This window comes from Caloenas nicobarica, chromosome 3 (genome assembly GCF_036013445.1).
Source record: "Caloenas nicobarica isolate bCalNic1 chromosome 3, bCalNic1.hap1, whole genome shotgun sequence".
In the NCBI taxonomy this organism is placed as follows: Eukaryota; Metazoa; Chordata; class Aves; order Columbiformes; family Columbidae; genus Caloenas; species Caloenas nicobarica.
Genome location: NC_088247.1, coordinates 34,494,846 through 34,639,024, shown reverse-complemented (window position 1 = coordinate 34,639,024; position 144,179 = coordinate 34,494,846). Strand labels below are relative to the sequence as shown.

Genomic DNA, 144,179 nt, shown 5'->3' with positions numbered 1-144,179 from the left:
TTCCAAGAGGTCTGCCCTGGGCATTGCTCATACTGAGAGGTGGCAGTCACCTCTCCAGCGCAGCACCACAGTCATGCTGAGTCCCACCAGAAACATGGAGGGGACTTTTCCCCACAGGCACAACTTCTGACACAGGATTCAAGATGTTCACCAGGGAGAAGACGCTTTCTAAACTAGCTCATTCTTCCTCATTATCTTCAAAAAGATCTCGGCAAGATGATAAGCAAGATCATCCTCTGAAGTGAGCCAGCCTTGAAGTCTGTCAGCTTCCAGCTCCCTCCAGGCCAGTGAGGGCTTACATTTAGGAATTTAATATAAATGAGAGCCATTTACTGTCCCATAGGGAGACACAGGCTGGTCTTTTCCACTGTAACTTAAACACTGGTAAGCACTGATAATTTTGTGCCTTTAACTTCATGTCCAGAACCCACTGACAGCTAAACTGCATCCCATCCCCAGAATTAGCACACAAAAGACAAACTATGCTCAATCCCAGGGATGCCTCTAGGAATACTACACAAAGTAATCCTCCAGTTGTACAGGAACTTCAGCAGCCGCTGTCACAGCACTCACTTCCTCGAGCTCTGCAGCTTTCTCCTGCATCTCCTGGCTTGCCCTGGCCCTTGTTTCCCTCTGCAAATGGCTGACATGCAGTAATGAAATTGGTGCTGTTTGATTAGAAAAGGGGTGTCAACTCATTTTCACGGGGGCCACATCAGCCTACTCCTACATTTATACAGTCCTAAAATTATATTCGGCCCTTTGAAGGCAACCGCAAGACTGATGTGGCCCCAAGTGAAAATGAGTTTGACATCCCTGGATTAGAATGTAACTATAGAGACAGGGGATCATTTCGCTTGTCAGTAGGCTGTAATTTAGAAATAAAGCTAGTAGCATGGTCTATACCAAACAACCAAACCCCCCCAAAACCAAAAAACAAAACAAAAACAATCACAAAAAAACCCCAGCACTACCACCAACAGAAAAAAAAACCCAACAATGCTGAACAGACAGTACTAATGCATTCTTTTCATACACGCTTTTGCTATTAAGCATGCTAATTTATTGTAAAATTATCATCTAAAAGCTGGGCTCACACTGACCAAATTACATTCAAAACCCAGGAAAAAGACACCACACAAATTTATATCCAAATTATAGGTACGGTTTTCATGGCATCCAAGAAATAAAATTTGTAAAGAAAGGGTAAGAAAATAATTAATTTTTAACACCTCAAAGTAAATACTTAACCTTTACACACATGATTTTACAAAAACAGATCATGCTATTAAATTTTGAACTTGAATAAGTGCCAATTTTCTGTCTAGATGACACCAGCAAGTTGTTTACAATGCTTGCTTTAAAGCAAATGTTTTAACACCTATTTGAAATAGACAAAAAATGTCCTTAAGTTCAAGATTAAGTTTCCATCAGAAGTTATAAGGCTTGATTGTTTTGCAGAAATCACATTCCCTCTTAATCTCTTGCTTCCCATTAAAGCATTTTCAGATTGTTTTAACAAAACCTGAAGAAATCCACTGGTACCACCAGGAAACCAGCAGGAAAGGAATTTCTCTGGTTGCTACAAGCAATGCACACTTAGATCAGAAGCCAAAGTCTAAAACAAAATTTGAAACCATTTTTAATAATAATAACTAATTGTTGCAGTTCTACTCCAACATACAAATTACACTGGCCATTTAACACAACTTTGCCTCTGACCCAGAAGCTCAGCTCCAAGACCAGCTGGTGATAACACCCAACAATTGCAACATAATGCAATTTCGGGAAATATCAGGCAATTTCTCTCCAGCCAAGAAGTCCATCATGTATCCCACCTCAAGCTGTGCTTATGAGATCCCCTGTAAACAGAATTTAGCCTGGGGCATGTCTGCATCCAAAAGGCTGTGCAGACACCTGAAGCTTAGTGATACAGGCATGCTGTCCTAGTGGGGTTCAGCTGTTACACAGACTTAAATGGGGCTGTTAAGCCTGTCATGTGCAGTGAAATGACTTCAGCACAACATAGCAACACTTTCAGTGCCACAATTGTGAGAAAGCACTGACTTATATTACTTTTTTTATTTTTTTTACCCAGGTAATTCATCCATTTGAACTATTATTTCATTCTAAGAAAGCAGGCACTTGTTTATGGTGAACAAAGATGACAGAATACAAGTTTTTTTCTAATAATGCTGAAGTGAAAGGACTTAAGCATCTTTTTGAAGCTAAAATGGCTACTCATTAATTCAATGTAGCTCTTCTAGTACACTACATTTTTTTGTCGTTGTTTATTTTCTGAAATGATAGACCACATATTAAAGTTCAGAAGATTTTTAGGAACAGGTTAGAGAAATACTTTTCACAAGCTGTGTGCTGAGCTTGCACCAGTGGGATCATATGACTTTTGGGGAATCCTTTCAAAGCTACATCTTTTTATAAATGTACTTTGGAATTTGGCACATTTTAAGTTCTTCTAGCCCTTACAAAGGATGTAGTAAAATGACTATAATCCATAAGATTACATCACAGCAACATAGGCCAGAATATTACAAGACAATGAAACCAAGAAACATGGTCTATTAGAAAAAATAGAACCGACCTAACAGTACAAGAAGACATTTGAATTAATAATATGATTAATAATATTAATAATATTGCTTTTCCTTCCAGGAAGAGTAGAATGATTGAGATGATGTAAATTTCTTAAATATGTCAGAAAGTAAAAGGGGAAAATAAAGAAGAGTAAACAAATCCCAAAGATTTTCTAGGAAGCTACTATAACTTTCATAATCTAAATGTAGAATGCAGTCCTGCAGTTCATTTTTGTACATAGCTTGTCATACTATGTTTCTTTTCAGTTGTGCATTATTTTGCCACTATTTTGTGGATGCATCTCTTCAAGAAGGAGTCAGACTTCCTTAGTGCATTTCCCTGGATCCCTGCCCAGATCTTCTCAACCTCATCTCAGGTCTTCAGGTCAAAAACCCCATACATAAATACCACTTCTGGTCCACAGCCTGATCATGTCTAAAATGCAAGTTTCAATTAGATGAATAATGAATTAACCTTTAGGCAGCTTATCCTTGTTCAGGAATCAGAGCTTTGATGATACATTCAATGACAGTTTGCAATAGTTAAGCACAACTTGCAACTTGAAAACACCTCTATATTGCCATTAATTTCCTCTTGTTTGTGTCAAATTAACAGTAACATGCTTTAAAATAGTTCCCTAATAACCAGTTGACAGGAACTTAATTGAAAGTGTCCAATTGTCCCTTTTGATCAAGATCAAAATAAAACATGATGCCTGTAAGTTCTCAGACAAGAAAACTGGGATCAGAATGACTGACAATCATTAACAAAACAATAAATAGGCTAACCAAGCTGACAGAAAAAAGACTAAGAGGGAATGAAAGAGGAAACGTGTCTCAGTGACAGTCCTTCACATAAACACTAGCTGGCTTGACCAAGACCCTCTGGGATGCTCTCTGTCATGTGTAAGACCAATTATCCTCACATCTTCCTAATCATTACTTCATGGCTATTCATGTGAGAACACAAAATATTTATGTAAGCGTTGTGTTTTTCAAGTCTTGTTACATGATTTTTGGTCCACAGAATCCTTTGTAACCTGCATAAACTCTGTGTGCAAGAAAGCTTTAGCAGGAACTGGAGTCTGCACGCAGCTATACAATATATGCTCCCCTTCTTCCTTACAAACAGTCAGAACTATCTGCACTCTTTCCCATAACTCCTTTGATGAATTTGGGTGACAAACACCAGCAAATGATGCATTTCAATAATACATTGATTGCTTCATTTAAAAGGATACTGAATCGGTTCCTCACCTGAAGAAAGTCACATTACCATCTGGCACATGGTTAACAAGTCCTAGAATATAATGTACAAATCTCCTTAATACAAACAAGCAGCACATGTGTGCATATAAAGTGTATACAACTAACTTTTTAATGTAGTGTTTTTAACAAGCAGCATTCTTTTTTCACTCAGTCACTCCAGCTGAAAACCCTAACAATGAGAAAGCACTTTAATACTTTTGTATGTATCTATGACAAAAGCTGAGGCTCAATATTAAACATATGCCTTGCTGAATTTTATTTTTGATATTTGATAATATTGATTTTTGATATTTGATAATGTACATGCTGGGTTACAGGGAAAATGAAATTTAAAGTTAAAAAAAGTGTCATCTACAACTCTATTGCCCGGAAGTTCTTACTTATAAGCACATGGCTCCTTTTTATCAAATGTTCTTTCATTCCTCTTTTAAAAAAGATTTTAACTGCTGATATTATTCTAGCTTGATTATGATGCGTTGTCTGAACATGCTGATTGGTGTGTTAGAGATTGAACTGTCAGAGGGAGGGTATAGCTGATATTTGATCAGTTTAATCAAGGAGGAGCCTACTCCGTTTCAAAAGCAAACATTTATGTCCCAAAAAAACTGAAGGACTTGCATTTTTAATTAACACTGTGTAAGACTTATACCAGTATTTGCAACTTGATGATTCTGAATTCACCAAGTAAATTAGTCTTTTTGCTAACAACCATTCTTGCCATCTAAATATCAACTTGCCTGGTAGCTGATCTTATTTTTTAGAGAAATGACATTGTACAAAGAGTATAATAATTTTCTTCTGTCAACCCATCTCTACTAATATGAATAACCAATGACAACTCATTATACTCAGTACAGGAAACACGGTTTGTATTTTATTTGCCTGGACTCCTTGTAGCAGCGTGATACAGATGCTCCTTTAGAATTACCCAGCTGTGGCTGTTACATGGTCACATGCTGTTTGCTTGGTATTATCAGTATTAACACACACAGCTGGTATTCCTCCTACTCTGTAATGGTTTTTTTGATGTATACCATATGCCAATTAACATCTCATAAATTACCTTGTTATTGTCAATCTGTATTCACCATTTGGACTTAATCTTTTAACATTATTAATTCCCAGCAAAGAGGGTTTGGGTCAGCAGAGCCACTCTGCTGTGATTATACCTGATGAACCCCGTAGAACGGTGCTGCTTCCAGAAAGGAGTGACTGCCATGGCTACCATGATAACCATTGTGGTCTCAGGCAATGAATTTCCTAGTTCTTTCAGTTTTAAAAAGCATAGAAAATGCAACTCTGCCCTGTCTACTGTAACCTCTAAATTGGTGGTTAAGATAATCTTCTGAAGGACTACAGCCAGGAATATGGGGGCTAAGAATAATACTGAACCCAAGACTTCTTTCTTTGAATATTCAACATTTTGAATGTGCATAAGAAGCAGGCAATAGCACCAAATAGCTACCCTTTAAAAGAAAAGTCAAAACCTTCTACCAATGTTAGTGAATAATCAGACACATGCCCTAAGGAGATGGATACTCACAGGATAACCAGACCAGGGAGAATGGCCTCTGCATAGGTATTTGTAAGTAGCCTGCTCTGGAACGTCAAGGTGGGACTTCAACAACTTCAATCCTCTTCCAGCTCTCCTGGATGGCCAGTTTTAAACAACCTCTTGCTCCGTGCTTTAGTCATTTGGGTCTCATTCTGACATGCCAGACAGTTCTCACACAATGAGGAACAAAATCCAAATTACAGCATTAAAATATCTCAATATAGCACGTCAATATTTAAGTACTTTATTGGGTCTGTTCCTAATTTAGAGACATCTGGCTTAAAGAGAGTTGATTCTACTTCTGGTATAATGCTATCAGCTTCCACAGAAAACAGCTGTTCCATTTTATTCCAGTCATCTCCAGATTTTTGCTAAACAGCTATGTAATTCCTAGATCCTTTTGTCATCTCATATCAGACGTTGGTGAATGAAGAAACAGCTGTGATAGCTGGTTGCCTTTGCATTTAGCACATACTCCAGATGTGGAGAAAACACTGTCTTTAACATGCAATGCAAAAGATAATACAAATTACTCGTGCTGCTGAGGCTGCAAAAACTCTTAGTGACTAGTGCACTGGAGAGTGATGGCAAAAGGGATTGGACAAATTAAATATCCTGGGGGAAAATCTGGATTCCTGTTTTGTTCCAATTATTCTGCATGAAACTTCAAAGAGAAGAAAAAGGAACCCTCAAACTCCACAATCGGTCAGGACAGAGTTATCTAGTTTAGCATAAGGTTGGCTGGAGTCTTGCAAGTGCTGGTGTAGAACAGCTGTCATACACCTGAGGAGGCCCTTCTCACTTCCTTAAAAAACAGGAACATAGGTTCAAGACACTGTTCAAGCTGTGGATCCAAAAGCAATGAATGAGGCAGGAGGGCTGGTCTTTCAGATTTTTAGCTGCATTTCCCTCTTTGTTTAATGTAGCTGTGCTCTCCTGTCACTCTTGGTGACTCCACACCCCACCTGCCTCAATTTTAAAAGTACGTTCCCCTTGCATTGCATATGGGATCTAGCTATCTAAATCTAGGTCTGTTTTGAGTGGCGAGAATGCATGGAAACAATAGTGTTTTAATTTCATATTTTATAGGCTGATGTACTCTGTTGTATCTTCTTCCCCACTAAGCTCTGCTCTTGTTTGTGCTTCTCAGATAGACAAACTAGAGGGCTAGTTAGTCAGAGAATACTATTCTTATTTTCTGCTGAGCACCTTGATCAGACTCTGAATCTCAGATTCTGACTTTGTTCTCAGAGACTTGAAAAGGAAAACCTTGAGAGGCTTTCATAGCTAACAAATGCTTTTCCTTCATACCATATGACTATGAGGAAGCCTATCCCCACCCTTGAAACCCTGTTGCAATTCGTTCCTGCATTCCTATTGTCTGCTTTAACGGTCTTCTTGAACACTTTCAGACTTAAAGTCCTTCTCATCTTGACTGTTGCACATCCTCTCTTAAAGCCTTCCAAGTACACAGCAGGTCAAGTGTCGTATATTCTATAATCCAGAAGCTGCACCTTATCAATCACTTCCCTTAGCCTTTGTGTTATTTTTAAATCAAATTAAAACTTTTCCTTCTTCTCTTAAGGATCCCCAGTACACTCTCTGACGTCTCTTCTACACTCTCCTCCATGCTTATTCTACACATCTGATCTTGCCCTCCCCTCCATCTCTCCTACTTGCACCATACTTTATATCCTGAAGACTTTCTTCCTATCTAAACCTCCGGTTTAGATTAGAAAACTGCTCTACAATTTAGCCTTTGACAGTGAAACACATTTTACTTTCACTTTTGTGTCTTTTCATGCAAGTCCTGTCTCACTAAGCTCATTTCTGAAAGTTTCCACCGCCAACTCAGAAGCTGTTAAATTCCATCCTCTATTCTGCTCTTTGCTGCATCTATATACTGCTAGAACATTTCTGCTGGCATAAGAGTCCTACACAGCACACTAATGTGTGTTGCTGTACGCATATAACACAAGGGCATGATGCAAAAAAAGTCCATAACAAAACATGTACTTTTTTCTTATTGCTCAGATAATTTTGTCTGATTTTCTCTTCCTCATTAGCCAGAGCGAAAAGTGTCTACATATTTCTGCAGAAAAAAAAAAAGCTACAGTGTTTTCATACCCAGAAAGTGTATTTCTGTGCAGCAACGCTTCGATTTTACAGAAGTGCAATCTCTGTTTACTTTATTAGACTTCCACAATACACTACATGGTGTACCCGGTATTGTTTTAGAACTCACCAGAGAGCCAATGTGAAAGTCCTTTGGATCCAATGATTATTTCTTAACCCATTTCCCCCTTTATTGAGAGTTTTAGTGAGAGTTTGGGATATGCAATAAACATAAAGTGGGTCTTTCACAGCACAGCAATTTTGCACCTTAAAAATCTGGCTGAACTGTTAAACATAATTCAGTGAGCTCTTGTGCACGTACATTTCACTGTAACTTGCATGCATGCATCATTATTGAATCTTGGTGTTTTCATTACCACATAGGACAATATTTCTGTTATTAAACCATGTCTTTTTATGATTTAGAATACAAAATGAGCATCATTCATATGTTTGTTGACTCCTGTGAAGACACAATTAAAATAAAAAGCAGAGAAAGTATTATCCAAGGAAACTGAGTTGTAAAATAACCCTGTTGTAGAAAGTATTCTAGTATTAAGGTCTGTGTTTTAAAAGGACAAATAGATTTTAGTAGCATTTTTAAAAATACAATTGCTTATCCTGTGGGAAAGTTCTTTTTTATTGTTTCTTCTTTGATTTTGTTTTAAGGATAAAATAAGAATTGTGAGAGAGAATTACTGACCAAGAGCTCTGCTTTTGTGAAATTAGTATCTGACTGTGTTTCTCTCTCGGGTGTCAATTCATTATTGTGTCACATAGGGACAAAATACCCCAGCTCAGAGAAATATTATACTCATTAAAGCCACGTACAATGAACTACCTCCTGTGACTAACTAGTGGGCTTTGGAGACGTTTTCCAGAACAGTCTCTTTAGAGCCACTGCAAAGCCTCTGTAATTATAGATTAGAGGGGGAAGGGGAACAAAAAAAACCCAATATCAGTTTTTTTGACAGTAACAGCAGATGCCGTGTAGGGCAGGGCAGCCCAATTGGAGGGGCGGTGGCAGAGCAGCTCTTGCTGACTCAGCAGCAGGGGTTCAAACCAAGCTGGCAGGCTGGGCTGCCCGCTGCCTCCTTGGCCAGAGACAGCTCAGCTCACAGCAGCAGTAGCAGGAAGGTGCATGCACGGTCCATTTCTTCTACTATCAAACAGCTGGTTCTTTACAACTTTTTCTTGGCTCAGAGGATGGTAACCAGTAGTGGTGATTTGCTGCAGCTTCTGGTACTTAACAAGCTGTGGATGACGAGTTTGCAGCCAGTTGTGAGAGAGCTACTGATTCTTCATGTTCAATATAGTCCACAACCACCTCTATTTTTCTCTTCCTACAAATTTGCTGCAGCGCTACCATCTCCACTACCTCCAAAATTATCCCTTCTTAATTTTTAAACCACAACTTCCACAGAGGCATTAATGATAGCAGGGAAACAGAAAAGGACATCTATGCTGACTCTATGGCACTGAATCACAAACAAAACACAGACTTACCTAAACAGTAATATTTAAAGTTTGAGAATACACGTGATGCATGCAGTGTCAGTAGATAACTAAGACTATTGAAATGGGATTTCAATAATTACGAATTCCTAAAGAATCCTACTAAAAGTTTTGAAACAAAGACATAATGCTTACTTGTTTTCCTTTGTGAAGTTGATCATATTTTATCTTTGCCAATTTATATGAGACATCTTACATCAAGAAGGCAAACTGATACTGTTCCTTGTGATGAGGCAGAAAAGTTAAATGAAATTAAATGAATAAACGATTTTCCCTATTGAAAGCCCCATAATTAACATAATGGAGATAATGAAGTACATGGATTTTTTTCAATTATAGTACACTGTTGGAATGTAACAAAGGCAGAGATATCTAGGAGTGCTGCCAAGATTCTGCATTGTATGAAATTTGTTGTTTTTGTTTGGTTTTATTACTTCCCTCTCTTCCCACGGTATTCAACTGATTTATTGAACAGGAAGACAGTTTTCCAGGTGAGAAGTGTACTAGGTACACACTTACTATAAGATTGTAGATGGTATTGTCATTAGCCATGAATTCATTTCTGAAGCAATAAAACTTATTAAGCTACTTGTCAGGTGTGAGTCTGTCCAATTTTGAACTTGTAGGCTGCTGCAATTTGTGACACTAGTCACAAAAAGGCAGTTCTTGCAGGGGACATGAATAAAAGCTTAATCAATATTTTTGTTTTGCAATGTTTCTTAACGTTCACATTTATATGAAGTGTAATTTAAAGGTTTTGTGCTTTTGTTTCTTATTTCAATGAATTCACCAACAGAATGGTTTCCTTGTAAAATGCTAAAACACCATTTTGGCAAATATTCTAAAGCGCTTCATGAGTAACATTGTATAGAACAATTAGAAAAGCCTATTTGTTCTACAAAACCTTTTTACTGCAGAAGGAAAGCAAATTGGTTAAGCTTTTGTGATTTCTGCCATTAAGCTTGTTCCTATTAAAGTCTTTCAATGTGGACAAGTTGTGCTCCAATAATCACAACACATCCTAAGTGGCACATGATGGAAATGTTTGGAACCAAAAATTACCCAAACCTTTTGAAGATTACCATTTTCCCTAGGTTTACTGCATAAAAGATTAAGTAGTCAGATGTGGTTGATAGGTGTATTTTTCTAAGACCAGGAAGAAAAAAGTTTCTCAAAGAGGCTTTTCTTACTTCAGACTGAATTTTTGGAACCTATTTCAATATTATCAAGGAAAAAAAACCCCCACACTGCTTAGCCTGCAGAGGATCTGATCCCCAGCAATGACAAAAAAGGGAGACTTAGAATTTAGGAACAGATATGCTGATTATCACTGCTACATCAATGATCTTTAAATCTTACATTTAGATCCTATTTTTAAATTCAGATGTTCTTTTCGGTACCCGAAGGGAAAAAAGTAAATTATTGTTTTGTGAGTTTAACTACATAAAGTAATTTCAAACCTAGTTTAGTAAGAGCAAATTGATGCAATTTAAATACAGTTTAAACCGTGTGATCTATTGCGAGCTTTTGAAGCTATATTGTGTGTTTATGTAAAAATTATTCCAAATCCCTCAACTATCACATTATTAGAGAAACTTAATGCCTTACAGTGTCCCCAGGGAACACTTAGTTATTGCCTCCAAGTAAATAACCATACTTTTTCTTACAGAATACCCTGCACCAGTACACTCCTTCCTTTCCCAGGGCATGATTTTTTGTCTCAGCCTATTGAAGGTCTTTGTTTTCAATTAGATGGGCATTTGTTGTCTCTACTATTAATATTCTTTTGTATTTTCTGAGGCCCTTGACGAGTTGCAGTGTTGCATTTACTCTTTATGCACACCTTGCTGACTGGTAGTGAGAAAGGCAGGGTTGCCCTTTCTTAGCCTTCATGATCAGAGCTCTGTTTAAAATACATCATCACCAGATGATAAGAGAAGACAAGATATCCTTCTCATTTCTTATTTCACACTGAACATGAAATATGTTGTTAATACTGTTTTAATTGTGTGCCCTCCTATAACAGGCTACAATCCACCAAAGAAAACACCTACAAAAATTCCCAGTACTTTAGATTCCCATATTTTTTCATAAATATCTTGGAGCATAATTGAAACATTACCAAGAAAATACCAAGGCTGAAAAAGGCTATACAATTGATACAAGAGTAAAGCATCGAGACACACATTAAAATAAAATAAAAGCCCTTGCTACTGGGCTACCCAGAGAAATAGAAGTGATGGGGATCTCCTGGTGAAAGGTTGTTAAAGGGATTGACCTCTCAGGGGCTCTCAGGACCTGGAACTTTGCTGGTGCCCAAATGTATGACACATTCCAGACAAGGAGTTAAAGACTTCAAGCCTTTAGCACTTTTTGGTCAGGGGACAGCTTCAGGATCTGCTTGTGCAGCAATTTTTTGAGTTTAGTCTCATTTTTCCAAGATGTTCTTTGTCAAAACGAACACATAACATGGTGACTATGTTCAGCCACTATAGATGGAGATTGGTTGTTGATGACAATGTGACACACAAAAAAATAAGATAATGAAACTTTCATGGCCAAAGCAAACCAGTAAGTGATGAAAGGGAAGCTATACTGACAAGAACATAAGTACTGATATAAAAAGTTCCATCTGTCCTGAGCCACTGCTATCAAGAGGAAATGAGAATCACCATATATTTTTGCATTATGGTCTTCCACAGAGCATTAAAGACAGGAATATTTGAGGAAAAACCTATAAATACCATGAATGTGAACAAACTGTCTGGAACAGTTTGGCATACGCATATCCAGAAACTCAATGATCCTGGAGTGTCCACCTCACAGAACTTAAAATGCCACTTTATATTATTTTAATATCAGAAAACTGGATTTTTTTTTGTTTTGAACATGTATTAATCCATTGTATTTTCCCCCTGGACATTAGCTCCTAAACTCAAAGCATTTTTAAGTTTAAAAATCTGTGATAAACTGTTTTATTATTCTGACAGCTGCTGTTATAACTGCTCTTCTAACTCTGGCTTACTGCTGTGTTAAACTTCATTTAAACTGAGAATTATTTACGGTAGAAACTTATCTTTTTATTATTCTGTAAATGCCATGTTCACCTTTAACATAGTCTAGTAAGATATGACAATATAATTGAGGAGAATGAATAGGTTTTCTGAGTAAAGTGGTGTAGAAGTCTATTACTCAAGCTATTAAGACTGCACCAAAGCCACTGAGTCCCATAATGCTCCCACCTAGTGCAGGAAAAACATTTACAAACTGGAGTTGTGGAGGCTACCAAGATGGTCAGGGTTGGAGCACCTGTCCAGTGAGGGGGAAGTTGTTCACCCTGAAGAAGAGTTGGCTTTGGAGGTGACCTAACAACATTCCCCAGTGCCTACAGGTTGATTACCAGGGGGCCAGAGCCAGGCTCTCCACAAATTTACAAGGAAAGAAGATGAGAGACAACAGGTATAAGTAGAAACAAAAGAGATTAAGACCGAGTAAGGAGAAATTTTTTCAGCATGAGGTCAAACAAACAGCAGAGCATGCTGCCCAGAGAGGTCATGCAGTCTCTGCCCTTGGAATTTTTCAAAACTCAACTAGATAAATCACCAAGCAACCTGGTTTGTCCTCCTACTTTGAGCAAGAGGTTGAACTGGACCTTTTGAGGTCCTTTCCAACTAGAATTTTCTTACAGTTCTAAAAACCATACAGACACCTTCTGGAGATTGACTAAAACTCTGAAAAAACAAGGGAATGTCACAACATACACAAGTTCAGCATGTACTACTTTTTAACCTAACTATAACCCAGCATATTTACTACTTATGCATGAAGTCACATTTAAAACTGTCAGCCACCTGTACGGGCTTCAATAGGTTTTCTGAGCTCTTATTCCAGAGAAGGCTAGAGAAACAAAAGCTGAGCACACAAAAAAAGCCCCGCTCATAAACAACTCCTTGGACATCTTATTTGTCCCTTAATTTGCCCTTTATTGCTTGCCAATTGCATTTTTCTTTATGTTTAACAAGCGCTACTTGCAAGGGTAAACAAGTTTCCTCCTAATGATGTTCTGATGGAAGAAACATAATTGCACACCATAAAATCTTAGTAGCTATTTAAATTGCTCCACAAATTATCTTTAAGTGCTGTGCATGATTTATAGTAGCAAACCATTCACCCTTCAAGCAACTAAATAGAGCTGACTGGGAACTTCCAAGAAAACATCTTTTTGGTAGAAAAATGTCCACCTGAAACACAAGCCCTTATTTCAGGGAAGGCTTAATTAAAAGAAAATAAATTTTACTGGGAAAGGTTTTGGGTAGAAGTTTTAATCAGATATAATATACTAGTTTAATCAGATCATAATCACAGCAAGAATACTGGGGATGTGAGAGGCAGAGAGACAGCTGATTTGTAAGTTAAGGCAGATAAGGTGACAGAGACAGGTTCAAGATCTTGCCTCATGCAGACTGCAGAAGAGTAAAAAGCTTGAACTTGGATCTAGGTGAGAGATCTATCCTGGCTGAATCTTTACTTTTTCTACTGTACTGGAAAGAATTTAATGTAAAAGACTTAAAAAAAAAAAAAAAAAAAAGGCAGTAGATTTTTTTTTGTTTGGTGATGAGTCCTATCTCTAAATAATATTTAGATAGCTGTGAGACAATAAGTAAACACATATACTTGCACAATTACAGCAGTTTGCACACCCTGATCACCTCAGCATTTTATAACAGTCAATGAAGTGGCAACTTCAGTGCAGAGCAGCATTGTTTTTAGACAGACTACTGCTCAAAGTAGAAATATGAAAAGATTAACATTTTAGAAAGTGAAAGTTGTTTCTCTACATTAATTAGGCCATAATTTATGGAGTAGGAAATAGAAATTAGTGAAGCATTAGAAAAAGCTTTTAGAGAGAAACTTTGTAGTTGTTCCATCAGAGGATTATATTCTGATATATTACATCTTATTTATTCAAAGAGTTGTATATTAACAAGTTCCAACTCAATAATGAATAATATTTGTTTCTATAGACGTGTTGATGTGTCTAAAAAACTTTGAGCTGTACTTAATGGAAGCTGATCTGCTGAATGAAATCCTTAATTATTAGTACTTTATTGAGCCACTTATAGTCTAAAGCTTTTTTGAACACAAAGTACTGAAACAATTTGCTCTATATTTAAGTTGGATATAATTCTCTGAATGACACAAGTTGACTGGGATGTAAAAAACACCAACAGAGTTTAAGCTGGACATGTATACAAATGCTAAACCAAAAAAGATCCAAGAAATAATAGGAAGTCTAGTAATTCAAGTAAACTATGCAAACTGTAAGAATATGAGAATAAAGATTTATAGACACAAGATCAGTAATAAGTAGTATTCAAAAAAAATCAAACTTAGATCCTTTTTTGCTGTTCTCTACCTCACTTAGGACACAGCGACATTAGAAACCCCTCAGGTTTCGAACTGGAGACAAAGAGAAAATGACAATACATTTCAAGCTGAACTGAACAATAGCTGCTTACAAGATTTAAAACAAAGATAAAGTAGCAATTCAAATAATAGAAGTTTCAGTTGCTATGGCGTATCAATAGCAAAGCATGTTTGCATAATTTATGTACAAAATTATGGCATGTTAAAGAAATAAGTCTAAAATAAAAGTAATTATACCAGTAAAAATACAGAAATAAAGCAAATATATAATGTAAAAATGAAATTCTGAGGTAGGATTCAAGTAGGGAAAAAAAAGGAAACTGCAACGTTTCATTGTTTATATTTCATTCAAAATATATGTTATCAGAATTTCATTACAACTCTGAATTAAAGCAAATTTTGATATGTCTGCACTTTCAATCCACTCTATATTAATCTCATGCTTTACATATTTTCTTTGAAATTATTCACAAGTCAATTTAGTGCATTCATACATTTGTATTCATAAGTTATAGACTTTCTGTACTAGAGGAGGATTGTCCCTAAACTTCAAACAATCTGAAGTCTTCAATGTGTAAAAGTGGGTACTGGGTGCAGCTGGCCTCAATTTTTAGGAAGTAAAATGTAAGTTTCAAAACCTGCTTGTTTCTAAATAATAAGAATCTTATGAAGTTAGCAGGTTTTGACCAAAAAAAAGTCTCATAAAAACCAGATAAAAATAGAAATTGAATGACTGATAACAAAGTTCTAATAAAAGTACAAAATACAATAGCTCCATTACAAGAAATATAGACTACTGGCTCTAATGAATGTGCCTTACTCTCAACATTTGTAAATGAGAATATCCCTCCTCTGATTTCACGCTGAGATATCAGCACTATAAAGGTTAATCTTTAAAGTCCTGTGAGCAGAAATCTCCAGTAACATAAAATTTATGATAATCACAGTTTTAAAATAATTGCTAATCAGATTATTGAGGCGGAAAAAGTGAATATTACTTTTACTACTTACTTTTTTCGTATTATCTTTATTTATCTTCTGGATTTCTTGTACATGACTGAGTGAATCCATCTTCCCTTTCAGCTCGCTCTCTTCTTCAGTAGTTCAGCTGTAGCTATTTCAGGAGACAGTCTTTATTGAAAAACAGGTATCTTCTATTGTAACATTTAAAATTATCGCAGAATTTTTTATAAAAGTTTCTTTTTTCCATAGTGTACTTGGAAGTCCTATTCCCACTACAGCTGTACTTTTGAAGGTCAAAATAAGATTCGCTTCTTTTTCCAAGTTATTTCCCCTCCCTGAGTCTTAATTCACTTAGTGTCAGCTGCTCCCACTTACAGTTACTATTTCCTTCAGGATGCTAAACACCGGAGTTGATGGAAGGATAAGATCAGTGGTGCTACCAGAGATGTAAACAGGTGCTGGAGATGGAATCTGAATACATAACAGCACCCCTAGCTTTGATGATCCCCTTTCCAAGACAGGCTCATTCTCATCTGTCTTGGGGACCTTATGCTGACTGTCATTTAAATTTTCCCTTGAAAGTTTCCCCTGGGCTCATCCCTGCTACAACTTGAGTAAATGATGTCTGCACAACCTTAGAAATCTGAGGATTTTTCCTGCACCAGTGAGTCAGTGTGCCAGGGCAGAGAAGTTAAATCACCTACTGCTGAAATGCCAGGATGGTCTTTGCTACCCCCTTGGCACTGGTCATCTAACACTTCCCCACGTGATTTTCTACAGCTCAGCCCGGGTGCTGGCACAAGCCAGGGACCTTCCCTCAGGAACTGCTTTGGACATGGCAACCCTGGTTAGAAGACAACGAGAATTTAAGTTGGCTTGATGGCCAGAGGAAGGCCACTGGTAGTGTGGGTAGTACAGATGCAACTTTTGAATATTGGGCCTCACCAGGGTGGCACACATCTCACGCGCCTCAGAACAGGAGCTGCAGCAGGCAGCACGGCAGCCAGGGAGTCATCTAAAGCCAACACGCTTAGCAAGGTCCTACTCACTGTTAGTCACTGGGAGAGTGACAAGAAGGATGTGTCTTAAATGTAATGCTTTACGCAAAATAATAGGAAAGTCCTTGGCAGCCACAGATTATATCTTTTCTGAAAACAGTTGTCCAAAAACCTTTCTTCGAAAGTTTGAGCAAGGATCACTGATTTTCCACCCTTGGGTGCGGTACCCATCTGGATGCTGCGTAAGAAGAACGAACGAATAACCTTACTACTGCCTTCTGGGGCCACCTTTCAAAACAAGGTATTTGCAAATGCATTTTCTGAGAAGGCCTACAGATCACATTGGCTTAGGATAATTCTTTGCACCAATGTGGTGAAGAGAGCAAACTATATAGGTATCTATCACGTGAAGAAGATGAAGCAGCGGGAAAGAGAGAGGAATTAAGTGCACAGAGAGGAAAGGAGAACCCAGGAATCAGTAGTGCTGCAGAAACACCTATTTTTTGCCTGATTGTAGCTGAGCTGACTGAAAAGGTCACTTCTCAGAATTACTTCCAGCTGCTCATGATTGCCATTTCTTGGGATCATGATGCCCTACTGAACTGCTCTTGTTCACACCCAAAACCCATCTCAGTTGAAATGAGTTACTGTAAAGAGCACATTTGTGCTAGACTGACCCATTTTAGCTGAAACACTTATTTTAGTGTGATCAGAGACCAGTTAGAAGAGTTTAGCCACTTCTTCCACTGAAAAAAAAATATTAATATCTAAATCTTAATGCACAAAAAACCCCAGTAGTGTTAGTGGACTCAAGTGCCTAATGTATCCAGCACAATGCATGGTGGTTTTGTACAAGGAGCTGCAACATGCACAAGAACGGCTGCAATCATACAAAGCAGAACAGGTACAGTCACAGCTGGAATTACTACTCTCCAAGCATAATCATATTGTCAGAAAGTTATTGTCAAATCAGCTCACAGGATATCAACACAAATAATGCTGCCTGGGAAGACTGAATCATAAGGCACAGTCAGGAGGGTTAAATGAAAGCAAATGAAAAATATAAGGTCTGACCAGGGACATGGAATATTAAATGGACATATTCCTGTTTATCAACACTTCGTAGCACATTACCAAGGCAACGTGTAAAATGATCCGGCGTTCATCTGTCTGGAAATTAGTAAGATACTTGCTCACTTATAATTTCTAATCTTCCTTTAAACTGTTGCTGACATGAATTCTGTCACTGAGTCTAAAAGTAGATTTAATGGTTTGGTTATGATAAACATTTTCTTCAAAATGTACTATATCTTAAAATAATCCATCCAGAAGAAATATAGAACAAAAGAGGAAAACTATACAGGCTTCTTTATCTATAAGGAGTGCTATGGAATCTTAGGACTTGTGCCTCTGCTTTTCTGTTAATTCATGCATCCTGAAGCTAAAATAAATTAATAAACAAGAAACAGGAACAAAAAACCTCACCCTAAGTTACCCTGAGTAAAGAATGTAAAATCTTTTAGTTATGTCTGTGGGCTTGCAGCAATCAAAATAAAGGTGAAACATCTTGCAGAAATACAATAGGTAATAAAACCTCAGGAATATTTCATTTTAAAGGTGATCACACAATTTCAGTACTTCACCCTTCTCATTAATTGCCAAACAGGTGTGGATAAACTTCCACTATATATGGTCTCCCTAACCGAAGCTGAAGACATGAGGGAAGGTGTTACTAGTTAGAGTAGATGTGATATCTGTGTGCAGTCTGGTCACAGAATGCAACAAAGCCTTTCAGGTGTCAACATTTTCCCCTCTTAAAAATGAAAACCTTTAGTTTATTTCAAAATAACCACAAGGGCACTTTATGTGGAACAGGATCATTAACTTGGCAGTGAAATGACTTGAGTGTAATATGCCTCTAGTACTCTTTTCAACTTTACTAGAAACTAATGAGTGGAAAAACAGAAAGTGTCAAAAATAATTCCAGTGACATACCTGACTGGCTTGTATTTCTTTAACTTATTTGTTTCAATTATTGCCTTAAGTGATTTTCATACTACGGCATAAATTATTTTAAGCAGATTTTCTTTCTCATTTGGAGCAAAAAGCTCGAAATGCCAAATAGAATCCTAAAGTCCATAGTCAGTTTACTTTTTACAGTTTTGGATGTCAGTTTTGGTTTATATAATCATTAGGAGGAAAAAACCAAAGTAGAGTAGGCTGCTCAAGAGCATACATTAATATTACACAGAAATGTTTGCAACAATACATTAGCACAACAAGGAATTTGGAGTCCAGTGGTAACCATGTGGAACAGGCTTCCTTTGTGCTTCTATTAGCTTCTAATACACAAGTAGACTTTTAAAGGACCAAATAGTACAATCTGTTTTCTGAATAGTAGAGCAAAACACTGTACCAAAAACCTGCAAAAGAATCTATTCTGTTATATTCTAATGGTTGTAGACTGACATTTAAAGTGTTACATATTTTTTTATAAATTCTCTCTACTCAGGAGAGCCTTTTATAAAAACACAAAACCAGAAAAACGCGGTTTCCTTTGAAATAAAAGGTTTGTTTGTTTGCCTTCAAGGGTAAGAGATAATTAAAAGGAAAAAATAACACCAAATGGGATTTTAGCAATCTCCATTGCCCAGTTATGAAGTGTTCTTTCAAACTTTTTACAAAAACACATGAAAAACTGCAACTGGCCCTGTACTTTGCAAGCAGACTACGCTTAGTGTTTTTGGGAAGACCTGTAGCGAACCGCCCTGCCAAGCACCACAGTGGCGATCCAAACCAGTTAGAGCAGCAGACACCGGAGGCGCGCGGTGCTGAGAACACGGCACTGCGCTGTGTGGATGATTTTCCCACTGCTGCTGGTAGCTCCGGCCTAATGCAAGCACCTCGCAAGATGTGATTTGGTCATGCTGCTTGGACCGTTAAAAGGATGACACACTGCTGAAGGTTTTTAGAGAATTTCAACGGAGTTCACACTTTTTGGGAGGTCTCATCAGGGTTTGTCTTTTTGTTTCCTTGATTTTCTCATTTATCTTTTTTTTTTTTTTCCCTTGTATTCTGAGGACAATACAGCCTCAGAGTAAGGTCAATGTGGAATTGGAACTGTTTTTTTGAACGGCAACTAAAATAAATTGAAAACTTAGCTGAAAGATGCCCCATTATCTGCAAGGCCTGAAGAACCTTGATTTTGATAGGGCTTATTACCAGATGAGTAATGAGTACCAGTGAGGTATCGGTGAGGCAGCCTGGTGTCCTGTAAAACTCAGAGCCTGAGAACAGGTACTGAGAGTCCCCCTGTGGAAAGAGTTAATCCTTTCCTTCCTTTCTTCCCTTTCTCACCCCAAAAAGGGGTTCAAAGTAGGCAGTCTCTAAGAAAGATAGTAAGCTACAAGATTAATCTTTCCTTCTTTCTTCTTCTGGCTCAAGACATGTTTCCTCATCTGTGGTATGAAAGAAAATGCCCAGAATAACCAGTGGCCAAAAGTAACAACTTGCCAGAGGAAGACACAGTGAAGGGCTGTGAAGGTCAGAAATGCCCCAGTAGCTTCCTTAGGTAACAAAAGGACCAGCATACAAGTGTGTTCAAAGCCTTTTGAGGATGTAAACCCTTCTTGTCAATTCTTTATGTCTAAAAATAATAGAAAACCAGGCTGATACCGTTTTTACTTGCATTCACCAGAAACATGAAGTAAATGCTTCACTAAATCAATGGAGCTCGTTTATGTTAAATGCAAACAGATCAGGCTCTGTATTTCCCTTGTTATCTTCTTTCAGTACGTACTAGTCACTTACAGGAGTTCCAATTTTTGTTGTTTTCTTCAGAGTTTTTCCTTCATAATATCTTTCTGGCTGTACAAACTTGGCTGAATGTATCAGAGAGTATATTTACAAAATTCGTAGGTGTCATAATGCTGAGGTTAGGTGAGGACAGATACTCTTGAGGACAGAGCCAAATTTCAGTCTTCATAAGCTGGAAAGAAGGTATTCAAAGAACATAACCAAATTCAATAATGAAGGCAGCAAAAAGCTGTGCTTTGACAGAGGAAACATTAGAAACAGCAGCTGACAGGAGAAATCACCAAAACTTCTTGGAGTAACCACCATCATTGCTAAAATCTGCAGTGCACAGTTTCTCGGGCTGTTGTGATGGGGAAAAGGCTGGTGAATGCATGTGTGCTGCTCTTGAGGCCTCACAAGCTGAAGAATTGTATTCTGTAAGGTGCCAGGAGTGACCTTCCTCAAGTCACTTGTATCTCTGGCAACTTCAGGAGTCAGAAAGAAGATGGCCCTTTTGAACAACCCCAAACAAAGACCTTGTCTTGGAACTATTTCTGTTCACACTGGAGGATCTTCCTGGATGGCAGAGACTGTTTGCTCAAATATAATTTAAAAGAATTGTCTCAAACATGAACTCAAACCTAGTAAGCAGGTGATACGCAAAGTGTTCTTCTCAAGGATGAGCCTCTCTTTAGTGTAACTATTTAATGGGCATAACCCCAAAGAATTTAGGATGAATTCGAAATCAGCAACTTTAGAAGAAACCATGCTGAAGGAATAGCTTAATTAAAGCAAGGATGAAACCTAACTTTGCTTGTTCAATTAAAGAAACAGGTGCAGTCTAAGTAAATTTACTTACAAGAAAAAAGGAAAAACTAAAAGGAAACACAATTAAGGAGGGTGAAACAATTTATATAAGGAGGAGATGATTTAAAGGAGGTCTAAGTGAGGCACACCATCTGGATGAAGCTGCAAAAACTCAAATCAAGGCAATTAAGAACTGCAGAACAGAAAAAGACCCTGTCTGGTACGTGACAGAAGAAGAAGCACAAAGCAGGAAAGTTACAAGTATGTAGCTGGGCAAAATGCCCCTGAACTCTAAAGGGAAACATACACATACAGAAAGCTGCTCAGCAAATGAAAATAAAAACTGAAGGAAAAACTCTAAAACTTCATCCTTTGCTTTTTCTGGTTTTGTGCTTAGCATTATGAATTAAAAATATTTTAAGCTTGCTCCTTTCTCACAATGACACCGAAGCAGAGTAAGATGCTAATGTTAATGTAGACCTTTGATTATTACCTGACTATATTTCTTAACTACCTCTCAAGCTTATCACGAAAATCTGCATAGGGACACTAAGGTACAGGAGTTTTTTAAGGGGTATAGAATCATAGCACGGATTCATAGCTCATTATATGATTCTGTGATTCCAGTCTATGATCTCTCCACACATTATGTCGTGTTTTGTCACCCAGCCATATGATCTTCCCACACTCCTCCCACCCAGCACCTCCAGCAGTGGCAAAGGTTCCTGCCTCCTCACGCTTCTCCTCAGTCCATTTTTTAGGTTGAGCTGCTTCTCCCCTTGTTGCAGGATGCTGAAGATAAGGAAGTACTACTGCGCAAGAGCTACAAGAGGTTCTGCATGTAAATACTGTGGTTTTCATACCCTTACTCAGAAGTCACTGCTATTTTACCTCGCAGACCAGGAGAAATGCAGCATTCCCTTGCAATCTGGAGTTTTGGAGAACATCCTGCACTTCTGTGGTATGAAACAAGTTATGAGTAGGGCTTTCCACCTCTGAGAGGTAAATTTTGTTTTGGTCCACTTAGTTGTCCCTGCAGGTCAGACATACTAATGCATTGTGAAACTAATAAAAAAGCAGAAGCTGTAAGATTTTTTTCGGTTTGATGAAACAGTCATTCTAAGTGCTCTGTTCCCATACCAGCAAGAGATCTAAAGACTAAATTGCCTTGTCTAGATCAATAAAACATGAACATGTATTAATCACCCTTAAGACCATGGACTTCTTTAAACAGGCTAAACTGAACTGAATTTCAGATTAAATAATTTTATACAAATCTGATGTTAATTCTGAAATTTCAAACCTAAATCTTCGGAAATGCAAAGATAATTGCATTACCGATGACTTTCAAAGTGATTTATATCATGGTACTACACAGGTGGATTTCAATCAAATTAAGGATTTACAAAGGATGAAACTTTTAGTGATGGCAGACACAGATAAGGATGAGGAATTTGATGCTTTCTTTGCCTGAATCTTCAACAAGGTCTCCTAGGCCTTTCAGCTTAGTGAGTCTTACAAAGTAACTATTAGGAGTAGCTGAAGTTAGAGTTTTCCTTTGCAAGACTTCAGGCCATATATGTCCCTGGAATCAGGTGGTCTACAACAATGGGTGCTGACAGAATTGGCCAATGTCCCTGCAAGGCAAGGATAGGATGTGTCTGGATGGATGAAAACTCATGTGGGTAAAAGTGATTTGCTGGTGAAGCTCACACTGTAGTGGATAATGGATTGTACTTTACCTAAGTGCCCATCGCAAGAGGAGTAATCCCAGGGAGCTATCCTGGGATATGTCCTGACACCAAATTCGGGGTCCTGGTCAATATGCTTGAGGGCAGGGCTGTCATTAGAGGGACCGATGCAGGCTGGAAGAATGGGCTGACAGAGACTATGAAATTCAGGAAGGACAAGTGCAAAGTGTCCAGCCTGGGAAGGAAGATCCTCTTGCAGGGACACAGGCTGGGAGTGCCTGGCTGGGGAGCAGCTCTGCGGGCAAAGCCCTTGGGGGCCCTGATGGGCAGCGAGCTGAACATGAGCCTGTGGTGGCTCTGACAACAGTGAGGGCCCACAGCGTCCTGGGCTGTGTCAGCAGGAGCACTGACCTAGGGGAGGTGTTACTCCCCTCTACTCAGCCCTTGTTATTCTGCATCTAGGCTACTGCTGCCCGTTTTGGGCCTCCAGTAAAAAGATGTTGATAAAACAAAGTGTGTTCAACAGGGGCCACCGAGATGGCTGGGATTGGGGCATCTGCACTGTGAGGTAGGTTGAGCGAGCTGGGCTTGTTCAGCCTGGGAAACAGGTGGCTTCAGGGGGACCCAACAGCACCTTCTGGTGCCTATGGGGAAGGTATCAAGCCTGGTGGCGGGAGGCCTAAAGGCACTGAGCATACAATGAAACAACAGAGGTTCAGATTGTACATAAGGAAAACTTTTTTCACCATGAAGACAGTCAAGGAGCAGAGTAGGTTACCCAGAGAAGTTGTCGAGGTCTCTGTCGCTGAAAGTTTTCAATACCTGACTGAATGTTGAACCAACAGACAACTTGGTTTGACCCCCGCAGCTAACCTTGCTTTGAGCAGGAGGTTGAACTGGAGACCTCTTGGGGTCCTCTCCAACCTGGATTCTCCGATGATCATGTGAATGACAGCTAAATGTTGCACCACAGTAAACTGTGAAGGGTTACTCTGTATCAGCTAACAATGCATGGATAACTGAAAGAAAAAATTAAAGATTACAGGTCTGAAACATGGTAAAATTTCACTTCCACTTTTACCAATATATAGAAGCATAACTACCTCAAAAAATTCAGTAAATCACAAACAGATTATAAAGATATTCCAAATAAAGTTTACAAAAATATTCTGAGACAGTTCCCTTCAAAATCCCACCCATGTAAAATCCTTTAGTGAATAGAACAGTCACAGCAGCATTAGAACAAAAATTTATTTTCCTCATCTCATAATTTTTCTACTCTCATAAAAAGAAACATTCTACCACAGAATTATTTTTAAAACATATGGAGACAGGTACAAAACAGTCACCTGGGAAGCTATGAATGTGGCAAAGTAACAAAATACAAAATCATAAACTTCTATTATGCTACTAATTAATAAGTACTACTAATTCAACAGTATAAAATTCAACCATACGTGTGTGCATATATACATATATATAAAAGGCTGAACAATTTGCATCTGCAGAACATTAGCATTTTGCCAAATTCTAAAGTACATATATTTACAAAAAGGAAATCAGCAAGGCTAAAGACAGACGCTGGAACTGTTACTTCTAAAACTGAGGTGAAATACTCCAGGGAGTAACGACAGGTCAGACCAAGTGTTGTTTTAGTGTTTCCTATTCTGTAGGTCTATGACGTGTTAAGGTGAGCACATGGGACTTTGAGACTATTCTTCTGACACTTTCTCTGCATTTGGGACTCATCTCTGGAGGCCAGATATGTAAAAGTTGGATGTCAACATACATATTTAGTAAGTACTTTAAGATTTAGTTGAAGTCCAAGCTGCAGGAAGGTTTCTTCCAGCTGGGTCACAAATCCTCACCTGTAACAGGAAACTCCAGGGACTGGCTCAGTCATCCCGTTTTATTTCAAAACTGAAGACAGAGATGTTTACTCAAGTTACATCTAACAGTCACTGGATAAGGGCGGAAATTGTCTGAAGAGCATGAACTTACACCTAGGATTTCCTACTCCTAAAAACGGATAAGCTATTGCAAGGGTGGGATTTAGTTCTCACATTAAGACACTTAAATGCATGTTTTTGTCAGTGAGCTACCCAAGTTCCTGCTGTCATCAGTTGCCTAAGCAGACACATTTGGTCACAGTGCCACTATAGATGCTCCAGGCTATCAGAAGCATCCATACAAAGAGAAAAAATGTGACACAGAGAAGATTTGCAGTCCTTTAGGTCAACAGATGTAGGGTACTTTGTGTTTCATAGTTCAGACATCCCAACTGCACATGTCTACCTCTTCGCATCTTCATCTTGAGGTGAGTTCCATCATGGTGAAAAATCTCTTCAAGAAACACAAGACAATGATCTATCTAGTAACTATTCTGGTTGCAGAGGTTATTGCTCCCACAAAATCTGAGATATGGTCACTAACATGGTTCAGCTGCACTATTTAATTTTGCACTGAAGCCGATAAGGACAGCCCAGGTGACCAGTTAAGAGCGTTTTTGCAGAGAGGCTAGTTAGTGTGTGCCTAAATTGCTGTGACGGCATCAGAAGGGGAACACTCACTCTGCCCCAGAACTTTCAAGGCTGCCTAACAAACCGTTTCAAATCTCCATCAAAGTATAAGTGCCACCTCTGGACACAACCCCCCTCTCTCTGTATGCTGTGAAAAAGACTTCAAAAATCGTATCTCAAGTCAGCAGTTACTTCAAAACTTATCAGGGACACGTGTGTTTCCCAAAACATCCATCGCTCTTCCCGCAGCCTATAGAGCTTACTGGTGAGAAAACACTACAATTTGCAAAGAAGAAAATATGTGTCCTTTTGTGGCTGAGTTGCTCTACTAATAACAAAAATATTTTTTGCCAGTAGATCAGCAAATATGCAGTGGTGTGCAATCTAGCGTTGAAACTTTTCTTTAGAACAGGAGTCATGAAACAATACACATTTTGCCATTATGCAGATTCCAGTGTCCTCCTGTGTTTTGTGTCTTTTCTTCAAAAAACACTTCTGAATTAATTTTTGTTTTTAAAAAGGAAAATTATCAATTAGATATGAATCAGTTTTGTTTATTCCCTTCCTTGCTTTTTTTTGTAATCGTGCTTTCAGTGCTGCAGAGGGAGGTGGAAGAACTGATACTGTACCTTAAAGAAACAAACAAATAAGGAAAGCAGTAACAAAAAGGGCACAGTAGTTCCTCAGTGGCTACCCAAATTACATACTTATTTAACTTTATTTTCTTTAATTTGGCTAAACTTATCTGATTTTCTAATGTGAATACTCAGGAACACTTGTTTTGCAAATCAAACATCTCTGTTGAAAGAAAGTTTGCTACAAGAAGGCATTAAACAAATGTTACCATATGACATACCAAATACAAAGTTTAAGAAACAGAACAGTGGCCAGTGTCTAAATAAGTATAAGAATCACTCTTTGGGCAGCCAATTCAACATCAAAGTAATTTGTTTTGTAAATATTAATATATTTTACATATATAGAAAAATAAAGGTTTATTATCTGAAATAAATGCATTCAAATGAACAAGATAAATTATTTACGGTATTAAAAAAGTTGTGTTTCAGAGGATTTTTCTGACAAAAATTGATCTGATGAAACAAATGCAAGTGGAAGGATAAGCGCTAATGCCAAAAACATTTAATATTTATGGTGGATATGCACTGCTAGGAGACACAATAAAACTCAAATGATGTTTATCTATTAGAAAAATGCCATTCATCATAATAGTTACCCTCTAAATTTGTCGAAGACTGTGGATTAGTTGAGGTATTGTTGAACTCAGCTTTTAAAGGCCTTTTATGTTTAATATTTCTGTTAAAATATGTTACTTTAATTATTATATGAATATCATTCCATTGCATAGAAATAAAAAATTAAAAATAAAATAATACATAAATATACAAAGGGGATTTTATCAATATTCATTAATTTTGAACAGAGAAGTTTAAAGTACTCATTAAAGGAGTTAAATTTATTCAGATTAAATCTTCGAAATCATTAGTCAACTCGGACTAAATTAGGCCTATTCGGCCTACCCTTGAGCACACACAAGTAAAGCCAAGCAGTATAGAATGAATGTAAGAAAGTTGTAAAACTGAGCAATAGACTTTATTTTGCTCAGGTAACAATAACTCTTGATTAAATCAGAAACTAAGTCTGTCCTATAAGAATTTGTAGCAGTAAGTTACCAAGTTTAAAAATAAACATTTTGTTTCTGCCCACCAGCCATTGTCTCTAAAGCACGCAGAAGCTATACAGCTCTTAAAAGACAGACACTAGTTTCCTAACTCGGAAGCTCTACACACATCTTGACTTTAGAATTCATAGCATTAATTTTAAACAGTACCTGAAACAACTTTCTTTGTTGCCATTTTCACTGTGTATGCAAGCACCAACATACTGGTTTACATTATGAGAAATGGGATTTATTCAAAATGGCGCCTGGATTATTACATTTTTTCCTATATTTAAAATTGGAAATAAATTGCATTATCACTGAAACTGCTGTATAGCATAGTAGTTTAAAGTAAATGTTTTCCAATAATAACAATCTTCCTGTCTGGCTCAAAAATTTTCCAATGCAATCCCACAACAAATACACTGCTAAAAAGTAGGCTGCTTGTTTTAATCAATTTGTATTTGACCTGAGTTCAGAAGAACACTCACTCTCCATAAATATAAAGAAAACAAAGGGAATTCATCTGAGAGGTAAAGAATAATTTGATCAAGGTTCCTCAGAAATTTGATTTTTTCTTCTCCATCATAGTCTGAGCTTGAAATGTTACTTTCTTCTGTCTCATTTTGAAGAAGTTGTTCCAGCATCATGCACAAAGGAAAAATATTCTCATACTGGGTAATGTCGTACATGGCCTGGATCTGGGAATAAAGAAAAATTGATAGGTAAGCACAGTGTGAAATTGTTTCTGCAGCCCACCATCCCAGATGACATGTTACGAAATAACATTAAACTGTGCAGTAGTATTTATATAATCAGAATGGCTACACACTCACCATGATTACTTCCAAGGAACGTTTTCCTTTTTGTGATAACAGCCAAATAACTAACTCTCAATCATACTACCAAATGAAAAGTCAACATAACCTCCTGTTCATGAGTCAGAGGGTTTTTTCTACCTAATTATCCATAGGCTTTGACATATGACAATGATCTACAGACAAATAACAACAACAGCTTTGTTTGTTTTAGGCATATAATTTAAATCAGTGGGTTTCTGTTTTCTGAGAAATAAAATAAACAAGGAATAATTTTTTTTACTCCCAAATACAGACAGTAATCTATTCAAAGTGACAGCTCTAGAAAGCAAATAAAAACTCCAAATTATCAATCTCCATAGGAAATACACAAGCCAGTACCACATATGAGTCAGTTAAAAAGTGGAAGAGTCATTTTGTGAAATAAGATCAGTGACCAAATTAGAAATGCATTAAAAGCCTTACAGCTTTATCTAATATAAATTTATCTGTCCTGTGTTTGGAAACTGCAACTTCAAACCAAAGCTTTCAGAACCTCTGCCATACATAGGGAATAACTGATAAGATAAAAAATTCTGTGTCTTCCTTAACAGAAAAATCTACCAATAACATGCGATTACCTTGTTCTGAAAAAGGCTGCAATTACAGTAGCTAGATGATCAGAACTGAAAGGTAAAATCATAGCTGCTAGAAAATTAATTATATATTTTAGGAAATGGACTAATACCTCTAGTGAGCCTAAACAAGTGTTTACGCCTGCAGTACAAAGCCAGATGGGCCTTGGCTTTGACATGGGTCTATGAATCAGTATCAAACCACTTTACCCACCCTAAGCCATATACCGCTAGACTTTCCAAAGAGTGAAATTTATTACATCACAGTTGTTTTTACACTGTAAGTAATTTTTGATTCCACTAGAATCTAACAAAAAGACAGCACTTTACCTTCCTCAGGTAAGGCTGCTACTATCAGCTGCTCAGGGACTGCTCACCTTGCCTGTGTGAGCCAGAAGATCTTAAACCTAAAATCTGTGTTGAGGCTCCCCAGGGCAATGTCTTTCAGGTAATCTCCCACCTCAGGGACACCACAGCCATCCTATTGCAAAGCCTCAATGTAGCGAAGTCATTTTGCTGAGTTTTTCAGACATCTTGAAAATTAGGCAGATTGCTGACAAATATGGTCCCTAGTTTTGCATGATCCAGTTCCATCTCTCTGAAATCTGGTAGGAAAAACCTGCAGTTCAAAAGCTGCTGCCAAGAATTTGATACACATTCTTATCACAACAGACAGCAAAAAATATGAAAGGACAATTAAAAGTATGCAAATACTTAATAAGTCAAATTAAACCAAACTGTATAATTAGGGAAAACCTTATTCTAAAGCAGAGGTTAGCAAGACAGTCTGGTTCTTCAAATACCAAGCATCTGACTCTAGGACAACCATGCCTATACAGTGATTATTTTGACTATTAGTGAATACTGGTGAGATAAATGTATTTATTTTGCTTATTTGACTAAATTACAGCTAAGTTGAGAAAACAACTAGTATTAATGATTACCTGAATTTCTAGGGAATAGATGACTCTAACGGCCAACACAGTCTGCCCTTGAGACTTTCAGTGTAGGAGTCATCTGACCAAACACAGGCATCAACAAGTTTAGATTGTTATCCTTGGTTTCTGTTTTAGTCAACAGAAGGAAGCAGGGGGTGGGACTCAATTGCTTGAATGTAGCTATGTATATATATTTTGTATGTCCAAGGGTACCCAAGGCACATGCATGAATAGAGCTTTATACAAGAGTCAGCATCTGTAATCCAGTGTGGTATTAGATGTCTGAGTTTTGGCAACTGAGGAGGTCCCAGGGTCTTTCAGGACGTAATTCATCCCATTCTAAACTAGATCCTCAGAAGTACCATGTTTTGAAACTCTTTACAGTGATTAAGCATGATAGTGCCCAGAAAAATGACTATGGAGAAACTTAAATTGAAGTTTTATGCTTTTAGTTCCTGTAATTTGGATATTAGAACTACAATGCTACAAGCAAAAACTTTTGTTTGATTCTTAAGTGTCGACCTTGTAAATTCACTCAGATCTTCCTTTTGCATGAGGAATCAATAGAAAATGTTTTAGAAAGGCAAATTATGGCACTTCACTTATCCCCCTAACCTCAGGCTCTTCCAAGCAGTTAAGCAACTGTGTTACTTTCAGTAGGTCTTGAAAAGTGCAACTAATTGCAACTTAGTAAACTATCAAATTGATTATGGATAATAGAAACCACAAGCTAACTAATTCTCTTTCCTCTGCAAGTACTACTGCACTAAAGGAAAATTATTTTAGGCACACAGAACTGACTTCAAACAGAAAGGGCAAGTCTGATGGCAAGGAGGAAGTATTTTTCTGAGGTAATCGCTTTTCAGGGGACAAATGCACTCTGAAATATTGTTTTATAAAACCAGGAAAACAAAAATCAGTCCAGAACATTTTGTACCTTAAGGCTTATTAACCTTTCCAACCCATTTAATAATCTGAACAAAACATGTCTCCATTTCTTTTGTTAGATGTCTTTTGTAGACTAATTGATGCAATTACTAGCAATGCAAATTTATGACACAGAATTTCTGGAGGAATACCTTTACTGTTACCTAATGGTGCAGTCAGATAACAGACCTATTCATCTTGCTCACCAGTGTGTAGACTATAATTCCAAAATAATTAGTACCAGCTTTAACACTAACTCTGTTTTTCAGAAAGAATTCTAAGATAATTACTCTTTTTACAGATCAGATAGGTGTGCAGTACATGTTTTGGACATTATTTTTTTGTGGGATCAATCCTTGCCTGTTGGAGAGGGTCTGGAGAAGATCACAGGGCGGGAACACCTCTCTATGAAGACAGGCTGAGAGAGTTGGGGTTGTTCAGCCTGGAGAAGGCTGCAGAGAGACGTTATCACGGCCTTTCAGTACTTAAAAGGAGCCTGTAAGAAAGATGGGGACAGACTTTTTAGCAGGGCATGTTATGACAAGATGTTAATGGTTTTAAACTAAAGGAGGGGAGATTCAGGCTACATGAGGAAGAAATTTTTTACAACAAGGGTGATGAAGCACTGGCACAGGTTACCAAGAGAAGTGGTAGATGCTCCGTCCCTGGAGACATTCCAGGCCAGGCTGGATGGGGCTCTGAGCAACCTGACCCAGTTGAAGATGTCCCTGCTCATTGCAGGGGAGTTGGACTAGATGGCCTGTGAAGGTCCCTTGCAACCCAAACTATTCTGTGGTTCTGTGATTCTCGATGATTCTTCCTCACCAAGTATTTCGAAAGATGTTTCTTGGCAGTAAGATGCATTTTGCAGACACCTCAGTTTGAATTTAACTTTTGAGATTATTTTCCTACTCTGATTTCTCAATCCAAACAAACTTTTCAAAGTTAAATGCTTTTTAAAGCATGATTAATGATACAAGATTGAGGTTTAAACAAGATGGAGACAAGGGGACAAGGATCTCCTGGCTGAGTTTGATGATCTGCTAATCAGAATTTACATATTTACATCTCCAGAATGCAGGAAGTGGCAAAGCTTTTCACTGAAATCAATTCTCCAAGCTTCTCCTGCATTACAGGATGACCACCTGGAATAGCACACACATTTACTACTTAATCTGAAAGAAGAGAAGAAGTTCTCTGTCTTCTTTACAATGCTGTCATAAAAACCAGTACTAATATGTTAGAGGAAACTGCTCAGAAATGTAGGCAGCAATGACAGAGTGCTAAAAAGCCACCTGTGTGCCAGGTCCCTGGGACTTCATTATACCGACTCTTTGCAAAGCAACAGATCAGACGGCCCTGGACAAATTCCCAAGCCACTGCTGTCTTAGTGGACAGATTTAGAGTTGGAATCTTCAGCAATTATGGACAAAAAGTAGGGAGCTGAAAACATAGAACTGAAGTAACCTTCACGGAATGGTGGACGTGACTTCTGAAGGTTATTCAACCAGATTGAGAGAAAAACCTCAAGTGATATTCTAAGTGCAACTTTTTGCACTTAGTGCAATTCTGCACTTAAGAGTATTTTTGTTTTCATACCTTAGTGGTTCGTGCACATTTATCATTTATTCAAATGCTCTCAATAACAGCAATATAAAACAAGAACAAGAGAATAAATATTAGCTTTGAAGAAATTCTCTACAACTCTTAAGCCATTTACTAGCTGCAATGTGTATTTCTAGTGCTGTACTTTGTTTAGGCTGTAAATTTCACATGCAAAAGAGATGCTAGCTTCTAAGTAGAAGCAAAAAACTTTTACTTCTTTTATGTTTCCAAGAACCTACAGAATGGAGACAATCCTTTACTAGTGCAAATACACATTAATATGACATGAAAGAGAGTATGTTCATGGCAACTAGTATTTGTTCCCATGCAACTCAGATATTTCTGCAGGCTATGGACAAAGCATCAGCAACACCTGTATGCTTTCTGGAATAAGCCAGAAACAGCTCTAACTGGGGAAATCTGCTTTTTGGTTTAGAATGGAATATTGAAATGCTGAAATTTCTGACAAAATTAATATAATTAAAATTAATCTAGAAGCACCATTATGTTTGATCAATGACAAAAAGCCTTCCTCCCTACAATTCAGTTAGCACCTGTTTAGGCTTTTTAATCCTATGAAGATAAAAAGTTTAAATGTATATTGCAACAAATAATTATACATAACACATAATGCTATATAAAATAGTGGCATATTTATATGAATTTGAATCAAACAAGCTGGAAAGATGAGTGTTTACACACCCATGCTTTTTAGAAAGGGATAAAATTGACATTTCTAGAAGATGTATCAAGTCTATAAATGGAAAGATATTTGATAGCATCACTTTTTAGGAAAAAAGTTTCTAAATCATCATAATGAAAACTAAGAAAGAAGTGATTGGCTGGAGACTCCACCAACAAGGGATCAGCATTTAGTAAATTCTGTATGTTTGCTAAAGTAATGCTAAAAACCCCTATGTTTTCAGTAAAATCAATTCTGTTGTACTCTGCGTGTCCAATCTGAGTCAGAGGTTAAAGGAAATATATTTCAAGATGACTGAATTGTTTTCTCAGGTGGTAATACATCCTCTCTTTTTATGAACAAAGATGATTAATTCTCACAGGCACTCTTGTTCTTGCCCCTTCATTTTTCATTTGAGAAATCCCTATCCAGGCTACTCATTGCTGTTGTTCGTGTTCTAAATACAATACAAATATCTTTTTAGAGTGTGTCTTGTAGAGTTGGATAACAGGCATTTTACTTCAAAGCAACAAGGAAAGTCTTTTAACTGGATGTTCCCTAAGTGTGGAAATAACCTCTACGTGGATCATTAAAATTTACAAACCCAACAATATCCATTGCTTAAGAAACCACACAGTAGGATAAAAGATGTTATCTCTAATTGCTGTTTAGTGTTTAAATAACATACTGATAAGCATCTCTAAAATATTTAAGGCAGGCATGCATGAAATAGTTTAGCGGAAATCTTTTTGTTCTGATTTTAATACTATTAAGTTAAAAGGTAATTAGCTTACAAATTGCCATGACTCAGGATTCAGCTTTTAGCTGATTAGCATTTCTCTTTGATTGCTTTTTGTTTTGTGATTTTGAAATGCATATTCCCCTAACATTCCTCCCAATTATCATAATCCTCATTAACCACATCAATATTCACCTGCCAAGAAAGTTCAAACTGATTTACACCCGCTTTCAGTATCTAAAGCAAAATTCACACCACTTACAATTCCTTATTTAAATTTATACCACATCCCCCCCCAAACTTTCAACGTATTTTGATCTTTTATTCAATGGGATCAGAAAAATCTAGTTGTGTCATCTTTATTCATGCTATCACTTTCTTCTCAAGCAGCTGCCTAAGATTCAACGATTCTGCAAACAGACCAAGACCAAACACACCTGAAGAAAGGGGCAAGGAATTAATAACATTTCTGAAAGTTAAGTTCCAGAGGAGAGACCATCAGCTGAACTCTCAGAACAAACAAATCTGCAGCTCCAGCATGTGCAGTGACCACAGGCCTGAGCAACGTTTTGCCAACAGCACTTTGGATGTCCCGGGCAGCCTTACGCCAGGGAGGTTTCAGAAGCAACAGTAAGAATCTTGCGAAAATGATGCCTGCCCAGACCTCATAATTCAGCATACTCTGGAAAATACTTTTGATAGCAAAGAGAATGAGCACTTTAAATTCTGTCACCCAAGGGGAAGATGCTTATCCCTGAGACAACTGTGCATCGTGCCTCTTCCACATATTATTTAGCAGGGTCATCTGTTACAAGCCCTTAATATGACACACGGAATTACAAGAAATTCCCAAGCCATCTTAAGCAATATTACTCTTATCTAGCAATATGATTCCCACAGCATATTGTAAGAAATTAAATATACCAGCAGTAGAGCATTCAAGCTTCCATTTTGGAGTAAGAATCATAACAATTGCCTTGAAAATAACATAACAAAGACATAGAAATCTTTAAAAAATAAATTCTATGCCCCGTTATCCTGTTAAAGAGAGCAAAAATATGAGCCACTAAGAAATCTCATTTGGAGAGAACAACTGAAAAATGAATGTATGAACCTTCTTGGAATAATGGGAATGTATAAACATTTTATTCCAATCTATGAGGCATAATTTTCAACTATCACTACCGTCTTATATGTTATTTTTGAAATCTATTCCACAATTTAAAAAAAAAAAAAAAAAATCAAGTCTTCACAAGCTTTTTTTTTTTTCCAGAAAAAAATCTGAAATAAAGATTATTAAAGTATCGTAGTATGGTCCTTCCAAATCAAATGGGCTACTTAAGCATACCTCTAATTAAAAAAAAGAGTAAAGTTCTAGACCAGACAGTGGCATGCAAATTCACTATCAGGGAAAATGGAGAAAGAAACAAACAAAAATAATTAACAATTTAACAAATCTTTTTCAGTTCTGAACACTTCACTACTACAGAAAGTGTTGTGGTTTTTTGTTTTTTTGGTTTTTTTCCTGGTTGCCTCCATTCCTGTAAACTGACAGGAAAACAGAACTGTGGGAGAGGAAAGAGGCTTGTCAATTCAACTATAAAGCAAATTTCCCTGGTCTTAGCTCCCTCAGATGTATGCTTCCCTCCAAAATGGTGTCTTAATACAATTTACAATGGCTTTTGACTCCAATCAGCCATTAAAACCTGACAATGGATTGTACCACTTACTTTGTTCTCCCTCACTTTCCACCCCATCTTCAGAGTCCTTTTGGGACTTGTATTTCTCTATCCATGTTCTGTTTAGCTTTCAGGGAGTCAAAGGACGGGAGATGGATGATAATACAGATGTGTTTATGAAGAAGCTGCTAATTACTAGTGGAAACTGAGACAACGACAAAGACTAAGGCCCCAGCACGTAAACATCCAGATTTTATAACTAGAAGGTGAAGTATCACATGAAAGTTATTCTAACATATCAGAAAAACAGTCAAAAAAGCAGGAAGAATATAAACCTGTCAACCCATCATTTTCCCCATTTAGTAGCTGCCGCCCGTAAGAAAAGCAAGGAGTAGGACAGAAAGGAGCTCTCATATTCTTTCTTCAAGTGCCCTTAAAAGTGGTAAGGAAGCTCCTCCTGACCAAAAACCCTACAGTGCTTTGATTGTAGCTGATGTTTGAACGGGCCTTCCCAGAGAGAACTTGGTCCTGTTCACAGGCAGACTTGTCTGTCCTTCAAGGTTTCCAGTTCCCTGGGTCAGCCTTACACACATCAACCTTCTGTTTTTAGCAGAAAGGCGAGAGGTAACACATTCATAACATCACTTCATTGTCTGATCTGCATTTCTTTTGTTTACCACAAGCAAGTGTAGGAGTACCATATGCAATAACTGTATCATTAAAATAATAGACGTTGTTTGTTGACATAAGAAATGTCATAAAGTATACAGCAATTCTAGTAATCTAAGCGAGTCTGGAAAGTAAACATCACACATAACATTTTTATAGGTAAAGAATGACACTAAATTATTAAAATTAAGTTTTGAATAACAACAACAATAAAAAGTCCTCTATTAATTAAAATCACATCAGAAAGCAATGGATTGCTGAAAAATACAGCTATATTAGTTTCAAATGATTTATTGACAGAAGTTTCCATATCTTCAGAAAACACACAGAAGTAATGAAAATAAACAGCAATCATTTTACTTAAATGGCTGTAAAAAACACAATCCTGACAGTAATGCAAGATACATCTTTATTAGTACGTAATCATGATTAATTCATTTTTTAAAAGAAGCTTTTGAATATGCTTTTCAACTCATAAGGCACTTTTTTTTCCCTATAAGTATGATAACCTTGCCTCACATTTCATCTCTTCCAATACTAGCGATTGAAAGTACCAAACGAAACTAGCAGGTGGCAGATGACTGGTCCAAAATCAAATCAAAGTAGTAAGTTATCACACAACATGGATTTAAACTGCTTGCCACGGGATACTGTGAAAGCTGAATGTATGCATGGGGTGAAAGGAAACAATCATATGATAGTGAAATCCACTGACACACATGTAAAAAGTCACCTTCCACCTTAAACCAAATTGCTGGGGACTGGGGGAATGTTCCTGGAAACTTCTCCAAACTCTTCCCTGAACATCTGCTATAACAACTGTCAGAAGCAGAATATTTGACCTCTGGTCCAACAGCATGGCCATTCTTGTCTTCTGTCTCCAAGTCTACTTTGCTGCCCTGCCCACAACGACCATTACGTTTCTTCAGAGAAGAAAATGCCTGTCCCTTTCCCAGGCAAAGTAAAGCTTGTTTTCAGATCTGGAAGCCAGCAACCAATGGCTCTATACACACCACAAACTTCTTCAGTTTCAGAGACTTCAGTCCTTCCCACAAAGCCAGAGAATCCACTATTCCAGGTTCAGAATCACAGAGAAATCTAGGGGGTTTTGGACAAACTGAAAATGCATTATGTACTCAAAGCTTGTGTTTATCTGCCGCAAAAGAAAACAGAAAATCCATGAAAAATAAGACAAAATAAAAACACCTAAAAAAGAGCAAGAGGAGTGATCCCAGACACTGTCCTACATGAGGAAAAGGACAAAGCTCATTGGAACACAAGCCTAAGATTCGTAAGAAAAAAAAGTAACATCTGCTTTCTGAATCACTTTCATTCAATGAATCAAAGTCCCTGTACACTTTTCATAAAAAAGAAAGGATAATACTAAAGACAGGTTTCCTTCTTTTTCCTCTTCCGTAGAGGCTGAATATTGTATAAGTGTTCAAGGCAACGTTCAACCAAACCAACCATTGCCTTTGGTTTAGGAAGTAGTGTTGTTTTTATCTACTTATCCTTCCTCTTGTTTTGGAAAAAAACTACATTTTATTGTACAGAAAAAATCTTTAGGAAAATATTTACATTGCATATTAACATAATGTTTTCACAAGCCAGTTGCCTAAAATGGATATTTCGCTTAGATATTACTATGAAACAAGACAGCAAAATATGGCGCTTCAATGACTCTAACATCCACCTAAAACACATCATAATTTCATAAAAATTAGACAGGATAGACAAGTAGTGCTACTTTCTTATTTAATTAATTTAAAACTATGTGGACTATGTATGTATGTAGAAGAAAGCTTGAGTGGATTAACAGAATTTAAGAACATGATAATGATGTTGTTTATTCAGCTTAAATATGTGAGAAATTACAGAAGCAAAATACTTAATTGAAAAATCACACAAAATATAAATTACATGTCATGGTTTAACCCCAACTGGCAACGAAGCATCACACAGCTGCTCACGCACTCCCCCTAGAATGGGATAGGGGCAAGAATCAGGAGAGTCAAAGTGAGAAAACATGTGCGTTGAGATGAAGACAGTTTAAAAAGTAAAGCAAAAGCAACGCACACAAGCAAAGCAAGCCAAGGAATTCATTCACTGCTTCCCATGCAGCCATCTCCAGGAAAGCTGGGCTCCATCACACATAACGGTTACTTGGGAAGACAAACGCCATCACTCTGAATGTCCCCCCTTTCCTTCTTCTTCATCCAGTTTTATATGCTGAGTGTAACGTCATATGGTGTGGAATATCCCTGGGGTCAGTTGGGCTCAGCTGTCTCATCTGTTTCTCCTCCCAGCTTCTTGTGCACCCCCAGCCTACTCACTGGTGGGGTGTTGTGAGGAGCAGAACAGGCCTTGACTCGGTGTAAGCACTGCTCAGCAATAACATCACTGTTATCAACAGTTTCCAGCACAAATCCAAAACATAGCCCCATACTAGCTACTATGAAGAGAATTAACTCTGTCCCAGACAAAATCAGCACACCATGAAATCATAAGTACACCACAGTGTATCTAAAACTTTATGTACATGCTGTAAAGCTTGATTTTGGAAGCAATTAGTCCTCTGACTAAAACACGACAAAACAGAAAATGGAACAGATTGCTTCCTACAATTTTTTTAGGCTTTACAGAAACTAAATGAGTATGACTGTGAGAAAATATGGCTTCTCTTTCAAATTTTACTTCTCCATTAATTTTCCATTATACTCTTCTGGAAAACCCCAAGCCAGTAGTTTTCTAGACATATTCACTATTTTTTTTTCTTTCTTTCAAATGCTACAGCAGCACAGTAGTGTAAAGGCAGGTTTTTAAGAGCATCAGAGCAGCAGTTTAGAATTTGTGAGTGTCACAATGAAACCAGTGCTGGAAAGCAGTGATACACCATTCAAGATTGGCCCTCTAAAATCCATCATGCCAGGAGTTACTCTAAAGACAGGTACATTTAGAAAGACCCTTTTGAAACTGAAAATAATCTGCAGCTTGTGTAAAAATTGCAGCATCCTGGCAAAACACCAAAAAGCAAAGTAAACTTGAAAGGCGTTAAACTATAAACTGACCATCAGAAGCCAACTAGATTTTCTTTCAATTTTTGAAGCAGAAAAGAATGTAGAAATATATAGGAAGGTTTATGTACAGGAAAATGCTTATAATTCTAAAAGCTATGATACCATCTGATCATGGAAGAATAATTGAAGAAAGATCTGCGATCTGAGCATTATTATTATTTAGTGAAACATACTAGGTCATACGAAGCGAACCCAAGTCCAAGGGCTTCCTATACCTAAACCGGGAATAGCTCAACTCCCACTCAAGTAGTTTGGGCAAAGTCCTCTGCTATGCAAGTCATAGTCTGTGCATGGCCAAACTTGGCATCTAGATTGTTCTGAAAATCTCAAGCGTGTCAGCTGGCACAACCGGCCTCAACTACAGGAAAAGACTTTGGAGAGTGCATAATTAAACCAGAATTTGGATGTATAGCACCACAATTTTTAGCAAGCACGCAGTCATTTACAACAGGCCTCATTCCTTGTGCTACCAGGATGACATAGAGCAATGATGAATCTGGGAATGTCAGGGTTTGAAATGACCTAGAAGAAAGCTGAAGAAAATTTAGGAAGAGAAGCACATGATTTTTCACTCTTTGGTACCATATCTTATGCCAAACTTTCAACACAGTTCAGTAAGACTACCTAGAATTGACAAGTAGTGGAGAAGTACAGACTCATTTAACCTTCAAAGAATCTGTTTGAAAGATAATGTTCTGCAGTTGAGTTGGATATCTAAGAGCTGGGTACCCCGGCAAAAGTACAGATGATTTTATCAAATGGCTGTGCTAAGCCAAAAACCTAAGAACAATAAAGCTAAAAATGACCAGAAGTGCACTCTGCTGCACTGAGCTCTCCCAAAAGGAGACTATTGCACCCAAACTACAGAGATCTCAAAGAAGTTTAAAGCAACTAAGTTTGAAGCAGAAGCATCAATTCAAGAAACACTTTGAAACAACAGCCTGATTGGAGTTCAAAGTACATTCGAAGTCAAAAAGATCTGAACAAAGCCCAATGAAACAGCATCTGCATTGAGAAACCTAAAATACAGTGTTTTAGGCAAATGACTGAGGTGTCTTGTAGACCTCTTCCACAATGCTGACATCAATATATCTGCAGGGACCCACATGGGACCCTGACGACAGTAAGCTAAAGTTTCCAGAAACCAGTTGTCATTCACAGGAACATGGTATGATAGCTGCATAAAAATAATGTCAGGGTATCAGAAAACTCAAACCAGACAGTGAATAACAGACAACTGGAGCAACAGAACAGTGTGTCGGTCTGCAAAAACACTGGAAGTCAAGAACATACTTGCACTTGATGGAACTGAATTTTGTAGAAAAGGAGTCGAAATCCACTTTTCAACTAAGGTTATTACATCCTCTAATGGCCTGAACCAGCCACAATATTAGGTGAATTACATCTGAAAACCTCTCCTGAGTCTTCCTTAGCAGTTACAACCTGCTCTCCCATCCATTTTCCCTGCTGCCCCCTCCTCTCCATCCTTCTGTCTCATCATTTTTTCCCCTCACTCATTGCAGGAAAACAGAAGGTAAGATAAAGTGTCCCAGTGGCATGACCACATTCTGAGTCATGAGTGAAATCACAAGAATCTGATGAAATCAACCTCCTGTGTACTTCAATCGCCACAAATTATTTTGCTCTTAAGGTCTCTGAATTCTGAATCTGAACAAAATACAACTTTTAAAATTTGATTTGGGCTTCCCACAAGAACATGGTCTTGGGAAAAAATGGATAAATAATAAGAAAAATCAAAAAGTAGAAAATAATCAAACCTGCAAACCAAAGGAAAAGATACAAATCTCTTTACATTCTTTACAAAACTATGGATGTTTTGAAGGGGACTGGAATAGCAGAATTTTAAACACTGCAAGCTGCTTCTATAGAAAGTAGAGTTTAAAATGCAATTAGAATATTATATTTACCTTAAACAATTTCAGAGCTTAATACAGTTTTAAGAGGGTTACAGAAAACAGTCTCTAATCTACACCACCATTAAAACGGCACATGACCTTTTGTGTGAAAGAAGTAGCACTGTACTAAAAGGATTAAGGAAAATGACATTCAGAACAGATTCTCAGAGATGTTTTTCTGCAGGTGTCACAGTACTTGCCGATTACTAAATGTGCACACAGTATGCAAAATGCAATGCTAATGTCAGATTTCCTGTGCAATCAGTATGTGGTGTTAGATATAGTATGATATTTATTAAAAATTTTTCCTACAAAGACTAGAAAAATTCCAACATTTTAGAGAATGGCTAGACTTTCAGACGGATAGCTAAGTTTCAGTTTGAGACAGATTTTTTTTTTTTTAATTAAATAGTCTGGAACAAGAAATAAAGCATCTTCCTAATTGTGGACCGGAGGTAATAATTCAAAATACCTACTACTTTATGAAATGCACAAGGCTATTTACAATCAGCTAATTCTATGTAATAATTACCAGCAGGCAATACATGCAAAAACATAGCAACCTTTTATTAGGTGCCTTTAGTAAGCATAATAGTATTCCTCTTTTCTCTTTGCTACTTTAAACAGATATAATGCTGTACATCTAATGCAATTTAACATAATTGCCTAATTTGCTAGGCAGGATTAAAACCACTGTGAAAGAGGTTAAAATATCTTATTAACAAATCATACTGAATACACAGGCCACTTAGACCTTCAAAACAATTTCAAGTGAGTGCAGGAAATAACTAACAAAAAAATGACAGGAAATCATTACGGATTGACTCATTAAAAGAAAGGGGAAGTAACAAAATCAAATCCTATCAAAATTAAGGTGCAGAGATCCTCTTTGTTATGCTGTAATTGACTCCCAGCCAGTTTCTAGTTATTAGAAGGTCTAACCTACCTGGCATAGTAATCATAACATTACTAAACAGTGAAAGACATCAGTTACAAAAGAAAAGAAGACTCATTTTAATGCTCAAACTTACCTTATTAGAATAATGTCATTATCCTGAATCTGAGCTTTTGTACATTCCATTGCTATCAGTGCTACTGTAGAGAACATGTACACTACACTAGAGGGAAAACTTCTAGGATAATACAGCAATTCACAGACTATGAACAAATAAGAACGAGAGCACTGCAACAGTTTAATGGCTTTAAGACAGCCATGCAATACATTCCTTCAAGTTTCCCTCATGACAGCAAATTAGCCAATAAGGAACTCATGCTGTGACTGTTTCTGCTACTGAATTTAACTCATTTAAATCAAATTCAGGTTCTCCTATACTGTATCAGCACAGAGCCACGGTTTTAGAAAAGTTTTTAAGGTTTACAGTCTGCAAACACTTAAAAAATTCCCATTTGGTCTTGTCACAGGATGATCTCTCTTCCTTAATATTGTGTATTTTTAGAATTTTTACTTAGAATTTTAGAATACTTAGAATTTTTATAGACAGCTTGATAACTAGCTGGAGAAGCTGATGACGCAAATAAGTGTAACTTCTTCCCAATTCCACTGTCATGCTTCCAGGTGTTATCTTCAGAACTTTACTGTTTTATATTTTCATCCATCATCTAGTTCCCATTCAGCAACAGAAGTAAAAACACCCCCCCACTCACCCAACCCAAACCACATGAAAAGTCAACCAATTTATGTTTTTGGTTTTGTTTTGGTTTTTTAAATTTATGTATTCATTACATAGGCTGAAACTGGAGAATTTTATAATGACTTTGCCAGATCTAAAATGGCCTTGTTAACAGAGAAATATTCTGGCCAACATCTGATGACAACAGCTGTATTCTCCAAAAGGATCTTATGATCAAATCACCCAAACTGAATGACTGGCTCCAAGACCTCAAGGATCAACCTGGGAAAAAAAATGTAGACTTCTCCCAGAAGTAAACAGAGTATATACATGCTCAACTGTGAAATAATCCCTCTTATGACTTTCACGAAGATGACAACTAACTTTTTGGAAGGCCGTATTGCAGTTTTAGCCAAGTCTCTAAGGAGTATTTGAAGTGCGTTGCTTCTCCCACGCACACACTTAGCAAACAACTGAAAAGAGGAAGGATGTTTGAGAGAGTAAGAGGCAGAATCCCCACGCTTGTGAGAGGGCAGAATTCACAAAAGCAAGTCAGTTGTGGCATCATGAGGAACATCACAAGTCTGAAGACAAAGAAGCTTCTATATACTGCCAAATTCCCAAGCCAGTTGATCTAAACTGAGACGGGATAAAAGAATTTAAGCAATTTCAAGGGTAATTCTCCTGATAAACCATGATCTTCGAATACCAAAAATGAAAGTGATGCCAGACACAGTATTATGCATCTTCTGCAGGTGTTGAAACATGAGACTGAAGACTTCCTTCTGGATCAAGTCAATGGCTTTTGCTGCTTTTCTTTGGCTTTATTAGAGTTAACTGACAAAGTTACTAACAACAGCAGTTGTACAAAGCTTTGTGAATTTCTTCCTGATGTTGATAAAAGGTAGTAGAACCTGAAAAGTCAGTTAACTGTGTTCTTCACTCATCAGTAGGAAATCATCTTTGTCTGGGACAAACATCTTTTATTTCGCAGTTCTATTTGAACTTCATACTGCTTGACTTAAAACACAGACTTACTGTCAATCAAAAGTGCACAACTGCCAAAAAGGAGAAATGTATTCAACTGTAATTGTAGGGAGAGTCAGACAATAGAACATCCTTCCTCAACCAATGCTCTTTTTCACCACATTTGTACCAGAAAAAAAATAATAGATCAGGTGGGTAACTCTTAAAAATATTTTTATGGAAGTAATCCACATGCATTGTTCCTAAAAGTAACCACCATTTGAAGGTTATTCTATTCATATCTGGTCTTCCCATCCTTGCTACCAGGTGCCCCATTTTCCTTCTAAAAAACTAAAACAGCTTTGGAAACACTCAAAAACGTTGAGTGACAGTTTTCAAAAACTGCAATTGCAGTTTTTGAATTTTTTAGCACATTTAGGACTCCTTCTATAAATTGCAGCATGTTCTAATGACATTTTCTGAGAACAAGATAAAGGTTAGAATCACAGTACTTCCTGAATCTACTCTTCTTACTCACCCTTTAGGATCCATCAGATGTGGATCTTCAGAGAAGCACAAAGCATTGACTGAAAATTACTGCCTTGGAGAGAAACACGTCTGAAGTGACAGCAATAGTCCAAAGCAAAAGGATAAAGCGGAGAAGAAAAAATATTACAGAGAATTAGCTCATATGGCAAGAATTTTCATGGAATATCCCACACAGAGATGGTAGCTAGAAAGTTTCCACGCAGTATCTGAAGATAAGGATAAAAAAATATACTAGATATTACCCTTAACAAATGTGTGTATTTCTCAGAGGCAAGTTTTTTTTTTTTAACCTTCAAATTTCAATGCCGTCTAGTTCTTTCATAGTGATAAAGGGTAGAAAAATACTTAGTTTATCTTCTTTGCATCATACACTGGTTTAAACTCCAATCTTGATTTGTTTCCTCTTTAAATCACAATCTTTCTCTCAGAATAGATGACTTTACAAGTTTCTAAATCTGTTGGTTTTATACAAACCCTTTCTATTCTGTTATCTATTTTCTGAGAAGACATTTTCACATGACCAAATCTGCTACAACTCATCATCTATATCTTGACCAGTTTATCTCATAATCCTAATAATATTTTAGAACAGTTGCTCTGCACGGAAATAATAGCTGAGAATCTATTTTCTGTACTTGATAAATGATGTGAAATTAAACTTAAACAACTCACTTTAAAGGGTTAAACAAAATAATCATTCATTACAATTATGAATAAAAATTACACTAACTGCAATCTTCAAAATTTAGATCCACAATAGGTAGCACCATCTTTCTACATTAATTGATGAAAGAATAATGACAAAATACTCAGAGTGGTTTTTAATTTGCTGCCCTTGCATGCAGTATGATTAATCTTAGGATTTAAAACTATACTTAATTGCATATTAAGAGACGGCAATATGTGCAACTAGGTTTTCTTAATACCACTGCATGTCATATTCCATATTGAAAACAATCTACACTGGCTCACCTATAAAATGAACTCATAACAAAGGCCTACTTCATGCAAAGTAGCACATTAATATTCTACAAAGACTGCAATTGCCATTCTACTAGTTCTTATAGTATTCATGTTTGTAAGCAGTTTTGAATAGCAGTCAATGACTTGTTCTTTTGGAATGCTTCCCTTGCATTTTATATTACAAACCTTTGAGAAGACAGTCACTGACTGGGGGGAAAAATTCCACAGGAACACAGGTACAATTTTTAGGTTTATTTTGACTTTGTGCAAGTCTGAATGTATTTGTCTTTCTTTTTGAAAAAGTTAACTAATTCAAGTACAGTGATTGTGCCAGTAGCTGCATATTCGCTACAGACAATCGCGTTCAGAATTGCTTTAGGAAGATGCAGCATGGTAGTAACAACACTAGAACATACTAACACAGATGCTTAAAAGACTAATGCAAATCTGATAGTCTATTTTAAGGAGGAACTCTGGATGTTAACAGTGCATGTAAGTAAACAAAAGGAAAGATGAGTAAATGTAATACAAATATAAATGACCTATAAGACGATTAGCATAAGGGTAATACTTAAACGTAGCTTTGATGTGAAACCGTGATTTAGCAAGACTGGAAAAATATAATGTGTCAGACAAGAGTCACCCTACGCTGCTAATCCTTGTATGTTGTCCAAGCGTTGTGGAAAGTGACACAAGAGACAAGTGTTTTCTACAAATCAGGTTCCCTGTTTAGTCCCAAACTGGTTTTGATGTGCTTGTTAATCAAATGTGAATATTATATAAGCGGTATTTCAAGTAGCATAATAGAGAATTTAGTAAGCTGTGAAGAACACTGCAATCTGTTAGTCTAAATCACTGATTAGGCTGTACATATCTATAATTTCCTAAGAAAGTAATTCCCTGTAAGAAAACAGAATATCAGAAGCAATGGTACACACTGACTTCATTTAAAAGGACATATGCAAATCTCCTTCCCATTTCCAACTTGAAATAAAAGATTCAGGTGCTTAAACTAAGGAAACTGCTTTGGGTTTATAAATTCCAACCCTACAGGTAAGTTGCACAAAAATATCAAATTTAAGAAAAAACAATGTATTTAACTTTTCCTGCTTCTTAGAATAGCTGTTTCCCACCCATTGTATCCAATTGCTGTCAAGCCTATTCTGAAATACTCACCTCTTTCCCAGCACTGTACCAGAAGCTTGCTAAAAGATTTCACACTGGGAACTAGGCACATATTGTGGTCTTCTTTTTCAGTTATGTCCCTCTGTGAATTAGCGCTTAGTCTTATAGTTCAAAGAATTTATGTTGTTTTTTTAAATTGAGAACCATACAAGATAAAATTATAAATGCTTAAAAACCATAAGTTTAATAGTAGTTTAGCTGTAAACATAGTCAAAACTAAGCAGCTCTGAAACTAGGAAAATCAATAGTCTTAGAGCAAATCATGCAGTGAAATGACAAGGAACATTTATTAAAAATGCAAAGTTGACAGAGCTGCAAAAAGCTGTGAGAAAGGCAGCAAAACCTGGCTGACAGCAAAAAGCCAAATGGACAGTGACAGTGACTCACCGGCCCACCCTGAGAAGTACACTAAACAGAAAATCACATCTGTTGCTCAGTCTTAAGCATTAGCTACAATCAGGTACACAAATTAAGAACCAGAAGCAACAGTAAGATGATGAAAAATCAGTCAGAATTTATAACTAGATAGTCCTTGTTTCTATATTATGTGCAGCATTCCCTTAAGTTTGTGATAGACATCATTATTTCTATTTTGTGTGTATCAGACTGCAGAAGGCCGAAATTCTACACAGTCCATAAAACCAACCAAACAAAAAGGTGCTCCTTTGCTGCTGCTTTGCTTACTTAAAAGTATATTCTCAAAGGTTTTTCTTTTTCCTGTTGTTGTTCTTGCATCTTATGACACAGTTACTTCACCCTTCCTAATTCCAAACTCATATCCACCCAGTGGCATTTCCACAGTACAACCACTCTCGAAGGGAAGAACATGTAAAAAACTACATAAGCAAGCTCATATTTTTCAGAACAAATATTTTGACTTAATGTTCTTACAGCAAAGAAACATAGACAAAAGCAAATTAATAATTCTGCCTCTTTTAAAAAAGAATTCCAAGTTCTAGGTGATCATATATCTGAAAGTATTAAATAATGTAGTATGATGATTTTACAGAGCCTTCAATTTTAAATCTAGAAGGGACCACAAAGACCACACTGCCTGAATTGAAAGTTCAAAGAAAAAAAATCACATATTTTTCCCAGAAAATGAATTTAATTGTCTTTCAGAAAGATACGTAGCTTTATCTTAAAGATGATAAACTACGGAAGTCACTATTTTCCCTTGTAAGCTGAATTTTCCAAGTATCAACATTACAAAGTACGCTGATGTAAAAATGAACCCATTAGAAGAAAATGTGAAAGCACTGATTAAACATTAAATAATCTCTATGTAGGGAACAGAAGAGGAGGCAGTTAATGGCACTGAAGGTAAGGTAAAAAACTATAACGCAAGTAAATGATGACAACAGCTAAAGGGATCACAGAATATAGGTAGTAGAGTTAAAGAAAAGAAAAAAGTAATAACTTTAAAATGTGTTAGGAAAAAAGTAAAACCACAGAAAACTGGTAGTTATGCAAAGTAGTTATGAAAAGAAACCAGAAATAGTCAAGAGTGGTTTCTCCTCCAATTCTAAAGTGGAAGAAGAAAAGGACATTTCTATTCCATATGATATTGTGACCGGAACTGAAAAAGTGGAGACAAGAAACATCATCTGCAACAGCCTAACACTTTATTAAGAGAAGGTATCGAGTTCTTTCCAGAGCACTTTTGTAGTATTTCTCACAATGAATATATGTCAAGACCCATATTAAAACATCAAACGTGTATACTAAAGCCCTATATCACTGCTTAGAAGATCTATTTCAACAGGACATATCATTTGCCAAAAAGGCAGTGGGGCCTGTCTGCTATGGAATTTCCTTTATGCTTGTACAGTTATTAATTAAGTGGAGCACGGTTCTGTCCCCTATGTTCATGCTGAATATTACAAAAATGCAAAGTTTCCTGTTCAAAAAGTGTTATGTTCAATACAAACATAATATTTAATAGTTTGGACTGCAAATAAGGCGTATCAAAGGAAGGAGACCTTTCTTCTACGCCACAAAGATCTTGGCACCAACAGATAGTTGATTAAATCACAAAATCATAGTTTACTTTTTACAGTTAATTAATTTTAAAATAACATGGAGAAGGGGAAAAGTAAAATTTATTATTATGGCTAATCATTTCAGGGACTATAATTATTTCTCAAATAGTATTTGTAAGATGTCAATTTATTTTAAGTATCACAGTTCACTGCCTGTGTTCCTGAATACAATTGGCAGCTAATAAAACCTATCTGTGTTTTATTTATTGACTTAGCAGAGAGACGTGCACTTGCTAGATTTCACATTAATTGCAGTATTTCCCTACAGCAACAAAGCCTTGAAGGTCTTGTTAGAAATATGTCAACTGCAACTGGATGCCTATATCTGAGTTTGTTTTTCAGATGCAATGCTTTTACACTTAACTATTCAGGTTTTTGGAAAAAAAAAAAAGTTTTTCATTTGCCAATGATAGAAACAGTTATAATTTGATAAGAAATTTTTTCATTGTTGCTCTTGCAGACCATTAATATACCACAAGGGCAATTAAATCAATATGCCTCAATTTCAACACAGAAAAAAATTCCATAGACTGCACTGTCAATCTGGTTTTATAACTACACTGATAGCTAAAAATTCCTGAAAATCTTGCTACTTCACATAATGCATTTGACTGCAAATCCTGACTCTCCTTAAACTTCCTATTGAAGGAGGCAGGTTCCTCAGAAATAAGTCAGTCTTTTAGACTCCTAGCTTTAGATTTTTTTTTTTAAGTCTACTTTGGAATTTGGAACAGGCTGGTATTTTATAAATAAGATATTACTGATCAAATGACTACAGGCATCTCATCTTTGTGAGTGAAATTCTAGAAATCTGTCCCCTGCCGAATCAAATGCAACAACAACAAATAAATAAATAAATAAAAATCAATGCCCTTTTCACAGATTACAACAGAATTTGCCATGTTTATGTCAGTTCCTGCTTGTGCAGAAATTCATTGGGAGCCATCACTTCTGCACACATAAACCACCCTCAGTTACTCACAGTGAGTTCAGAACTGTATAATGATACTGGTGCTGACTGAGGAGAAGAAGAAACCTCATCTTCTTTCCTAATACTGCACCACTTATTAGAAGGAAGAAGTATGAATCTTTAAAGACAATACAGCAAATGAAAATCTGATATCTTCTGGGTGGAGGTGGTGTTGTATGCGGAGTTAAAAGTAACGTTGTGTGGTATCTCCTATTCTGACAGAATTTCTCATACGTGCAAGAGTGACAGTGAAGTATCTTTAAGACTGCCAGCAAGGATATTTAAAATGCCCTGCTTTGGTTCTTCTGTCTTCACTTTTCAGGCAGGAGAATCAATCAGGAAGCATTTCAGGATGACAAAAGACATGCGAAGGTGTCGAGTCAGCAAAGGGTCCTTCAGCTCTATCAGGAGAAGTGCTGCTTGCACACTTGGTGGTCTGGGGGGCTGTCCCACAGGACCCAAGACTCATGGGGAAAAAGCAAGAACCCCTCCCGGTTGCTTTGCCTGTCACCAGAAAGAAAAAAAGATTTGCCATGGCAAGTATGAAATGTATTTTTCATCTTTGCTATGGTTAGTACAGCTTATTTTGGCTACATCTTTTGGGGTGTTGCATTAAAGCCATAAAATTTCTTCCCCATTCCAACACTGTTAAGAAGGAATAAGTCTGAATTGCTGGACCAATCTCAAATAGTTATTTTTTGTACCCTGATAACCCCCAAAAATCTCCACGCAATTTCTTCTTTGAATTTCTTACGCTGCAATTTAAAACTGTTCAAACAAGAGGAATCGAAGAAAGCAAATACAGATGACATGAAAATTATTGCAAAATAGTAGAGACAACTTACACTATTAAGGTTTGTTGTTCTCTCTTCAAACCAGACGTTTGCATTTGTTACTGAATATGTATTACTGTAACTGTTGCCTTTTTACAGGAATCGTAACAAAGTGGCCCATAAGAAGTTTGAAAATGCAAATACAGTACTTCAGGTCTGCTAAATATGGTACTTACTCCCTGTGAATAGAGAGACAGAGGTAGAGAACCATATTTCAGAGCATCACGTAGGAGACACAACCATGGCAGACATCACTGATAAGTGCAAGTAGCATTATTTAAGAGTTTACTTTTCATAAACAACAAAAATTGATGAAATCATGCCTTACATGGGGTCATAATAAAAATTACTGAATACAAAATAAGGATTGTGTGAAGTAGAAGAAACAATTATAAATCCTAGATAAAAGGAAACTCAATTATACTTGCGTAAAGAAAATCTCAAATCTTGTTTTAAACACTTATCCAATTACTTTAAAAGTACCCAAACAAGTACCGAAACTCAGCATCTGTATAATACTATCATATTCTATGTCCAAAAGTTTAATGCAATTTGACTGAAAAATTGAGTCCTCTAGCCATTCCAACAGGCTCTGCATGTGTTTTTTGAGTTAGAACAGGACTAGCAACAAACAGAATGCTATCAGACCACAACGTAGTCAAGACTGGATAATTCCTAACTATCTTAACTGATACTGAAAATTTCGGAGTATTCTAGGCATTTGTAATGCTTCTTTCGAATGAGTTCTAGTAAAAATTTTGTTTCCATCAGATGGATTTTTTTTCTCAAATATTTTAATAAATACATAATAGATAACAAAAAAAATCAATAGTTAATACTATCAATTCAGATGGATTCAACATGAAACCAATTGCTTGAACAATTGCATACTCTTCATTCATAATTTATCTAGCTTACTATATATCTTTACATATAGCACTATAGAACTTTATGCAGCTGTACTATTTCATCATATTCTATCAGCCTTGATCAGGAATTTTTTTTTTCTTAAACTATTACTTAATTCTAGGCAACAAAGTTCAGATAGAGGGCAAAAAATCACAAGCTATTATTAAAGGAGGAGGAGAAGAATAATTGTAAAAAATGAACAGAATCAATAACGGATTTCAGTACTTCTGGAAAAATTCATTGCCTGTATAGAAAGAAGCTTGAGCTAAATGACTCCATCTGACCTCAGAATCTATGAATCAGTAATATAATTTTACTTTCAAATGCATTTTAAATTGTTTGCAGGGAAGTTAAGATGTATGTTCTAAAACTGAAATGTATGCTAAAATACATTTTGAAGAACAGCTCTTATGATAAATAGAAATATTTAAAAATGAGCAAAAGGGCTCTTGAATATTATTAATTTTGTCATTAGCATAAAACAACACAGAACGATACATATTATTTGAAATGCTATTCAAGTGAATACAGCTGTAAGCAACTCATTATTCAGATCCTTATACAAACGTACAGCGACACTGTAATGGAGCACAACTCTGTAAGGTCTTGATCAACGGTGCAGTCCAGTCTTCAGCTGCATTTTTCTCCCAGTTTCCAAGACCTCTCTTAAAATTACCATTTTCTCCATTTTATAGATAAAATATATCATACACAGGTGCTACAGTGAATACCGACTATAAGCATGGACATCAAAAGTAATCTGCCTAAGAAATACAGAATTCACTGGACTCCAAATGCGAAAACCCCACGAGGCTTCCTCTGACGCAAACCAGTCACTTCTGCGCAAAAAAACACCCGTTAGAAATCCCTGCCAAGACACATCTAATCTACATCCTGAATTTTTATTACTTCCTGAAGAAGACAGTTTTAACCTTCTGCACTTTGAAATCCTGATTGTGGAACGTGTTAGTAATTTTCTAAAATGACTTGAATTTTGTAAATTTTCTGTAAAACCTCCTTCCTGACCTACCAGCATTAATTATTAAATCCTCATTATGCCAATCCCCCCAAAACTAGTATTGGCACATTTAATTAAAATAGCACTTCAATTTCTTCCAAAACTCAGGAGCAGAACAAAACTGCAGTGGAGTTTTGCCTCCTTCTCCCTCCCTTGAACATAATTATCAATGTTAATAGAATATATAAATAGGAGTGTAAGATTTATGGCTGAAAAAAGTCCTTAAGTGTTCCAGTCCCAGTGCTCACCCTGAGACTTTAGGTCACCCCAAAAGATGCTCATCATGAACACACCTGAATATCTTCAGTAAAAGAAGTTTGATATGTAAGTAACACTGATCACCAAATACATTTATTCTTGTTCACTCCAGGAGTCAAAAGGACTACTCCTTGCACAACAACTTTTCATGTTTTGGAAAGCTATTACAACTGCTCTTCCCTCTCACTCCTCTCTTTTCTATATTATTTTATGGAAACTCAAATTTTGTCAACAATATTTTAAAACATATTGAACATCCACACAAAGAATCCCATGCAAATTCCCTACTAGACATGAAAATGCCCTATTGTATGATTTACTGTTGTTTTAAATAGATCAAAAACTTTAAAACCAAACCAAAACACAAATTACTGATAAACGTTATTTCTAGTAAACATCATATATTCTTGACACTTTGATCTACTGGTTCTTTATAGCACAACATGCCTAGTTATATACTAGCATAACTGTAATGAATGTTGGCCAACATTCCACAATCCCCATCACAAAGCACCTTTTACAGTTTGGTCTTTTTGGCAACAATCTTTAAGGAAAATGGACAAATTTCGACAAAATATTAGTAAGTCCTCCATAATTTCAAAAGTTACATTTTAAAGATGACTAGTATAGTGAATATATAGATAGATGACTACATTTTAAAGATGGTGTATAGCAAATAGCACAATACTATTATGTAAAAAAGAGAATTCTGTAAGCAGTTTAATTTCCATGTGCCTCTTCTAAAAACATTATGGGAGCAGAAACCCTCGTCCTTTTCATTAGTCTTAAACCGTGCACAAGGAAAGTCTTAGCAGCTTTATACTTTCCCTTAACATTAATTTCCTCCACTTTTTCTACAGTGGTATCCACACTCAGAAAAACAGACTGGCATAGTTTAGAAGGAGCTGTCTTTCATATGATAATTAATTCATTTTTAAAATATATGACCATGGAGAACTGTATCTTGAAAAAAAATAAATGACAAACTGAAATCAGCTCCTATGTTACAGTCAGAAAGTATAGGTGTAAACTGCTGATTCATTACACTCAGACACTAATCAAAGTACACCTCCCACTAACCTAAGTAGTGCTGAATGATTCTTGAGCAACCACCGTGTGGAATGAACTAGCAGGACATATTGCAAAGGCTGTCAAAGGATTCATTAGCAGAATCCGGAAACACTGAGGAAATTAAGGTGTATGATTCAGACTATGTTCTTTAATATTGCATATTAATTGTCTCATTTATTTTATATAGTTTCTTAATGTACTACTAGCCACCTGCTTTTTATCAGGAATAGCAATTTTAAATTAATACAATGACATTATAAGCATAATTTGACAATCTTATGCCTACAGTTTTAATTATATGATCACTTGCTGTATGGTTGTGGGTGGTTTTTTTTGTTTTGTTTTTTTTTGGGTTTTTGTGGTTTTTTGTTTTTGGTTTTTTTTGCAAGGGTACTTGTTCCTGTTACCGTATAGGACAGATGATGCTGAATTAGAATAAAAAGTATTCAGTACTTTTTCTGTCCTTGTTATATGCCTGGACTTAAAATATGTAGCATTCAGTCTCTGCTCTGAATACAGAATTACCACTTTTTTTTTTTTATGACAATCATTGCTGTAATTCTATGCATACTACCAATATTAGTTTAACTTCAGAACCACTTTTAGAGAAAGGTTATGCTTTCATCCTTTTACAAAAGAATGTTTTAACAATCAAAGTAGCCACTCATACCAATCTTGGCTGACTAGGATATGATCTTACAATGCCTGCATTACATAGAACTGCATAATTCAGGGCACAGCTCCCACTGGCTTCTGTGAAAGCTGTGGACATTATGCCTTCCTCTTTAAACTTGTACACATGAACTCACAGAAACAAAAATAAAATGAAAAGTACATACAAAAATGGTGAGGCAGACATCTACAGAAATAGGTTTCAGTCTGTGTGGATTGCCACCTTCAGCATCAGGAGAGCAGACTTTGGTCTCTTCAGGAATTTATTTGTGAAAATCGAACATGCTACAGCCCTGGAGAGAAGAAGGGTCTGGGAGAGTTAGTTGATTTTCAAGGATCACCTCCTTCAAGCTCAAGAACAGTTTATTTGACGTACAGGAAAACAAAGGTGTTGGGAGGCCTGCATGGATGAACAAGGATCTCCTGACAAAAATAAAAAGGAAGGCTACAACAGGCTCAGGTCAACTGGGAGGAAGCACAACTCAAGTTGACTCTGCCATGGAATGTGAAGTGCATCAAGAAAGATTTCTACAGGTATACGAGTAGCAAAATGAAGATGAGGAAGAATGTGGCAAGGAAACTGATTACAAAGGACACAGTGCTCTCCTTGCCTTAATCTTTACCAGTAAAACCAGCCTTGACGAATCCCATGTCCTTGAGACCAGTGGGAAAGTCTGGCATAAGGAACACTTACATGCAATGGAGAAGAATCAGGTTAAAGAAACTGGATACACAGAAGTCCATGGGACCTGGCAGCGTGCATCTGTGATTGCTGAGGAAGCTGGCCAACGTCATGGCCAGGCCACTCAATTATCTTTGGGCAGAAATGGCAATCAGGAGAGGTTCCTGAGGACTGGAAGAAAACACAAGTCACTCTGTCTTCAAGAAGGAACACACAGGGGAATACAGGCCAGTCAGCCTCACCTTGATTCCTGGGCAGGTGATGAAGCAAATAATCCTTGAAACCATTTCCAGGCACATAATGAGCAAAACGGTGATTGAGAGTACTCACCATAGATTTATAGGCTTGGTAAGTGGACAGTGGGGTGGACTGATATCTGCCTGAACTGCTGGTCTCAGAGTGTTGTGATCAGAGGTATAAAATCCATCTGGAGGCCACTCACTGATGGGGCACTCCAGGGGCTGACACTGGCACCAGTACCGTTTAACAACTTCATAAATAGCCTTGACGATGAGACTTTTGTATCATCTCCAAAGTCAGCAAGTTTGGAGATAATACAAAAACAGGAAGAGTGATGGACACACCACAGGTTTGTGCTACCATTCAGATGGACCGTGACAGGCTGGAGAAACTGGCCAAGAGGAATCTTGAGTTGCCACAAAGGGAGATGCAAAATCTTATTCCTGGGGAGGAATAACTCCATGCACAGTAGAGGCTGGTGGCTGACAGCTGCAAGGCAGCTTGGCAGAGAAGAACCTGGGGGCCCTGGAAGACAGCAAGCTGAACAGGAGTCAATGCTGAGTCCTTGTGGCAACGGTGGCCAACAGTGTCCTTGGCTGCCTGAGGGAAAGTGTTGCCAGCAAACTGAGACAGATGATCCCTCCCATCTGGTCAGCACTACCTTGTTTCAAGACAATACACCTAGAGGTTTAATTGTGCTTTACCAACTCAGTTCAGGAACTGACAGATGCCAGGAAATTCAAAATATGCAATCTAAATCTTCAAAGGCTGCACTGTAATAATGCAGCATGGGATGCCATTGTTTACAAAAAAGCAGAAATGCGCACACGCTTTTTTTCTTCTATATTTCCTATATTCTTGCTGTATGCCTTTAACTCAATTTATTTCTCCCTATGTGTGTCGTTATTGGAATCAAGTGAAAAGAATCCATTCTTATATAATAGGAAGTCAAACTGGAGTGGATTCAATAACATTATTTCCTAAAACTAGTTTTAATTCTGTAATGCCAGTGCTACATGTGTTTCAAATGTATATTTCATCAGGAAAGAAATAATTCCACAAGATATTCAGTACAGATTGTGCTGCCATAAATTATTCTGTGACTGTGTATTTGTGCACATGTGTTTACAATTGTGGTTCAGCCCAGCAAAGGTATCTTGGACTTGGATGAAATACACGCAACGAGACTGCAACCAACAATGTCTTAATCTTAAATCTAATCAAGCCATATAAACCGTATCCTGCCCAAGCATACTTCAACTTTTCTTTCTGGAATACCTCCAACTTTAGCAAAACATTCTCTGCTGCACAAATCCTGGACATCCAAGCTTTGGTCTCTGCCTTAACGCCTATCCAGCAACTCATGTCACTAACACTCAGATCCAAACAAGCTCAGTTGCTGCTCCCTTTCTGTCAATCTAACAATGAATAGGAGGTGCTGCTGACATCAGTCCTGAAATCTGCCTCCCCCTCTGGACACAGCATTAATAGTAGTTTGCTGCCCTGTCAGATCAAGCCTTAACTAGCCACGTAAGTGCTGTCACCCAAAATCTAAGCTAAATTTCAGATAAGCTATGAAACCAGATTTAACCCAGCGCAGGTCTCAGCCATGCAAACCATAGTCCCAACCTCAGCTACAAAACAAATCTCAGCCATGCAAATCATAGTCCCAATCTTAGCTACAAAACAAACTCCAGGTAGCCAACCCTTTCATCCCAGACATAAACCTACTCTATTAATCACTTGTACATCATCTGCATGTTTCAGAGCCAAACTTGGAACAGCAGCTACTTCTGGGTGTGGTGCCATTCGCTGTAGCTCATAAGGAAAAACATGGCTTACCAAAGAAGAACATGCCAAGAACAGCAGCAGTTTTTCTATGCTTGATGGCATACCACGGCACACTGCAGAAGATACGGCACAGTGCATGTGCTTAATGGTTATAACACCTCACAGTGAGCTAGATAATGAGTTTTTTAAAGTACTTTAATGTTTTAAAAAGCGCTAAACAAGCATCAGTTAATCTTCCTGGTATTGTGATTTAAAGTAGCGATGGTTATGCATAAGCTCTATAGGTAGATAAACACAGCCTCAAAGGTATTTTTAGCAAAAAAATCCAAACCAATAAATGAGGTTCCAGTGGGGCAAGCTGATGTTCTAAGTCATTTTGTACAGGACTGTCTCACAGGCTTAGAGAGGGGCAGGTGAGTGGGAAGCTAAGAAATCCAAAGATATTAATGTGTCCTGTAAAATGAAAAGGATGTTGTGAAAGAAAGATGAAGTGATGATTTCAGCAGTATCCACTATCATTCCACAGTTTGCGTTTACATTTTTTATATTTAAGTAGGCTCTTATTTAAAGCCAGTTTTAATTATCAACTGTAATTACTCTTCCAAACAGAAATCCATTATATCAGTAATTTCTAGTTAGAAATTCTGGAGCTACAACTCTTCACTTTTCCACTTTATGAAGATATGAAATACTAAAGCATCAAATACACTGCAAAGCCATTGACACAGGAACTGTACATTTATATGGTATCCCAAAAAGCATTTAGTGAAGCTGTACTAAAAGTACATCGTAATGAAGGCTTTAAACAATTCTCCAAAAGAAGAAAGAAAATCAGAGGATAAACTTGTAACAAAAAGTTACCTTGCCTGTAAATTGAACTTTTAAGAGCACATGTGGTATATACGCTAATTCACATAGACAACTCCAATATCCAAAACACTGAGGAAGCAGTGCTTAACTTTCTGTAACATCTTTCCATTTTGCAAATCACAGTCAGTAAGCAAGAATGCACCGTGAAGAAAGGAAGTTAATAGGAGCATTAAAACTACATATTTAGAGACACGGATTAAGAAATAATCAAATGGTCTTCCAGACTAGCAGGTATACTACATATGACACAAAAATCAGATACTTTTCCCTTATTCACATTCTGCTTTCAAGCATACAAAAGGATTAACTGAGCTGTAAAAAAAAACAATAGGAAAAGGACAGAATTAACACTGAGAATAAGGAAATAAAAGCAGCATCAACCTAGATAAATTTTCATTGCACTTGTTTTTTATTGTGTCAAGAATTCAAATAGGTAATTTTTTTTTTAAGGCTGCATTTTGTGCACAATTCAAAACAAAAAGATTTCCAGGAATATTACTTATTTACTTGTTCAAGTATGATACAATCTGATTAGTGTAATTAAGCACTTTTCCTCTTCCAGTATTATGTTTCCATTAATAAGATGATTCACCAATATTAAGAGTAATAATTCCATAGTCAACAGTAATACAGAGTTCTCGTCATGTAAACAATACTTGCTGTTTATATTCCCTAGGACACCTGAGGTTTTCTGATTGTCATCCTCAATTTTGTCAAGCACCTAAGTGCAGTCAAAGCCCTGTTACCTTTTAGCTCTGTAAGAAAACTTCTAAACTCCTTTCTCCTTAGTGCTACCATTTTATGACAATATGAGAGGGAAGACAGAAACCGCATGAACCATTTGTCATTTTCCAGTTCTGACATACGCATCTTAAAATCTCATCTGTAATAGGGGATGACATATACAGCAAAAGCAGGTATACACTTCAAAGGTGTATGACACACTTCCAACATACACTGAGTCTCGACTGATTCTTTCACTCCTGTTTACAGGGGAAAATTTTATGTTTTTACAAGTCTGTATCTCCAAACTAGGCATACATCTACGAGACGAAATGCAGATCCACTGATTATCCTATCCAGCCATTATTTCCTCTGTTACCAGTAGCATCTGCAGTCACATGGAGTAAAAATTAATCTTCCATTTACCCAGAGCACTATTATGCAGTATCTTCAACTGTCTGCTATTTGAAATACGTTACAATCTGTACTTACCAGCATAATAAGGAAATAAATGACATCTTAAAAAGGATGAACAGATATGCTGATATAAGTTTAACTATTTTCATGAGGTCTACATGTCATCAATCTTTCTTCTTTTACCTGGGTGAAGTATTGGTAATCTGATGCATTAGTAAATTCAACAGTAGAAACTATAAAAAGCCAAATATGTTGGACAGCCATTTTAGTACCTTGAACAACAGTGGACTGCAAAATGCATATCACTTTTCTAGTTCCATAATATTCTCAGCTGTTTTTTCCAATTAATGATTTTAGGCATTTTTTACCATATCTGTGAAAAGCAGAATAGCTTTTTTTCTAATAAATATAAAAACTCTATTACAACACATATAAACATTATGGTTGAAGAGATTAGAGATATTGCATAAATGAAGTAGACTTCTTGGAAAGAGGAGCTTATCTGAAGAATTCTCCACATCAGACACACTAACATTTGGAATAAAGCATATGGTGAGTACCATATCTGACCAGAGCATCCACTGGATACAGAATGTCTGCATGGAGAAAGGCTTACGAAGACAAGCCCTGACATTAATAGCTCAGTTCTTAGCACTTTAAAACTTTCTGTTATCTAGATGAACACAGCTCCAGGCAAACTCAATTTTGCTGATGGATTGATTACAAATGAGCTAGTGCATCCTGACATTCACAATCTCTCTAATTTGCAGGCCTGCCAGAAAACAAACCAACCAACCAACCAACCAACAAAACCCCAACGGTTCTCCAGCCACAGGAATATTTCAGTCCTTCATTTGCTTCCACAAAGAAGCCCAAAGGAGGCTTTGGCTCGGTGAAGCGGGGAGTCCAGGCTGGAGCAGGTTTGCTGGCAGGACTTGTCACCACCCAGGGGACCCAGGCTGGAGCTTCACTTTAAGCACATGATGAAGTTCTTAAATGAATTAAAGCAAAACTAATTTGCTTGAGTGTTTACTTCCATAAAATTCATCTTAACTGGGGAAAAAAAAAAATCAGGATAACTACACTGTTTTACATGTTCCTTATTTTCTATATTAACATATGGGGATATTTGTCCAAATATTAAACAAAATTTTATTATTCATATATTTCACGTTAAATTATCATATTCTAAGACTAATGACTTAGTCAATTAGTGAAGAATATAAAAATCAGAGAAGTAGTATCTGTTTTTCCGGTGCAGTTCATTAGATACACTTTCCTACAGTCAACCTATATTTTTAATTTGTAAAGCTAGGAGCACAGATAGCTTTTTAAAACTATGGGTCATAGACAGATAAGGTTGTTCCAAGAGGACACAGATACAAACTCACTAAAATCAGTCAGAATTTTGAAGTAAAACATTTTCAATATTTATCAAAGGACATATCCACAAACCTACATAACCTGAGCTGAACACACTTCCTGCTGAAGAAATGATTGAATACAGCATTGCATATTGTGGAATGCAAACATTTTACAAAGTATTTGTAGCTGAGCTCAAGTCTTAATGAGGAAGTTAAAACAGAAATGTTGAGATACCTAGAGGGATGATTAATCTAGAAAAATTAAAAGGAATTTTGTATTCAGTCCAAGTCAGTGTTGGAAAACATGTTCATCTTTAAAAAAAAAAATATACAAAAAAACCCCATAAATTTGCTTGGATGAATAAGCTATTTTTTCAATTTGTTTTTCACCAAATGTTTAAAATTTAATTGCAAGCTAACCTGAATTCATGCCACAGATGATTTATTTCTCCAATCTAACAACAACAACAAGAAACAAACAACAAGACAAACATAAAACAGGTATTGCACTCCTCTAATCACTACTAAAATTCATAGTCCCTAATTCAATTGTCTTAAGTGGAAGACATGAAACGCCTTTGCAATTAACAGCAATTTTGCTTAAGTAACAAAACAGGATTAAGATACTTGTCACTTAATGAAGTCTGATTATACAAAGTATTATCCTTTCACAAATTCTAATTCATGAAGAATTTGTTTAAACCTGTCATTCAGCATATTTCGAACTGATATCATATTGTTAGTCTTGATTACAAAACAAGAAAAAAAAATTTAATCCTTCTTAGAATCATGCCCACCAAAAGTAATGGTCACAAAGTCAAAAACATTGAGAAGCAGGTCTGTAAATCAGGTTGTCAGAAATACTAGTGTTTATAGTGTCCTACTGTGATAAGTAGAAAGGTTTTTGTTAAGCAGCATTTCCAGAAATAATTATCACATACAGAATGTAGAAGGGTTTGTAAATGAACATAATACACCTATTTGGACTAAATGCAAGAATGCGTAGACTTTAAAAACATTGACTTCACTGCAAGCTAAGCAAACCAGAACTTCAACTACTTTCCCCGCACAAACTGCAGCTTTTCAAAATCTTATAGTTCTACAAAATGTCAGCAACAGATACACACACAGCTTCTGTGGCTTCAAATTCAGCCACCTTGAACCTTCCACTATCACCAGAAAAAGGCCAACACTGTGTTGGAGGGTGAACTTTTCAAGACTACTGAGTCATTGGAGTATCCACCTAAGTGCCTAAAGCTCACTTATTCTTCTGAGGGTCACTTAAATGCAAGATGTTCTAAAAAGACTCAAAAAGAAACCACATGAGCTTTGGTACTATTATATGAAAGTCCTATTCCAGGCCAAGGTTTGTGGTTGGTTGATCAAGATACATTAATTTTCAAGAAGTGCTTACAATGCCGGGTGAGGAAAATATAAATAAATAAATTACTATTTCAGTTAAAAAAAAAGGAGGAAAAAGAGTCTACCACATTTCAGTAGCAGAAGGCAAACTGACAACTTAGTGGGAGGAAGCAGAAGGAGAGCAGGAAACTCTCTTGGTGGAAACACGGCTCTAAATTCTGGAATATGAGTGAATTAAATTATTTTGCTGGGTGAACAGAAAGGGGTGTTTAAAGAAAAAGGGTGAAAGTGAAGCTTAAGTGTTTTGTCTGAAGATTTTTCTATGCTTCCTGATGAACAATAATAAACATAGATTTCCTCACTTGCAAAGGTGGGAGGCATTTTGAGGCTCTTGGTAGAAGAAAAGTCTGAAAATCAGTACTGTGGACTGACAATGGCTAAGATTTGCAGCAAGCACAAATGCAAGGTAATTAAAACTAGAGAGAGGGAGGGCTGCAGGTTACAAAGACTTAACCTGAAAAAGGATTTGATCCTGAAGCTGAAAATCTCAAATAACAAATGCATTTTACTGTCCCAAATTTCAGGCCACATATATTAAGTATGAAAAAACAGAATAAATTTACAAGATTTTTTTTTTTTCCTCCAATAAAGGAGTACAAGTTTCTGTCCCTCTGGAAACTGTCTCCCATTTTCTCCCACTCCACAGGTACCTTCCTTTCAGTGCTTGCTACAACTTTCTTCGGTTGCTCCAGGAAGTAAAATAGAAGGACTTCATTTCTTGACAGTGTGGGAGGAGGGGGTAAGGAAATCAAGCAGCTTTCCCAGAGGTTCAAAAACAAACAAACAAAAAAGGTACACATCAACTAGGGGTATCAAGCCACCTTAGTGAGACTGGCTTTTAAGCAATTTATTATACCAGCAGCTATGGTATATGAATTGTTCAGGGACTAAATTACAAACTTCTCCATATTTATATAGGAATAGAATCTTTTACTATCTTCCCATACATATATGAATTACACAGCCAGTAATAAAATAATTTGCCATTAGAAAAATCAAAATCACTTGTGTAGTTAAAGAGAATCTTTTACGGTCAAAATCACATGACACTAGTTTCCTTCCATCTTCTCAACTGCAAGTTACACAGTTTTGTAGTGTCTCTTACTATTAACTTAAAATCAAATATATGATTCTTTCCAACATCAAGCAAAGCCAAAGAGGAGTCAAACTTCTTTTAGAAATTTTTAGAAATAAATTTTATGTACCAAATATGAAAACAATACTTAAAATAATTACAGTATGGCAAGGTTAAGTAGTACTGTAGCAACTAACTCAGCAAAGTGCAATGCTCAGTATAAGCTTTTCATCAGTGTGGAGCTTGGGAGAGTTCTGCGTCGCCACTGGTAAAAACTCTGCTGAAAGAAGGGATGACTAATTCTCTTAAAACAGGTGAGATTTAATAATGTTAAAAATGAGCAATTAGTTTAAATTTAAAATCCAATTGTGTTTTGTTTTGGTTTTATTTTTATTACATGCTTCCCTATCCTTACATTTGTTTAAAGTTTGTTCACTTTTGACTGCCATCAGTAACTCTGGGAAGCTACTAGTGACTTAAAATAAGACATAGCTCATTGTCTACGTTGTTCAAAACTGGCTTTTATGAAACCTTTTCTGACTATAATTCAAACATACTATAAGTTTGGGTTGGAACTTACTCCTATATCATGCTCTAGAGAGAAAAAGAATAGACTGCTTGAGCAACACTTGAAATGTTTGTTAAACTGGACCACCACTAGATCTACCTATGGTTAATGTCAATAAAGCAATAACTTTATTTTCCCCCAAAATGAAAAGCTGCATGCTTTCCTTTTATTGACCTTTCTAGGACAGTGTACAATCAAGTCACAATCTCAAGTGAGACTGAACAGTTTGTATTAAATACATACCACCACACAACAAATACATGGAAAAAAAAAAATCTATGAAACCCCACTTTACTTCATACATTTCTTCTCCAAATGTTAAAGGAACATCCATTTACTGTCTCCCTTTTTGATAAACTCTTTAGTTTACTGGAAAAAAAAATTAATCTACAAATAAATTTTACCAAAAATATTACCTCCATGGTATTCTGCTCTTCATCGTCTACTCATTGCAACAAACTAAACACAGTTTTAAATCTTGGATAACTTCTGCATCATGCAAATTAGTATTATAACATGAAACGTGAAATGTAATTCTGAGATAAAATAATGTAACTTTCTTTCCAGTTTTACTTGACCTTGAGATAAACATAACTTTTTGTGGGTTCAGCTGGATACCTAAGTTGTATTGCCTGCATGGCCTGCAATTTACAGGTTGCAATAATGGTTTTAACTAATTATTTCAAGTATTTGCCAATTTATATCACATGATCTCAAAACCTATACTGACTACTTATTATACAGTCAGATAATTTTACATTTCTCCATAAGGAAACAGTCTTTTACATCTCTTATCTGCAATCTGCTGTTAAAGTTAGGTGCTACCATTTTCTGGGTTCCTAAACCTGCATATTCTATAGAATGATCCATTTATTACATTTCATGAAACAAATAGGTACAAAAAAACCATTCCCCAATACCAAGCTTTGGCCCTTCTCCAAAAGAAAAGATGACAGTACCTGGTGAGCTTGCAAGAGCTGCTCAGCAAATCGACGTACTTCTGATAGTAGAAGAGATATTAAAGAATTTCTTAGTATGTTGTTCCTTCCCAGTAAAACCAGCGTGTGCGATACAGCATGCAGTGCCTGAAACTAAAGAGAAATAATAATAAATTAAAGCTTTCAAAATACATCTCTGTCTTTTTTACCGGAAACAATTACCTTAAATAGAAATGGGATTTACGTATTAAAGTTTCAATGAAAAAAAAGTAAAATTCAAAATTGTAGAGAGTTTAAAACTCTAGTAATGACATATGTATGAGATATATGAGAAACCCACATCCGTTACCTAGAAACTTTGCCTTCTCAAAAGATTAGCACTACAGGAAACTGTCATATGAACAAATTCCTCCAAGAGTGTGAATTCCCCAGGAGGCGGCTTTTCAGCATTAGCTGTCATCATTCCCATCTGCTGTCACAGAAAGTGGAGGACTACCCTGCACATATATTAATTCTGTTTGTCACAGGTAGACAAGTGAACAAATGAATTCTTTGAAATTCAAATGCATGAGCAAGCTAAGAGCTAAACTGGAGTTTTCTGTCAATAGAGTTATCAGGAAGAAACTTGATTAAATGCTAACTGATAGAAGATATACTTCAATTCAAACAATTGACTTCCATATTGTTGTTTAACAAGCTGTAACCAAGGCACTTTTCTTGAACCACAGGAGGAGTGATGTGAACTTACATGAGAATGATATTAGTAATATATTATTTTTCCCAGTCTTTTCTATTAAAAAAACCCCACACAATACAGTAACAAACTGTTTTCTATGTTCCCTGAAATATAAATGTATAGCCATTACGTAATGAAACACACTGCTCTACAAAGTAAACACAACATTATTTCATAAAACACTACTAGAAGAAATTATCATTTCTATATATAAATATATCAGAGTTGTTTCAAAGAAAAAAGTAATATGTATTAAATATGACTATAGTTTATATTTTTATATAAATGTATACCCCTACAATATTAATATTCAGTATCTCTTTGTAGATGAGTATTTTTGACGGATATAAGGACACTCTGACCCCAGTTTGTATGTCTAAGAATAAATACCATGTCTTAACCACTCAAAAGCAGGCCATCCCATCCTATTAACAATCTAGTTTATTCCTCTAGCCAGCTCATGCATACACACACGCACACGTGAATAAAAATACTTGCCCACCATTTGCAAGTTTGCATAGGGTAAATGCTGCAGAAACCCATTTGTAAACACACAAAAAGCAGGAATGAGATCTGGTAGTAGTCAGCATAGATTTATTAAGGGGAAACTGTACTCAACCAACCTGACAGCCTTCTACAATGAAATGACTGGCTGAGTGGATGAGGGGAAAGCAGTGAGTATCATTTACCTTGACTTTACCCTGGTTTTCACCACTGTGTCCTGTAAAATCATTACTGGCAAACTTTTTGGGCTATGCAAGCAGATAGCGAAGTAAACTGAAAACTTCAGCTGTAAAAGCTGTTAATTAGGTAGCTTCCCATTTATAGTTACTGCTTGTCTGCCTGATCAGATGGTCAAACTTCCTTCCTAGTTGATGCAACACCTATTTACCAGCCCCTTACAGCTGAGGGCTGTGCTGCCATCCAGCGAGACCTAGGCAGGCTGGAGAGTTGGGTGGGGAAAAATTTAATGAAATATAACAAGGGAAAGTGCAGAGTCTTGCATCTGGGCAGGAACAAGCCCAGGTTCCAGTATAGGTTGGGGAACGACCTGTTGGAGAGCAGTGTAGGGGAAAGGGACCTGGGGGTCCTGGTGGACAGCAGGATGACCATGAGCCAGCACTGTGCCCTTGTGGCCAAGAAGGCCAATGGCATCCTGGGGTGTATTAGAAGGGGGGTGGTCAGCAGGTCAGGAGATGTTCTCCTCCCCCTCTACTCTGCCCTGGTGAGACTGCATCTAGAATATTTGTCCAGTTCTGGGCCTCTCAGTTCAAGAAGGACAGGGAACTGCTGGAGAGAGTCCAGCACAGGGCCACAAAGATGATTAAGGGAGTGGAGCATCTCCCTTATGAGGAAAGGCTGAGGGAGCTGGGTCTCTTTAGTTTGGAGAAGAGGAGACTGAGGGGTGACCTCATTAATGTTTATAAATATATAAAGGGTGAATGTCACGAGGATGGAGCCAGGCTCTACTAGGTGACAACCAATGATAGCACAAGGGGCAATGGGTTCTAACTGGAACACAAGAGGTTCTGCTTAAATATGACAAGAAACTTCTTCACGGTGAGGGTAACAGAGCACTGGAACAGGCTGCCCAGGGAGGTTGTGGATTCTCCTTCTCTGGAGACATTCAAAACCCGCCTGGACACCTTCCTGTGTAACCTCACCTAGGTGTTCCTGCTCTGGCAGGGGGGATTGGACTAGATGATCTTTCGAGTCATAACAAACTTTAATAAATCTTGGCTGTTAAGCATCTCACTTCAGCACATAAACCCAAAATGAACATAAAAAGGAAACCGTCAAAGACAGATAAGTCTCCCACTGAGAATCAAATCTGCAGTCAGAGATACAAAGTAAACTCTTCATTATTAAAGAGAATTCATAAATTGTACACATATAGCTTTGAAAATCTGTGAGGTAAAAATCATTCATAAGTGTGTACACCAAAGATTCCATAAAAATGAAATGTGAATGGTGAGATAAAAATAGCTTTCTGAACAATTAAAATGATATGAAAGGATAATATAATGCATGCACCTACATACACTTTGAAGCCATATGAATTAAAATCAGACTGCCATATACTGGAAATGTATGCCCTTCCAAACAAAACAATGACTCTTTGTCCTAAAAATAATCCAGACATTTACAATTTTGAAAGATCTTCCATAGTAACTACTAAAATTGTATGACATAAATGAAGTTTGCAACACCCAGATAGCTCTGTCTTGACAGCACACATGTTCTAAAATGGTACGACTGTTTTTAAAACATTACTCAAGGTTTAAACAAAGCTAAGAAATATTACATTTGTTCATTAAAGTCCCCACTCAATTTTACTTATTTTTATAAATTAAGGATGGATACATACTTCTTAGTTCTATATTTTCAGAGCATAACATTAAGTACACTTGCTCATTTGCCTTTGGCAAGCAAGTGAACTAGACAATCTGGACTAGTGTTTGTTTTGGTTTTTTTTCTCAAAATGTGAGGCAGTCAGGAGACCCTTGAATTCCTGTTTGCTGAGTTACAGCGCTCACATGGATGTGAGAGATTCCTGTTCAAATTTATGCTGTCTGAAGTCACAACAATGAACTCTGCTTAGTGCAGATACTTTAATCTTAAATGAATCGATATTCACGCACACACTGTAGCCAGCAGCCAGCTGGTATTCCGTTGCTGTGACGGCTCCTTCTTCCTCTTCGCCTCACACTTCTGTTGCAAATAACATGCTTGAGAAATCGGTTTCACTTCAATATGAAACAAAACTGAATACAGAGAGTGCTTTTTTGCTTTAACGGCTACTCCTGCCCCATGTCTTCCCCAGCCTTTTGTGTCTCTTCACAAAGGAAAAGTGGCTGGGTTGTTCCTGGGATCCACTGCACTGGGCAGCTTGCAAAAATATCAAGTAGCCTTCCACAATCCTTTCTGACCAGCAGTTGCATGTAATGGCTTGAGTACAGAAGGGTTTAAAAAAAAACAAACAAAAAAACCCACCACAACCAAAACACACAAATAAAAGCCAACACCTAAATAATAGATTACATTCTTAACCTAAGCAGAAGTAAAAAAAGTGTTAGTTATAATTCAAATTTAAATTTATACACTAAGACACTTAAGTCTATGGAAATCCACTTTGATGGGGTTTTAGTACACGATTTCCTAATTTTCTTGACTAGTGTGATTTACTTGTTATGTACTGGAAGTCTCAAGTATTCTATAAATAATACCTGCAGCTACCACTAGAAGCAAAGAGAGGAAAAAAAAAAAGCAAAAAAAAAAGAAAAGAAGGCAAAATAAACAATGCCCTTTGTAACTTGACTTCTCCATTCATGAATCACCTCTTTTGGCCTTCAAAGAACACCAACATTTTTTTTTTTCTGGTAGCAAGACTGGAAATTAGTACATGATGACTCTGCAGATGCCCTTTTTCATTAACACTTCTACCCTCCATTGAGTTCTACTATGAGAATTGTGAACAAATCTTTTATTATGATAAAAAAAATAGTTGTATATAACATGCCTAACATCTTTACAAACGAAATTTCATTAGGCGTTGGTCAATTACACAGGCAAAACTCATTGATTCAACAATTCAGAGATAGAAATTAAATAGGATTTCAGTCTGCGTTAGATGTAAGAAAGTAGTTTTTCAATGCACCTCTCCCAAAGAGCACACTAAATGTATACGTTTACACACAAACATGATTATGGTTGTTCTTTTTAAGGCTCTATTTGCTTAGAAGATTTTTTAGACAGTGAAACTTTTTTTTGTAGTTATTAATGCTAGCAGCTCAGATTTAACTAAAATAGCATCTTTCACAAAATTTTTGTATCCTTTCTAGTTTGGCAAGAGTTAACATTTCTAGTTGGAATTTTGTAGGAGTAGATAACAGGTGATCTTCAAATTTAAAGACTGAGCCTCTACTAAGGGAAGTAAATAGGGATTTTGTAATGTCTGTACTTAGAGTACTGCTAACTGATTTATTAAGAGTATGGATGTAATATCATATTTTGGTGGACCTCTTAGTATATTTTAAGAAAATAAGGAGATAAATAATTAAGGTTAAAAGGTTAAAATAACACTCATAGACTGTATGCATTAATACATACAGAACAAATTCAAAGCATGTAAGCAATCAATCTGTAAATAGCAAACAAGAGAACAATGCTCATTAAACTCTGGAAACATTCAAACTGATAATGATTCAAACAGTAGGCAGTTTCATTAAAAATAAAAACATAACTTCAGCTCTCAGGTCTCTCAAATGATTTAAAAAAAAGGAACAAATCTTTTAATCCCATGGGCTTGCTTAATAGCACAGATGAAATAAAACCTATGCTCTTCAGGGATTCTCAATTAAAAGCAGAAAATTAGATTGCAAAAATCACATGATCAGGAATAAGAAAATAATGGAGCCTAGTTCACTGTTTCGGAGGTGCATCGTCTCCTCCCACACCCCAATTTCTGTTCTCTTTCCATGTTCCTCAGGATGCAGAGCAAGAGTGAGCAATGCAGTGCCAGCAGCTGGCACATATTTGTGGACTGTCTACCTGGCTGTTGCCAAAATGAACATATAATGCCAATGTTCTGCTTGCTTCAAGAATACTAATTTGCTCTCTCCTCCGCCCCAGCCACCAGTTTTAAGTGGAAGGTATTTTTGACCCTCCACTTCTTTTTTTCAAGTGATTTCAAACCTACTACCAGTTTCATAAGTCACTAGTAAAGACGGATAAGCAAAACAAACAATACGCTCCTATGAGCCTTGTTTCCCCAGGAAACCAGGATAAAAATCTTTACTTATGAATTATTTGTTTAGAATTCATCTATCAGAATGTGTCAGATTTTTCTTCAGTAACAGTTACGTAAAACTTGTGAGTTTAATTCACAGAATCAAAGAATCGTTTAAGTTGGAAAAAAACCTTTAAGATCACAGAGTCTAACTGTTAACCTAGCACTGCCAAGTCCACCACTAAACCATGTCCCTAAAATTCCCTCAAGAGTTGCATGATCCACACTACACCCTGCAATTACAAAAACTGCACCTTACTTTCTGTTTCATTAGCTTACAAATTTCATGTCAAGTAACAGCTCTCTTCCAAAAGTGACTGGCATATTGGGCAATTCAGGAGTACGGCAAATAATTATACAGGTATCCTCAAACTGTGAGGTGTTAAGAACAGAACAGTATTTTTGCCTTTGAATTCACATCACCCTTGTCCTTTGCTCATTTAGTCCAAGTTGACTTCCACTGCTATCTCAATGTCAATTGATGTCAAAAAGTTCCACTTTTATACAGAGAATATTAGTAACACTTAACGTACTGTTATGTCACTTCCTTTGTTAATTTGATGGTTGTTATTTATCTCTCTTCCTGTTAATGCTGCACTATTTCTCCTATCTTTAAATCTTGGGATTTGATACATATTATTCCAATTCTTTGTCCTGTAAACCTCATCTCAGCCCTTGCTCTGCCCTTACCCTTTCATAATCTTGTTTATGCCTCTATTCACTCTTCTAAACCTGATGTTCTCTGCTAGGCCCATCAGTTAGCTTCACTGCTCTAAGTTGCTTTTTATATTACAGTATTTCGGTAAATTTTTTCTTTGCAGAATTCAAATCATCTCTTCACTTGTCTTAACTTCAGTTTCAAGTATTAGACATTGTTTATATTCTCTTTTTGAGCACACACATGGATTAGCACTTGAAAATTAGAAACAATGATGTTAGATATGTAAAGCTCTTAAAACTCAGTTACAATTGATGGGCTTAATTGTCGTCTTTTTTTTTTTTTAAAAAAGTGCTGTTTCTTATCCAATTATAAAAGATTAAAGCATTAAAGAACATATTTTTCAGTTTCATTAATATTTTTCTAGTACCAGTTCCATAACAAATGCTTTACTGAACACCAGATAGATAAGAGCTACTAAATCTCCTACCTGCAAACACAGTTTATTTTAAAAAGAATGTTGTTCTGCTGTTCTGCCACAATGCACCTCTGGTAAACTCGCATTGCATTTTATATAATTTATCTCTAAATCCTTAATTATTATTTTCTTTTAACTTTTTTCTAAAGCTTTGTATGTTATTGCATTAAACTGCTACCCAGCTAATCTCCTCTTAACCTTCACTTTCAAACATAAGAGCATGCTATTTTAGAAATTCTGCAGTTACAGTAACACTGTCTCTAAGTCTTTGATTCTAAACTCATAAATTCACTTTTTTTTTTTACAGTTTCATAGGATAAAGACTTATCTTGTCTTTCCCATTTTGAATATCTTACACTCTCTTGAGTTGGATAATATATATAAAACAACGACACCTAGCTGATGAGATAAAATACATACAATAGATCCAGTTGTGAGTTTCTGTATTTTTATTTAAAAAAAAAAAAAAAAAAAAAGGCAAACCAAACAAACAAAACCCCAACCTAAAACTAACCATAATTTGGATATCCTTGGAAGAATTCAGGGCTGCAAATCACTACACATTCAATTCAGCATCTACCTCGAAATGATAACATCCATTTCCATACAATAAACCCAAGAGTCTTGCTTGTGTCACCTTACCTTAATCATCTGTACAGAAAAGGCAAGTCACAAGACACACAAGTCATCAGTTTATCTGAAGACCAAGTACAAGAAACTGATGTATCAAGGAATCCAGGTAACTACTTCAGACACTTGGGATTCCACTGGCACCAGAGTTTTCACTAATACGCTTACTTCAAGCAGTATTTGAACTTCTGCATCTTCTTGGGTTTCATGAAGTATGCATCTGAATATCTAAATCATCCAAGAGGCCAAATCCAGTAAATACAGTCAACAGGAAGACAGTATCAGTCCCAGTTAAAGAGCACTCACAGCAGCTGCCACTCTAAGACAACCCTGAGTGCTACTGCTGCCCATTTTTACAATACCTACTGTAAATATTCTATTGCTTATGAAGAAGCAGCTCTAGATACAAAGTCTTCCCTGCCTGAGAGATTCAAATTTATGTTAGTCTTGATTCCTCCTTCTGAACTAGTCCTGGTCAGAAGCCTAGAAGAGTGAAGAATCACCTATCTGCCCATGGATGCTGAGTCACCAAGCCATGTTAATGGATGCAGAAGACACTAAACAACAAGTGTGAGCCCACCCAGAGTAGAAGAGTTATGGATTCCAATTAGAAAAAGTCCCTGAATAAATTACTGAAAACAGATATTCTTTAGCTTTTAGGGTTTTTTTAAACCAACAAGTGAGCTGGTCATCCTTAAAGAAATTCAGGGATATAAATCAATGTCTCATTTAAGTGTCTCAGATTTACAGACAGTCCCTGCAAATGAAAATGGATTTCAGATGCTTATTTCCCAATCCTTCACTCTTCCCTCTGCCCACAAAGTGTGAGCTACTTTGAATACCACTTAAAGATGCCAAGTATCTGGCAGGTATTACCTAGGAGGAACAGAGGTACCTAGTGTAGGGCTGTGGATTTCACTACAGGAGTTTAGCACAAAAAAGTTAGGCAAGGAATACTCAAGTGCCTTTGGAAATGGCTGTAGACAACAGGCTCTACAGAGCTTACTTTTCATTTCTATGCTATCGCTGTAACACAAACACATGCTCTATCTGGGCATACAAAAATATTTCCTAGAGAACCACGATAAATTTAAGCTATGAGAAAAGGTTCATTAGTAAACAGGCAAAAGAACAGAGAAACCCTAAGATTGTCATTATTAAAGTATGTACACACATTTAAAGCAATGCTTCAGGGCTCCTATCAAAAAACCCTTGGGATATACAGCCACCTTCAAAACCTAGAGGATATAAGAGGTAATTTTCCCTCCAAGACAAAAACACAAAGAACAACAACAAAAATCACCATTGCTGTTAAAAGCAACAAACTGAATTTCTCTGTGAAGACAAAGTTGATCCTTACAGCAAGAACAGCCCAGACCTCAATCTAGAAGAGACCAGAATGGAACTAAAGAGCTATAGTAATGATGTGATAGAAGGAAGGTGATGGAACTAAGGTGGTCATGTCATCTCTTGGAATAACCACCTACTACATTACACTCAAGACTGAAAAATAGAGCAATTTTACGTCCTTTTGTTCAATAATATAGCTAGAACAACAGAAAACAAGGCCTAGATAAAACTTGAATACTTTTACACAGGCATGATTAGTGAAGGACTGAGGAATGGGTTCTAATGTTGCTGTTTCACATGGTCTCTCCTGCAAATATCACAGAGATGCCAAAGGAGCTAAATGACACTGCTAATGTGATGTTACAGAAAGTTAAGAGAGCTTTGACAGAAAACATTCACTGGAGAAAGACTACAGGCAGAGGAAACAAACAAACAGCTTTTGGTATGTATTTCCTGTTGTATTCAACAACACTTCTTGTAATCTTGCATTAAGGGCCTCCATATGTAATCAATTTGTATATCAAGAGAACAGCAAAGGCCTACCATCACTTTTTTTTTCCTCCTAGTGGAAATAATCTGTAATACCCTGAATACTAGTTAATTACTTGGATAAAAACAAGCAATGACAGTATTTATTATTAGGAAAAGAGATAGTTTGACGAAACAGCAATACAGGCAGGTTGGAAACCATGAATAGAACTTCTTTGCTCTAATAGTAAAAAAAAAAAAACAAACCTGCTAACTTCATCCTGTAACGTGTCAATAATTGTAGCTTTAGTGTATGACATATGTCAGCTGAGGCTGGCTGAGGAGGGAAGGTGGACAACAGCCTACGAGGCAGACAAAACTTTCTTTCATTCATCCCTGTCTAGTTACTCCAATGATCCACTTTACCAAAGTAAATGAAAATGGGTCAATTTGGTGACTGCTTTAGACTGCAGTGATTTACAAGACGATGGATTTTTATTATCATTTGACTTAAATACCTCCTTACATAGAAAAATAGATGATTGAGAAAATTTAATTCAACAGTCAAGTGACTGAAACATTGACTCTTACTAGACCATAAAATTCTGGCAACATATTTTGATATTCATACAAATGAACTCTTCTTCCACTAGGTAAGTAAAATTCTTTGGCCAGTAAAAACACACCATGTCTCAAGAGATGTGGTATTCCTCTCAGGACTCAATTAATTTAGGAAAACTGAAGCCCACTAGTTTTATACTTGGGAGCCACCGGTGACATGAATAACTATTATTAAATCTTCTGTGTCCCTAAGCAAGCAAGACTCTCATAAACCGAGTTAAGTACTGTCCTGGCAGTTGCTGACAAAGGATATTGCAAACTATACATGGCTGGGGGAATTTATTGTCATCCACAACTAGTCGTTGGAGCATATTTTTAATACATACTGTTGCATGTATTAAAACCATCAGAGTAAGTTTATGGTTAGTCTCCTCCAGGCATTTTGCAGTCACTAATGTATCATATTAATTGTATCCTAGATAAGAAAAGATTCAAAACCCTGGTTCTCAAGAATGTGTACTTTTTCAACTGCACAAACACACTTCCATACTTTTTATTATGTAATTGCCAATGAGATTCAAACATTTCTCTTTTTCTGCTTTTCACTGTACTACATTTCAACATGCTATTTTCAAGAACTGTGAATCCTTTCTCACACAAACATCCAGTAATAGTATTAAACTACTACTTAGAATTCATGCATTTGCTCTTCTACTGAATATATCATCAGTAATATTCAAAAATTTGCAAAATTCTACATAAAAATTTAGATGGAACATAAGAGAGAAAAATGAAAATGGGCAGTAAAGTGTCAAACGGGATAAGAAAAGCTCCTAGACACTATGGCTATGTCTCAGTATCCATTCAGATGCTCTTAAAACAACTTCAAAAGAACCATAAAGGTAGGGTAGCCAGTTTCCAAAGGGGACAAGGGTTAAAAAAACAAACAAAAAAAAAAAAAGAAGGAAACAGCATGTAACTTTTTTTTCTTCTTTGTTTGAAAGGAGCAGGCAATTCATGACTCTTGACAGCATCTTTGAAGTCAGTATTGATGTTTTAAACATAGCATGAGAAGAAGCAACCAACCACAGTTCACCGAAACAGCTCTTTTCCTTCTGGGTCTTGTTTGAAAGAGATTACGAGTGAGGTGGGACAGATGGACGAGGTACTTGTTGAACACGAACAAGGCACAAGAAAGCAGTTTCTCCTGAGAACCCTACACAGCTTGCCTTTACTCTAGAATTCTGAAGGCAATGCAGCATTGTCTTCTGGTTTGGTGTTTTGTTTAACTACTTAAAACAAGAGGTCCAAGAAACAGACACAGGTCTCTGTACAGAACCCAGGGTCAAGACCAGGATCTTCTGGCACACAACTGATGCATTAGCTATGTTCCAAATTACAGTATCAGCTGCACAAAAAAGAAGTACAACCAGTGAACTGAACTTCTGTCAACAATGCTGGTATACTTGTGTGACACCACTGGGGATCACATCACATAAATCCTCTGCAATGCAGCATCCCGTGACTGTATTTGGCCATGACAGCTTTGAATATAGCTGAACTACACAGAAAGAAGCCAGATGTAAAAGCATTTTTCTTCTCTCTCCAAAGTAAAAAATGAGACTCTGAATTCCTAAACAATAATTGTTTTGAGGTTTTGCACAGCTGTATATATAACAGATGTAAATAAGACGTGTATGAAGTATCTTAATTTCTGTTATAGGGATATGACTTCTAAATCTAACTCCACATACTATGAAGCTACAGCCAGCTCAAGTTCACCTCAGCAGGTTTCCGGGCAGGCTCAAGACACTGTTCATGTAAAAGGAATTCAGTGTCCTCCCCGAAGTGCCCCACTGCAATAAGCTGTGCAAAAAAATTCTATCCAAATTGCACAGCTTTAGGCAACTGAATCCAGGCAGAAAATCTGAGTACATGTCTTTGCTGGTTCCTACAGCTTCCAGTGCTTCATAAATAGAAACATCTCAAACAAAGGGATTCAACAGTTAAAGCAAGTAATTTTGCTGCTGTTTTTCTTTCTTTACATCTAATGTAGAGTGAATTATCTCTTTTCCAATTCTGAAAGGTTTTAAGTTATTTAATTTGCTCTGCAAAACACTTGGATTGCTTTTGAAGACAAGGCATTAAGTGTAATTCACAGCCATTTCTCTCTTTGTTCTGTTTCTGAAGGTGTTTCTCACAGCCCTTTGTTCTCCTTGACAGCTCCTGACAGTTTTATAGGTGAAGATGGCAAAGGGAAAGTTGTGTCAAACACTAAAGCCACACTGGTGATTGGCTGTATGAATGCTTTTTGACAGTTAGTAAGGTTAGATACAACAAAATTCCTAATGTTTTTATACTGCAGGCATTTAAGCATCCTCGTGGAAGCAAAATTCATACAGTTTGCCACTCTTTCCGGATGACAGCCTTGTAATTAATGGTAATTTTATTTTAAACCTATAATCTTGATATTTCAATCACCACTTGAGTAAACAGTGATGATTAAAACTGAAGCATAAAGTGTCCCTGGGAGGTATTCTGGCGCACAGCACATGAAGAATTAGTTACACAATTTCCACTACTAATTCTGAATTCTACATACTTATTTCCATATTCAATTCTATCTAAAGAAAATCAAAACTCTAAAAAGAGTTTTTTAATAGCTCTTTATAAACATTGCAATTACTACACACATTTCCCCTTTTTTCCTAGAAATCTGGAAACTATCACAATTATTCCTTAATAATTGCTTTATACTATTTTTAAACTCTTTGAATCTGTTTGATTGAAGTAAAGGCTGCCAATAAGAAACACCATTAATATTTTGGTGGAAGCAAGATAGAAACCTGCATAAAATGCCATCTGTATCAGTGAAGTTATTCAGAGAAAATATGCCACTTGCAAATTATGTGGACATACTCCACCCTTCCTGAATGATTTCTAAAAGCACTTTGCAGACTTAAAACGTCCCGGACCTATGAAGATATTTTCTCTCATTTAAGATGTGACACCTCTCACTTAAGCTTTACTTTTCTTTCTGTTCTTTCCCCAGGTTCCTGCAATCAACAAGTAATGCCTCTCTGGATAGCCTCTTGGTCATGCTCCTACAATTAACTTTATTATAATTATTTCTTAACTTCCAATTCAGGTAGAGGAGGGGAAGAACTGGAAACACTGGACATCAGCTATGAAGAAGTCCCTACTGAATGCCTGTTCAAGTTTTCTTGTTCTGTATCCTGTAATCACACACACAAAAAAAGGCATCACACCTGCATGACTTTCTATTCCTAATACCACACAAAATGGTATTTATACTCACATCCTTTCCAAACACTGGCCAGAGACGCCTCTAATTAAAAATTAAGTACCATACCATGATGACACTGAAATAAAAAGCATGCTGGTATTAGAGATACAAGGCTCTAATCCTGGAAAGCTACAGTATAGGAAAGTTTCCTTCTGAATGCTCTTGTTTTCCTACATCTAACCAATATACAGGCACATCCACCCTACTCCACCCCCCCCAATTTGGTAATGGTATTGGTTTGATATTTACATTCTGGGGCAAATACTTACTATATAGTGAGTGGGATTCATTTTATATTAAGACAAATGGGTATATCTGCCCACAGGTGTAGCAGATGTCTAGGATCTCATTTTGCTAAAGGCGATTCTAGAGCTCATCCTAAAACAGGGACCTAGTACCTGGTCAGCATTCTTTAGGCTTCATGGATTACAGGGATGCAATCTTCATTTACTATAATGGTAGTGGGGTTACATACATGTGGACACTGATTTGGTACATCCAAGACTTAAACAATTCCACCATCATACCTGTTCCAAGTTACTCTAAAAGACAGAATGAAACCTGAAAATCCTCAGACAGACAATGGGCTTCACTACATATGGGAAGTCTTGTGAAGACAGAGTAGGGATATTTCAGTTCAATGAGGAAACTAACAAGACGATGACTGGAACCACACAAAATGATGAATACGGACAAAATGCAGCTCAGTCCTATTTGTTGTTTGTGCCAGGGACATGCCATTTCTGAATTTTTCATTCATTTGCCGATTTATTGTTAAAATACAAATTTTCAAATGTCTAGTGAGTGACAGATTATCTGAAGCAAATCAACCTATTTAATCTACATTCACAAGAAAGAATTAAAAAAATGTACAGTCATTGCTTTGTCAATATCTATACTATATCTTCATAGAGCAAGAGAAACGATGTGTTTTTCTCTCATATTTTCTATAAAGTTGTTTTAATCTGCTTTTTAACAGTATTAGAATTCCTATACTCAGAAACAGACTAGTAGAACTTGAATGCATGAGCAAGAACTTTTTCAAATGTTGTAGAGTAGGGGTGTCAAACTCGTTTTCAGCAGGGACCACATCAGCCTCGTGGTTGCCTTCAAAGGGCCGAATGTAATTTTAGGACTGTAAACGTAACTATTTCTACATTTATACAGTCCTAAAATTACCCCTGCTTTAGAGAATTTATTGTCCATTTCACAAAAAAGAAAAATCACACAAATATCTGAGAAGTACTCTTCAAAATACAGTAAGACAAACTAATATTCAAAAAGTGCATTAAAACAGGAGAACTTTATGGTATATTAAAATGGTATATGAAGGATGGAAGATGTTTTAAACTTACCCTATTGACACTGCTGTTTTTTAAAATAATTTGAATTAGGTTTTTCTTAAACTCTTCCAGCTTCTTGAAACATTTCTTCAAAACATGATTAGACAATTTAGTATCAGTTATCAAACTGATCAAAACAGAAACCGCTTCTGTAAGAAAATTTGAAACGGGAAATTTAGGACTGTTGTAAAAAACAGTCAGTCCATCAAGCAACCGAGACACTGAACTGCATACAGTGAAAGAATCATTCTCCAGCTCTGTGAAGTCTGCTTGAAGAATTCCTCCTTCTGACAGTTTTCTTATTTCAAGTAGATGTTGCAAAAACTGCACTGGAGCAGTCAGAAATTCCTTCTTGCTAGCACAGCAAAGATTCAGTGGAGGAACCATTTCGAACCAAGGTTTAGAAATATTGACATTATGCTCAGATTGGTGAAAATCAGAAGCTGTGCCTAAAGAATCAAATGCATAGTCATTAGACACATCACATCCAGAGTCTTCTAGCTGGCTTGAGTAACTCACAGGGTTTACACGTTCTCGATCCAGAAGAGCTTCAGCAGAGGCATCTGGTTTTCCTGAAACACAAATGTGAAAGTTACATTTGTGTAATACTTAAATACATGCTTATAGAAAGTGTTGTATTTCCTTTCTCCTTTTGCTTCCACACAAAAATCATGTAATACATATGTATGCTCACTTCCCAAGAACTTCCCATGACTAGAATTTAGCTGTGCAAGAAGGTGACATCCTTAAATTGAAGTCAAAGCTTTCAGAAGGTAGTGTCTATCTGTGAACAATATGTTTTATGCTCATAGTAATATGAACAGCAATTTTAAGTTCAGATTTCCTGATGGTTTTAAGTTTTCACATACATAATTTAAGTGGACATCACACGAACAATTTAAGTGGACATCTATACTCTCATTAATTCCCAGGGAAGGAAGCACCTGTCAATTTCTGGCCCTCCGAACATTTTCACTACTTTCACTCTCAAGAACTCAGACTGCTTTTAAAAGACAGTGAAGGTCTATTTCTATAAATGAATCAAATATGATCTTCTCCTTCACTTTTAGTCTTTCTCCCCAGATCACGTAAGGAATTTCTAACAAAGTTGAACAGAACATTACATTTGAGCTTTTTATTATTTAACAAAGAAAAACATTCAGAATAAAAAATGTATATAGTCACTACATATCTCTCATGACATCTTCTTCAAAGACACAGAAACTACATCACAGAAGGTGTGCATTGCATTCACACTAATAAATTATTTTTTGTACACCACTGTAGAATGTCTTTCATCCTATTTCACACATCAGATACATTTAAGTCAGTGCCTCTGTGCATAAACTCAGTACTAGGGTGACAACAGACTCCCTCTGTGCTACATGCTACCTATGACAAAAGATTGCAATCGAAACAAGAAAGACACATTAGAGCAGTGAAGTTGAAGACCAACACGCGGAAACATCTCAGTGCCACAGGGCAAGGCTAGAACCCCATCTGACCAACTCCTGGCTGTGCCCTGCTTACTGAGGTGCAGCCACAAACTGCTTCTCCTCTCATGCCTGAAAAACATGCATATATTGTTCACATTTTCCACAAGGATCCAAAGCAATATCATACTTTTCTGTGTTTGTATTCTGAAATGAAGAAAAAGATCTTACAGATGGTTTGGCCTGATGAGAAATAAACGTTATATTTCATGGCAAGTTAAAAAAAGCATTTTTAACACAGAAAACATCACTAGGCAGTCGTCTACGGAATTGTGTACACTAATGAAATACCACTCAAATAAATTTATACAGACTTCATTAAAACTACAATGTCAAATTGAATTCTGACCATTACTTCAGTCTCTGAAAACATACCAGATCATCCAATGAGGGTGCTGCTACTGAGACCAAAACTGGAAATGTGGTTTATTTATTTACTGTTGAATATAAAGCCTTTAGCATTCAGACACACTCAAAATTGAACAGGATTGGTACCAACAGACTCACAATGAAAGGGCTAACTGTAGGGAAATCAACCCGCATTTCCAGGAGACAGGAAAAGCAGGGCTTGTAAGGCCAGCCTAGCATTTCAGATATTAACACTGCTTCTCAAATGCCCTGAATACCCAAACTTGGAAAGCAAGCAACGAAGCAAAGCACAGTTCCCATGGTGTCACTAACAAAAACAAGCATCAATCTTTCATGTATTCTCTCCTTAGGGTTTCGAGCAAAAAACGTTCCAGAAGAAAAAAAAAATTGAAAGTCATTTTTGGTACTGTTCAAGGAAAATAAGCCCTTCTAGGGAATCCATCTACTATGAGTTTCACTAGGTGGATATTTTGTTCCTGTTTTTAATGCCGTGGGGCAATATGAAAATTGCTCATGAGAATGTAATGCCAGGAGTCAAAAGAACCAAAGCAAGAACTACATACAAAAAAAGCCCATATGTATGTTCACTGATTCCTTTCTTGAAGGGAAAAAAAAAATAGCAGAGGTGAAGGGAAGAAGAAAAGGAAATACAGAAATATCCATAGGAACCAAACTTAAGACCTCCAGCAAATAAAAGAGGTAGCACATACAATGAAACGCTCCCACCAGTAGCAGACAATATTGCATTTACGCTTAGGTTCCTACTCACTGAGATATCAAACTCCTGTCCCATTATGAGCTTCCAGAAAACCCTGTTACAGTAAGTCCCCAACAGCAGCATATTTCCAGTTCAACAAATAATACAAAATGCTTTAAAAATGTTCGGTCATTTTTATGTTCTTGTCATTTCTGGAGGATGCGGAAGTAATCTTTTAAAAAAATAAATAAATCAATCACCCACTAGGAAATACTCATTATTTCCTCTCAAAGTGTCTAGAAACAGCTTATCATTTATTTATCGAAATAATTTAAACTAATCACTTTGTACTTACTATCTAAACAAGAAAGCAGTCGTAATGGTTATCGAGTTAAAATTAAAAAAAAAGAACAGCATTTGCCTGCCTCACAATAATGATAATCCTTAAACAGTCATTTCAAGAACATTTGACTCTAAACATACTGGAACAAGAACTACAAAAATTTAGTGCACATGATGAGCTAATCATAAAATCTTACAATGCCTTTATTTAGGTAATGAAATATCTAGTCATGAGTAATTGTATAGCCTTCTGAAATATGTCACAACAGATTCACGAAATATTTAAATTCTTAATTCCTTTTTAGGACTTTAGCTTCTTTCTACATTAAGATCCTGAGCTGAAAATCAGAATTGTGTGCTCCCTAAACAAAGCAAGATACAGTCACCAAAAGAGCTTTGGGGTGCAAAGGCTGAAGAACTGACACACATCCAACCACTGCAAAAAGTGGCCTGAAAACCAGCAGTCATTCAAGGGACGAGGGAGTGACTTGCACACTGCATCTAGTATGTAAGCAAGGTTTGCAGGCACTTCTGTCAGGCATAAGAACGCAAGTGGACGTATTGCTGTGGGACCACAGCATGCAGAGGCTTTTATCAGGGGAGTGAGACAGCAATCAGTCTCATGATTAGAGAGTGTGGAGGCTTCAGCTAGTCCTGAGGAAGCAGAGACTGGCAGACTCCAAAATCCACCCCACCTCCCAGGTGCATTCTGTCACTTCTGAACAGCCACCTTAACACAGACACCAAGATTCAGTTCAGGGATGAGAAAGGGAGAAGGAAGAGCCAGTTACTTCATCAGGACAGGAAAACACCTTCTGTCTCCCAAGTGCCTGTTGCCAGCAGGTATGGTCATAAGAATTCTCAGAGCTGTGAAGAGATGAGTGACCCAGCTCCTGGTCCTACCAAGTGCAGAGTAAGAGAGGCAGTATTTGTAATATTCATATAGCATCTTCCACCACCCCTGCTCCTGCTTTCTCAGACACCTGTGCTGCCGGCTGCTACAGATGGGAGAGTGAATGAGGAAAGTCACATGCTATTTGTAGTTCAAAATTTAAAAACTGAAGAAGGGTCCTCAGTTGAAATTGCTGTGGAATCAAAAAATGGCCTTCAAGTCTTTTGAAAAACTTAATATACTCGCAGTTACACCACCAATAGGTATTGTAAAACAGAAAATAGGCTCGAAGATGGCAGGTGTAAGAAAAAGTGAAGAGATGACTTGAATTCTGCAAAGAAAAAATTACTTCAGTTTCAAGCATTAGGCATTGTTTAAATTCTTTCACTTTGGATTACCCCTTGAAAATCAGAAACGATGCTGTTAAACATGTAAAGCTCTCTTAAAACTCAGAATTGATGGGCTCAGTTCCACTTCTAAAAAAACTAAAACCAACCAAGCAAGATAATGAAAAATAAGACTAACAATAATCACAATCTGAAAAACCTGATGATACTGTGTTCTGCTTTCCAAGTAGGTGTTCAGTCAATAACTTCTAAAAGGAGATGAAACCATATGTGAAATTATTCATATTTTTTCCTACTGTGTTCACTTCTCCACTTCTGCATTTTTCAGGACTCTTTGTTATTCTTCATTAAACCTTGGTTTGTGTCCTGGTTTTGTTAAACCTTTTAAACCTTGATAGTTTGTTACAAGTGCAATTTCCATTAACAAAGAATCAAGTCTATTCGCATCTTAAAAAAAAAAATTAAAAAAATTATCTCCTTATTCATATTGACTGTTTTCTTTTCCTTTTCTTTGTAGGCTTATTGTGCAAGAGTGTCTCTGGTTTTCTGTTTTCATTACTAACCAAGCTGGCTGGTTGGAAAAAAAAAAAAAAAACAACCAAAAATTCTCTCCTCCCTCAGGAACTTCTACCTGTTTAGCACACCACTGTTGTCCTGATCTGGAAACGATGCAGACTTCCGTATATAATCAAAGAAATATTGTCGCACATATTTGAGCATTTTGAAATAATAATTAAAAAAAAACCAATAAAAAGCTTCCAGGATTCTCCAAATGAAGAAGTTTTAGAAACCATGTATCCCATACATCTGCATTTCCATGGAAAAGAAAGCTCTTCTGTTTAAAGCTTAGGTATTTCATGCTGACATACTTTGTCCCGTTCAGGAATAAATTCACAGAAATGAATACAGGACTGCGTATCTAAAATTCCGACATTAATTGTTCAATGTCAGGAGTGAAAATGTTTTTCACAAGGCTTAGAAGCATACATATCAATTTGTTAGGGGTTTTGCTTACATAAAGAATCTAAACATTTAGAATTCAATAAGAATTGTGAAGGATTTTGAGGATATAGACATCCATTTTTAGGGGATTTCTGTAGAATACAGCATAAATCTTCTGTAGTTCACGTCAAATGACGAATACTTTCAGCAGAGATATGGAAGGACCGATCATCAGGTACTGAACAAAGATTTGGGTCAGTCAGTGCTCATCAAGCAGCTTTCATGACAAAAGATCCAACCTATACTTTATAATATTGACCATCTCAATGAGATGTCTGAAATTCAAGTTCTAAGCCAGATAGGGGATATTTCAATATATTAAGTGAATTAATGTCCTGCACAAATGATTCTAGGTGGCCCTGCTTGACAAGAGGGTTGGACAAGATGACCTCCAGCCCCAAGCATTCTGTGAGTCTGACTGATCCTTAGCTCCCTACAGTAGACTTAGAGGCAAGAGGATCCTAACTGCCATGGCTACATTTCTTAACTAGTTTTTACCATATATGCTAGTTTTCCCCAAAACTATCATTCTGTTACCCAGAAGAAAGGGAAGGACTCTACACTAAACTATGAATTCCACTTGCTTTAATTAACCTTATTCCTAAAAACTATGTGTCTTATCAGGAACTAGATCTATAGCAGGAATTTATAAAAACAAACCACTTCTGTTGCTGGGACAATTGGCTTGTTTTTGCCTCTGAATGGGTTTCTTATACAGAAACCTGGAAGAAAAAAGGATGCTTCTTGGGTCCCTTTGCCCCAAATCTGTGCTTAGAACAGCTGTAGCAATTCCATCTGATCAGACAGACAGCATCTGCTTTCACAGGCAGAAAGTTTCCACAACCAAAACAGACCTGTTTTCCATGGAAGGAGTCGTACTCTGAGATTTCAATGAATCATTACGCTCCAGCTGGTGCTTTTTCCAGATTGCAAATTAACTTATTTAATTATCCTGAAAAGGCTTCAGCTTTCATAAAGTTCTCCATTGTGTCACTACAATTATGGGGAACAGATTTACCTCATCATCATATTCCAAGAGCCATATTCCCATATATCTGTGCTAAATATATTTTAACCCTGTTTTTGTCATCTCATGTATCTATTCTCAATTCCCTGCTTCCCTCCTAAAAACCAAAACAACAAACAAACAACTTTTTCAGTTGCAAGACATTACTGACAATGCTGCCTAGTTGCATTAGCGCCATTGGTAGAAGCATGGGAGTACACTAGTACACTTAAGATATCAAATGACAGTTCATTTTTGAAATACTGTCTGACACCACCATGCCTTAGAGAAGATGCTGAGATGACAGCTAGACTAGGCTGCCCTTATGGATCTGTATGGAGAGAAGGGCACCTTTTCAGAGGGGCATGGGGGGAGCAGAGGGAGGGAGGAAGAATCTCTCTATGCAGAAATATCACATCCCTAAGCACCAGGCAAAAATAATCAGATCTGTTTTCCATGGTGACATCAAAGTGTTGACTGCTGCCCAATGGGGAATCCTCTCACCTTGGAAAAAGGAAGGTAGAAAAGCCAGAGGATGCCCCGCTCAGAGGCTGACAGTTCCCCTGCAACTGTCCTTCTTTTGCATTCCTTGTTTCCTGCCAAATATCAAGGTGCAAAAAGTGGTGACAGGACACAGCAACCTATAAAAGCAGCTCACTCAAACATATTGACCTGAAGAAACAGCTTTTAGATAAACATACCATGATAACTTGGAAATTCTAGTCTATATTCCTCTACCTTACTATCATGTTGTAGGAACTAAAATCTTTGCTAAGTGCCATTGAGGGTAGCTATAAACATTTCACACCATTTTATCTTCTTTCTGTGGAGGGAAGTAATTTCTCGTAATAGACTAATATGTTTTTATCATTATTATTCAGTCTGATTTGGGCTGCTGCTACCACCACTAACAAGAAAGACTCCTTTAAAAGGCTGCAGATAACATATTCACTAAGGAATATGCATATGTTTTGACCTGATCTTTCTCAAATCATCTGATTGGTTTCTCCCTGAAAATGAGCTTAAAAAAAAATAATCAGTTATTAATTATGTTTTCCCACTGCTCTTTTTAATGTAAGGAGGCAGAGGAAACATCACAGGTTATTTAAATCATGGTGGAAAGTTTTGCTTTTTCAGAGGTTTGAAATCAAATAATTCAGAAAATATTTTGACTGGCTATCGCTCTTCCTGCTCCCATTGAAGCAAGACTTATCTGATCCTTCCTTTGCATACCAAGGAAATGCTGGGGCTTTAACCTGAGCACCCAGAGCTTCTGCCTCTCCTGGCGGAGCAAGAAACACCCAAGCCATGACTTGAAGGGAAGTGGAAAAGGAAGGGGTGGCTGAATTCTGTTGCCCAAAACAAGGCTGCTAGTAACCTGGAGCTGTGTATCATTTATAATCAGTTTTACTTCAGCTGATGAGCTGGTTGGTTCCAATTCTATATGATTCTGCTTTCACAGCAAGTCTAGTCTCCTTTCTTCTTCCTGGAAGCTCAAAGTGTCTTCATTCATACCAATCTACAAAGGAAATTGCTCCCCTTTTCCACATGTACAACTAAATGCCTCAAGAAACACATCAAGTTAAGAAGTGGAGCAGGTCATACAAAATTCTTTTTGTCTCTGGCTCTTATTCCCTAAAGAGATACAAGTTGCTTCAAATGTCTTGACACAGGAAGCAGAATTTAGGGAACAGTATCCTGAAAAGTCAACACAGCCTCAGGACACAGTTATAAAAATCAGACATTCATGTTAGTCACATTTCGACTCAGACACACTATGGTAGTTCTACTGTAAATCATCTATAAAGAAAGAATAAACCAATTCTGAAAAAGCGGGGGGGGGAGGGAATCTGTTTGGTTTTGTGGGTTTTTTGTTTGTTTGTGTTTGTTTGTTTTAATTAGAGGAGCAAGTAGTTCAGTAAATTCCTATCTGCTGCATAAGAAGGGAATATTATAATACAAACCAAGATTGAAGGTGAAGCTAGGGAAGAGAGAATACAAACTCAACAGAAGTTTAGCTAAAAATACACCTTCGACAACTGATTTGGAACCCTTCAAGAGTATGAGTCTAAAGCAGCCAAGGCAATAAACATCTATCCTTGAAACTGTCATTCCTAAAACACAACTTGGCAAAAAAGGGTAGAGTATTCCATTTACGCCTTCTTAGGTTGGAGTAACAGCTGCAGGCTTTTCAGATCTCTTTAACAGAAGCTGCCAAGAAACAATATGATCGTTGATTTGATGAGCTGATAATAGCTAAGGAATTTGTCTTAGAGGACAGGTGCTTCAATCCGTGAATCTACCAGTTCATCAATGCTTTGTAAGACCCTTTGTATTTTCATGTAGCTCCAAAGCAAACTGATAACACAATGCTCAAATATTTTATATTGTTATTCTTGGAATAACAAGTTCTCTCCTCCTCCCTGTGAAATTTCAGTCTGAATCAAAGAAAGGCAAGAAACTTTGATTAATATTAATTTTTTTTCTACCCATGGGGATAGTTGCCAGGACAATACTGGCAAGTAGAAAAATAATGAACAGACAACTACAAAAATATGTGCTTCTCCTCCTCCTTGGATGGCTGACATACAGCCAAAAGCACCACCAGCAAAAAGGAATATCAGTGCCCTTGTATTCAGAAAGACAGCTGCACTTTAAGTCAAATAAGAAACGTCCAGACACAGTCAGTGAATATATACCACAGCAATTTTATAAACAGCACATTAAACTGTAACAACCCATACCACCGAACAGTTTACCTGTAGCAAAGCACGCTCCTTCCCCTCAATGGGAAAACCCAAACTTTTTTAGGGTCTCTGTGGACAAAGAACTAGTCAGGTAGGACAAAAATAATTTTGATGAGCTATCTGTAAAAATGGATACTTCTTTCTCCTTCATGTGCTTGTGCATCCATACTGTGTGCAACTTTACATGGAGAAGGAAAACAGGCATCACAGCTTCAAAGAGCTCACAGATTTCTCACATCAGAAATAAAACTCCATGGGCAGTCTCTAATAATTCCTGAAGCTTCTGAAAGACCTACTATTATTATTATTACAAACAGCAGGTGGGAGATGGAAGCTCTCACGCTGTGAGTACAGAGCAGGGAAGATACAGCTGCAAAGTGAACCTTGGCTGAAGGACTTGAGCTCTTCAGCTCCCAACAGGCAGCAGCAGACACAAATGTAGTATCCTTGCTGCATGAGATTTTCCAGTGATGGATTTTGTGAAACCCTGGCATTCTTGCATCGATAGAGTTGTTAAGCAGAATACAAAAAAGCCAAAGAGAAGCTGAGGGTTTGAATTCTTATAAGAGGTTGCATTGTTTTAGGCAGATCAGACTCCAAAACGGAAGCTGGAGAAATGAGTTGAGGGAGGAAAATGATACACAATATACCTGGCCCCAAGAACAATCCTAGTTATCCTCAGCCCTAAAGAGAACTTCTCTGGTGTGATATTAGGTACTAAACTTGGGCAATATACCATCAACAACAAAGCATAATAATGGCTTGATGAATCTATAGTAGCTTTCAGGTGAACAGGATGGAACACCACTTACACCACTTTTCCTCTCAACTTAGATTCAAGCTCCTTGTGCCTTCCTACCTCAGGAGCTGCCACCCTTTAGCTTTTAATATCCATGGGCTTGAAAAAAAAAATCTCAAAACTGGCACAACACACAAGAGAGGATTTTTTCTTTTTCCCAGAGCAGAAGATGTCAGTGGCAGAGTGGCCCCTGTTTCAGGCAGGCTTTGCTTCTATGAGCATCTTCCTTTAAATGTCAAATACAGGTTTTCTGCTTTTAATATATATATATCATCAACTGGATCGCCAGAAGAGTGCACAGATCTCACCAACAGACATCCTGCCAGGTATCAGTAACAATCTTTCCTTAATCAAAGAGACTGAGCATTTGTCTCCAATGTAACTGTAGTCATGAATGCTCACTCAGCAATTACATCTGTCTGATGAAGACCATCTTTACAAAATAACATACGCCTCAAATCCATTATCAGAAGAGATCACATGCCATACCAAGGTTTAAAAAAACAACAAACAAAAACAGCCCAAAGAAAGAAACATCACAAAAAATGGCCAACTCAGAGCTCGAAAATGTCCTTTCAATGTTAAGGAAACGTGTATGAAGAAACAGAAATTATGATACTGTTCAGATTTTCCAAACATTTTTGCTCTCTTACACCCAAGAGGTTAAGAGAAACTGAAGAGGAAGACTATGCCCTATGCCTCTTGGACAGCACGTGATGCAGGTGGGGCTGACGTGAACTCCCATAGATATTTAATATGTCAAAAGCCTTTCCAGCAGATTTATCAACAGTGTAATCATTAACATAAACAAATATTGGAACAGAAGAGCAGCTACACACTTGTCCTTCAAATTAGTAGGGTGTTGATTTTGTACTCTGGAGAAACTGAAGGAATATAGAAGGATTGCAAATACCACATACTGATCTCTACTGTTTGATTCCATTAGCTAAACACAGACTGAAATTAAAGTTTGGCTTCACTGAAATGAGACTTGGTCAGCTATCCAAAGTATGTTTAAACAGGCTGCTGAGGCCCCAAAAAAATAAAAAGAGATATCTATGAAGAACAGGTTAGTGATCTGTGAATCATGGAATTTTTCCCAAGCCAGTCAGCCTATTGTTGTAGAATGGAGAGGGATGTCTTTTGTGGACAATTCACCATATCTGTATCAGTGAACACTGCAATGGGTCAAGTAAACCACAAACTGTAGAGTAAGTGTGCTATTTCCCTGTACACATAATGAAGAAATGACAGAAAATTTAGTGCAGCTGTAAGACATCTAAAATTAGACAACATCTATCCCATTTTAGGTCGGTGAACACACCTCACTGTGACTAGGGCAATAAAAATTAGCATCCTTTGGAAGAGGTGTTATTCACCAAGGACTGGTGCTTTTCTCTGCACAACTCTCTCTCACAACTAAAAGAGTTTTACTTTGGCAAGTGAGATACCAATATTGCTCAGTTCAATGGCTTGTGGTAAAGAATCTTTAAAAAGTTAGACTTGGAATACAGAAGTTGCAGATGAATTGATTTCCTTTCTAGCATCTTGATATGTTCTGCTTAAACCAGAATTAGAACATCCTCTCTAGACATGAGATGTTAATAAATCTCTCCTCATCATATGCATCATATGCAATCAGTTCTTCACAACATTAAGACACCTGTTGCAAACAGCAGCTCAAAACTTTTTCTCTTAAACTTCATGCTTGGAATAGGTTGCAGAGAACAGAAACAAACACGATAACTAAGTATGAATAGTCATTAAATCATTTCTCTAGAGAGAAGGGTCCATTTAAAAAAAATCATTAGGGCTTCTAGCTAAAATTTAATACATTCCCCCTCTCAGTCAAAGTTAGGACCCAAAAAACTTTTCACAAGGCAATGAAGAAGCTACCAGCTACCGTTTCGGTACAAAAGCATGCCAGTAAAGCTTCATCAAGTACTCTATCAGGGAACCTTCTAAAAATCTCAAGTCATAAAGCAACTAGCTATACATTTTGATTTTACAGATCCCCTCAACAGTGAACTGTCTCTCTCCTTCAGCCCAGAGCTTTTTGACCTCCATCTCCCAGGGGAAGTATCTCCCCAGAGGCATCCTCTACTGCCAGGTTTCCAAGCTCATCCTGTGCCATCGATCTCTCAGAGCGAGAGTGACTCACTCAACATGCACAAATGAGAGAAACAGTGCTGTTTGAGATAATCTTTTTTTCATATTCTTTAACTAATAGCCTTCCTGAATCCTCGAATATCACACTCGCAATATTTTATCATATGTCATAATATACATTCACAGGATTCAGAGTCTAAATACATTAACAGAAATCCCAGCCATGCAGTCCTCTGCCTGCCCAGCCTTCCTGTTATACATATTAGGGATTCATGCTTTCAACAGATTAGGCTTAAATTCTGATTTGAAGCATCTTCAAAGTGGTAAAAAAAAATATTCAGTATGTCTTTAAGATATATTCCAAATATAAATAAGGTACATCAATATTCCTACAAACTAATATCCCTGAGGTTGCAGAGTAATATTTTGTGTCAGCAATTTTGTGTGGAATTATTCCATATGATACATATTGATTCTGAAGGTTAAAAATGTAACTTTCGAGTAAGCATCAAATTCTCAAGCTCAATTCCATTGCAAATGTATTCAGGGCTTTGGGAAAAATAGAAAGCTGTACACTGAAGACTCTTGTATCCAGGCACAAGAAATGGTGCAGGCAATGTACAAGCTGTTTCCTTGCTACTGCAACGTAGTCAGAAATTGTTTCAGAAGCTTACCATTTACCAAGCAGAATCTTGGACAGATCTTGTTCAAAAGAAGTTCCTGACGTAATCGAAGAACTTCAGCTTCCAGCACTTCAACTTTTGATTTCCATCCAAAATCTTGTTCAGATACAGTTTTGGCAAGGTGCTCAGTGTATTCTTTGCAACTCTTCCCTGGTGGTTTCGAGTGGATAATTGCAAAAGCCAATGCTAGTTTTGATATTTTCAAATACCAAACTTGATTTTCTCTTCCACCTTTGATTTCTGTTACATTAGAAAAACAGAAAACAAACAAGTAACTTAACTAAGACTCTATTAAGCAAATTACGCACAGTATTTTCTTGGTCTTGACAACTGTTCAACAAGACCAATTACTTTATTTCTAGTGCGTTCCTAGATACTCAAGAAAAAGAGTAGAAATATAAGCATCTGTGTACAATGTGAGAATAAAACATACATGACCTGCACTTCAGCTATAATTGTGGAAATAGCAAGCATTTCAAATAGGCTTATCCTAGCAAAAATTTAAACGCAAATGTTATCTCCACTAAAACAAAGATGAAAACACTAAAAATAGTAACCTAAAAAAAACCCCTGACTACTCCGCCCCCCAAAAAAATCCTAAACCCATGACTGAAGAATGCATATAGGGTTATTTATACTTAAACACAACACATACAATTTCTTCAAAGTGTACCAAAAAGTCCCAGTACACAACATAACTGAAGACAGTTTTATCAGCTCTGTTACAAACAATGAGGACAGGGTAAAAGGCATTATAGGAGTCAGAAAAAGAAAAGATTTATCTAGATAATTATGTCATGGATAACAGCACAGAACCTAGGAACAGAAAAGGAAAACATTAAAAATATCTACTAATATTCAGCCTAATTAGCATAGGGTTTTTTTCATAATTCTACACCACTTTCATTAAGTAGTTCACTATATTTCTTTACTTGAAAAAATATTACTTCTGGAATAATAATAACAAACAAACAAACAAAATTACTTCCTATGCCTTGATATCTGACCTTTGTGGCCTTGAGATCTAAAAATCGTTCATCATACTGTTTTTTCTTGTTACCCAAGAAATCTGCAGGCTAAGCACTACAATAAGTTGTGGTGAGTCTGAACAAGGTATTCTGTATTACCTTTTCACCACTTCACCTGCTGTTACTGATCTGATTTCTTCCTTTAGTTCTCCCCAGCTTTGGACAGTATGTCATAAATCATGACACATTTATTTATCCACTGAGGCACTTACAGCAAGATCTGCCTTTAAAATATTTCTTTCACCTTTCAAATACTTCTGAAATGCACAAACAATTTGTGCACATTCGTTGCACAGGGTCCATTCAGACACACTGGTCACTTACAGTTTGAAATGCACAGAGCACAAGGGATTCACCTCCCTACAGCTGTGCTTTAAGCTACTGCTCTCCACTTGAAACACTACATTCCTGCCTTGTGTCAGGGTAAAAGCACCTAGTCTAAGCCACCAGTGCAGTCTTAAAGCTAATGAAAGAGTAAGCCTTTAGACACTGAACTATAATATCTATATCCACTGCTTAAAGCAGTTATGCATTACATAAATGGTCCTTTTTGAGGAATTTCTTACTTGTAAAAATTTATTTTGTACAACTTTTCTATTCATATCTAAGAATTCCAATGAAAAAGCAGAAGTTAATTCTCTCAACCTCAAAGGATCAGCATCTCTGTGGGACAACAAACTAATGCAAGACTCTTGTTTGCCTTGTACATCAAAGGAAATGTTTTACAAATACAGAACCATGCAAGTAATTGAACTGCCTTCAAAGCTGTGAATAAAGGGAAATAGATGGAACCACACTGAAAGAAGAATAAGTAGTAACAGTAAAGTATCCAAAAAAATGTTCGTCTTTGAACCTGAAAGGTGCTCCCCAAATTATCTCATCTTCTTACTAGAAGTTTCACCCAGATACCACTCAAGCAATGTCTGTCAAGTTTCATTCTTTGGAAGTTCCTTCACAGAGCAGAGTCAAAAATTAAAGCAGGCAGAAACATGTCTTACAAATGGCTTTCACTGATGGTTTATCATTTTGGTATCTCCAGAGACTACTTTGCAAAAGCTTTCTGATTCACCTCCGTCATAAAAGAATAAATAAATATTTGCTTTGTGCTTCATAAAATGCTTTGTTAGTACAAGCATTTTCCTTTAAACTATATTCAGAGAAGTTGCAGAAGGACCAACATTCCAGTATATGTCAGGAGATGGTATTTAATGTCAGCATTTCATGAATGCTCAGGTGCCTTTTATCATTAAAGAGCCACCACCAATAACTTCTTTTCTATCATGCTGTGTTTATTTCTACTCACATGACATACTATTACACAGAAAAGTCAAAATTAGCTGTTTGATCGCTGAGACTTTAGACATCTTGGCCCACAACTCTAAATCATTTAAATCCCTAATAAAAATAATCTAATAAGTAGACAAGCATTACAAGAACTAGAATGGGAATACCTGAAATTTAATTTCTACAGCTCAAGGAAATTTACTTTAGTAGTGTTTTTTCACCACTTATTACCAAACTAAAGAGAGTAACTTTTCTACTTTGTTTTAAAGGGGACTACTATATTTTAAGCAGAGCAAAAACCTTAGTGTACATGCTGATAATACAACACAGAAAAGCAAAAGGTTCTTTCACTCTCAACATGACAAAATATTATTTCCTACAGGAGATGTATCCCTAATAGATCACATAAACCACAGTATCTTACCTAATTTTGCTTTAAATCAAAATCTTAAATAGTATCCCACCTTAACACTTAGCACACACAGTTAAGTAATGCAACTTGGATTTTGAGGGAGGCCTTTTTCTCTTTAACATCTTGTACAGACTCACTTTCACAGTAATAGTGCTTTACACTGAATGAGTTTAATGACATACTCTTACTCTGCAGAAAAAGAATCACTCCTTTTCTGGAATAATAACTTGTAGAGATGCTGTTAAAATGAAAAAAAAAAAAAAAAAAAAAAAGTAGCACGGATCACGAAGTTGCTTCTCCTGACGAACAGGACACAGTCAGAGAAGGTAATTCTCTTGGAATCTCAAAATTCCTTGTTTAAAACCAGGTAATTAATGACAAATGGTGATATACCTGCATGTATTTCCAGAAACAGTGGATTCCATAAAGTTTTTATAGAAAATATACAGCTCTTTCACCACCTTTCTATTACCATCACTATCACCATGTCTCTTTTCTTCTTTTATGATCATGAAAACAGAAGTTTGTGGAATGAAAAGCAGGAGTTTTAAGAGCTGATTCAAGTTTTTCACAGTTCCCTAAAAGGACAACTGCTCTCTCAGAAACCACTGTAAAAAGTCTCCTAGAAAATAACACACTGGATGATGTTGCTAGAAATATGGGGATGATGGCCAACTGTGCATTAGTAAAAACTGCACAACAATGCGTTGCTGTCAGGAAGTGCTGTACCCAAGACCACCAAATGCAAATGCATTCCACTAAAAGCATATTGGCAGCTACAGAGTTTTATCAATAACATTTTTGCTCATATCAGCACAGAAATGACACCAGTGGTTAGGTGAAAAGAAGTTTACAACTAAACCAGAAATTTTCCTTGATTAGGAATAGTACCAGGACAAGAGCAGAAAGAAATCACTTTTCTGACCTTTGCTGCAAATGCCAAAATAAAGTATGACAGGAACTGGAAGGATCAAGAATTATCCACCAAAACACATCTGGTACTGAATTGACTCAGCAAGAATAACTACTTACTAACACAGCTCCATTTGTGTGTTTACTCAGTGTTAAGGGAACCTTGAAAGCTCTGCCAGAAGCAGGGAGCAGCACCCTAACAACAGATACTGCCCGGTGACGAGTGTCCTGTGCAACCTTCTCAATCCACGGTCTGGCACTGGAAGTGCACTCAGGGGACAGGATCGGCCAAAATCGCTGTCAAACAGGACTGGGTCTCCAGATTTCCAATATGAGAAAGAGACTCCTTACCTCTCTCCAACCTTCTAATACTCATGCAGGGAGAGGGTGCTGGGGACCAACAGCTCCATCGAGGTCCTGGCCACAGAAAGCTGCTGAGTAATCACTCAGCTGCTGAAATAATTATAAAAGAAGTCATGAACTGCCCTGTACTGCTCTGTGTTAGACAACCAAGAGGAACTAAGAGGTGATAACAAAGATCCTTTGAGGACCTTAGATATAAACAGGAAATGGAATAACAGAAAGAACTGGGGTAAATGTGATTCATAAACACTACCCTACTCTACCAACCTGCCAGCCCACTGTTTTGCAACTGCATTTGATGCAGCAGCTCATATTACACCATTAAGTACAGCAAGATAGCCTTCTGGTTAGTCTCACCTTATTTTTCACACTTTCTGCAACATGTGAAGAGGAAATAACTCCCACTAATTAGAAAGAAACCCCACTATTTTCAGATTATCACCTTTTTATTTTCTTCTGAGTCAGAAACTTCATACATTTAACCCCATTCAAAGGTCGAGGCTTTCACGCTATTGTTTAAAAAAACTAAACAATTCATTCAAAACATTCATTGTTATTAAAAACTGAAAACATCCATGAAAGCCATGAAATGTGCATCTAAACTTAAACCATTCGTTACAGTCCCTTTAGCAAGCTATAAAATCTTCTGTTTCTAAAAAATCTGCAACCCCACAAAAGGGCTGTTTATGCATCTTGCTAGTTACTGGTACCCACTTTCATACTGATAACACATTGTCAAAGTCTGGAAGTCAAGGTCAAACATCAAGAAACAAAGACAATTCCCTGAGCCCACTACTGGCACAAAAGCACCCCTTCCTCCCCTAGCACTCTCTTAGCTGTCAGAAGATGCTTTTCCATCTTTTATCTCTCCACTGTTTATTTTTTTTCACTGTTAACTACACATGACCGAACAGCTCAGCCCTGGAATGCACAGCAGTTGCCTTCAGTGCTGCACACAACACCAAATTAAGTCTCGAGAGGAAAAAATACTCCTGGATGCTATTTGGGTTTTTCTACCTCGTGCCACAATTGAACCAGTGGCAACAACAGGCAGTAATTTTCTGTCTTTAACAGAAATGCAAGGATGACATCTTCATTATTCTTTGCATTAGTGTACATGAATGAGAGGAACTGGTCTCCCAGACAGTGTTCCAGAAAGTGATACAGTTAAGTCTACAGCCAGATCAAAATTCTACCTGAGAAAAAAACCCCACAGTGATCTTGGGCTGAGCCTGCCCCAGCTCCTGGGCTCACGACCATTGGTCTCTCTCAGCCAGCTCTGTGTTCCGCATGTGTGGCACCCAGCCATCAAGGGATAAGCTTGCACAGGTGAATCATCAGCTCTAGAGCTTTAAAGTAGTCTTTTGGAGGTGTTTATGGGTAAGGGAGGTGAATAACTATAGATAATTTACCTTTCTGAGTGCTACATACTGTTTTCTGACATCTTGGAAACAGGGAAGTCACAGAGTGGTAGGGGGAAAGGAGTTAAGTTCTACCGTGATTTAAAATTATAAGGCATCTCAAAATAAAACTGAAACCCAAACTTGCTTGAAATAATTCAATGTTTGAGTAATACCCATTTATATCACAGAATTGCACACCTTAGGCATGATCTCTAAGTTTGCCCATGAAATTCATGGCTAATAATGGAAGAAACCTCTGCAAATGTCATAGACAAAACCTTATTGCTTACAACAGGACATTTATTTGTTATTCAGATCATTATCATTTAAGATTGAACATTTTAAAAATTAATTAAGACACAAAATAGACTGTAATTCATTTAACTTCCAGGCCATTCAAGGGCTCAGTTTCCTTCACATTTGAAATAGATGGAAAATATAAAAAGATTTGTCAGGACAGAAACAAATTGCCACTCACCACCACTACACAGCTAAAAATCTTCACACAGTCCTAAATAATAGTGTGTAACGAATAACCAAAAAATGGTTTTCCTTCTAAATTTAAGTGTATGGTCTGTCTTTAAAGGCACAAACATAATAGGAAATAAATGTTTTGTTGTCCTGTTTTTTACTTTAACTAGTCTGTCAATTACACACTGCAGATTGAGGCAAAAAAATTACCCACATCTTTGTAACCTCATTCTGCATTACACAATAGCAACCAAGATACTGACTCATTATAACAGAGCATAAAATGACATACAAAATGCTGTGAGTGCTCTAGTGGAACTGGGCTGAGCTACAGACACATAAGGCCACAACATCAAGCAACAATAAAATAAACCTGGATTAATTGGTATGCCTAACAATACTGTCTTTTGTGTATAAAATAAATAATGATAATGGGACAGCCGCCTAATCAAGATGAACTGAAGTATGTCTTGTGTTCCAATTAAGGAGTTTTTATTGTAAAAATGTATATTACACCAAGGCTACTCCACAGTGTCATTTTTAAACAACATATATTCAGAATACACAAAGTTATGTAATGTGGGCATACTTTCTGAGGGAAAAACTTGGTTTTACTACCACGAGCCTAAACAATTCCTCCAGCATATTTTTTATATGGACTCAAGATACTGAACTGATACTGAAAATAACAAATATTTAAAATACATTATGCCGAAAACACAAGGAAACTTGATTTGAATACAACATGATTTATTTCTTCAAACAATTTAACTTTTAAATAATTTTAGCTTCTAAAATCAAGTCATATAAATTCTCTAAAACCAAATAACATGAAGGAATTGAAAAAATATTTTAGAGCCTTTTAACATTCCCCAATTATAACAATTTCACAGCACTTAAGAACATAAACAAGTGTAATCCCTCAGGATTTCAGTAACATTTTAGAGGAAAGACTTATCTCGAGTACAGAAATCTGCAGTCTAGGAGGCTACAGCCGAGCTAGCTGTCTAGGCTTTCTTTTTGATCAATGGGCAGAAACAGAGATTTCTAATGTTAAAAAGTGATTTGTACATCTACCTTGTGATTAGGCTAAGCGACGACCTAGAAACACTTTTTTACCTCCCTGAACTACAGAGAGAGTGACTACGGCTAGATCAGATGCACATGCATGTGCTGGGGACAGCTGCCTTCAGTGAGATGAGTTGGTGCTCCACCAGCAGTTTCAGCTGAGACCTTCAAAAAAACCTTTTAAGTGCCTAACCAACAAGAGAAATTTTGCATGGCTAAAATCAGTACCTTTTAAAAGAAGTTTGTAATCTAATCAAATTAACATAGAATCGAATCAAATCAAATGAACATAGAACAATTAGTTTGGCCTTTAATAAAGTTACTGTGCATCACTCTTCAGTGAGATCACATGAGGAAATTATTTCCTCCCAATTTGAGATACCACAAGTACATCAATATTCCATAACTCTATGCTTAGATTAGCTCCAGGTTTGGACAGCTCTGGCATTTTGCTCTCTGAACAGAATCATTCAACAGGTATTTTTAACTGTCTTTTTTCTAACATGCTGTTGTAGTGACACGTCCAGAAGAGAAATACCGTATCAGATTTAATATACAAGAATCTCGCGTCACTCAAGAGGTCAGCTCTGTCAGTCTTCTTAAGGAAACATTACAAAGTATTGACAGAAAGGACAGCTTATGCACCACAGGAGTCTTAAAGAGATAAAAGAATTCACTTCTGCTCTATTCCCATTAGAATAGGCCAAGTAAAACACTCTAATGCAAGCCTGAGATTACTGGTCATTTTAAATTTTGTATATGTTCTCCCTACAAACTGAGAGTTCTTCTATTTGCACTCTTTTTTTTCTCCTCCAACAGTTGTTTTTTTGCTGTGTCACAATATCTAATGAATCTGGCACACACTACCACTACCACTACTGTGTTTTTCTTTAGTATTCTTACTACTAAAGACATGCATATATTTGCACAAAAGGGAATTTATTCTATAAATACTGCTGTTCAGAAATTGAAGTATAACTCAATGGTGGAAATTTATCTATTCTTAAGTTGGCACAGATTTCTTCCCCTACCAAACAAAGCAGTGATCTTTTAATCAGCTGGGTGTAAATCCATTTGGTCTGGAAACGGAGGATATACTTCTCATTAGTTTTATGAGCCAGGCCATGAGAGTCAGACCCTTAGTCATTTACAAAGTTTCATATGTGCTAATAATAATTACATACAGTGTAAATTTACAGCTGGTCTTTTGGACTGTGGAAAAAAAAAACCATCTTTATATAGTGCCAAGTTGCAACACGAAAGCAGCCGTATATCTCAAGTTTGACCTATTGCAACGACTGCACTAGTTCTTGAATGAAGAATTTCAAAGCAGAGTTCAAAAAGAGGCAACCATGAAGAGTTCAGAGGATTACAGAGGGATTATTTTGCATTCCTCCTCTTCCCATGTTAAAATATATTGACTAAAATACCACAATAATTTCCTTTTCAATTTCACACTTTCAGCCTTTACCTGAGTAGTTCCATTTCCACAAGTTTTTAAATCTGCAAAATCAGTAACCTTCCGTGGAAGGAAAGTTACCAGAAAGCAAACATTGTATTTTAAAAAAACATTGTTGTTGGCTTTCTTACACATATTTTACATTGGCAGAATGAAAGATGAGATTGTTCAAAAGAAAGTAAATGTTTGGAAAACAAGACAAGAGAGAATAGCAGGAATACTAGGAACACAGTACTCTAACATGGAGTATGCAATGAAAAACTCAGTCTTATATATACTAACAAAACTATAACCACAATTAAATACATAATGCCTAAATATTAATTTATGAAGCACTGGAAGTTGTAAAAGATGGTGAACCATGGAAGCGACTTGCCAGGCATTCACAGCCAAGTCCATAGACGAGTATCTTTTACACTTTATTAAGTTCAATCGCTAGTTTATTTCTAAATTCCTAAGGACAGGGGGATCAGAAACAGTCATTTCAATTCCCTGACATTAGAAACAAACAGTTTCAGGAAAAAATATTATTAAGTGTTTGATAACGCTTTTCCGTTGTAGCTGTATATTTAATGCAACCTTATTTTAACAAGCAGAGCAGTAAGAACATTAATTGAATTCCAGCACCTATCCCATACAATTTAGCAACAATACAGCATTCTTACTTGTGATTTGAGTGAAACGAGTAAGAGAAAAACTTCAGAGTTGTAGTGTATTAGGAGAGAAAACCAAGTCTGAATGCATGTAGACATGTCATTCATAGCTTATCTTTTCCATTAATAATACAAAGTAAGAGATGCAAGTTTAATGTGAAAGCTGCCATTTCCTTCTAAATAAAACAATTAAACGGAACACTTCTTCAGGAAACCGCTCCTGGAACACCCAGGACTGCCCAGGCGGGGCCTCCAGCATGCAGAACCAGCCTCGGCGGCCTGACCCAGCCCGCTGCTCTCCCTGGATCCGCCTCTGCTGTCCCCGACCACCCTCAGGCCTCCCCCCAAACACGCGGGGTTACAAGCACGAAGGGTGTCCCCAAACTAGGTGACACCCGCGGCCGGGGGCGGCTGCCTACCGACACCGCGCCATGGCGGCGGGCAGCGGGCACCTCCGCAGGCCGCTGCCTCCCTCCCTCCCGCCCGGAGCCCTCGCCCAGCCTCCCTTACGGCCTCCCCGCGAAGGCCTGAGGGCCTCGGGCCCCAACCCACCTGCAGCCGCAGCCCCGCCGCAGGGCCCGCTCCCCGGCTCCATGGCGGGGGGCAGCGCCCGCCCTCGCTTGCGCCCCGCGCCGCTCCCTGGCGGGCGGCGGCTCCGCCCGGGGCTGAGGGGCCGCCGGCGGGCGGGCCCGGAGCTCCGCGCCGCGCTGGGCCCTGGGGTGGGCTCGGCCCCAGCGCAGAGGCGCTCCGGTGGGAGGCCTTCGGTGGAGGCGCGCTTCGGCGCTCTCGTGTTTATCTTGGCCGAACAGGGGTGTCTCCTGCGGGTGTTGCCGGAGCCCACTGGCTCATGCTGTGGGCCTTTCCTCCCGCTCGCAGGGCTGAGGCCAGGCGGGGGGTGAGAGAGAATGGTGGCGGTCACCGTGGTGCGGAGGCAGGGACCACCGTAGTCTGGAAGGCAAAGGAACGGGGAGCCCTGCAGGACATGTCCGAATTTGCAAGGCCGAAACGGAGGGGAGCGCATTAATAATACTTTGTATTATTAGTGGAAAAGATAAGCTGTGGCAGGCGTGGGGCTGCGCGGCGTCGAGGTGACGCTTCCATTCAGAGCTCGCTGTCACCTGAGAGGATCCACCACATTTGTACACGGGTGGATGGATGGTCTCAAGTCTGTGTCGTTTTCACTACTATAAATAAATTGCATGAAGGTCTCTTGAGCGATTTTGTCAATTGATTTTGGTCTCCTTAAACATTTCTTGTGTTCGGATATCCTGAGAGCGATTAAGATCATAAAACCTCAAAACAGTACTTCTTTAAGAGTAGATTGGAAATAAAAGCTGCCTTTTAGCTGAAACATAGTGATGAAAGCTCACCAGTTAACTTAAGAAACTATTTTTCTATGTCAAATTACATTATTTACGCAAGCTGTGCTGTGAAGGCTGTGTTAAGACTTTCTTGGCCAGAAATGGAATATGGAATATCTTCAGCTGAGGAGGGTCAAGAGTGAGGACAGGACAAGAGATAAGAAATTAGTAATGGAGTCAGATGCATTCCGTACATATAGGTTTATCACAATACATTAAATTCTTAAGTAGATGAGAACTGATCTTTCTAAACACAGAAGTATTCAGATGTGACAAACAGTATGTACTTTTAAAATTCTCATCTCTATTTTTTGTTCTTGGATAGTCTAAATAGCTATATTTTTAACATGTTAAATTAATTTATTAAAAACCCTAACTTTTTAATCAATAAACATGGTGGTGGACTTCTGAGCTAAAGTCCTTTTTTTTTTTAATTTGAAAAATAAATTTACCATCCCAACTACAGAAAACTGTTAACACATTGGAACTTTCATTTTAGACTTCAAATGATAAAAATAAATTAGACCAAATAATGTAGAGACTAATTTCATTCTGACAGCAGTACTTACTTCTCAGTGAAAGCCAGGGGAAAAATAAGAAAACATTCTCCAGCCTTTAATTATGGGGACATATCAACAGCTAGACTTTGTTTACCATTTTCTGTGCATCTTTTGTGCATAAAAGTGATGCAGATGCTTTGTAAAGTGGACAGTCATTATGTAGATTGGAACGTCCACATTTTCACATTATCTTTTCAACTGTGACTGAAATAAAAGATACAGAGACATCAGTGTGTTTACTTCCAAACCTGGGGTTTATATACAGAGATCTGAATCTAAGCAGCAGAATTAGGCAGAGACAACCTTATTAACATTACTATTCTAAAAAAGAAATTGGCTCTGCTTTCTGTGAGAGTACCAGTCCTACTCAAAATTGTAGGCTTACCAAGAGGCACCTGACAATCCTGAGACATTCTGCCATTGAACAGCTGCCTGGACAGATGTTTTTCACTTGAGTATTTTGTACGTAAACATCTAAGAGCTTTATTAATTTAGTTTTAGATGCACAGCACAGCATGGCTTTTGATGTTGTTGTTGGTTTTTATTGGGTTTTTTGTGTGTGTGTTGTGTTTGGTTGGTTTGATTTGGTTTTGTGCCAATTTGGAGCACTAGCTCCGTTAGTAGTTAAAGAGAATGTGTCTCAAACTTATAAACTTATTGTATGCAACTTTCGGAATACCCACCAATGTACACCTTTTTACAGTTTTTATGTTAACCTTTACAATAGATTGAAACATCCTAATATTTTCAGGATGGAGAAAAGCTGATTTCTCCCCCTGCCTTAACAGAGCATCTCTACAGACTTTATTATTCATCCAAAAGCAGCAAAATCTGGGCATAATCAACTGCAAATTCACTGAGAGCTGTGATTCTGTTCTATTGAAGAACACTTTTCAAAAATAGATTGTAGAACTTGTATTAATTTTATGCACTGAATATTCCCAGTGATTACATAATCTAACATTACTTTTTCAGAAATTAAAAATGTGTGCACATGCATCCATGCACGTGTACAAGTTAATGTTATATTCAATAAATAAAAAATAAGATACAATTCCCATTTTCATATCCAAACGCAGGGTGATCAGCGATGTATGTAATCTCAAGTGAACCAACAGTAAAATCAAGCTTTGATTTGAAATAAGCAGTTTGTAGATCATGAAGGAAGCTGATTCTACGAGTTGCAGATGAATTCTTTTGATCTCTGTTTCTGAAGATGCCTTTTGATCTCAAGAACAGTCAAAGGGTATATTCATGGCAAAAGGTCATACAAAATAATTAGCTGCTTTTATTAATAATTCAACATAAAAGCATGTGTTTAATCATGTTAGAGGTCATGAATTCTCAGTATTTAACCAATCCACATGCTGAATAATTACAGACAAGTCAGTGGTAAACTCAGAACAAACTCCAAAAACACGGGCTTCAATCGTTAAAGGTAAGTGGATTGCATTGCTGTCAGACATGCGGGTCCTGCTCTTACTGGATGCCAATAGTATCAACAAAAAAATTGAGCAAACACGGAAAGACCTTTTCATTTGGAGAACTACAGTCTGTCAGAATTCATCAGACATCTTTATATTTTAATGCATCTCAGTTTACACGAGAGCTGGATGTGTCTGAAAACACGTGAAATACACCGTCTCAGCTGTTGTAGTTTGCAGTTTTGTTTAGCTGATATGCAGCAAGAGCTACACAGTCTTGAGAAGAGTGTGTGAAAATCATGAGCGGGAACGTCAATGTCTTCTCATTTGAGCCTTCATCCTTCTGTGTCACAGTGCTATATTTTAATAAAAATAAAAATGTTGGCATCATGATTCTTCATTACTCAGCATGATGCTCTTTTCAAAATAGATTATAATGCGTTAGTGATGGCTCTATTTCATTTGTAATTCTGAATGCAGAAATATGGCTCAAGTAGTCCTTTTGATCATAATCTGCAATTCTAAACAAATAATCTGATTTAGGATGTTCAGGGAGTTATGCAATGACTTCTTTGTGACTGTTCAGAAAAAAAGCCTTACCATCAGGAAAAAAAGATAACATGTCAGCATCTGATGCAATGAAAACCTCGTTCTACAAAAGCAATAAAAACATTAGACATAATATGAGGAGAACAGGGAAACAAACAAAACTTGCTACTGTTAAAGGCAGCATACCATCAGTTACGACCGTATGGTCTGTTATGAACGGACACTTTACAGTGCTTTTTAAAAATGTTTTCACTTACATAAAGTTTATGAAGACAGATTCCGTTCTTTTCTATACAGTGTATACTAAAGAAAGAGAAAACCTTTCCTTCAAATAATTTCACCATCTGGAAAACAATACTAAAAGTTTCCCACACCACCAGGTAAGAAAATGAGTAAAAGCATGTTAGCAAATAATCAGAGAAAGGAAGAGGTAATTGCTGCCAAAGAGCTATCCTAGGATTTACAAAATTCAGATTGCACTTCTACACACAGGGCTAGAATCAAAGACCGTCTGAGCAGTCCTCCCTAACTCCCTCATAATATAGAAAATTGGGTGCATTAAAATATCTACATTATTCTCATTTAATCCTGAGGCATTTTTATTAGCATTCCTCTTTGCAAACATTGGGTATCAGCTGAATCATGGGTTGCAACGCCTATTTCTTTCTATTGACTCAAATGGGTCTGGCATAAGTTTTGATGAAAAGGGCTTTACCTCTCGGATCATGCTCAGTCATGCTTCACACACACAAAATGCAAGATGTTAACCCACTGAAGACACAATGGTTGTGCTAGTGCTCCCAGCATCTCACCTTTCTAACCAGTACCTTGTGCAGAGCTTGAAGGACACAGAGTAAATTCTTTTTTCTAGGGGGAATTCGCACCTTGTTTCCCACAGGAGCTTTGCAGCCACCAATTGCAGAGGTGTTCTGGAAGAGGTTTGTCTCAGTTCCTTTCGCTAAAAGTGTTCCACTTTGGATAGAATAATTAAATATTCTTTAGGCTACAGGAAGATTTAATCTGATGAAAGAGCGATTACCTGGCAGGAAGATGAGGGCTCCAGTTTTGATCTCTGTTCCAGGTAATCTTGATTTTTCTGCAGCAAAAACTGGAATTTGCCCTAGTTTCAGGTGAGAAACCAAATTACCTTTATGTGAGGGGTCATATGTATCATGTAATATACTGTCTAGGCCAAAGATTCATTCCTTTGATGGAAGACCTGTAATGGCAATGTTGGTCTTGATGACAGTCCTACTTCAAGTAGGATGTAGGACTGACTAGACAAACTTCAGAAGTCCCTTCAAACCAAACCAAAAGCAAAACAGAGTGCTCTGCCCCTACCTTCTCCACAACCACCTGAAGATAGCCTATAATCTGGTAAATACGGTTGCAGAGTGGGAGAGGTGGGCTTGAACACTGACTCAAAAGTGACTGGAGTATGTGTGTGCCGCATTGTGGGGGAGCCCCCTAGCCAGTGAGTTATTGGGCAGAAGCATATTAAAGTAGCTACTATCTGTGTTTTGTGAAAAATGTGACTATTGCAGAACTTAAATCAGGAAAGGTCTTGGAGGCTGTGACCTGTATGTGGACATACATGCTCTAATCTGCACTGCAGGAAATTGCATATGGTCTGGTGGTCTTACACATGGATAAGAATTTTGACAATTTTGACTCCTTCAAGAAGCTCCTCACTTGGCGCTCCTCACTTGGCATCTGCCTGTGTCACTCTTCCCATTAACTGTATCAGGATCCTTGCAGTAGTGCTGAGAAGTCCCCTGCTAAAAAGTATCCCCAGTCTTTACACTGCGTAGCAACACGGAAGTTATTTTCTGGACCTAACAGCCATATCTGTGCTATATTGTGGCCCTTCTTGAGACCTAGAGGAGATCCAGGTCATACACGATGTAATACTGGTCTGGCTCCACCATACAGCTGGTGTCAAACACAAGGAAGCCCTGTGTCTTAGGGAATCCACACCAATTGACCAGGCACCAAAGTTTTTTTTCCTCCTTTGGTCCACAAAGGACAATGTAGACATTTTCTCATTTTGGGGAAGCTTATATTGTTTAGACACACTCACCTGCACAAAGAAGCGCACACATAACTAGTGATTAACAGGCCTGTTCTTATAGACTGAGTCCGGTTTAGTCTTCAAAACCAGGGTAACTTATCCCCTCACAAGGACTGGACTGTACTGCTCTCGTAGGTGAGGAGAGGGAAGGCCATCTGCTCAGCCATGTAGCTTGTCACCATTTCATTCACTTAAAAGGAGTTTTGTCAGTTTGCTCTAATTGTAAATGCATCCCACTGAGTTTAACAGGCTTAAATCATTAATTCATTCATTTTTCCTGGTGTGGAATATAGGGTTCAGGTTAAATTATTAAAAATGTAGATTCTTGGAGCCCAGAATTCCTTCTGTCTAGCAATGCAGAAAGGAGATTGGCCAATGAAAAATCACTCCTCAGAAAAACTTAAATAGATTAATTAGACTAGAAAAAATGAATTTCTAGTGCAATATGTCATATCAATAGAATAGGTCATAGATAGAGGTATACACACATAAATATATACTTACACATTTAGACGGATAGATAGATAGACAGACAGACACACAGATAGATACAAGTGATGAAGTGAAACTGGTTGTGGTAAAGAGGCACAGAAAGTACTTTTTATTATCTGTCTAATATGTTCCAACTAGAGCAACTGGCTTCCAAAGATAAAACACTTTGTCTCCTCCACACGCAACTTTCCCTCGCTTGGAAAAATGCCATCACATGTCCTAGTTTTACTGAGCTTTACCTCTGAAGGGTTGAACATAATTTGGGGGATTGGACTAGATGATCTTTCGAGGTCCCTTCCAATCCCTAACATTCTGTGATTAACAGATCAAGGGAGCTGCAATCAGTACTGTATCTGCTTTGAAACTCATCCTGTGCTTCCTGGGGCTCCTGGAGCCCATCAAGGAAGGGCAGTGGACCTGACATAAATCGTTTCTTCTAGGAGCTGGGCTGTTGCTGCAGAGAAGAGCATCTGCTTACAGCACGAGAGGGTCACATTACCATGGTTCCCATGTCTCAAATAAAATGGCAGTGATATACAAATGTGAGCGTCAGTAGATACAAATGAAGATGCCATTTAAAACTTACATGGCATGACTGAAATGAGACAAATTTTAAATTCAAATAAAATCCGTACAAGTTATGTCTTGATGCAGCTGTCCAGAAATCTGAAGGTCTGTATGTGGGCCTCAGGTCATGGATTAGAACCACAAAGGCTGGGCTGTGCATATTTTAAGGGGAGAAAATTACACATGCCCATAAGTCTCCACAAATATCCATTCCACAGGAGGGTTTCAGAGGCAATCACGCATCTGCCAAAATGTGTATGCTGTCTTTAATCATGTTTCTGCTGAATGAGGGAAAAACATAAGACGAAAATACAAAAACAAAACAAACAAACAAAACCAAAACTAAACAAAACAAACAAGATTGCCAGCTGTGTTTCTCAAGTAACGATAAGAAAACAAATGATTGGCAGGAATTAGATGCAATGAAGGTGAACTTAAATTTTATGATATGTGTAATTTTGGAACTTCACTGAGTTGTGATGACTTATGAAATCACTAAGATGCCCATCAGAGGTGAGGATTAATTTAAACCCATGAAAACTATTGTGTAAGTGTAGTTCATAAAATGAACTAAATTGAATTTAGTTCTAACTAAATTCTATTTAGTTTACTTCTAACTAAATTCCAGACTTATGTAAAAATAATTCATGATTTGATTTTTCAGTTATGATATATAAAATCAATGCACAGTTTTTCATTTCCACTGTAACATTTGGTTGCTCTTCACTATAAGACTGAATGATTGTATAGCTGGAGTTCTCAAGGATTTGAGGAACAATGAAAGAAAAAGCAGCAAGTCAGCAGAGTGAAATTCTTATGCAAGTTACCTGGATAATTCATATGTGAGAATAAAGAAACCAGAGTGCTGTGGAGTAAATATAATACTTGATATATGTACTATATATATAATGTTCTTAAGGTCTATAAGAAAGTTAAACTGAAGTTTAATCATAAGTTTTGCTCTGCACTGATCTGTGAGATCCTCACATGAAATTGGACAAAGATATGTATTTATGGAGAGAGTTCTCCCTGTATTCCCATGCACCTTGCATTTGGAGTGGAGTTATTTTCCAGTAGCTCTTATAATTTTCATTCCTTCTTCAACTCTACTATTTTATTCATGCTTTATTGCCACATTTTACACACAGATACGTGCATGACTTCATTGAGAGTCATGCACATCTGCACATATTTCTCTCTAGGGAAAAAGTGGCCTTTAGTAAATATGCAATGTGGCACAGTTGTGATTGAGGTAGGCAGTTTTAAGATGCATAACTTGATTATTTTAAAAACACATTTCTTCAAACATGCCAAAGGCAGGTATCTGTCAAGCTAAAAGTTACGTGAATTGGAGTTTAAAAGGGCAACCTAAACACTTTTCAAATTATGCAGAAGTGTGTTTGCTCATTATCCATAACTCAGAACCAGCCAGACTGGATTTTTACCACACTTTCATAGTGCTTCGTATTTGAGTAGCGAACAAATGTGAACAATATTAACACAACAGATTGTGTTCTTAAACCTCTAAATGTCATAATAGAAATACCTCTCAACCCTAACTATGGCCATTGCAAGGGAGATGCCATAAAAAGTAAACAAAATACGTTTTCCTCTTTGTTTCCTCTTTTGAAATGTTTATTTAGGTAGTGCTCAGAACACTATTCCTTGCTATTAAATGTATTCAAAAAATAATGCTTTAAATGCTCCAGACTGCTCAGAGTTTTGAAGTACTGACAAAGTTCAAAGAAACCTATGTTGGCACTGGTGTTTCCTCATAAGCTAAGAATCCCTCTCCTCCTCAGAAGTAATTACTTCTGTGCTTGTTTTCAGGGCTAGAAATTGTTCTGCCAATATTCATGAAGACCAGCTTGCCCTCACTATTTTTGTTTTATTTGTGGAAAATGGGTCAGATAGACTGTCTCAATGCTCAAGAAGTTTAGTTCAGTTAAAGCTCAATAGCAAGCCAAAGAGATGATCCCAATGTCCCACCGATCATTCCTCAGACTGTCAGTCAATACAATTTCACCTGGGACTCCATGCCTGATAAGTGCAGCAGCAAGTAATGCCAGGGATGGAAGCATACATCAATTGAAAACATAAGTGCCGCAGTGGGTGAGACCAACGGCTCATCTAGCCCAGTTTCCTCTCTCCTACAGCAGCAGTGGGAGAGGCTGTTAGAATATTATTTAGAGGTTGCTCACTGGCATGTTTTCTCCGTAGTGTGTTTTTTTTCAGCTCATAGACACTACTGAGTCCTTCGTTACTGCCATAGCTGAGCATCCTTCTATTTTCCTCAACATGTTTATGGTAAGAAAGTGCAGTTGTTTAAACTTTATTGAACAGAGTGACACAGTGAATCAACCACAGAGTGTAAAACTAAACTTTCAGCTCCAGCTGCTTTACTAGCACCCTATTTAATAGACAGTTATCCTATATGACCTATGTGATTAACAAAGATATTAATTAGCAACTGATTTGGACAGAAATCTTGCCAACTCTGTTTAATCTATTTGGTTTCAGAGATGTTCATTTGTTTAGCCTTCTTCAGTGTATATTTATTTCCAAGATCATCCATTTTCTTAATTGTTATGTTCAAAGCAAAAATGCAAATTATACAGATAGTGTTTACTCTTCTAGGTAATGGTTTTTAACCAGAAATCATTTCAAATGTTACTGATCATATTCAAGATTACTTAACTAATCTTCCATAGGAAATAGGTCACCTGTTAGCCAATATGTCAATTGGAGAAGATAGCAAAATTGTTTGAATTTAGATGGTGAGATGAAGAAACTCTTCAGTAAAGCATAAGGGAAGAGTATAGCAAAGCTGACAGAGAACTTGAAGCAACAAAGAAAGTGGAGGCATCAAGAGGAAGTTGGTTTCCACTAATTCGCCTTTCAAATGTAGCTACTTTCCCTTTGTATTGCCCTCAAAGCTCGTTAGTTGTAGTCTAAATTTTACAGGACCTTACTTCACTACTTTCCTGGAGGATTTATTTCAATGGGTTGAAATTATGCAGTGGTTTTTTTTCTCCTTTTTTGGTGAAATCACAGCTGTAAGTCATGCTGTGGCCATATACAACATCACTCTTTGTGTTTTCCCTAGACGCTAATGCAACAGAGATGTTAACTCAGTTTTCAAAAAACTGGATGCTTAGATAAATTGATTATATTTGAAATAGAGTAGGTTTTAACATGAGTCCAAACTGCTGTTCCACAGTCCTAAATTCTTTGCACATTTGCAGGACAAAGTACTTAAGTTTTGTAAGGCAACTCACAAATAAAGATACTATTACATTATCTGTAACTGAAAAAGTTGCTATAGAATACTATGTAAAATATCATCCCATGCTGATTTTCTATGCTTAAATTACGGTTTCAGGAGTTATATGCAGTAAGCTTGCACCATGAGGCTAAGAAAGCCCCCATGAAATATCTACAGTAGCTCAGAAAAACCTCACAAAATCCTGTCAAATATATGGAAACCTAAAAGGGTCGTTCAGATGTCCCTGAAGGAATTCAAAGATGGTGTAAATGTCCTTGAAGATAAAACTTTATAATTGAAAATCTGACAGGTCCTTCACTATAAAATAATAAATGCAGCTCAAATCAAACTTTTACAAGGGCTTAGACAGCAAGTTTTCAAAGCAGATCCTTGAAAGGAAATGTAGAGTTATTAATATCAGAAAACTGTGAACAATGGATTGTTAGGTGACCGAAACAGTTCAAGCTAAAAAGAAAAAAATATTAAAATGTGGATTGGTATTTTCTGTTTAAAACAGTGAAATGAAAAGCTCTTAAAATAATTTTGAGCCTCCACAAAACTCACAGGGAAAACCTGTGAATTGGAAATTATTCTATCTTCTTCTTTTTTTCCCCATATGATAGAGGCTAATGGGTAGTGTCTTGCACAGTGATTAGATGCTGCTTTTTGGTGAGAGCACATTGAAAGATCCCTTAAAAGCCTCAAGGAGTTAAAAAAAGAGGGAAGCAATATTCTGCTTTGTAGCCAACTCTCTAATACCCCAGTTGTAAATATGAGAAAAGTTACATTGTTGCAGAAGTTACAGACGTAATTACACCTTTGATTCTGAGAGATGTCAAAAATATCTGGTAGCATCTCATTTCAAAGTATTTTTTACATCTTTTCAAACATGCCATCTTCTGATGTCTAATATGAAAAACAAACAAACAAACAAAACCCAAACCCAAACAAACAAACAAACCCTGAAAGCCTCTTTGTGTTTAACTATTCACTAATAATAATAACAACTGAAACTAACACCAAGACTCAGAAACTGGATAGAAAGAAATGCAGAAACTTTCTGTGTAGGAACTGGAAACAAGAATCAAGAATTATTACAATTCCTTTTATTAGTTTTCTTGATGCAAGTCTCTACACAATATGTTTAAGCACAAAAATATGCTGCATTGGTATGATTGAGCTAATAAAAAAAATATATATATACATTTTTAAGATCAAAGCACAGGTCTTTTCTTTCAAAAAAAAAAAAATTGCTGCAAAAACTTACACCCACATAACCGGTGAGGTGAAAAACAGCTGAGCCTGCATTTTTGATACCATTTTCTAGGAAGGTGATCTTCAATCACTTCAGTCATAGATCAGTGAATAGAAAGGAAGAAAGTAATTTCACTGTTGATCAGCACCTGCTATTTTACTTGTTTGCCCTAGTCTTCTACCAGTCTCTCTGAGACTGAAATCCTGAAGGAACACAAGTGATATGGAGTGGTTTTGACTTCATTTCTGTCTGGGTTTAGACCCACAAATGTTGGCAGATGGAGAACAAGTTTTAGGTCTCCTCAGTTACTCTATAGGTAGTAATAACATGAGCAACATATTGCTAGCCATCTTCATTAAACTCCCCTTAAACAAATTCCTTGCAAAATCTTCATAACAAGGATCAGCCAGGAATCCCCTGTGAAATTAACAGAGAAGAGATGGAAGGAGCATTCAGAAATCTGAGAAGAAGTAATATGAAAATTGGGATGTTTTTACTGATACTTTGGAGGCAATGCAAACTTCTCATTTGGATTCCTATTGGCACAGTTCAGTTTATCAGTCTTCCTTTTACATCCTTTAAGGTAAGAAATTAATAGGAAAAACAAGGACACAGAACAATTAGAAGAGTGCTTAAGCTGACAATCCAAGTGTCCTGTAGGTTGACTCCTCCAGGCAGTAACTCCCTGCTCCTGTGATCCTGCAACGTGTGGACGAGCCTCTCTGCCTCCAAAGAGTTCAGTGAGAACCGCAGGATGCTTTGGATCTGTTTCATAACTCTCTGTGTGGAAGAGAACACTAACGTGCATTAAAAGCGCCCCTTGTTGGTGGGTTGGATAAATTTTACTAGTGTAATGTACTGAATTTAGCGGTACAAGTACGGTAGTTCTGTTTAATAGGTAGAGGTAAGAACTCAACAGCTAAACACAGCAGGCCAAATTCTGTTGTTCCTGAGGTGCTAAAGCTTCTGCCAGGTTTAGTTAGAGTTTTGTATAAATTCTAAAGCACAAACTGAAGAAAGACTTCAAGGTTTGATTTATTTTACCTGTTAATATCCCACACCCTTTCCTTTTGCCCTGCTCTCCCTATGAACAAAATCTTTGCAAGTTCAGGTCAAGTTTTCTGACAATTACCTTTCCAAGGACTAACAAGAAAACAAAAGAAACATCCACGAGTCATGCAGAGGCTTTCAGGAAGTCATTTAAGAGCTTGAAATTCTGCCTGAAAGGAGTTTTCCCTTTCTCATTGAACTCAGTGCTTCCTCTTTTGGTAACTCTTCCTCTGCCCTTCAAATGAAACATCCAGTCCTGTCTTAATAGAGAGAGCTGATGGTTGAAATTTTCATACTGGAAATTATCTCTACGCTGCTAGTCAAGCTCTTTTTGTCTCAAGTGGATTCTGCAAATGGCTGATTTTCGCCATACAGAATAAGAAGTAAACAGACACTGATAGATATTGGCTTTCTATCATCTGAACTGTCAGCTGCCGTACATTAAGAAGTTATCTATGCCTTTAATTGTGAGGAGGAGAGGGATTTAGAGCTTGCAGGAGTGTAATTGTTTCACAGTAAATCTATAGATAAGCCCTTCTTCCTTACTGCCCACACACAGTTCCACTGACTTTAAAATATTAAATTGTCCCATTCCCTTCCATTCTGGTGCCTAAAGCAAGATCTATTATCCTGAAGCCTTCTTTGTAGCTTAGGCTCTAATGAGATAACGATATTGCAAACCAATAACCAAAATGAGGAAATATTACAAGGAAGCATAAGGCTGCCTTTATTACTACCATATTTCTCTATTGCATTAATTTTGAAACATGTTTCTCTGTTCTCTCTAATCCCAGTCTTAGTGATAAAAGTTTTGATAACTGATAAGTTTCTTTCCCATGTGATGTGTTCCTGGAGACAAGGTGTAAGTTTGTGGGTGAAGGCAAGGGAGGAGAGGATCTTTGTCTTTCAGTGCGCCAGAGACTGCAGAATTTTCCTTTCAGTTTACTTAATCAGATAAAACAGGTTTGGTTTGATGTCTAGATCGGAAACTTTGGTGAATTGCCTATTTCTCGTTATGGATGTATTAGAATTCAAGTGAGCAAATAGCTTAAGAAAAGCGGGTAAATTGTCCTGTGATTAAATAAATATCTGCAGTCCCTCTGGGCTTGTCTTTGTTTCTTTTGAGCTCCAGCAATCTCTTCCTGTTCATGCAGTGAGGATACAAGAATATATGCCCATTTAGCAAAAGTACTTGTGTAAATGAGCTAATGAACAGTCGCTGTTGCTTGTATTCCCCAGCCTGCCTAAGAAGACAAGTGATTTTGATTACTGATATTATTAATAAAAGAGGAATGCACACCAGAAAAATGTCTCTGTTTATCCATTCTCTCTTCACTGACAGTAATTGACACTACAATGACATTTCTCGTAGATATAATATAAAGTGATTTCTCATTTAGGGTGAGTCTAATTGTATGTTTCGAATCAGTGGGTGATGCAGGGGAATCATGGTATAAGAGACAAACTCTGCTGGCACCAGCCCCAGGTAGGACTTGCTGTTCCTGTCCTACCTCTCTAAACAAGCAGGACAGGTCACATCATGTCAGTCATATCCTCAGAGACTTCATGTGATGTGAGTCACCAGGTCAGGGGGTGCAGAGATGTGGATGGAACTGCAGCTCATCTCCAGGTGGGCTTCTTGCTGCAAGAACCAGATAAGCATGGGTATCGCCAACAAATCTGGTACAGATTCCGAGTGACCTAATGCCTCTTCTATACCCTTTGTCACACAAAGCAGCCGATTATCCCAGTGTCAATGATATTTGGCATTTTTACAGAGAGACACATGACTGTAGATAGTTTATTTTTGCCTTGAATTCAATTTTTTATTCCTATAGCCCTCTTTCTTTACATTTATTTCATGAAAACAAATCTCTTAACACATACAAAGAGGCATACTGAAAAATAAAATGTTCAATAAATTATAGGAATAAAACATTTTCACATTGTACAACTTCTTTTAAAATGAGAGGGTACAGTAATAGCATTTGGCTTGATATTTCTTCCAACAAAGAGGCAATCTACTTTCACAGCTACCTTATAGGACAGGATGATAAGGGAATATTTAGTAATTTGTGGGATTTGTTGTGCTCGACACCTGTCTTTCCATTTTAATTGAGTTAATAGATTTCTCCTTTCTGTTCTGTGTGTATTTCAGTAGCCATTTAGGGCTAAAATTTTCAGGGAAAACTTCAAGTAGCTCAGAGTAGCATTTTGTATGCTGAACAATGATGAATAGAAAATACAATTCTCTTTCTTTTCCTTTCCTATTTTCCTAAGATGATGAAGTGGAGTGTATACTGTTGCAAAACCAGCAGAAATGTCAAAGTCAGGATGTGATCCCAGTATTCTTTATGAATGATAAAATCGTAAAACTCAATGAGTGTACAAACCTAAGCAGAAAAATGAGAAGACTTTGACAATAGCATTTGAAATTGGCATAACTCCATATTTACTGGCCTCTATCCAAGCATTTTTTGTGCGCTTAAGCAAGTATTCATAATGACACTATGTTTTAAAGAGAATAGTATTCATATTATTCTGTGGGTACTTGGCTACAGAGAACAGAAATATATATCTACGTGGTGACAAAACAGGTAAATGGAAGTTCAATAAAGCATTAAAGGGTATTGCTAATGGCAACCACAAACTCAGGTGGTGGAAAAAGAAGGGAACTGACCACTGGCATTGTTCAACAGCCCATAACTGTATAATATTAATCATGAAACACTGACTTGTGGACTAGCCAGTAAATGGCATAAATTACTTAAGAACCTTTAACATTAAAGTGTTCAATGATTTACGTTACATGCAATATGCAGCATATCACATCCTATTGCAACACTTAATATGTCATATGTAACCATCTATCCAGGCTGTTGTTACTAAATTTCCCTAGCTCCTGGTTGTTATGTGAGAGAATAAAATTCCATCTCCTCATATAATTCAAGGAAACAAAATGAAAATTTGAAGCTACATGGAAACAAGTTGTTATTTTGATGTTGAAATTTCTCCTCTAACAGTCTACCTAGAGCCAAGAGTTTTCCCAGTCAGACACCAGGACCGTTGGTTACAACTGGTTGCCAAGAAGCTGACAAAAAACCAGATAGTTTCTGATAGTTATTAACTTTATTCACTTGGCTTATTATTAACTTAGCTTAATAGCTTTTCAGTTTTATTGGGCACTACCAAGTCAGTTAATTGAGGAAAAAAGTCTTTTAGAAGAAATCCAGTTTTCCAAGAATTTTGGATACTTTTGGACATTTCAATAACTTTCTTCATTGATGTTTAATTTGTTTGTATCAATCAGTAATATTACTGTACCTTAATTCTTGCCTCTGATCTCAAAATGCTTATAAGCAGATAAAAGAAAATCTTCAGATTCTTTGATATTTTCCTCACAAGTAATTGAAGTCTGAACTGATGAAGCTGCCTGTTTACTGAAGTGGTATATAACTATGGATGTTAATGCCTCCAAGACTTTAGTTTAAATCTAGTTTTCACCTACAGCAATTAAAAACTAATTAATGATAGATAGGAGAGCTGTATCAGTTATGTCAGTGGTTGCAGTAAGAGGAACATTTTAAAAAAATGTACCCTCACCTTTTCAGTTCACTATGGGCATTTACATGTTCTTACATCAAACAGTCTCATTTTAGTTTTCAGTGTAGATATTAGGGGTCTGATGTTGTGTATGTATTAGAGCACGTGTGTGAATTCAGACAACTCAGACAATTAATTTTGCATTTTCTGGCATGGATGCAATATAAGAAAGGAATTTTGTGTCGAATGACAAGAGGTTTCTGTAATAAAAATACAGAAAAGTTACTGGAAGAGAAACAATTAGGGATGAGTTTTGCAGCATGTTGAAAACTCTTATTCTGATGCATCGGACTGATGGTCTACTTAGAGTTGTATATGTCTCATATGAGTTTGCTAAGCTAGAGCTGGAAACTGCAGTTCACAGGATCAGGCAAATCCCAGGGAGATTTTGCCAACAAAGATGTGACTCTTATACAAATTTATAATATATATTCTGAAATTTTGTCAGTTGAACATTTTTACAGCAATAATCTGCTTGCAACTGGAGTCAATATAGTCATGTTATCTCAGAAGATAGTACAAGGATATGGAAGTATTTGACCTGGAGAGCCATTTTTCCTCATTTCAATAAAAGGTTCTTATGCTAACCCCGCTCTGTCACCAATCATCTCTAAACTCTCCATCCACAAAACACAAAGGGGAAGGCAGAATTGATCTGCTAAGAATTTTAAGGAGAAACTATGGAGATGTTTATTCTCCCTTCCCCCTCCGCCTTTCTTTCCTGTTCTAGAGAAAAACCTTATCTTCTCCCTTCACTCCTGAGTTCTTTGTTCATGAGCAGAAGATTGACCTAATATACTAGGAGACATACTTTTATATTTATTTCAGCTTTAAGAAGAAAAAGCAATGCCCGATCAAGGCTTCCACTTCAGTGAAACAAAGGTTTTCACTGACTTTTAAAACTGTGATATCACTCAAAGTATCTCCATCACAAAAATAAGGTACAGAAAGTATTTGTAAAATGTACATGCTAGTGCTAGAAAGCAAGAAAGTAACTTTTTTCCTGAAAAAAAAAGAAGCTTAAACTCATCCACTATAGTAGAAGGGCTTCATAATCACATCCTGGTAACAGACTTGCCATTTGATTAAATGTATTTAATCAAATTTCAATTATTTCTTATTTGCAAATTAAAGATATGACTTTGGCATTCTATTCACTTACATCTTTAACATAAAGAATCAAATAAAAATGAGATGAGAAAAGGAGTTTTAGAGAGTTTAATTTGGCACTAAACAAGACTTCATATTGAACACTAACTGATTTAGCTGATGTTTTTTGTCCTGCTGATTATAACTTCTGTGCAGGTTCTGAATGAGGTGGACTTACTCAGTGCTTCACTTATTATGAAGCTCTTCATTTAATGAAAGCACTGTTCTTCTGTGATATATGGCTTTTAAGTGAATCAATACTCAATGAACTTCCTTATGTAATATTACTTTGAATGTGCTGATTTATGAGTAGTATCAGTTTCAGTTTCCCTTTTGTACTTACAGGCATAAATATACATCCAGCAATAATCTGTGAGAATTGCAAATAATCTGCTTCTACTTTTCTTGGTTCCACCTTTAATTTTGCTCAGATAATGTTAGTGTGTTTTATTAATTTTCAATAATTAGTATTTATAGTCCTTTGAGTCAGCTCCATCTGGGCTTGGGCTATTGGCAAACCAGTGTAAAATGGTTTAGGAAGTTATTTCATTAGCTTCTAATGACAATATTTCTTCATCATGGAGAATGCTTTTTGTTTATATTGCTCTTGCATCTTACAATCTGCAAAATAAATTTGAAATAATATGACCAGATGCTGGGAGGACCATGTGCAGACCTTTCCTTATGTAGAGCAACTTGCTTGCTGAGAAAGGTTCTGCTAACACTAAAATGATTTTCATGCCTGTTAAGGTCAAGCTCTGTCTCTGCGAACTCTCGAGACCTGGCAATGCCACATGCAGTTAGTGTCAGCCAACTGATGTCCCTGTAGGTGGAGGACAAACGCCTTTAGAGAGCAGTGAGGTCCACCTGGAGCTTTGCCTCTGAGCCCAGCTGTTCCTGTCTCCTTCCATTAGCTGGGAAGAGAGCAGACCAGTATCTAGATCTTTGACCTTTCGAGAGCTGGCATTAGGTGAGAGGAACTGCAGCCTCAGCAGCTTAACGCATTGCTGCAGACCTTGCCCTGCTGGGCTGCAGGTCTGGCTGACAGCGCGGTGGTACCTCAGAGCAGCAGCAGGAAAGGTGCTGACCCAAGCATATGGATGGAGAGGGCAGACGGTACTGAGTGAGAGTTGCTCGCTGCTGTGCACCATGGCAGCCATGGGCACCCCAAACTGTCCTGACGCCAGCCAAGGTGTCAGAACGTGGGAGGACGTGCACTTCCAGCGCGAACCACCAGCAGCGCACGGCCAGGCTCTGGCTTGCTGGCTGAGCATGGGGCTGGCGTGATGGCTAAAAAATGGCTTGGGGTGAACGTGGTAGATGGGTGAAGAGATGCAGCTGGGTCGCAGTTAGTGATGCTGGGTAGAGAGTTGCAGAGACAAATTATGTATCAGTATGAATGAACATAACCAGTGGGTGGGGAAGGAAAGGATGCGATGCATTTTTTCCTGTTCACATGCACGGTCTGACAGAAAATGAGAAATTGCTGTTATCAGCACCCAAACTACCTTCAAAGACAACTCAGCAAATTAAGTTTTAAATGCTCTGCTATAATATTTTCCCAGTGCCTCTTGCTCCCAGAGCACACATTAGGACCAAAGTTCATTTTCTCACACTGAAAAATCCTGACATATTTGGTATAAAGTACTGTTCACTAGGATTTCATTAAATTAGAATTCACCGTCAGAGCTGAAGTTATTATTCAAGAGTTGTACTCTCATGAAAAGGCTTTTTTGTCATCTTTAAATCTTCATTTAATGCTGTGGTTTTCATTCAGTTTGTTGTAAGGAAATTACTTGAGTTGTCTCAATAAAAGTTTAAGCAGTCTTTATTCTGTAACTAAAAGGATGCAGAAGAGAAATAATTGCAAAGATAACTATCAAGCATATGCAAACTGTACAGAATCATCTCTTTTAAAGCAATTTTGAAAAACCACTTAAAATCATACAGTAAGACATAATTCTCATAAAAGAAAAAGGCAAAATGAATTTGAAATATGCAGAATGAATGTCTTAATTTATGCTTGTTTGTGAATATTTACTACTAAGCGATGTGAAAACAGAATGAGTAATATTTACGAACAGCTCGCTTGGTCTCCTCTTCCAGCTTCCAGTATTTCTGTAATGGAGATAAATTTCTGAAAAAGATATTATTGTTCTGTAATGAGTCATTTTGGACCAAATTCAGGTATGACATAGGTGGTACTTTTAAGTCATTAAAACTGCAAGTCTGTATAACTCTTGTAAGGTTTCTGGTCCTGGGTTGAATTATAATCCTTCTTTCACTTCAATAAAAAAATGAGATGTCACATTCAGCAAAGCTCCTAATGGTCATGTATGGCACCTGGCTTCTGATACTAAAATAGTTGTGACAAAATATAAACCATATTCAGGAAAAAGAATGACATGTAAGAAATCCTGCTGTTCTTTATCTTCAAGATGGGCAGTTTTTCTGGAGTAAATGCAGGAAGCTATAAACAGTGACACAGTGGAAGATCTCAACTAAGTGTTTAGAGGGGAAAGTGGAAGCTCTCTTCACTCAGTCATGGCATGGAAAGCAGGATGGCCATCTCTGTGTGGGCTCACGTACCTTACCAGGGCCTCATGGAGAAATCTTGACCAGCATTGTAGCTAGGGATGTAGTTCCCCAAATAAGCTCATGCATACGTGCTCTGCAATGTGGCTCTGAGGAGATGGGCAGAACTCCTTGAGAGGAACATCACACAATCTCAGAGTAATTCAGCCCAGGCGAAGTCTGAGTACCAGATATGAGAGTTCTCAGGAAATTAAACTGTGCAGCAGACAGAAAATATAAGAAATGAGAAGTGTCAGCGGTGCAAAGGCCAGTGTAATAGCAAATGAGCAGGCAGCGCTCTGCTTCCTCTGTGCCCACTCTCTGGGTGAGTGAGGGGCAGTCCAGTATTTTCCTGCTCTAAAACTGTTTTTGAATTCTGGACCAGGTTCCACCTGGAAATAGATGAGCATGCACAGCACCTACAGACAGCACATGGCGCAGGCCTTCTAGCCATCCTGGCTTTACCCCTGTCTTCAAGGAGTCCTCAGATGCCACATCAAACCAATTCTTGATCTACATGTGGCTCATGAGCAGTGGATATGTCATCTCCAACCTGAATAAATCTCTCCAGCTGTGGCAGATATGTAGCTTGCCCCAAGACCTTGCTTCAGTTCTCCCCAAAAAGAGAATGTCGTCCATCCCTGCGCACCCAGTGCTTTTCTGTTGTGTCTCTGTGGCCTTGGACATTTCTGTGACATTAGCTGTGCTGCACATGCGGCCAACTGCCCTGTGTGCCATCCCCACCCCTGTACCAGCTGGCAATTCAGACAGCTCTGTGTCTTTGTGAGAAAGGTGAGCTTCATTCTCAGGCATGAGAGGATACAGATGCAGGAGTTTAATCTCTTTGTATTGAAAAATCAGGACTAGCGTAGGTGATCTGTTAGGTGCTACCAGGAAGTGAACAGATTAAAATGTAAGAGTCATGACCATGTTAGACTTTCTAGTCAAATTCATACCTTGACCCAACATATAAGCAATAATTATACTCTGGTGAGCTGCTCTGAGGACATGAGCAATTATAATCCCTGATACACAAAAACATGTATCTCTCATTATAATGAAGCACAGAAGTAAGCAAAAGGGCTAGAACGAAATGTTCAGAATGTCATTTATATGCTTGGCTTTAGTCAGTCAGCTCAAGTTTTACATAACAAGGAAATCTGCATGTGGAAATCTCATTTTATAAGTGGAGTTTGTTTGAAGAGTAGTCATTAGAGCTTTTTGTTTGAGATCTGAAAAGAAAATGGTTATTCAGTTCAAGTATTTCGTTAGGTAGTAATCAAAGCGAGAAGTTTGCAGAGATACACTGCTTCTAAAGTTGAAATACAATTCTGTGCTCACCTTTCTGTGGTAACTAGCTCAGCACCATTAAATAATTCAATGTTCCAGACCTATTTCACTAAAATCATAAAGTACCAAGCAAAAAGTAAATATAAAATTATAAAATTCATGTGACTAAAAGTAATTGGTTAATGCAGACTCCTCTTAAAGTCAGTGCAGATCTAGGGAGCAACTCAGTTCAACCTAGAGCAGATATCTTAAATATACTGTAAATACATGTATTTAATTATAAGAATCTATCCTAGCAACAGAAAAAGTTTACACTTAGAAATCTGATCTTCATGCATTCAGATTTCATTAAAATAAATCTGATAATAAATTTTCTAGGTATCCACAAAATACATAAAGCTCGCTAAGCAAAAAGTGGCAGTGGAAGTCTGTGCTGGCCACCCAACTGTCAAAACAGATTAGTCAGTTTGGTTCAGACCGATTTTTCTGGTTTTGTACGGAAATTGACTACGTGACTACATAAATTCGCATCATCTCCAGCATTTCCGTGTTTCCTTACCTGAGAGAACACCGAAACACGTACATGGTGGAAATCCTGGCTCCACTGAAGTCAATGGGAACATTTCCTTGATTTCAGAAAAGCCAGAATTTCACCCAGGGTCAAGGATGATTGTGCTATGTCACAACAGATCTGCACAGGGAATGAAGATAATCCCCTAAACCTCAAAACAAAACCAGAAAACACCCCCTTGTCTGTCAGGTTCCTTATTTCACATTCTATCAAGGCATCTGCAGGCAACTCTGTCGTAGGGAACAGGGTGTCTTGTGCTTGAAATGTGAACAAAGAAACGAGTGCTCGAGTTCAGTGATGACTCACATCTGGCAGCGCATATTCCTGCCACTTCTGAACAACACTGCCCTGCTCTGCTCCTCAGAAACATTTTAAATGATGTGGGAGATATTTTATACAGAGAAGCAAAGCACTCTGTACATGACTCACAAAGATCACGTTATTATTTTATCCCTTATTCAAATTACTCTCTAGATCAAGATTGTGTTAATACTCATAATTAATTTGGCCTTGCATAATGCTTTTAATCTGAGTATCTCACAACAGTTCTTGAGCAGTATCTAATTAGACTAGTCACAATAACTCTGCGATGCAGTCAAGGAATCTGTGTGGCTTGTTTCATCCACCACCAAGAAGCAGTAACCTCTGGGTTCAAGTAAGGCAGCTGTGCAATAATACATAGCGGCACTGTGCCACACTTTGGGTGAGGAAGTGTGAAATAGCATCCCTTATTGGAACTACAGGGGGATTAGGGGAGGAAAATGTAATTATCTGTAATTCGAGATTTAAAGGTGATAACTCGTCTTTTCCTCTGAAGATCGTCAAAGGCTCTTTAATGTTCAATTGGTTTTTTAGCTCATGGTACAGATGTCTCATAAAATACCACAGGTCCTCTGGTACCCTCTGGTCAGAGTCTGAGAGGAGTGCCTTAACATGTCATGATTTCATGACCTATTTTACTTTCAAAGGCTGTATTTACGTATATCATTTACGTGCACAAAGTAAATAGCTGGTATGATTCTCTGATTGAAACCTGTAAGAAATTGCCAATACTTAACATTTCTCCCCACACGGTTTATTTCAAGTAGTGTTATTATCCCCACTGTACAGAAGGAAACTGAAGCACTGTGAAAATAAATGATCTTCCTCTATATATCAAGAAAGCCAGTGATTAAAAGGTCATCAAATCTTATTTTCTAGGCCTATATTAGTTTGCAAAGCTCTCACTCATCCTTCTTTCTGCTTGTTAAAATATCCCTAATGTTCAGTCTGTATGACAAACTCTTTCTGCATTTTTGATGTACTTGATTAAAATACAGCTCAAACACAGAGACTAAAATATTCTGCCTAATGGGAGAGCTTTCACGTATCCATTCTCATTTGTTTCTCTACTAAAACAAGATTTAAACAAAACAAGCTACTAGCCCCACTGATGCATAAGCTCCCCAAATGTCTTTTGGACAACTGCTCCCCAAAGCAGGAGCACCCCGTTTGTGCCTACTGCTGCTTCAGCCCAGACCCATCCCCATGGAGAAGTGCACCGGGCTGCTCGGGGCTTCACAGGCTAAAGCACATGAGACACAAGGTTTTGGGAGTCTGCTACATGGGGACAAATGGGGTCAAGGGCAATTCCCTCTTATCTACAGGGTAGCCACTGAAAACAGCTCTCAAGTTTTCACAGATTCTTGCAGTCAGATCAAGCCGTGATGATCTCCTGTAACCTTCCTCTGTAGCATGGGAAACAGCAGATATCACCCAGGAATTTTTGCATAAGATAAAACCCTGATCTTAATTTAGATGCTGAGAGACAAAGAATCCACTGTGTCCCTAGGTAAAGTACTGGAATGGAAAATTGTACTCACTACTGAATATCAGAGATTTTATTGAATGTCTGGCCACTAATCTCAATTTTAAGAAAACATGTCCCTCATAGGTATTTATAAACAAGTTGGCTGAGACTGGGGAGGAGTCTGAAGATCCCAGATATTTCTGGCAGGGCCTAGAAAAGCCAAGAGGGCTGAAGGATTCACCTTTCTCCATCCTCCTCATAGTATAACCGTTTTTCAGACGTAGGATTTTTCAGTTCCTGTAATAGAACGTGTATTGTTATGAGGCAAGAAAATAGAGAAAAATGTTAAGGAACATGCTAATGATTCCTGATGATTATTGAACTTTGAGAAAGCACAACCACTACTGTAGCACCTGGAAGATACAGGCCTTAAAACACATACAAAATTATACAAAACCTTCTATAAACCCAGTATTTTTACTATCTAGTAATTATGTAATCTGCAGTGACTTATACCAGCCTCCATTTTATGAAAACTGTGAAAACTGTGATGAACATTATTATCAAGGGAGCAGACAGCCAACATGACCATTCCTAAGATGAAAAAAAAACCTTTGCAAGATGACCATTTAAGTAGAGCTCGTATAAGGCTGAAAATTCCAGTTCTTGCATGATTTAAATTCTCTTCAAATTTTTATACTTTCAGATACTCTATAGAAGAAACATTGTAGAAGAAAAACATCCATCAAAGCTCAATTTTCCAGTTTTCTGATTGTAGAATAATTACAATTTTGAAACAAAGTAATTCCTAAAGGGAAAAAATACAAAGAAATATTTCAGTCTGCAAAAGCATTGTAACAAAAAGTTCTGACATGCTCAATCCTCTATGTTATTTGTGTTAAAGTTAACACTCTCTCACATTTCACCAAAGCGGAACATCTGTCAAAGTTTAGTACTCGTTGTGATCCTTAAGCAACTTAATTCACTTTAAATTAAAAACCAAAACCAAAACCAACCAAAACCTAAAACCCAACCAAACAAAAAAACCCAACCAAACAAACCCCAAACCAACAAACAAAAACCAAACCAAACTAAACTAAACCCACAAACAACAAAAACAAATAAACAAAAAACCCCCAAACAAAAACCCCCACACTTAATTTCAGGGACAATTCTTTAGAAAGGAAGTTAAATTATTTTTCCAATTACACCCAACAGCATCCACATCTCCTTCACAGTAGATAATAAATTCCAGAGACTGTATTATCATGTTCGTTACCGTGTACAGCATGAACAGCTGTAGCTTCACTGTCACAGTGGCTGCACTTATTTTTTATTTGTAGAAAAATGCACGTCGTTTATCCTCAAGAGAGGGAAAAAACATCTCTAGAGTCAGCTACTAATAGCTGAAAAATGCTGAGTTCATCCCATTGCAGGCCAGGGAACCATACATTAGGGGGGGAAAGTTAACTTTGGGGACTAAAAGTTAAAGAAGTCAAGGTCAGGCTCTTCTTAATGATGGGATGAGGGATGTGGGCTCCTAGTTGATTCATCTCACCTCAAATCAGCTGCCTAATTACATAACTTCCTTTAGTTAGGCAAAATAATTGGAAATTCCTGTTATTCTCTGCTGACACTAAAGGGAGCCAGAAGTAACTAACTCACTCCTTGATAACTAAGTCTAAATTTTGGTGAGAAGATCCTACTCCAAGTGCCCACAGTCATATTCAAATACTATTTTTAAACTGCTTGTGGATTTTGACAACCGTTCCTACTGCAGAAGTGCCAGGGATTACATGCCTAAGGGTGATGTGAGAGCAGTGACATTAGCAGCGCTAAGAGGGCAGCAACAGCATATTGTAAACTCATATTTCAGATTTAATTATTTATACAATATTACATTTGAGTGAATGAACGAATGAATGAATAAATGTGTTGTTTGAATATTGCTATAACTGTATGTGCTGCTGTATACAAAGTAGTTGAAAGATCAAAGTACAGTAGATATAATGAAACACAGTGCTGTAACCAAAGCAGAATGACCAGATGTCTTGGCTTGGTACAGATTTTTGAATACTTGACTGTATGCAGAGCATACAATGAGACCTTTGATCTTATTTGCATGAATTTATACAAGATGGGAAAGTATTATTTAGAGCCAGGTTTAGGTTTTAAATGTGTGTGTGCTAGTGCAAAAATCTAGCAGAAGCAATCAGTTGTTAAAAATGTTACAAGAAAGTATTGCTGAATGTCATTGCTCTGTTAGGATTTAAAGGCACTTCAGGGGCAAAGTGTAGACAAACAGCTGAACTGATACGAAAGGACTGAACTCTCCTCTTAATGGTATTGACGCATCATGGCTGGCAATAGCAGAAATACCTAAATTAAAAGTTAATTTGGGTATCTCCATGTTGTGCAGCAGTCTGACATATTCTAAGTTGCCTTCAGTGGGACCACACAGATGTCACAGAGGAGACAGTAAGCCAGTTTTCACAACTTTATAGCATATGTTTTGCTGTACTGCTCAGATCTGCTTGGCTTTACTAGCCAAATTCAAGATGCATGAAATGTCAGTGATTTCTCTGTAGTTGTAACCATTTACTCCATGGCAAAACTGGATCACTAGTAGAAAGGGGAAAAAAGCAAATGATGGGGGAATGTAAACAAGAGAAAAGCAATGGAGATTCTCCTAGAAAAATGTTCAAGAGAGTTATTTGCTTTAAAACAATAATTTCAAATGCTAAATGGTTCGACATCCTACCCAATAAACCATACTTAACTGTCTATACGAATTAAGACCATTATAAATAAATTCAGCCTACAGCCCCACATAGCGTAATCAAATATAGAATCAAGACAGACGGAACCCCAAGTACAAAAAGAAACATCTAATTTCTCAGTCATACTCAGTCAACCAGGAGAACAGATGGTCCTTAATAGCATGCCCTGAAACATCTAATTACATGAGAAACTTTGTATAGTTTTTCTGGACTTTTAATTGGTCCCCCAACTGTGTGTGAAGAGAGCCAAATGTTTTAATAGATTAAATAATAAATATCAAGATAGACTGTGTTACAGCATGCACAAGACCTTGCTGAGGTATTGTTAATGTGGATTTAAAAAATACGGCAGTGCAAGGGGAGATTCAGGCCTGCAAGTCCAGGCTATCCTGCAGACAAGATATATTCATTTCTTTGGAAGTCTTCCTCATAACAAGTTGGCACTTTGCCATCCCACAGAACAGAAACAACGAGATGTGTTTGTGTCTTGGTTTTGGCTGGGATAGAGTTAATTTTCTTCCTACTAGCTGGTATAGTGCTGTGTTTTGGATTTCGAATGAGAATAATGTGGATAATACATGGATGTTTTAGTTATTGTATAACTAGTCAAGGACTTTTCAGCTTCTCATACAGTGCTAAGTGCACAAGAAGCTGGGAGAGAGCACAGCCAGGACAGACCGGACCCAGATAGGACAAAGAAATATTCCATACCATATGACTTCATGCTCAATATATATTTTGAGGGAAGCTGGCCAAGGGAACCACTGCTCAGGAACTGGCTGAGTATCAGTTGACAGGAGTGAGCAATTGCATTGTGCATAACTTGTTTTATATATGTTGTTATTATTATTATTATTGTTATTACTTCGCTTTCTGTCCTGTTAAACTCTCATTATCCTAATCCATGATGTTTACCTTTTTTTTTTTCTGATTCTCTCCCCCATCCCAGTGGGAGAAGGGGGAGTAAGTGAGTGGCTGTTGTGGTGTTTAGCCGCCTGCTGGGTTAAACCACAACAGTATGATAACAAATTTAGGGTCACTGAGAATTTAGCTTACATAAATGACATGAGAGGAGCAGTGGCCAGTAACTATAGCAACCAATAAAACCCTAAGAGGAGCAGGGAATAGACATTACACATCAGTATGCCAAACTGAAATGCAACAATATAACTAAAATGTTATCTAATCTGCTAAAATAATAAAATGTTTTATTTGTATTATTAAAAGAATTACTATATATTTAAGGAGTAAGATGTAGTTAAGTACCTAAACAGTGGCAAAACAACATACAATCAAGTTCACAAACTCTTGTTAGCAAATGACAGACACAGAAACTAATCATTAAGTGAGGCAAGAAAAAAATTAGCAACAGCAAATGTTGTTTTCAGTGTGCACTGAATTCAGAAACCTACCTAGAGATATAGGATCTATACCTCTATCACCCCAAACCTTGTATGTTTCCCACTATTAGGCCATATGAAAGCATCAGAGTTCTGCCATTTTGGTCAATCATATCATTTAATCTGGGTTGTGATCATGCTGTTTAACCAAATTCATTTGTGCTGCAATTAGAAAAGCTGTTCGAAAATGTTGTTGCTCTGATGTTTAGAAACCTTATTTTCAGGATAAATTTATTATTGACTCAATCACCAACTCAGCTCATCATGGTGCAGAAACCTATACCCCAGTTATGTTTGTTATTCCATTATGCTTGTTATTCCTGTGTAACTGGCTATGTAGTAATAACTGGGCTTTATCATTATTTATACATGTCCTTCAGCATATACCTGGAAAATTGTAATCCCAGTAACAAGAATATACTAGAAATTACTAGTAAAAACTAGAGATCTCCATTTGCCTGTCTTCAGGATCTGTGGCAGTACTTCAAGGATTGCCCCAGTGAAATCTCTTTTGCAATCCTTCCAGAACACAGCTGACATTTCTGTTTTCATCTAACCTGTATTTCACTGCTGGTTACTACCACAGTGATTCTCAGCCCACCAATTTAATCTTATCTTTCCTGGACAGCATATGCCTATTTTCCACTGGTGATTGTAATTTCATTATGCTTTTCATTGTTCTACAGGAAAGAAGCAGATGATTTTTAAAAACTGACACTGATCGGCAGTATTTTACACGTATTTCCAAGAATGCAGGATACAGGAAATGAAAGAGAGTGGGGGATCATGGCCATAAGCTCTATTGTGCTAAACTGAAAGCAAATCCTGTTCTGCACATGTGCAAAGCATTACAGAGGTGAAATAACCACACAGAAGGTGTAATGCTGTGCTGGTTTTGGCTGGGACAGAGTTAATTTTCTTCATAGTAGCTAGTATGGGGCCATGTTATGGATTTGTTCTGGAAAAAGTGTTGATAATGCAGGGATGTTTTAGTAACTGCTGAGCAGTGCTCACACTGAGTCAAGGCCTTTTCAGCGTCTCATACCACCTCAGCAGTGAGTAGGCTGGGAGTGCACAAGAAGCTGGGAGGGGACACACTGGAGACAGCTGAGCCCAACTGACCAAAGTGATATTCCATCTCATATGATGTCATGTTCAGCATGTAAAGCTGGGGGAAGAAAAAGGAAGAGGGGAATGTTCAGAGTGATGGCGTTTGTCTTCTCAAGTGACTGTTACGTGTGATGGAGCCCTGCTTTCCTGGAGATGGCTGAATACCTGCCTGCCAATGAGAAGTGGTGAATGAATTCTTTGTTTTGCTTGACTTGTGTGTGCAGATTTTGCTTTGCCTACTAAACTGTTTTTATCTCAACCCATGAGTTTTCTCACTTTTAGATTTCAATTCTCTTCCCCATCCCACTGGCAGGTGGTGAGCAAACAGCTGCATGGTGCTTAGTTGCTGGCCAGTGTTAAACCATGACAAATGCCTAAAATGATAGTGCTTCCCTGTTTACTTCATATAGTTATCCAGTATGACACACCTTGTTAGCTATCTTTGCTATCTCTGTTTGCAGGTGAATCTGGTTTAATCTCTGTTTACAGTGGTCCATAAAGGTTTTTTTTCCTCTTAGAGTAAACATCTTAAGGAACAAGAAAATTTGCAGTGCTAGTCCTATCATGAGCCAGCAGTTAACCCAAGACTTCTCCCTCTGGTTAGTACTACAGGTATTTTCTGAACCATCTGTGGTGAATTGTCCCCTAGGTTTCTAGTGCTCATTGCCCAAATACTGGGACTGTCCACTCCCTTCTCCTTCATGAAGATCCTAATTGCTACCTGTATATGGACTGCAACTTTGCATAAAGCCTGGCTTTTAGGCACTGCCCCTCATGCCCATTTCAGATGCTTCTACCACGAAAGAGCTAAATTGCATTTGATGAGGATGTCATACTCGACTCCCCCACGCGTCCCTGGAGGTTTTGTCCATCTGCAGTTTTGCAATGCATACCCAAGCACTCAGTAGACAAAATGGTTATGTCTATATCAGTAAAAGTACCAGTCCTAAGGTCCACTCACTAATCCCCAGGCCAACTGGCTTTGACTGGCTGTGCCCAAACTGTTCATTTTTCTCAGCCTCCAGAATGGGGTGGCCACTTTCAAACTGCCTGTTGTGAACAGACCCTGGCACAGGCCAGCCTGTGCTATGGAGCTGCTCAGGAGGGTACTAGTTTACTCGGGTAAAAATGTGCTAGGGACTGTTTTAACAATTCATCAGTGCATACATTTGATGGCTTCAGCCTAAATTATCATTTTAGACAGGCACATCCTCTCACTATTTAAGTTACAGCACCCATATGCACATATTTTCCTTTGTGCTTCTGAAAATAACCCCTTTTCAGGGTTCAATATTAGAAGTAGTGCCAAAAACTTTATTTGCAGCTATCAGAAGGTCTGGGAGCTCAAGAACTACTAAGATTATAGCTCCTGAAGTACAGAAATTTATGCCTAGCAATTAGCATTTTTGTGTCCCCAAATGTAACCTGCCACTGGCATATGGGCTACCTGCTTGTGGTGCAGAAGCCTGTAGGCTCTGTCCCTTTGTGTAATGACTTCCAGAACCTGGAAAAGTTTCCTTGTACTTCAAAAAGTCTACAAAGAACTACAACAAAGATAGCCTTGTTTAAAAGTGTAAAGAGCTAAAAAGCAATTTCTCTGCTCTTTAAGTATCATGACAAGTGCACTGCTACAGGCAGAGCTGTACTATTGGAAGTCTTCCAGAGTGGAGAAATAGGATAAAAAACAGGATAAGAGAAGCAGCATTAGAGAACCACAAAGCCCCATATTACTCACAGGGTTCTTGCTCTGCACGACGTCCAAAGAAAAGAAGATTGCTAAAGTGATGGTAAAAGAGGGAGGTAGAGGAAAGCTAAGCTTGGAGGAAAGGAAACTAGTATCAGCAACCCCAGAAACTTCAAAATATTTAGTTATATTGTCCAAGTTATCCTGTTCTTATGCTGAAGGGAGAGTCAGACCATGGGAATTCAAATAATGAAATTTTGAAGCAGTCAGAAAGGGCCATGAGAAAGCAAATTATAGATAAGAAAAGAAGAAAGTTATTTGGAAATACTGTTTTGCATGATAATGGACAAACCAAATAACATTCTGAATTAAATCACCTAACACAAATAGGGAAAGTGAAACACAACAGCCCTATAATTGAATACAGTCCTAACTAAGATGACTGCTTCTGATAAGTATTAAGCACAAAGGATAGCAAGTTCATAAAGAAAAAACGAAAGAAAGCCCAGCCCTTATACAGCTACATGTGCAATCACTGTTTAACTAATCAAACAGATGAATAAATCAAGGAGAGATTAAGCATATTGAAATTCTTAGCACTAGATCAAAAAAAGAGCAGAAAAATTGTTTTCAAGAGAGCAGATTTATTCCTTTGGAATAAGAAATATGAAGCAGCCTTTTTTTTGTAAAATCATGAAAACAGTTCTTAACTAGCAATACATAGTGTAGTTCTGCAGGTAGTTATTCTGCATTTAAATTAAATGTCTGCAGCAGTTAGGAGTTGCTATCAAAACAGGATAAGTCATCTAGGTAGTGTGACGATTTGTTTGCTATTTCTTATCTAGTTGTGTATTTGCTTTACTGTTTTGTAGTTTTCATTTGATATCTTCACAACTCTCACCTTCTTCAATACAAAAATAGGTAGATTGAGGCAGAGTTATTTTTTACTGGGTGCTTATTACAGGGTAGCTGTTAAACTATTAGGGTTTCAGAAACCATAACACAAGTAATCTAGATCAAGGCACAAGGGCACATAGTCAAACCTTGTTTACTGCAGTTTTCAATGGCTACCTCTGGGCTTTCAAATTAGACTAGACAAAGAATACAAACCTATCACAGATACATATTACTTTAATTGAAGTACCTGCCCACTTGAAGGCACTCTATGCATTAGAATAGTTTTCAGACCTACACATTCTGAAAGACACCATTTCTTCTCTATAGAAAAAATGAAAATTTATTATTTCAGTCTGAGATCTTGGTAACAGAGGTTCCAAGAAAATATTTTTATATACAATACATTAGAATCTAGCATAACTTGAACATAAAATAAAAAAATGTCAACGCACTGAAACAAAGGATAAAAGCATAAGATTTTTAAATTATTTGTCTGCATTTCACAGGTTTAAGCAGAGCTGTTATGGGCAACTTAGTATTCACAACATTTTATACACAAATAATAATGTAATATATAGTCATTATAGAGTTCTGGACGCTTAGAATGGAAAATGTCACAAATGCTATGACTACTTGACATAATATCAGTGTAAAAATGCCTTATGTAATAGCTTCAGAATATTCACTCATGGCCATGGAACAGTTATTAAATCCCCTGCTCTGGGCTTAGGATAGAGATATGTATATGTCGGTGTGTGTACGTATGTGTGCGCATGCATATACACACTTTTTGTGTATGAATGAAGAAATGGGATGTTCTTTGGGATGTTCTCATTCACCTTTTAATCAGAAGTAAACAGTAACACATGAGTCATGTAGACTCTTACAGAAACCTAGTGTTTGAAGAAAACAGTAAGCATGCATAATAAAAAGGTGGTGTAATAGTGACGAAATTATCAAGTAGAAAATATGTTTGGACATGATCGAATTTCATTGTAATTATGGAAACAAAAGAAAATTAGTAGAGAACCAAAACAGTCCTAAAGAGAAAGACATACTCTTGCACAACTTCAATATTCAATTTTTTTAAAAGGCATAAAGAAAATAAACAGAAAACTATTTAATCTGAGGATTTCCTATATATTCTTCATTTTAAATTCAAATCTTACCTTTTATAAAAAGGAAAAGAATGGATACAAAAATATTCACTTGTACTTAGATCAGGAAACTGTTTAAATCTCAGATATAGCTCTTGTAAGTATTTGAATCTGGTTAAAACTGCAAAAACATGAATTCTAAATCATCTCAACTGCCTGGCTAAAATAAGTATCATCTTTAGCTCACTTTCAATCAATTCAGACTAAAGAATTAGGATCTCGACGTGCAACTAAATAATCAAGTAACAAAATGTGATGGCCCAGAAGCATTTCTGTAAGTCAACAACATATTGTTAGGAAGTTCGGAGATTTTTTTCCCAGGTTTCTGGATGATCTAAGACTAAGTCCAAATGGAGAAAACAGCCCATGGGAGGGAGAAGGCATAAACCAGTCCCAACCATAGTGCCCCACAGTGCCAGGATAAAAAAAAAAAAATAGTGACTATTAAATAACTTGAGGGCTTTCTTCTTTGGGAACACAGTAAAAAATTCTTGCTTATGTTAAGCCCAGTATTTTTATAAATGACATGTAGACTTGATTGGAAATTTTCCAAAATTTAGACCCAACCAAATGACAACCACCAAACCCCAAAGCAGAGGCTAAACTATTTCAGCTTTCCACTGGGAGATGAAACATTTAGTTTGGGGCTGGATTACACAGCACTGAGACAGTTAGGTTTCACAAGTTGAGTTAAAATTGAGTGGAGGCACAAAGACCAGCTCTTCAGAAGTCAGTGCAGCAGTTCAAAATCCAGAGTAAACTGGAGTAAGATGAAACTAAAGGCTTCAATGAAGCTCACAGTGAACCCCCTACCTGGAAATGTCAAGAAGTGTTGTTTAGCTTAGAATGACAAAACAAAACAAAAGATTGGGATGCCGTGAAATTTTACTTCTATGTAAAGTGTCAGTATTTCTTTTCACTGATGCAGCACAAATTTTGAAACCCTTTAAACCCTTACAGGATGTAAGTAATAATTTGCAGCCAATTCTGACAAATTACAATGATGCATACTGTTAAGCAAACGATGTGTGTGCAATGGTGTGAGAGGAGAGCCAGGTAAAGATCTGAGATGCATGTCTTGAGCCTTGCCTTAGGGTGGAGACCAGAATACTAAAAAGCTCTTTCAACTTAAAGCCAGATTTTGTTAAAATATGAACCAAAATAACTAACCTTTTAAAGAGAGAAAACTGAGAGTCATTAAATAAGACAGAGCAGAAATTAAAATGTATATAAGCAAATCTCCATCTATCATATGCTTATAGGCAAGTTCTTACTTTCTGCTTGGTTACGGTCATCACAGTACCTTTTGATTTGCAGCCAGCTCCCTCTGATCCCTAAAAAGTTTCTGTCTGCCACTGTGGGGGTCGAGTTATGCATGAGTCAGGTTCCTGCATTTTTCGATACTGTCTCCATGGGCTACGGCTCCTGCCTTCTTGCCATGACTCTCACTCACAGACACTTTTTCCTTCCCTGGGGCCGGTGACCATCTCCCAGCCCTCTGGAGGCACCAACCTGAGCCCATCACTCTGCTGAAAGGTACATCACATTACAGACAATCTGAGAACAAACTGTCCAGCACATGTGCCACAATCTGTTTTTATTTAGTTTTAGAATCTGGTATTTGGATCACAGAGCTATACCGTTTGGCAAGATGACAGCTTTCTGATGCAGTGAGTAGAAAAGTATCATTTATTTGACTATATGAGAGGAATGTTGTTTCCTCTTTGCGAATCCATTGCCAATATTAATTAGCTTTTTCTCTGTATGAGGCTTTTTTTTCTCTCTCTAAGAAACTCTTCTGATAAAGTCTTTCAGAAGTTTAAAGACTTTATTTATACTGTGTTCAAAGTATTTAACAACTTTTATGTCAGCATGATAAATTTTGACTTTTGAGTGGATATCATTTTTATAGCAGCAAATTAAGGAAAAAGTTTAAGAGCTGTCGGCTTCAAAGGAGAAACAATTTCAGTTGTATTCAAAATAGCACAAAGAAAATTGCCTGAACTGAGAAAAATAATTTAGATGTATACTGATGTTTATACTGGCAGCTTGGAGGTGATGAGAGCAATGATGAGGGCCAATATTCTGCTCATGGAAGGAGGCACTGAATAAAAGTCTCAAAGACAGAGAGGTATCCCTGAAGTACTCACCACATGCTACATCCAGGAAGATGTATTGAATTAATGTGGCCAGTTCAGGCCATTTAGCTGCAAATAGTTTATTACAATAAAAGCTGCAATTTTTTCTGAAGAAATTAGTTACACATATTAAAAATGTTTTCTTCATTACTTCAGCAATTATTTGTAACTCTTGTTCAGTACACAGACTAGAGTCAATATCATTGTGTACAGACATCCTTAGTGAGATGTTGTATATGCAGTATGTTTTAATTTACAAAAAAACCCAACATTGACTAAGTAAATTTAAACATCTGAGTGGAAAATGCAGTCCCAAATTGGGAACAGATTTGTGCAGTCACCAAAATTACTTGCAAAATCAAGTGTTCATTCACACAGATTTCCATTATAAAGGAAAATGATGATGTTTCTATATAGAAACAAGCTCACTTAAATTTGCTGTCTGATGATGATATTTGCATATCTAAAAGCAGGAATGTGATAGATGCAGAACATAGTCTTCATTAACATCTTGCTCAATGAGTGGACAACCCTTTTTGTGTTTTCTGAGAATATCTTTGGAGCATCTCAGAGGATGCAGCATTAGTTGCATAAGGTACCAGAGCTACTTTTAAATAGATCATGTAAAAGACATTAGAGCATTAAAATGACCATGAATTGTAACAATTTGGTTATTTCACTGTTTTGTGGAGTCATTAAAAAATAAAATGTTGTGTAGCAAGGCCATGTAATTAAAAGGTATATAAAATGGACATATGGTTCTAAAATCTCAAGATATATATAGATAAGAGATCCAGGAAGAAAATATTGAAAAAATAATTGAAAAAGAGCTATCTGTACAGCCATCTGGTTAAATGCATTAGTCATGTTTAGACTACATCCAGTATTGGCTTGAGCTAACAGCTAACCTATGCTTTAGGGAGAAAACAAGGAGAGCACATTGTAATTGAGTAAAACGGCACATGGAGATAGATTAGAGAAACTTTGACTTTTGTTGCTCTTAATCCTGTCAGGAGATCCATGATGGCAATAGCATTTAATAAACAAGTAGCAGTCTTAACTTACTAAAAGTCAGGTTCTTTACTGGATTTTCTTCTAGTGGCCTTCCATTATGAAAAACTGTTTTTCTTCAGGAAGTCTTCTGAATAAAAGAAATATTTATTCAGAGTGGTACTCCGTTAGAATAAAAAAAATGAAAGTTTATTTAAATTGTCTTTCTATGCATACAGAGAAAATCCACACATTCAAGTGGAAAGGATTTCATTAAAAAAGAGGTAAATGAAGACACAGACTTAAAAAAAAATCTGTATAATCAATTAAAACAGCAAAATCTTTAAATTGTTAGAGAAATTTTATTCTCTCCTTGATTCTCTGTTTTAATTATTTTAAAGCCAGAAGTTCTCCTTTAGGCTTTCTGGCATCAGCATATCACCCAGGCTTTATGGAAGACCCTGATGTTTCTGTGGGCAGTGTCAAAACCCAAACACATCTACATTCCTGGCTGCTTTTGAGCCTGGACTTGCCATCTGCATCTGACACCTGCCTAGGCCTTTATGACACATCTACTTAGTGCAGCGTATTGCCATGGAAAGGTCACTAGGCACCTCTGAATACCGGTGTCAAGCAGAGATGCTCCTTCAGATCCTGTGATCAGCCATATCGGTGCTTTTACAGAAGGATGGATTCATGAGGATGGAGGGGCCACTATGCTTCTGCATGTAGACTAAGATCAGGTATCTGTGTAGCATTGCACTGGGGAATGTAGATGTATTGTTTGCTTTCTACAGTCATTGGGGAGACAGGTTCTTCTGAAGGCAATTAAAGTTATCTGTCTTCATGCTTATCTCAAGATGGGTTGAATCACCCTCTCAAAGACTATGCTTCAGTCTGGACCCTCCAGATCCTTTGCAAAGCTTAGGAAAGCTTATCCCATTTGAAATGAAGGGAAATGACATGCAGAAAATCATTCATTGCTCATTCTGTGTTGGAATAGAGCTCTTTGTAATAAGATGCTCTGGCAATTCAAAATGGGAAAAAATGGTGATTGCACAGAAACACAGCAGAGACCTATAGAGATGAGCATACTGCGATGACACATTTTGACCAGCTGAATAAGGAATACAGATAATTGCTACACCTAAAAATGACATAGGATTCTAGAGGGAAACTGAAGGAAAAGTGTGATCTAAATTTTTAATTCGCTACTTAACAATATGAATTTTATTTAATCAGACAACCCATTCTCTTAGTCTTGAAGGTGGCTCAAACTGATGGCTTATAATCACTAATGAAACTATGTTTAAATCTTAAAGTACTTTAATGCCAAATCAATACTAAAGTATAAAGAGTCATTGTTTTATAGGGTGTTTGATGTATGCCAGTGTGCTGATAAATTAAAAAAAAGATAGGCCCATGTAACAATATTGGGGTCCCAAAGAAAATCTCACCTAAATGTCAGTAGTATTTTTCTGCCAAACAAGATTGCTGTAACTGAAAACATCAGTAGTACTGAGATCTCCCATATGGATATCGTGTTCTAAAAGATCAACATAACACCATGTGGCCTCCACTTCTAATGACTGCACAAATGACTTGCAGAGGGGAAGCTTATCCTCTGAATGCAGTAAGTTTCCACAATGCCTACATTTTTTCTATTGAGAAATAAAAGTATTGCATTTTCAAAAGTATGTATTCTATTTTAATACAATGTCCATGTCTGATAAATGTATTTTTTATTAGGAAAATTCTAATTTCTTGAATTTGTACTTGAGAACTGGTTATAGAGATCATGATAACCATAATTATATGTCCCCTAAAGCCTCATGGCCATCGGGCTCAGTGAGAGTGTGTATGCTAGAAAGATCATATCTTTTTACCTGTTTAGCAGTCTTTCAAAATGACAGGAGAGTATTTTATAAGGGAAGGTAAGCTAATTGACATTACTTATTTAGATTTTCAAACTGCCTTTGACAAAATCCCTCACATTGAATGGATAAAGAAATTTAGCATGATCCAGGTGAGAGACAATTTGTTGCTATGGACTAGAAACTGGCTAAGATTCAAAAAAAAGGTGACTACTGAGGTACAGCAAACATTTTCATAAGGTTTGTGCAGCTATATATGTGTAGCAGTGTTCTGGGGAGGGCGATAAACAGCAAGACAGAAAAATTGTATAGGTCAAGCAAACCCAGGCAAAACTAGAAGGATTAGCAAGGGGAAATAGGCAATGTAGTGAGGTGGCAGTATGAAATTCAATGCTATGGTAAGTCTGGATGCAGTCCTAAATTTCTAATCACAGCTCTCTAAGGATCGCTGCTCAACAGAGATGAAAATCAGAAAGCAAATGTTAGGCTACAAAAGGCTGGTGGAATAAAAAGAAAAAGATCACAAGCCCATTTATAAATCAAGATACATCTGCTCTGCTAGGAATACTGTCCTCAGGTTAGCCTGCCTCAAAACATAGTCTTTCTAAGGGTGCAGATGGGAGTTACAAGAAAGATTAGGAAGAGACTGAAAAGTCTGTCCTAAGAAAAATGAGAACTGAAACTCCATGCTTTACAGAGACCTCCTAACCTACCTTAACTTATCAAAGTGAAGACTAGCATTTAGGAGGATAAAAGGAATTTAATCTTACAAACCAGTATACAAATCATGCTTCTGACACAGATTTTGGAGGAGAAGGAATATGTTTTTTAAATAAGGAAAACAATGTGAGGATCTATGAATATTAAATCCAGGCTGGTAAGGAAATCAGAATTGTTTCATATAGAAGGTGACATTTTTCCGTTCAAAGTACACTTAATTGTTGTCCCTATAGTAGTAAGAACCATGCAGGAGCAACGTCAAGTGTAAAATGTGGTGAGTCTCCATTAGGACTTGCTTATGAAGTAGCCACTTATTTGTGAAGTTCCCTGAAGGTGAAGGGAGTGAAGAAACTGAACTTGAACCATGCAGAAGTATCATGGCAGGGACCCAGTTGCTCTCCACCACTTTTGCAAAGAGCTGATCTTTTATATTTTTGCTAGATCTTGTGCTGCCCATGAACTTCCTAATATTGACACACACATTATATCCTGCCCCTAGGTCATGTCTCTTCCAGCATCCCATAGAGAGTGTGACTAGCTGACAAACTCTTGAAGAAACGTACAGGACCACTTTCCTTTTTAGTCTTTCTCCATAAAACTTGCTGATATCTTCCAACCCACTCCAGTTTAGTTTATCCTCACACTTGCCCATTAAAAACAACCCTCATTGTTTGTTTCATTCAACCCCTTCTTGCTTGTTCCCTCCCCAGCTAGCACAAAGGTCAGGATGAGGTGAGGTGAGCTCTTTTTTTATACAGATGGTCATATTCCTTGCATGAAGGGGAATCGATCAAATGCAAGAGATCTGGGAGAAGGCAGGTGGGATTAGAGTCCCTACCCTGGTTGTCATGAGCTGGAAAGCCACACCAAAGACTGAAAATGTCTTTGGTTGCTATGGTATGGTATCTTGACACTAGAATTTAGGAGGGACAAATCTAGGCTTTAGTCCTTATTTTCTGACCCAAGCATGATACAATTCTTCAGTGGAAAATGAAGCTTCCCCTAAAAACAAATTCCGCTATATTTGTGAAGGTATTTTGGATCATTCTAAACTAAAGCTGCTTAGACAAATCTTGCTCATTTTGCACTCATTTTATAGTGCAAAGAAAGTCAAATAATGAAACATTCCTTTTCCCATACAAAATTTCCCAACCTCCCCTCTCCCCATTTACACTGTTTCTGCCTTAGTTCTCAAATATTTAAAACAGACTCTCTTCCAGAAGAGCAGTTATCGCCATCCTGAGTCCTCAGATTCAGATTACAAAATTAACTGGGAAGAGGATGGTGTAAATGACATGGAAAATATAGTAAGTACATTAATGCTAGGACTGGCTAGAAAACTGGTGACATCTTTATGCTACATCCTCTCTGTGCTTCATTTCCCACTGCTTCGTTCTGCTGCTAACCTTTGTCCTGTGCTGCTCAGAAAATGCCCATATTATCTGAGTAAGGCTCTGAGCCTTAATAATTTAGCTTATTGGTTTGAGCTGGCACAAAATGTGGCAGAACTGATGGCAGAAGTAAGACCAAAATAGATTTGATGGAATTAATGGAGCACTTGTGGGCAGAAGTTGGCTTAACACATTAAAGATTTTTTTCCTAGTGTGACAGTGAAATGCAGGACTGTATCTACAGGGGATGGAGTTAACAGGGACTGATAAATCAGTGTAATGCAATAGCTAAAACCACAGCTACATGGGGAAGAGCCCAGAGAGAGTCAAGGCCGTATAACACTTGGGCAGTGCTGCTGGAGGTGCTTTTGCTTAGGGAGGGTGATGAAACAGCAGACACAAGTGTGCCCATAAGGAGCCATTTACTGCAAGCCACTGAAAATGTGGGGTTTTATTCCCACTGGAGCACAGGGCAGAACAGGACTGAACTATCCATCCCCTGTCCCTTGGATCCACTGCCCCACTGGTGTGGTGCATGCGGCATTTGCCTTTCTGTGGGAAACAGACGCGAACGGTCTGAGGACAAGGGTGAGCTGTGGCCTTCTGAAGCTCCCAGGTGGAATCCCTGGATCTCAGGCATTGTATGGGCCCATGCAAACGTGGGGAAAGCCTCCGAATCTGTCAGATTTTACTCACGATAAAGGCAGGAGCAAAACATGACTCCAGTCTCTTTGGGATAATTTTTTTTTTGAGAAGGAGAGGTCTGACTTCATTTTTGAGGAGAGTGCCAGGTTGTCTTGTGGGAACTCCAAAACACAAGGTTTCACTGTATGAGTAAAGCTTAATGTCCATATTCTAAGTTCATTCAAATAAAACTAGAACTCTTCAGTTGTTATGTAGTTTTGTAAGTGAGCCTGTCCCACATGCAGATTACCCTGCAGAGAGATTTCCCTCTTTCCTTCTTCCCCTGGGTAGTAAAAGCAAGAAATAATGTTTCTAGCTTTAAGGAGTTGCCACACATCAGTAGTTTCAGCTGTGGCTCCCTGAGCCACAGGATGGCCAGTACCCAGCACCCCTTTCTGGGTGACTCAGTGCAGCTTTAGAGCTATACCGAAGAGGCTCAGGGCTCTTTTTTCAGGGAACAGTGAAATCCTGCTGCATGTGAGCAGTGAGCTAAGAGAAGAAAGGTGGGCTTTGAAGGAGGGAGGTCTGTAGATCTACCCCTTCATAAATCATGCTTTCAGCATCTTTTATTCATCATAACTGTCAAAGTTAAAAGGAAAGAGAATCATATAATAACCTGGCCTTCAGACTAAGAATCCTGAACAAGTTCACCATGGTAAAATGCTCCATCCCTGCCATGACACAGCATATCAGCAGGCTGGCTGGAAGATCTGGCCACTGTGGCTCAACAGGCAGTTGGAAACCCAGGACATCAAGTGCCCTCTGGTTTGATGTTCTTGGGTACCCTTGTCTTACTTTCCTCACTAAGCAACAGTTATGCAGGTCTGACTAAACACCATGGCAACTATTTTCCTGAGGTTTCCCCCAGTGTTTGGAGCAGTTTGTTGTACAACACGCTATCTCTAATTGCTGGCAAGCAAAACTACTTTGAGCGACGAAAAAAACCCTAAATTAAATTTGAGAGGGTAATTAAAAGAGTCAGAATACTCAAGGGAAAACCTTCCTTTTTATTTTTAGTGGAGACAGCAAGTGGAGAGGAGATTCTCCTATCTATTTTAATTATGAAATAACGTTAGAAATGAGACCTTAAAGGATGCTGCTAAACAAACAAACAAACAAACAAAACCACAAACAAAACACATTTAGAAAGTAGAGACTTTTTGTTAGCAAAACTTCCACTACAGAAAAGCTGGACTGATGGAGTGATGATAGCTGGAGGGAGCAATGTTTTGATTGTTTAATTTTTATAATGAAGGTAGATCCTTCATATTTAGCTATTCATAGTGAGAAAATATTGTCCATTAAAAGCTGCAATTTCATATAGATCAAAAACACGGCACAAACATGGGAGGTGTGTAAGGGATCAAGACTTGTTGTGTGAGGAAAAGATGAGCATGGAAAACTATGGCGGGTCCGTGGATTCCCTGACAGAAGGTATGGGAACAGACATCAGCCTTGAAGATATTAAGGTTTACCCGTGAGAGACATGGGAGTAAAGGAGTATCCGGAGATATTAAAGTGTATGCGTGAGAGAGAAGGGATGTACCCGTGAGAGAGAAGGGAGTAGAAAAGTAACACTGATGATAACAAATCAGCCAATGAGATGTTACTGCTGTAACTTTTAACCAATAATGAAGAAACACATGAGTTGGTAAAACTGTATAAAAATGCTCTTGTAGCAATAAATGGCATCTACTACTTTCATCCTGGAAGAACTTGGTCCATGTCGTTTGTCCGTCTCAACCGCGACAGATGAGTGTGAAGAGGTTCTGTTTCCCAAGGACAATGCAGGTCACTACCTACACAGGAGAAAGAGAAGTAGGACTGGGGGGATAGAAAAAAGCTGATAGCAGAGATTTTCCCATTTTATTCCTTTCCCTTTCCACAAAGTCTGTATTTACATTCCACATGTGATGTTAAAAGTCTGCCTAGCAGATACAGCAAACTAGTGAAGACGCAAACATCTTCCAGTGAAATCAAGAGAGACACAAGCCTTTATTGAACAAGAGGATAGATCAGAAAACTCCATGCTCTCCACACACCCCACACCACCTCAACAAAATCAGAAGAATTATAAGACCTAGGACAGAACGCCTTTCTTTTGCTGGCTGAGACTTTTGGTGATTTGAGTAAGTTGCACTAGTGGGTGTGCTCCCCAGTTCGACTGTCCCTCTGTTCCTTATGTAGAGAGTCTATGGAGTTACAAAAGAGAATTTCCCCAACCGAGTCCAAGGACCAGGTCCTTTACAATTCATTGCACTGTGCTTCAGCACAGGTCACAGCTGTGGAGTCACAGGACAATTCTGTGTATGCAAAACCCAGGAAGATTAATTTTACTACATAAAAAACTCAAAGGCCAGTGTGATTCATCATCAATCACTATCAGCTCCTGTTTATACCAGAGCTTTACAGGAACTTAGCAACAAACAATATGATGTAGGATGAGTTCCTGGTCCATGATAGTGAAAGAAAAGATTTTGGTAAAGTTAAAAGACTTCAAAGGAAGACACTGAACTTCTGAGAAACCACTTGTGAAGTGACTTATGTAGCTGTCCCCATTTTGTCTGGAGAAGTGGTTTTGGCAGAAAGTTAGGACATGTTCAGAGAAAAGAGGTGGACTTAAGAATACAGCAATGACAACTGTATTTGCTAACCAACAATTTTAAACGTATTTTGATGCAAAAATTGTTGAATGCTGCCTAAAGCAAGGCATTCTGAGGATCAAAAATGCCCATGGCAAACAATGTTAATTGTGAGTACTCAATGTCTCTGCAAATTAGGATAATTTTTTCAGCAACTGAATACCTAAATATAGATTTTAGTACACATGCTTAGAAAAGCTCACCAGTCTACGTTTATGTAGAACTTAATTCTGCCACTCTTAGTGATGAGAGGTAGTAGCTGAATATAAGTGATCTTGTAAAAAAATTTTTGCTTTCAGTATAAGTTACACTTTTAGGAGCAGGTCCAAAGATATTACAAATGAAATATCAACAAATATGTATTAAGGCAGAAGAGCACACAGAGGAGCATCCAAGCTTGTTGTGTATTCGTAAATTGACATGCAAGGCAAATGAATATAAATCTAATCCAAGCCCAAAGGCAAAACTTGCTTTCTTATTGATACAACACAAACCATGACTAAGAAGCTTCTACTCTGATCTTGCATTTCTAGAACATATATTTCTGAAAGCTTGCTATCACTTAATTGCTCAAAAGACACTGAAAAACAGAACTTGCCAAACAACGGTTTGCTGGAGTGTTTTTGTTTGGTTGGTTGTTTTTGTGTGTGCATGTGTTTTGTTTGTTTGTTTCCTTTTTTTTTTTTTTTTAATGTATTACTGATGAAATAGTCCTGCAACAATCACTCTGCTAGCTTCTAATCCTATATGCGTTTCCAGGCAACCATTATATGCCACAGCACCTAGCTTGCCCCCCTCTAAAAATAACCTTAACCTCCCAAATCCTTCCACTCCATGCACTAATGAAAGTGGCATCTTTTTACTGCTAAATGCTTACTCAGATATTTTCATTAAAAATTTCAGAGTGACAAAATGCTGGTTATCCTTTCCTGAACATGCTGCTTTTCAGTTCACACCATGACTAGTTAGCAGGCTGCATATACTTACATTTTCCTTCAACTATATACTTCAAATGAGGCTATATTTGGAAACTCAAGATTATTTAGAAGCTAGTAACAATATCAACAAATGTAGTATGAGTCAAAAATGTATCTTCAATGCTATGCAACTCTGAAACAGTAAATTAGAATAATAGAATCATAGAATAGTTTGATTGGATGGGACCTTTAAAGGTCATCCAGTCCAACACACTGTCCCATGAGCAGGGTCATCTTTCACCAGATGAGGTTGCTCAAAGTCCCATCCGCCTGACCTTGAACATTTCCAAGTAGTGAGGCATTCACAGCTTCTCTGGGCAACCTGTTTCAATGTCTCACCACCCTCACAGTAAAAAATGTCTTATGTCTAATTTAAATCTGCTCTCTTTTATTTTGAAATGTTACCCCTTGTCCTATCACTACTAGCCCTGGTAAATGTCTCTCTCCATCTTTCTTATAAGCCCCCTTTAAGAAATGAAAGACCGCAATAAGGTCTCCTTGGAGCCTTCCTTTCTCCAGGCTGAACAACCTCAAGTCTCTCAGCCTTTCTTCAGAGGAG

General features: G+C 37.4%; 1 protein-coding gene across 1 annotated transcript; it reads right to left on the bottom strand.

The window, feature by feature from the left end:
• Positions 1–27,374: 27,374 nt before the first annotated feature.
• Positions 27,375–100,201, bottom strand: MEI4 (meiotic double-stranded break formation protein 4). Its single transcript, XM_065632696.1, has 5 exons — positions 100,159–100,201; positions 90,545–90,793; positions 78,080–78,639; positions 63,769–63,900; positions 27,375–27,627 (listed from the first exon to the last, which is right to left on the bottom strand). Exons 1-5 carry the CDS (start codon positions 100,199–100,201, stop codon positions 27,376–27,378), a joined length of 1,236 nt encoding a protein of 411 aa, XP_065488768.1. The 3' UTR covers position 27,375.
• Positions 100,202–144,179: the final 43,978 nt, after the last annotated feature.

What these genes read in the sequence shown, in the direction of transcription:
- MEI4 (XM_065632696.1), bottom strand. Translation starts at nt 100,201, where the DNA reads ATGGAGCCGGGGAGCGGGCCCTGCGGCGGGGCTGCGGCTGCAG. An exon ending in AAGATTCTGCTTGGTAAATG is followed by an intron (nt 78,640 to 90,544) that starts GTAAGCTTCTGA and finishes TTTGTGTTTCAG; the next exon opens with GAAAACCAGATGCCTCTGCT. An exon ending in AAAACAGCAGTGTCAATAGG is followed by an intron (nt 63,901 to 78,079) that starts GTAAGTTTAAAA and finishes ATTTCTCTTTAG; the next exon opens with TTTCAGGCACTGCATGCTGT.